Source organism: Tursiops truncatus, chromosome 21 (genome assembly GCF_011762595.2).
Source record: "Tursiops truncatus isolate mTurTru1 chromosome 21, mTurTru1.mat.Y, whole genome shotgun sequence".
NCBI lineage: Eukaryota > Metazoa > Chordata > Mammalia > Artiodactyla > Delphinidae > Tursiops > Tursiops truncatus.
Window position 1 is genome coordinate 14,639,673 of NC_047054.1, and position 124,698 is coordinate 14,764,370.

General features: G+C 37.9%; 1 long non-coding RNA gene, 1 other non-coding gene and 1 pseudogene across 2 annotated transcripts; 1 reads left to right on the forward strand and 2 right to left on the reverse strand.

The window, feature by feature from the left end:
- Positions 1-4,316: 4,316 nt before the first annotated feature.
- Positions 4,317-109,898, forward strand: LOC109547644 (uncharacterized). Its single transcript, XR_002173538.3, has 19 exons — positions 4,317-4,472; positions 4,725-4,802; positions 7,260-7,520; positions 7,841-7,958; positions 12,576-12,708; positions 35,182-35,265; positions 38,590-38,724; positions 40,387-45,198; positions 45,283-45,376; positions 45,572-51,857; positions 64,248-64,379; positions 72,012-72,080; positions 72,895-72,949; positions 88,005-88,068; positions 97,304-97,430; positions 98,124-98,293; positions 102,513-102,603; positions 106,317-106,464; positions 107,159-109,898. It is a non-coding gene; the product is annotated as an uncharacterized lncRNA (long non-coding RNA).
- On the reverse strand, positions 48,678-48,750 carry TRNAG-UCC (transfer RNA glycine (anticodon UCC)). The gene has a single exon. It is a non-coding gene; the product is annotated as a tRNA-Gly (tRNA).
- Positions 109,899-118,002: 8,104 nt separating the features above from the next.
- On the reverse strand, positions 118,003-118,335 carry LOC101332837 (large ribosomal subunit protein eL33 pseudogene; annotated as a pseudogene).
- Between the last annotated feature and the right edge of the window lie 6,363 nt (positions 118,336-124,698).

Sequence of the window (124,698 nt, forward strand, 5' to 3'; positions counted from 1 at the left end):
TATTTTTTGCAATGCTGCACTTTGCTGCTTAGGATTGTTTCTGCATGGTCTGGTGCGTAAAAATGAGCTCTTTTCCTACTCTTTAGTGCACAAGACCATTAAGAAGAAACTTGGACTCTGGTGACAATTTTTTAGAAGTTTCCCAGCAGGGGTGAATTAACAGGATTTGCATTCTATACAATATAGTCAGGTTCTGGGCTGATAATATACTGTGACCAGTTCTCTATCCTCAACTCCCATCCCCACGCATCCCATACACACTCATACTCACCCTGCCTTGTAGGTCCTATTAGTACAGGACTGGGAAAAAGATCACTTTGATTTATGATGGGAGGGGAAAATGTTCGCGTTGAATGCTCTGCTACTGTGTAAAATCTCTTTACTGTGCAGCTGTCTGTCTGAAAAATTTGCTATGTAGTTCTTTTGTGTTCATTTATGTGTGATGGAACAAATACAGACTAATGAACTCCTAGTTTTAAAGTTGAAACATTTTGATCATTTAGTGGAAGGAAAACGAAGGCGTGTTTTACGAAGGCATGTTTTATTAAAACATTAAAATAATTACTAATGGAAACAACCTAAATGTCCATCAACAGAGGAATGGATAAAGAAGATGTGGTACATGTATACAACGGAATATTAATCATCCATAAAAAGGAATGAAATTGAATCATTCCTAGAGACGTGGATGGACCTAGAGACTGTCATACAGAGTGAAGTAAGTCAGAAAGAGGAAAGCAAATGTTGTATATTAACGCATATATGTGGAACCTGGAAAAATGGTATAAATGATCTTATTTACAAAGCAGAAGTAGAGACACAGATGTAGAGAACAAACATATGGATACCAAGGGGGAATGGGGGGAGTGGGACGAATTGGGAGATTGGGATTGGCATATATACACTACTGATACTATGTATAAAATAGATAGCTCATGAGAACCTACTGTATAGCACAGGGAACTCTACTCAGTGCTCTGTGATGACCTAAATGGGAAGGAAATCAGGAAAAGAGGGGATACATGTATACGTGTAGCTGATTCACTTTGCTGTACAGTAGAAACTAACACAATATTGTAAAGCAACTATACTCCAATAAAAATTTAAAAATAAAATTATTAATTGCTATTTTTATAAAGCATATAAGCATATAAAACTTTAAATTCTACTGCCTGGTATTTACTTATTAAAATACCATTTAAAAAATATATCACACCTATTTCCTAATCATAAGATTGTGGCTGTTCCCTAGTTTCAGTTCCATAGGCTTCTTTAAATACCATATTGATGTTCATTATACTGTCATCTAACATTTTTTAAAGTTTTAGTTCTTATGTGTAAAGTAAGAGCCCTTCAGTGTTTTAGTTAATGTAATTTAACCATTATTAAAATTCAATTTGGTTGAGCAGTGTTTGTTATATATTGGACCTCTTCTACTTTTGAATATTGATAAATAACCTCTTACCATAGGTTTAAGTTAGTTTAGCAAAAACATTATTGCTTTCTTACTATGTGCCATACACAATCTTAGTTTCTGCATCAGCTAAAATACACTATCTGTCTTTGAGAAGCTTACCATATCATCTAAGCCCTGTGAGGAAAGAGATATGGAAATTCTTGATTTTATAATTCATAGGATATAAATTTACAATTTCAGTAAAATGTGTCAAGAGCTGTGGTAAAAATACACACAGATTATTACCTCTTTCTTTCTAATTTCTAATTCCTGCATAATTTCTATTAATAACAGAGTGAGCACTTTGACATGAGACAAGAGTTTTTAGGTAAAGTTTACACATAATATTAATAGTTGGGTATCAGAAAGATTGTAAATGCTGATGTCACATATGTGAATTGTGAAGTGTGGATGTTAATCCTGAAGAAATATGTGTTAATAAGCAACGTATATTGAATGTACTGATTAAAATTGTCTGATTAATCCAAAGTAAATGCTCTAGAGGCATTAAATTGAGCTTTTAAAGAATTATTATCCACCTGAATCTTTTTAATTTCTCAAATGCTCCTAATATATTATTTACCACTTGCTAGTTTTTAAAATAATGAGAGTAATGTCATTTGGATGCTTAAAAATATATAACTAGAGATAAAGTAATAAAATAATAAATCATTTTTCTTCCAGTAATCTGTCTTACCTTTCTAACCTTACTTCAGAGTTAACTGTTATGCACAAGTAAATCTCTGGAGACCTTGTAATAGTACAGTGCTTGGTTTCAAAGTGTGTATTAATTCAAAATTCCCTTTGCTTACCACTTAGAGCTGGAATTATGAACATAAAAAATATGTATTAAAACCTATTTAAGGAAAAGAGAGTATGCCAGCCTGCCACAATAGAAAATATATAGTGAAGAGAATCCATGAACTCAAAGCTAGAGCATTCAGAAAAATAGAAACTTATTTGTTACGGGACAAGGAGATTTAAAAACATAAAAAATCCACAGAATTTGGCTTCAATTAAATAATAGCATTTCATAAAATACTATAATACATGTTATCAATTTCATGAGTAAAATTAAGAGATTTTTAGATGGAATGTGTCCACAGCAGCTAAACGTCAAACACAGACTTTTTTTTTTTTTTTTTTTAAAGTCCCACTTTATTTATTTATTTATTTATTTTCGGTACGTGGGCCTCTCACTGTGGTGGCCTCTCCCGCTGCGGAACACAGGCTCCGGACGCGCAGGCTCAGCGTCCATGGCTCACGGGCCCAGCCGCTCCGCGGCATGTGGGATCCTCCCAGACCGGGGCACGAACCCATGTCCCCTGCATCGGCAGGCGGACTCTCAACCACTGCGCCACCAGGGAAGCCCAAACACAGACTTTTGAAGACCAAGATGATTCTCTACCCACAGGGCATAAGTGACATGGGAATTTGCAGTTGCTGTGTGTGAAATGCTGTGCAGCTGCATTTCAATGTCAATAATACTAGATGGACAATAATACTAGACATAGTAGAAAATATGTCTACTACATATTGAAGTATCTTTGTCCCACTCACCTTCCATTTTCCATTTCTTTTTTTTTACCCAGGGAAATAAGATAGAACCAGGGACTCTGAAAGAGAATTTTACATCTGTGCGTGGGGTGGAGAACACAGGCAGAGTAGGAAGTGAAGTGTAAGAGTGGGTATGGGGCCAAATAGGAGTCCAGTAGAAACTACAGGAAAGTGGAATCATACTCTTTTTAGACATATTTCAAGGTTGTTCTTGAGTTCTGTTTTTAGGAGCTTTTGTGGTATTTCTTAGATCTGACCGTACTTGGGTCCTCTGGACCGAGAGGGCAACTCTTTTGAGGGATGTTCTACATATAGCTTTTGTGTGTGGATGAACTTTCATTCTTATACAGATATTTCTAAAATCATTGGCTGGTTGAGAATCTGTGGATCTCTCAGTCATTGTTGTCATTTTCCCAATGATGGAGGAAAATACAAAGCTACTTGATACCCTGTCATCCAGACCTTTGTGCATCTTTTCTGCATGAGATATTTCCCAAGGTAGCCTATTAACTGAAAGCTGAATGAACATTATTAAGCAGCTCCTAAATAGTGTTTAGGTAAAGTGTATCATAATAGTTCAATACCTCTCTTCCACACCTGACCCTAAAACACTTCCTTTTAGTCTGTTGTTGTCAACAGTTCCTTATTCAATACAATATTTAAGCAAAAGACCATAAGAAGAAATGTGGAATTAGCTGTAGAGATAAAGGCCATTGCTGTAGATCTTAGTGGGTTGGGAATTTATGTGTTCATAGCTAATTCTATAGGTTGAATTTTGTTTGATGGTATCAAATATATCACAAATATGAACCTATCCCTAGAAATGTCAGTTTTATATAGAAAAGTAGCTCATTTTTGTTGAGATTCAGTTCTGTCTCTAATTTCAGTTCATTTTAACAGTGAATCCTTTGTATATATGCATAAATAAACTTGTCACCTGAACATTATTCTAATAGTAAGACTGTGGAAATATCTTTGGAACATAGAGTTTTTATTAGAGGAAGTGTTCATTTTCCATGTCAATTTAAATTATTCTTTTGAAAAGCACTTTGTAGGCTGAGTGTGCAAGATGTTAGCTAGAAGTTGAAATTGTATTCTAGCATCTGTAGAATGTACCTGCCTTTCACACACCACAATCACTGCAAAAGAGGTAATTCTTTTTGCCTCATTTGTAATTCTGTGATATAAATTCTGAAGTTTCACAAATTGGCTATGATGGTTATTACAGTATTAACATGGCTACACATCTCTTTGGTTAGTTTACAAGCTTAATTAATCATGTTTCATTTTCTTTCAGGCTTTCATAGCAGCTTCTTTTAATTTTAAATTGAGATTTATAAAAGAGAACATTTTCTGAGGACTCTTCAATTCTGCTGTCTTTAAAGAAATTCCTTCTCAAAAGAGTTAAATTAATCAACATTGAAGCCAAGACAAGGAAAAGTGGCACTGGATGTGGAAGGTGAATGTTGACAGGGACTCAAGATCAAAACTTTTGAAGTATGTTTCTGCCACTGACTGTGTGGCCTATGGGACGTACTTCATCTTTCTTGGCTTCATTTCACTTGTCAGTTAAAAAGGGCATAATATTTATATCCACAGTGTCTTGTAAGTCATTCATTTTTTGATTTTCATAATGAACACGTTGTTCATATTGAAGCGAGCCTGTTATTATGAACAAAGGGTCACAATGAAAAATTCCTTTCCTATGCAGAGAGCCTGAGGGGCAGCTCCATTTCCTATTCAGCTTTACACCTTTGCAGATGGATGAGACTTGAATTGCTGCCTAAAGGTCAGTACTCAAAGTATTTGCTGACTTGGCTGATAGGATAAAGCCTAGAGTTTCAATCTACCTATGTAAAACACCTACTCTCTAGTACTTAGTAGAAATAAAACCTGGCTGCACTTAGGGAAGAATAAAACCTTATTTTTACTGAGGGCCAAAATTCTTATGTTCTAGGACACTTATTATTCAATAGCCATACCAGAGAAGTAAGATATCAGGTGTAACTCACTTAGCTTTCAAGTGTCCTTAGAACCATAGTCTTCACCACTGTGAATAACACAAAGAATGTGTTTTTCTCCTGTAGCTGTTTGTTCATATCAAAAGAAGTGATGCACATAAATTCCTTATTAGTTAGACTTATGGTATCTAAATTTTGAAAATATCTGCCCGTTTTGTTTTTTTTCTTATCTCCCATCAAGTGTTGCCACTCTAATGAAGAATACTAAAAATGAAAATCTTAAAACTAAATCAGTCAATTCTAACTGTCATACGTAGAGCAAAAATTATATAAGGAGGCAAAACTATAACAAAGACTGAAATTAGATTTGGGTACTATCTTCCTTATAATTGTAAATTTTCTTCACATTATTACTAGCCTACTTCCTAGTTACAATGAGTATTACTGTGGCTATTTTGCTAATTCCATGACTTAAAATGTCCTTACTGTTTCCCATGCAATGCCAAGTACTGAACTAACAATTTCACTAGACAACCCTGTCAGTGGCCACTGTTATAACCCTCATTTTATCGATGAGGTGGAGAGGTTAAAACATATTTCCAAGGTTCCATCACTGGTAATTGGTAGAAACAGCATTCAAATCCAAGTGTGTCTAACTTTAATTACTAAGCAGCACCTTGTCTGCTAAATAGCATGTTGCAGTATTAGTTAAACACTTCTCATATACATGTTTGCAAATTTAGGTTTAAAATGATTCCCATAAAATGGATTTTTGAGGTAATAAAAATTACCAACGTATTCTGTAAATTTTATTGCCCCCAAAATAAAAGAAACCGCTCCTCTTGTATTTGAGCATGAATGAAAGTTACCCACTTTCCATGGTTCTCCTCTTGTGCCTAATTCCCCACATCTGCAACCTGTGTGTTTAAAATCTCCACAGAATAGTGCAATGGTTCTCTAAGTGTGGTCCTCTGGTCAGCAGCGCCAGCATCACATGGGAGGTTGTTAGGAATGCACGTTCTTGGGCCCTACCCCATATGTACTACCACGTCAGAAACTCTGGGAGTGGGTATCAGCAACGTGATGCACTTCGAAGTTCAAGAACCATTGACCTTGAGTGTTCACAGTGCAGATGGTGAAAAATACTATGAAAATTGGTATTTTCTATGTGTTTTATAAAGTACAGCACAGGGAAGGAAATTAGGAGCATGGAGGTCGTGACCAGATGTATGCATACTAGATACCAATCATTTATTCAGGTGCTTAAGGTTATACTAAAATAGATGACTGGAATCATTGTATATGTTTCCAAGTGGCTATGACAGACTTCAATCCTTGACTATCATTCCCAAAGACCAGAATGTTAGCTAATATTCAGAGATGACAGAACATGATGTTTGCTGTCTCCTGGAAAATTAGAAAGTGAATACTTTTCATTATAGTCCAGTGAACAATGATAAGTGCTGAATGGAGATCTCAGTTTAATCCTGGCCTTATTGTAGGTTGAAAGGAAGAGGAAATACTTAGACTCCTTCCTCCCTCCCACCTTCCTAAAAACTCCGGGAAGCAGCAGTAGCAGTAGCATCACAGTGATACACTTTCTCAGTGCTTACTGTGTGCTGGACAGAAGGGAACACGTTCCATCACAATCTCTTAACATTGATAAGATAAAATTACATTGCTGCTGTTTCTGTTCTGCTTATACATCAAAATTATATTTCCCTTACATATTGGTAAAAACCTCCAACTAAGAATTTTTTTTTTTTCCTTGCGGTACACGGGCCTCTCACTGTTGTGCCCTTTCCCGTTGTGGAGCACAGGCTCCGGACATGCAGGCCCAGTGGCCATGGCTCACGGGCCCAGCCGCTCTGCGGCATGTGGGATCCTCCCGGACCAGGGCACAAACCCGTGTCCCCTGCATCGGCAGGCGGACTCTCAACCACTGCGCCACCAGGGAAGCCCTCCAACTAAGAATTTTGAGAATCAGATGCTTGTAGAGACGGGGCTGCTGCTTATGAAGCTGTGCACCATTGGGAAATTACTGGAAGTTAATGCTCCCTGGTCTTTCATTTTCTCACCAGCAAAATAAAGGTTAGATTTTATGATCCTCTGCCATCTAAGATACTGAACATTCGTGATAAAATTCAGAAGGAATCTTAAAATAAGATCATGCTCCAGGAAATTGGCTACCTGCTCGAGTCAGAGGAACGCCAGAGCCTGCAACATCCCCTCACTTTGGAAGAGTTGGTGACTCATGACTTGTCCTGCCTTTTCTTCTTCTACAGCCTCGGGCCAGGTCACATCTCTTGGGCTGCACTCATCTGAACGGACCTTGCCAAGAGAACACATGCCAGAGCAGCAGTTGGCTGAGTGGTCCTCACCAGTGGAGGAGTGAGTGGATTACCAGAAGGGCTCTGCTGTGGCTCCCAGTTAGTGAGGAGTGATGTGGCTGGGACGCACTGGCCTGGCCAAAAGAGCATTCTTTCACCTCTAGCCAATTCTCATCATTCTCCACAGAATGTGCCATGTTGGCTAAAGCCATGAAGGTAGATAGCATAGCCTCAAGCATACACCTGTCTCCTAATTTGAAAATTCCAGGGTTTTAGAGGGAAACACAGTGCGGTGGTATTTCTCATTAGGCGACAGACAGCTTAACGCTTACAATTCGATTGATAAAATGGAATTTTTTTATAGTCCAGTGGGCTCCAAATTGTTATTGTTCTCAGATCTGTATTGCTTGGTCCTTGTTAATTCAATAAGCAATCTGTATCGCTAGTATAGAAGACAAATAGCTTTTATAAGTGAAGATCTAAAAACTGAAGTGATAATAATATAACTGAGAACGAGGTTTCATTTTTTTTTCCAGTGCAGATTGTATGTTTGGTAACTTCCATGCAAGCAAACCAATATGGTCGTCTTCTGAAGGCCATAATTGAGATGACGAATTGTGGAGTCTCCATTGACTGTCCTACCATGGAAACACGGTGAGGGCCGCAGTGATTTAATTATACCAAGAGTTACTATTGGAATAGGTAAGCGCAAACATGAGGAAACTTCTGCAATACTTCTCCCCACACACTCTGCCCCATAGCACTGCTTCTGCTTTGGAAAATCACTTTTCTAAAATAGCAGTTAATTACATCTGTCCCATTAAACAACTGTACACTGAATAATATCTACATTAATAGAATAAAGCCTCTGAGGAATAACTCTTTGGCATCCTTTTCTTTGCCAAGGTCTCTGGGAGCCGTGCCAGGAAAATACAGTAAAATCTCTTGGCCCAAAAGTTGTGTCCTTCCTTCCCCGCTCTGTGTCTCCATCGTCTATGCCATTTTTTAAAAATCTGTATTATCTTGCTAGAAATGTGAGAGGCTTGCTTTAGTTTATTTGAAACCTGCCTTCTATTTTCAGTGCTATGGTTCTGTTTCAGTGGAATGATATTCTAATCTCTTCAGAGAACCATCATCTTCTTTGAAGTTGATTCCCCATGTTTTTGATCTATATTTTCCAGATACTGATGCAAGTGCTCCATCACTACACTTCACAAGGCTCTCATCCCTGCCTTGCTACACTTTGCATGGTCTCTTCCTTTCTCTGAACCTTAAGCCACAAAGAGGCAGGGCCATTTCCAAAATCAATTCCTGGCAGGAGAGAAAGGGCCTCCATGCATCAGGAAACCGTTTCAAAGGTTAACAGTATATCCAAGGGCATTAATTAAACTTCCTTCATAAATAAAGGCTCAGTGCTGTCAAAAGGTGGAATGCATGAGGAGACAAGTCCAAGACTATAGCTTCCTTCACAAAAAAGAAATGAAGCTTTTCACAGACAAAGCCTATTAAACACATTCACCTCCAGATTGTTAGATGTGTCAAATAAGAGGGAGAGACAGCAGAAGAGCCCTTAATTCAAGGAATAAAGGGCGCCTTCTCTATTCTGTGTCATTGTGGTCTTGTCTCTAATTCAAAGAGCTCTGAAGTTAGTGATAATTAAGCAAATGATTGATACTGAACAAAGATGATTTTTTAGGTTCATTTGATATCAGTTTTCTTCAGGGAGAGAATCTGTTTATTCCTTTTAGCATTGATCCCCACATAGGAGATTAAAAAAGACACAGCCTTTGTTAAACAGCTTAAAAGAATTGGAGAATTTTCTTTCCGAGGCTTTGACTGATGAGATTCTTTGCCAATTTATGAAAGGAGAAAAATGGGAAAATTATAGAATAAGCTGTCATAGTCACTTTAGTTAGAGCATTTTCATATTTACGTCTGCTGTCAGCATTTAACAAAATAATGTCAAGGGCAAGGAAATAAACGGCCTGATTTTCGTTGTCACATGGGTACTAAGCCACATCAAGATGAAGTGCAGGCATTAGAAAACTGTAAGTGAATACTAGGCACACAGAGAGCTGGAGCAGCTTATCCAGTCACCAGGCTATAGCGTATCACATATTTCTTAGATGTGAGTGAGTGGCATGTCAGAGATTAGGCAGAAAGTACATGATGCAGAAAGAAAAATCTGCTTAAAATATATCTAATAAAAATTCAAAAGATCGTTTAATTGAAGAGGTCTATTTTTTGTATTAGAGTTATTCAGCCTACTTTTAAGTGGAGACATGATAGCTGCTAAATCTTCCAAAGGGTAATGGACATGAGGGATCAAGTGTAGTCAATCCCCCAAGCCTCAGCTTCAGGCTTTTATTTTCAGTCAGGAGAACTCTTTTCAGGCACCCATTTCCAGTGCTTATCCATTTCCCTCTTTCTCTCTGGACTTCTCCTCTCTCTGTCTCAGTGGCTCACACCCCCTTGAAGACACAAATAGTTGGGGGCAAAACACAAGAAGCAAATGGAGTAGACTATTTTCAAGGTGGAGAGTGTCAGGGATAGCCAAGGCTGGACACTGGCTAAGTGGATAAAGGCCAGGAAGAAGCATGGAAGGGTCCGAACGTTGGCCAGGTGCAAGTGATGGCATTATACATAATTCAAAGCTCCAGAGGCAGGGTTAGGGACCGAGGTGCAGAGGAGCCAGGAGCAGATGGGAAGTAGCTCCTGGGACTCAGAGACTTGCTTTGTTCCATCCTGAGTGTATATTTTTTTATTGAGACAGGATTGGCTTACAGGACCAGAACTAGGGTGGAGTAGAGAGTTGGTTACTTTTTATCACATGATATCCAAATCTCCTCAGTGTAAGGGGAAGAGGTGTTAAGATTATATGTAGAGCGTATTCCTACAATAGTGGGTAATATCTCATCCAAAACAAATCAGGGAAATCCAAACCCAGGGAGAAAGTGGGACTGAGGGCCATGCAGGATGCTAGCATTCGTAATCAAGAGGAGAGACTAGAATTGTGGAATATATTGTAGAAACGCAAAAGTCAGATGAGGGATCCAAGAATCCAGAATTGGAAAACATGAAAATAAAAATCCCACAAAGGAGATGAACCCCTGACAGTACTGATCAGGAGAAGGAAGACATAAATAAATAATATTATGAGTGAAAGGGGACTCTTCCTATAAATAGAAATTAAAAAGGTAATAACACTATCAACAACTATATTCCTACAATTTTGAAATGTGAGATGAAATGGAAAAATTCCTGAGAAAATATAGGTGTAGAAATGATCTAAAGAGGGTTAAAGTTTGAATAATTCTATAAGTATTAAAACAAACTAGTCTTCAAATCTTCAAATAAAACAGATAAAAATAAAATTTTTCAAATAAAACAGCAGAATCAGATGGTTTTACAGGCGAATTCTACCAAATGTTCAAAATGCAGAGTATCTTTAATTTATTTAACTTTGAATTTAACAAACTCTTTTTAATGGTAAGAAAAGAGGGAATATCCAACTCATTCTACAAAAGAAGCATAACCCTCCTATCAAAAGCCAAAAAAGACATGTAAAAGGAAAAATTACAGGTGAATTTTACTTTTCAATATAGGTGTAAAAAGTCCTAAAAATAGTTTATATTAGAAAACTAGAAAATCAAATCCAATGTGTATTAAAAAAGAAAATACACCAAGGCAAGATTGGGTTTATCCTCAATAGGCAAAAAAAATTTATATTAAAAAAATATAACTCACATTAATAAACATTTAGATGGTGAGCAAAATTAACACTGTTTTAATATATTAGAGGATCAGAGAAATCTTACTATAGAAAAATATATTTAAATTTGTTCAACTTGAAATTTTCCAAGATTTACTTGAATACTTAATTATTGTTAATCTTATCATGAAGAATTACTTATGTAAATATTTGCTATTGAATATTTAAACTATAAACAAACAAAATGTTTAAGAGTCTCTTAAGATAGATTCTATATATATAATTTCTTTTACAGAACAACGTGGTGTGATGTGGTCTTGGGGCAGGAGCCATGAGGTGGGAACTGTGGCCCTGTCGCTGCTGTGAATGAACTAAGTGGCCCTTAGACTTATTTGCATCACAGCTTTCTAAAATACAAAATTATAATCTTCAAAGTTTATTTCACCTCCCTAGAGTTTTGAATTCTCTATATTAGAAAAACATAATTTTTTTTACATTTATGATTTGTGCACGTTTTTGTATTTGTGGTACTTTAATACAACTCACCAAATAAAAGTTCTATCACTTTGATAAATTGTGTGATATCAGTTGTCTAACAAAAAAAATAGTTCAAACAATTTAAACCTATAACTGTTACGATTCAGAGCCCAAGAGGAACTGCATGGCACCCCTCCTGAGCACATGGCGTTTGGGCGTGGTCATTCAGTCGTGCCTGCCTTGACATGGGCAAGTTCACTCGAGGGTTATTTGGACACTGCATTTTTTGCAGAGTACATGATATTTATGCAGATGTCAGGACAAAAAATAGCAAATCGTTAAACTTTTCACCAAAAAATATTATAAATTTCTGTGTGAGATTTACACAGAAATATAGCCTCCTCCAATCTCTGATTCTCACCTAGAACCTAATCTCCAACTTCTTCCTGAGCCATACTCTGTCCTACAGAATCAAAACACCTTATGGCCAGAAGAGTGCCTGACAGATAGTAGGCACTGAATCAGTGATTTTTAAAGGACTGAATGGATGATGATTAGAATTTCACTTTCTGTGCTGACTCCCCACACCCACTATTGAAGGCATGACTTTTTTCTTCCTTTTTAAAAATCATGGCGTACCTAGTCCCCAAAACAGATCTGTGCTTAGTGGATGGATTAATGATTACTGCAGTTGTTGAAGGGAATGACCAAGGCTGTTCAGTCTAACACAATAGACATTTATTAAAGACACACCACATGTTATCATATGATATATGTATGCCTTGTAAGCAAGGTTATTGAAGTATGTATAGTACAAAGAATAAAAATAATGAAGAATAAGGCAAAGGGTAAGTTCATGTAAGAAAATAGAAATAATAGTCTCTAAGTTGGCCCCCAATGGCCTCACCTCTTTGTCTCCATGCTTTTGTGCAATTCCCTCCCTTTGAGTGTAGGCTGGACCTGGTGGCTTCCTTTTAATTGAATAGAATATACCAGAAGTGATGGGACATCACTTCTGAGATTAGGTTACAAAAAGACAGTGACTTGCATCTTCTTTATTGCTTTCTCTGTTGCTCACTTAGTCTGCCATGAATGTGAACAGAAATGTGGAAAAGGCCCCTTGACAAGGAACTGAGCAAGTCCTCTGACGAACAATCAGAAACTTAAGACTTCAGTCCAACAGCCTGTGAAGTGCTGGATCCTATCAACAACCACGTAAGTGATTCCAAGGAAGCAGATACTCCTTTCCTTAAGCCCTTAGTTGAAAAGAGAGCCCTGGCCAAAATTTGATCGCAAACTTGTCTGAGACCTTGGGGCAGAGTCACCCAGCTAAGCTGCACCCACAGAAACTATGAGGTAATAAATGTTTGTTGCTTTTAAGCCCTAATATTTTGGGTAATTTATTATGCAACAATAGGAAACTAATATATTCAGGAATAAAATTAACACATCAACATATATATTGTATTGTGTAGTTGACACACGATTGCTTGAAGCAAACCTAAGTCTAGTATCTAAGTTAATGGAGAGCCAAAGCAGAGAGAGACACCACCATTTACAAGAAATAGTAACCAGACAATAAATACGACTCAATTGTTTATGAGAATCATTGCTTTCCTTCATTTTGGAGTCAGAAGAAGTGTTTCCCATTAGTCCTCTTAAGGTGATCCCTGGTGACGTCTTTAATATCATCACTACAGTGAATAAATAGTGATCCGTAGGTTCACTCTCAATATACAACATCTCTCAACATATGTCAATGACAGAGTGCTGAAGCTTTGTGAGTATTTTTACAAGAGGCAACAAAAACAATGTAAAACAAACATTATTTTGATGGTCAGGATTGACCTTAGGAGAAAATTTAGAACGTGCAGATAAATGTATGAATTCTAGCTCTATTCTTAATAAGAATTGAAGAGTGTAAACTTCAAGGTTGTAATCAAAGGCAAGAACCAAAAGTAAAGATATTTTGTTTTGCAATTTTAGTGTTTTTAAAAAATTTATTTTATTGAAATATAGTTGATTTACAATGTTGTGTTAGTTTCTGGTGTACAGTAAAGTGATTCAGTTTTTTATATATATATTTTATATATATATTATATATTTTTTTATATATTATATATTCTTTTCCATTATGGTTTATTACGGGATATTGAATATAGTTCCCTGTGCTATACAGTAGGACCTTGTTGTTTATCCATTCCATATATAATAGTTTGCATCTGCTAATCCCAAACTCCCAATCCCTCCTTCCCCCACCTCCCCTCCCCCTTGGCAACCACAAGTCTGTTCTCTGTATCTGTGAGTCTGTTTCTGTTTTGTAGATAAGTTCATTTGTGTCATATTTTAGATTCCACATATAAGTGATATCATATGGTATTTGTCTGTCTCTTTCTGACTTACTTCACTTAGTATGATAATCTCTAGATCCATCCATGTCATGTTGCAATTTTAAAAGAGATCCATAAATTAAAAAAAAATCTATAAGGCAGAGGGTAGAATCAAGGTCCTTTTATTAAAACTAAGTACGATGGTCAGTGCTTTTGTAGTACCAATGTAAACAAGCTACATTAGAAAGTAGTTTTTGAAAGGGAGGGTAAAACAAGTAGTCTCATCCTCCAGCAGCTGTTCCAGCCAATGTCAACAACTAGTTGTGACATATAAGCCTGTAAGTGAAATAGCTCATAGATGGCTACCAAAGCTTTCTCTCCTCGTAGTCTCAGTTGTAGTAAGTTCCTCTCCTTGAAACTGCTCATTTTATCCTGAACTGGGAAATAACTGTATTAGGTATTCTGAAATGAACAGCATCTGTTTTCCTTTGCTCACTAGTAGCATATATATCCTCAGAGGACAATTTATACTTTCTTCAAACAAACAGGATCCCTTATTCCATGTGTTATTAACGACTAGGTAATAATTTTTGGATTAAGAAGTTTTATTAACTAGACTTTTTCATTTTAATCCCCTTTAATTTTCTGCAAATATTATTTCTGTCATAGCTATCTCCTTGATATAATTGATCTCCTGGAGTACTTTAAAAACAAACTTCCTATTTATTTATGCGGCCTTCTAACAGAGCAGAAACCTCATTTTCTGCTCTGCCTTTTCCCCAATTTGGCCAAAGGAACATGAAATCGTGGGGATTTATGGAGGGAGATTTGTCAGTCTTTTCTTATTTACTTCGACTGTGAGATGTAAATTGAATTTGGGGCCTTTTCTTCAAGAATGCGTTATTTACTATCAAATAAGTTTATGTTAGTGGATCAGACATAGGTAAGGTATTTCTATGATAACCTTGTAAGGTGGGTTAGAGTGCTCTGGGTTCTAGAATAATGGCTTGCTTTCTTGCATGTGCAAACGTGGCTTTTGTTTCTGACTATCTCATTTGAATACCCTTGGTCTGCTGGAGAGTCAGTGTATACTTATGTAAAACTGAATAGTCTGAGGACAGCTGAACTACTTATTGCTGCCATTTTAACAGGCACAGCAGATGATCACATGATTGCCTCAGCGATTGTGATCATTGTTGATTGCGAATAGAGTGTACGAGAACCAATTAATAGTGTTGTGCCTGCTTCCTTCCTTGCTGAACTCGTGACTTTACTCAGTGGTGATTGTGGCATGCCTGAGTTTGAGGAATGATCAAAACCTAAAAGAAAAATGAGAAGATAATGAAAACCATTTTAAAATATGAATGTGGCATATGTTAATATAAACCCATCATCCAGATTTCTTAATGGACTCGTTCAGTATTTAGATAATTCCAGGGAGACATGGAAATGGTGAGGCCGTCTGATATTACCTCAAATGCATTAAAGAGCATTCATATATGTGGAATAAAGGATTATCCAAAATGATTAAAATTCAGCTGCAGTTACAGAATGAACATACCACCTCCTCTATCTCATCACTGTTATGTTTCTTTTTTTTTTAATGGGACTTCTTTATTTAGTGATTAATCAGGGATATTCAGCGATTTGCAGTGGGGCTCCTTATTATTACTGTGAAATAACAGAATGGTTCTGTTGTCCTTAGTAATTCGTTTGAGTTGGAAATGAGGAAAAGACAACACATTCTAGGGGCTGCTCGGTACTGCCTTTATCTTTCTTTAATGTTTGTTAGCTAAATGTGGAATTTTAATTTCCTCCTTAATCATCAAGGAGTCTTTGGCTAAATGGGCATACCCCCCCCAGGCACCATTGTTTATTTTCACCTTACTTTTTTGAAACATGTTGTTTATAAACTTGCACAGTAGTCCACAAGCATTTCTATGGGAAAAAAGAAAAAAACGCACCAATATTAAATAGCATCTTCAATGATGTTGTCTCATTTGATCCTCCCAGTAGCACTTCAAAAAAAGCTTTGTGGGAATGTGCTTTGCAAGAAGGAAGCAGACTCATTGCTGAAGTTGTTGCTTCCTTAGCATCCCGTGTCTAGGTGGGTAAACTGAGATTCACAATTAGGTCTGAGTGTCAGGCCACGGTTGTGACAAAGCAGCGCATCCTTTCATTTATCCTGCATTGGCGTGGATTTAGCCATCTCATCCCCATTTCGTCTCCATTTTGCCACTCGGCAAGTGATACTTAGTAGTTTTCCTACCTTTACCTTGTCATGGAGGATCAGAGATATTCAAGCTCACGTGCAGATTTATTTTCCCTAGACTTTGCAGATTCTATGGAAGTTAATTCTGTAGTAACCAAAATTCTTCTTATGCTAATATCAACGGGCATTTTCAGCCCAAGTAGAAAATCTGAAATCTGAACTAAAACTGTCCCTGCAGTGTGTGTCTACAATCCAAAGGATTCTAACAAGCTAGGGTAAAGACTTGTCATTTTGGTCAAATTCTACATTTCCAATGTAATAATAATAATAACAGTAATAATGACAGCTATACTTCACTGATTGTGGAATATAGTCTAGGTTTTCATCCACACAGAAACGTTGCTGAGTAGGTTATGATTACCCAAGTTTTTCAAATAAGAAAAAATATGGTGTGTCATAGTTAAGAAATTCACCTGAAGTCTTACAGCTAGTAAGCGGCAGCGTTAAACTAATATTTGTCCATCATTGGTCAACATTTTATATTTTCCTGCTATTAGTTATATGTAGCCTTTTCTCCCCATATTGGCCCTTGCTATTGCATTTATTGTGTTAAGATTTTTTGTTTTACCAAGGGTTATCATGGTGACAGCTGAAATGATTTTGAAATCAGTAGTAATTATTTATACAAAGAGAATTTGGAAAATTCACAATCCCTCAGCAAACATCTTGCCAAGAAATTAAGATAAAGATCTTATTCCTGCTTTTCATATGAGGGAAAAGTAGAGCCTTACGCATTATAATCTACCTTTCCCCATGGGTTCTTGCAGCACACCTTGGGAGACTTACCTCTGGATGCCAAGACAAGTGTTGTTCAGAAAATGCTTTCCAGGTAGTGCTGTGTCTTCCACAAATCCCACAGACTAGCAGGTTGTGGTGCCACTCACGTGGATAACTGACCCTGAGGAGAATGATGAACTTAGATTAAAACAAATGAAAATGCCTTCTGCTGTGTGGTTAATTATTAACCTCACTATGATCAATCGTCAGAGATGGGGATCTATCTACAGCTTTAGAAAAGACCCTGATTAAGCCCAAGTGTTAATTATGACAAATCTGTAAATAGCCAAAGCTTATGCCAAATTGAAAATTACCTTTCAAGAATCTTGAAAAGAGAACGTTGTTAGAGGTCTTATTTGATATGGCTAAAAATAATATTTTAGGTACAGAAGATACTCTCATTCAGAGGTCTTCCAAAACTTCAATTGCCCATTGCCAATTTATACATATATTTACACATTTACACAACACATATTAAGTGCATTGTTACACACACACGAAAATAGAAAGCAAAAGTTGTGAAGTAAAACATATACCTTCTGCACTTGTAATGGATTGGAAATATTGTAAAAATCCCCTTGGAATTTTACATTACAACATGGAGTCCATTGCCTAATCCAAACTTCCGGCTCCGTAAAGCAGTTCATATAGCTTATACAGAGAACTTAGCTATAATTTGGTAATTTTTGCTCTAATCTTACGATGTTAGATAAACTGTGTGTTTTCCTAGTAAAGTTACAAACAGGAGATAAGTCTCTCATTTTATACATTCCCTAAATAGTGATATAAACATAATAGGAGAAAAACATTCCTATTAATACTACGTATCACCCATACAACTTCTGTTGAATGTGTATTTTGCCCTTCACAAAGAAGTTGGACAAAAGAAAGACATTTGAATAGTATTTCTTTGCCAATTCGTATTCACCACTTTTAAATCATATTCTCTTGTTTTCTGCTGCAAAAATGTAAGCGGAGAGAGACATGTAGGAAGCAAGGAAACTGCAAAAATCAGGAGGAAGGGAACAGAAAAAGAGGAGAGTGGAATGAAAACAGACAAGGCCATTTGTGAGGGATATTATCTACTGTGGGGTAGGGCAAAATGGAAGCCAGTTAGGTTACCAAAAGACGCAGAACGCCCCTTCCCTTCAGCAGCCCTCAGTGAGCTGAGGGCCTTTTCTCCGGCTGAGTGGGAAGCGGGTCGTGTAAACTGCCTAAAGTGCTATTGAAACCTATCTCCTGGAGGGTTCTGGAACATGTCTCTATTTGAAGAGTCTAATAATTGTGACAATGACAAATATCCCTTGCGGGACATTGAGAGGTGGTAGAAAACTGGAAATTCAGGGTTTTGTGATTCATGTGCTGCAGAATATATGCCTATTGATTTTTCTTTTCTTCTAAGAAAACATCCCTTTGATACATTCTGGCTGCAAAATTGGAAAGTGTGGCTTGTCTTGTTTTGTTTTGATTTGGTTTCCCTAAAGGGAAATGATCCATGGATTCTGTTGGGGATGGAATTTCATGTGAAATGTGATGTTCCTATAAATTATCTGGCCCTTAAGGTTATTGGCATCCCTGACACATGACTGATACGTAGATTCCAAGGAGGGTTTACTCTTTGCTTTCCCCCAAGTTTCAGAAGGGCAAGAATTACCAAGGGCCAGGAAGTGGTAATAATAAACTTCACTGTATTTTTAAGGTCAATATTATTCTCATTTTTATTAAAGGAGAATAAAGCTCATGAAAATGATCCACATATTGATGCTATTCACATCTTTATCATCATCACATTTCATGAGGGAGATATCTATCTATCTATCTCTATAACCATAGATATGTGTCTCTCTGTTATTCTTAGTACTTTTTTTTTTTTTTCTTATTTTTTGTGGTACGCGGGGCCCTCACTGTTGTGGCCTCTCCCGTTGCGGAGCACAGGCTCCAGACGTGTAGGCTCAGTGGCCATGGCTCACGGGCCCAGCCGCTCCGCGGCATGCGGGATCCTCCCGGACTGGGGCACGAACCTGTGTCCCCTGCATCGGCAGGCAGACTCTCAACCACTGCGCCACCAGGGAAGCCCCTTAGTCCTTTTGTTAATGGTTGAAAAGAGATCAACAAAAAGGGTTTTTTTTTTGTTTTTTAAATGCAATTTTTAATGCAGCATAAATATATTTGACAAATACTACTTTCATGTATGTGATTTCTAGCATATGAAAATCATCTTTTGTTAGCTGTTTTTAAATGTCTGTTGTCAATGTTAATTGAGATCTAAAGGAAAAAATAAACCAAAAAAAAATCTAGAAAAGTGATCTTAAAACAAGTATTCACAGCCACTTAAATCATTATCTACATGATGAATTGCACAGAAAGGAGCAGCAGCCACTAAATGTAAAGTAAGAGGTTTCTGTAATGGTTACATTTTTGTAATTCCCCTTTGACACCTATCTAATTCCTAGTGTGAAATAACTTTTGACTCTTTACTGGTTAATTTGAATATATTTTGTGGTCTATATGAAGTAAAGTCTCCTAGGAATTTATAATCCAGAAAGCATTCTTGGTACTTTGAAATCTCTTTGGAGTGATGTATGGTTATTTCATCCAAGATTACACTCTTAACAGGAGAATGTTATCAAGTTAGCTGTGCCAGAGAGAGAATGAAAGCTAATTCAGTCAAGTGACAAGAAACTCGGAATAATTTCATTTCAATCTCAGGTCTTCTAAAATAAGTTTTAGAAAGACCTTGGAAAAATCATTTAATATCCTTTAACCTATTCATGAAATAGACTACAATCGTACTTAATTTACAGCATAAGAATTTTGTGAGACCCAGAAATATTGTTCATATAAATCAGGATGAAAATGAAAACTGGCTCATGTCTTATACATTAAAAAGTTAGAATTTGTTGAAAACTGAGTAGGAAATTAATTTTTAAGTTTTTCTCCTCTGTATTACATGTGAATTTGTGGTTATAAGAGTCATAAACTTTTAGAACTGGAAAGATTTTAGAAATAATCTATTTTACAAATGAAAGAATTAAGATCAAAACAAGTAAAATGGCATGCCCAGGTCCCCACAGGGTTGAAATGTATTCTAGGTAAGGTTGTTATCTTTCTGCTAATTTGTTCTTTTTAGCATTCAAATAAGATTGAAAATCATAAATCATGCATCACCATGTCTTCTCTGAGCAACCCCCTCCCCAACCTTTATGATCCTTATGGAGTTTAACATGGCAGAAGCTTCTGTGTTCTTATGTGACAGTGCCTCCCTGGCAATAATTGGTTGGTCTAGGGATGATGATGATGATGGCGATGCTAAAAATAGCCATCACTTGTTCCTTGCTTACCACAAGACATACATCTGTGAGGCCCTTAAGATGCATAAATTTGTTTAATCCTCACAACGCTATGGGATAGCTACTATCTTATCCACATTTTCCAAATGGACAGACTGAAATAAGGGTTAAGTGCTTTATCAAAGGTCACACGTCTGGCAAGGAGCAGAGCTGTAATTCAGCGTGGCTCTAGAATCTGTGCACTGTAAAGAAGACACTAAGGGTAGTCACAGTACGAACTCCTTAGAGGATAGACCTCAGAGCGGTTATTGCGAAAAATATGTAACATTCTGAAGTGCTAGGCGTTTATTATTTTCCTTTCATTTATTTAACCAGTGTTCATGACCACCTCCTCTGTGCCAGGCTCTAGCCTCTGAGGCTTACAAGTAGGGAACAAAAAATAAACATGGGTCCCATCCCGAGAGGACTTACATTCTCATGGAGAGAAGCAGAAGGTAAAGAAACAAACAAGTCAGTACACAATAGTTGTAAGTGCTCTGAAGGAAAGTGTGGTGTGCAGTGCCACAGAGCTGATCTTTGGGACGAAACATGGAGGTTGAAGCTTGAATGGTGAGACAAACCAGCCACGTGAAGATTCAGGGCAGAGTGTTCTTAGCCTATGGCAAAGGCACACGGCAGAAAGGCACTTGTTGCATTGGAGGGACAGAAAGCAGGCCTCTGTAGCTGTGGATAAATGAGCTAGCTGGAAGGAGAGACAGGGGAGTGAGTATGGAGAGGTCAGCTGGACTAACAAATTTGGATTTTATTGAAAGTCACTGGAAGGTTTGAAGTAGGGAGCAATGTGATTTGATTTATGTTCTAAAACAGAGATGGGCAAACATTCTCCAAAGGGCCAGATAGGAGATAGTTCAGGCTTTGTGGATTCTGTTGTGTGTACTCTATCCTACTATACTCAGTTCTGCAGGTATAGGTGATATGTATACACATGGGTAAGTCTGGGTTCCAGCAACACTTTAGGTACAAAGTAGTTTGCTGACTTGTCTTCTAAAAGATCATCCTGGCTGCTCCATAGGTCTGATGAAGATCTGATAATTATAAAGAATCAGAATCCCCTATGTAGTTCAGGCAGGCATATTCTCAGTGCTGGGTCATGTTCAAAGAAATGCCAGTCCTTTTTCAAAACATCCTTGTAAAGCAATTGTAAATCTTTGCAGCAGTGCCTCAAAAAATGCCAACGAAGAGTTCCATTCATAATAATTAAGCCCTCCTAAAATCCTTGTGCATCATTGTTTTTCACAGAGCTGTCACCTAGATTTTTCTTCCTCTCGCCAAACTTCTCTAAACTCCCCAAATCCAGTCCACACTGACTCTGATATTTTCTCAAATGAATTCTTCAAAATCGATTACTTGCTTTTGTGCCAACAGTTTTCAGTGTTCACTGACTCCACCACTTTTTAAATTATCCATAATCCTCAACATTACTTTTCCCCTTCCATATTTTAATTTAGATTGACTATAAGTCTAATTATTCCCTTGCAAACAACCTTAACTTCCTTGCCTCTCTTTGCCAATATGATTTTTACTAGCAAAATCCCAAACTTGGTTAATCCCAACTATTTGTATACTAAAAGTTGCTAGAAATGACACACAAGCCAGCTCCCTGAGCTCAGCCTAAATCCATGACCACAAATACTATCTGACGATCTATGCACCCCTCATCCTATAGCACCTTTCTGTGTAGTTTGCTTGTTTACACTTTGAAACAGCAATTTTACGCCGTTTCCTCTCTCTGCTACCTCCAATATCCCCCCATAGTTTAAATTATCAGATAATGACATTGTCACATATTTTATTGAGAAAATAGAAGTTCTCAGAAGAAAATGTTCTCTGTTTTCCACCATCGAGTCCATCTAAATACTTCCATCTCCACACACACGCTCTACCTTCCTTCTCTCCTGTGATAGTGGCTGAGGGCTCCAGCCCCGTCAAAGGCAGCTCCTTTACTGGTGCTCTGGATATCATCCTTCTCTACTTCTTGGAATTTTACCCACATATAACTACCACCACACACCTTTTTTGGGCATTTCAGTTTCACATTCTTTTCTGGATTATTATCATCAACTTTCATGGCTTAAGAAAACCATCCTTTGAGCACACTGACCTGTAACTACTGTTCTATTTCTCCTGTTCTTCATTCCACATTTTCTTTACAATCCACTCCATCTGGGCTTCTATTACCATCAATCCACTGAAACTACACCTGTCCAGCTCACCAAGGACCTTCATGTTGTGTAATCCAATGGTCACTTCTCTTGACACTGTCAGATTTTCTCAGAAGAATTTGACATCATTCATCATTCCCTTCTTGAAAAGACTCTCCGCAACATCACAATTCCATGGTTTCCTTTTTCTTCACTGATACCTGTGTTCTTCAGCATCTAAACTGTCATCTTTTACTTCTGTGTTTGGCACCTTAATATGTGAGTCTCAGACTTTACTGCTAGGTCCCCTACATGTCTGTATCCAAAACCTCTCCCTAGGATATTTCATTCAACATTGAGGCTTTAGTATCATTTATATGCTCATGACTCACATCTATATCTTCAGCTTGACCACTCCAGACTCATGTGATCACCTGCCTATTTGACATTGCCACCTAGATGTCTAATAGAGAGCTCAAATTTATCATGGCCAAAAGGAAACTCTTACTGATTCTTTTTTTTTTTTCTTTTTCTTTTTTTTGTGGTATGCAGGCCTCTCACCGTCGTGGCCTCTCCCATTGCGGAGCACAGGCTCCGGATGTGCAGGCTCAGCGGCCATGGCTCACGGGCCCAGCCGCTACGCGGCATGTGGGATCTTCCCGGACCGGGGCATGAACCCGTGTCCCTGCATCGGCAGGCGGACTCTCAACCACTGCGCCACCAGGGAAGCCCCTTATTGATTCTTTTATCCCCAAATTTATTTCTCCTCCTATCTTTTCATCCATCCAGTTGCTCAAGGCTAAAACCTAGAAACTATCCTTGATACTTCTTTTACTCTCAGTTTCCATATCCAATACAATACTGAGTTTTGTCAATTTTATCTCCAAAATTATCTGGTATCGATCCACTTTTCTTTTCACCTTTATTGTGATCTTCATATTTCTCATCACCATAATCACAGCATTGAATGCAAAAACTTCCTAATTGGTGTTCCTGTTTCTATTTTTGCCCCAATTAATAATTAAAAAAAAAAAGATACCATGATTTTTCAGTAACCTAAAGCAGATCACATTTTATTCCTGATCAAAATCTTTCAATGCTTCTATTTAGATTCAAATAATCAAATTGAGATTCTTTATCATAAGAAGGTCCCTGTTTTCTCTCCATCTTCATCTCTGTTTTTCCCTTTCTCACCCACCACATTCTAGCCAACAGGTACTGACTGTCTTGTACCGTTGTCTTATTGCGTTCTTGCCAAGGCCTCTTCATGCTACCCAATCTAAAATAATTCATTCCTAGGCAATTTTTAGCATTATTACTTTGCATTACTTTTCTAGAAATCGTTGATCATACCTGAAATTATTTTGTTTGAACAAGTGCACAAGAGGAGGGGCTGCATCTGTTTAGTTTAACCACTTTATCCTAGCACCTAGAATTGTCTAGCACAAAGTACAGGCTCAGGAAATATTTGTTCAATATATGATCCCTTACTCTCTTCAATTCTTCAACACTGTGTTTCTTATCTTTATCTTTAACCTGAACAATAAAGGCCCAGGAATTGGTCAGGCAGAGACCAAATTCTCCTCTATAGGCAGAAGATAAGCATAGCCCATGATTACATTAATATTGCACATCAGTAATTAATAATAAATCCACTTTTATTGAGTTTTCTGATGTGCTTTTGTGTATCATCTAACTTAACCTTCCAACCACCTTGGAATATGTATTATTATAATGGAAAACAGTTTTTTGCCTCTCTGTTATCTCCTCCTTCAGGGAGCACCCTTTCCTTATTCTGCAGAAACCTTGTGGTTGGGTGGAATTGATCTTGCCCCGTGGACCAAATGCTGGCTGGACCCATGGCCTGGATGATCATAATTATTTTTCTTCCTGAAACTACAGTTGGTTCAGGGCTGGTCACAATGATCCAAGCATGACTAATTGTTCTGCCCTAGGAAAGTTGCTATTTATTTCTGTGTGAGTTCCAGAATTATATAAGTCCTCTCAGCTCATGGTACCAAAAAGAAGGAAAGAAAGAAAAAGAAAAAAATGAGCTAGCAACTTTTCTACCATGTGTATAGGCCCTGGCACCTGGCTGAGAATGAAGCCAACCTCAAGAAACAGTCACAAGTGATAGAGACGGTGAAAAAGAACCATTGTTTGAGCACATGGATACCACTTGAGTAAGTTAGCACTTAGGATTCTTAACACTTTTTGGTAAGCTGTGGTAATAATTCTTTTCTGCACTGAAACTAACTTGAATTGCATTTCTAAAACTTGCATCCTATAAAATCTGAATTAATTGAATTATTTTTCTCATTTTACAATGGGATGGAGCTCAGAGAGAAATTAAGAAATTTGCCAGAAAGAAAATCTTTGAGTAAAAGCCTCTGACTTCAGGTCCTGTGCTCTTATACTGTATGTCAGTACGTGAGTACAGGGGGCTGGAGTCAAGATGGCAGACTAGGAGGACGTGGAGTTCGTGTCTCTTCACAACTAGGGCACCTACCAGGCACCCGTGGGGGACACCACAGACACCTAAGGGGACGGGAGGAGCCCCCAGCAACCGGGTAGGATGTGGGGCGTGGGGGATGAAGGGGGAGGAGAAGGGGAGGCAGGACGGGACTGGCGCCCTTGAGGGGCAGCTGGGGGAGGGGGAGGGATCCCACGCCCGAAGTGGGGAAATTGGGGAACCACTGGGAGGGCAGAGGATCAAAAGGGAGTGTGGGGCTTCCCTGGTGGCACAGTGGTTGAGAGTCCGCCTGCCCATGCAGGGGACACGGGTTCGTGCCCCAGTCCAGGAGGATCCCACATGCTGCGGAGTGGCTGGGCCCGTGAGCCATGGCTGCTGAGCCTGCGCGTCTGGAGCCTGTGCTCCGCAATGGGAGAGGCCACAGCAGTGAGAGGCCCGCGTACCACCAAAAAAAAAAAAAAAAAGGGGGAGTGTGGCTAGGTTTCCCCTGCCCACTTGGGAAAACTCCTCCCCCCCCCCACCCCAGGGACCTGCTGAGATCTCAGTCCAGATTCTCTGCCCACCGAGGCCCCCTCCAGCCGCAGGGGTCCTGAGGGAGTAGCAGGGAGGGAAGGGGGAGCAAAAGTAAAGGCCGGACCTCGGACCGGCATCCCTGAGGGGTGGCTGGGGGAGGGGAGGAGTTCCTACACCCAGCGGGACCCACCCACGGTTAGGGGTCCAGCGGCGACGGGGAGACCCTGGGGGAGACAGTAGGAGAGGGGCGCAAAGGAATGGAAGGGGCTGGGGCCAGTGCTTTCCCTGTCTACTTAGGCACCGGGAAGCCTGCTGGGCTCATGGGCCTAATCCTCTGCCCTCGGAGCCTCCCTCCTGCCCTGCAGAGCCCAAGCCCCTCCCCTACACCCCCACGCAGGGCCCTAAGTCTACACTCGGAGACCGCCTCCAGCGCACTGGGCCTAAACCCCACCCACACACACTCACTCAGGGCCCTACCTTCAAACTAGGAGAACTCCACATTCCAGAGGCCCTCCTTTCCACGTGCTGCCTCTCCCCTTCCAAGCAGGTCCTAAGCAGAGGCCCTACCCCATCTTGAATGTTGCCCCGCCTATGCCCCTGCTCCATGCTCAAAGGTCACCCCCGACCTGCCTAGGTCCCACCCCACCCTAAACCCAGCCCCTGCCTAAACTCCACCCCCACCTAAACTCCACCCCCATAGCCAAGACTTTTCCCCCCCTCTTTTAGATTGGGGTTCTGTTTTACCTTGTTGATTCATTGTTGTTGATTCTTTTAGATTTTTCTTTTTCCTAATAAATCTTTTATTTTTCTAATTTTATTTTATTCTTTATACTTTGTTACTGTTCTCTCCTTTGAGCTTGTCCCCACCCCCTTTTATTCCTTTCTTTTTTCTGTTGTAGTTTTATTTTACCTTGTTGCAGTTGTTTCAATGATAGCTTTATTTTCCTAATATATTTTTGATCTTTCTAATTTTATTTTGATTTTTATTCTTTGATATTGCACTGCTCCTTTTTTTCTTTTTATTTAACCACACCCCGAGGCTTGCAGGATCTTGATTCCCAGGCCAGAGGTCGGGCCTGAGCTCCTGAGGTGAGAGCTCTGAGTCCCAACCACTGGACTAACAGAGAACCTCAGACCCCAGGGAATATCAGTTGGAGTGAGGCCTCCCGGAGGTCCTCATGTCAGCACCAAGACCTGGCTCTATCCAACTGCCTGCAAACTCCAGTGCTGGATGTCTCAGGCCAAACAACCAGTAAGACAGGAATACAGCACCACCCATCAAAAAACAAAAACAACAAAGAAATGACAAAAAAAAAATGTTACAGATGAAGGAGCAAGGTAAAAACCTACAAGACCAAATAAATGAAGACGAAATAGGGAACCTACCTGAAAAAAATTCAGAGTAATGATAGTAAAGATGATCCAAAACTGTGGAAATAAAATGGAGAAAATACAAGAAACGTTTAACAAGGACCTAGAAGAACTAAAGAGCAAACAAACAATGATGAGCAACACAATAAATGAAATTAAAAATTCTCTAGAAGGAATCAACAGCAGAATAACTGAGGCAGAAGAACGGATAAGTGACCTGGAAGATAAAAGAGTGGAAATAACTACCACAGAGCATAATAAAGAAAAAAGAATGAAAAGAATTGAGGACAGTCTCAGAGACCTCTGGGACAGCATTAAATGCACCAACATTCTAATTATATGGGTCCCAGAAGAAGAAGAGAAAAAGAAACTGTCTGAGAAAATATTTGAAGAGATTATAGTCGAAAACTTCCATAACATGGGAAAGGAAATAGTCAATCAAGTCCAGGAAGGACAGAGAGTACCATACAGGATAAACCCAAAGAGAAACACGCCAAGACACATATCAAACTATGAAAAATTAAATACAAAGAAAAAGTATTAAAAGCAGCAAGGGAAAAGCAATAACATACAAGGGAATCCCCATAAGCTTAACAGCTGATTTTTCAGCAGAAACTCTGCAAGCCAGAAGGGAGTGGCAGGAGATATTTAAAGCGGTGAAAGGGAAAAACCTACAACCAAGATTACTCTACTCAGCAAGTATCTCATTCAGATTTGACAGAGAAATTTAAATCTCTACAGACAAGGAAAAGCTAAGAGAATTCAGCACCACCAAACCAGCTTTACAACAAATGCTAAAGGAACTTCTCTAGGCAGGAAACACAAGAGAAGGAAAAGACCTACAATAACAAACCCAAAACAATTAAGAAAATGGTAATAGGAACATACGTATTGATAACTAAAAAATGTAAATGGATTAAAGACTCCAACCAAATGACATAAACTGGTTGAATGGAGACAGAAACAAGACCCATATATATGCTGTCTACAAGAGACCCACTTCAGACCTAGGGACACATACAGACTGAAAGTGAGGGGATGGAAAAAGATGTTCCATGCAAATGGAAATCAAAAGAAAGCGAGAGAAGCAATTCTCATATAAGGCAAAATAGACTTAAAAATAAAGACTATTACAATAGACAAAGAAGGCCACTACATAATGATCAAGGGATCAATCCAAGAAGAACATACAACAATGGTAAATATTTATGCACCCAACATATGGAGTACCTTAATACATAAGGTAACTGCTAACAGCCATAAAAGGGAAAATCAACAGTAACACAGTCATAGTGGGGGACTTTAACACCCCACTTTCACCAATGGACAGATCATCCAAAATGAAAATAAGGAAACACAAGTTTTAAATGACACATTAAACAAGATGGACTTAATTGATACTTACAGGACATTCCAAAAACAACAGAATACACTTTCTTCTCAAGTGCTCATGGAACGTTCTCCAGGATAGACCATATCTTGGGTCACAAATCAAGCCTTGGTAAATTTAAGAAAATTGAAATCGTATCAAGTATCTTTTCCAACCACAAGGCTATGAGACTAGATATCAATTACAGGAAAAAATCTGTAAAAAATACAAATACATGGAGGCTAAACAATACTCTACTTAATAACCAAGAGATCACTGAAGAAATCAAAGAGGAAATCAGAAAATACCTAGAAACACATGACAATGAAAACACAATGACCCAAAACCTATGGGATGCAGCAAAAGCAGTTCTAAGAGGGAAGTTTTTAGCAATACAATCCTACCTCAAGAAACAAGAAACATCTCAAATAAACAACCAGACCTTACACCTAAAGCAATTAGAGAAACAAGAACAAAAAAACCCCAGCGTTAGCAGAGGGAAAGAAATCATAAAGGGCTTCCCTGGTGGCGCAGTGGTTGAGAGTCCGCCTACCGGTGCAGGGGACACGGGTTCGTGCCTTGGTCCAGGAAGATCCCACGTGCCGTGGAGCAGCTGGGCCCATGAGCCATGGCCGCTGAGCCTGCATGTCCGAAGCCTGTGCTCCACAATGGGAGAGGCCACAACAGTGAGAGGCCCATGTACCGCAAAAAAAAAAAACAAAAAAAGAAATCATAAAGATCAGATCAGAAATAAATGAAAAAGAAATAAACAATAGCAAAGATCAATAAAACTAAAAGCTGGTTCTTTGAGAAGATAAGCAAAATTGATAAACCATTAGCCAGACTCATCACAAATAAAAGGGAGAAGACTCAAATCAATAGAATTAGAAATGAAAAAGGAAAAGTAACAACTGACACTGCATAAATACAAAGGATCATGAGAGATTACTACAAGCAACTATATGCCAATAAAATGGACAAGCTGGAAGAAATGGAAATACTTAGAAAAGCACAACCGTCTGAGACTGAACCAGGAAGAAATAGAAAATATAAACAGGCCAATCACAAGCACTGAAATTGAGACTGTGATTAAAAATCTTCCAAAAAACAAAAGCCCAGGACCAGATGGCTTCACAGGCAAATTCTATCAAACATTTAGAGAAGAGGTAACACCTATCCTTCTCAAACTCTTCCAAAATATAGCAGAGGGAGGAGCACTCCCAAATTAATTCTACGAGGCCACCATCACCCTGATACCAAAACCAGACGAAGCTGTCACAAAGAGAGAAAACTACAGGCCAATATCACTGATGAGCATAGATGCAAAAATCCTCAACAAAATACTAGCAAACAGAATCCAACAGCACATTAAAAAGATTATACACCATGATCAAGTGGGGTTTAATCCAGGAATGCAAGGATTCTTCAATATACACAAATCAATCCATGTGATACACCATATTAACAAACTGAAGGAGAAAAACCATATGATCATCTCAATAGATGCAGAAAAAGCTTTCGACAAAATTCAACACACATTTATGATAAAAACCCTCCAGAAAGTAGGCATAGAGGGAACTTACCTCAACATAATAAAGGCCATATATGACAAACCCACAGCCAACATCATTCTGAATGGTGAAAAACTGAAACCATTTCCACTAAGATCAGGAACAAGACAACGTTGTCCACTCTCACCACTGTTATTCAACATACTTCTGGAAGTTTTAGCCACAGCGATCAGAGAAGAAAAAGAAATAAAAGGAATCCAAAGCAGAAAAGAAGAAGTAAAGATGTCACTGTTTGCAGATGACGTGATACTATACATGGACAATCCAAAGATGCTACCAGAAAATTACTAGAGCTAATCAATGAATTTGGTAAAGTAGCAGGATACAAAATTAATGCACAGAAATCTCTTGCATTCCTATACACTAATGATGAAAGAGAAATTAAGGAAACACTCCCATTTACCATTGCAACAAAAAGAATAAAATACCTAGGAATAAACCTACCTAAGGAGACAAAAGATCTGTATACAGAAAACTATGACACTGCTGAAAGAAATTAAAGATGATACAAACAGATAGAGAGATATACCATGTCCTTGGATTGGAAGAATCAGCATTGTAAAAATGACTATAATACCCAAAGCAATCTACAGATTCAGTGCAATCCCTATCAAACTACCAATGGCAATTTTCACAGAACTAGAACAAAAAATTGCACAATTTGTATGGAAACACAAAAAACCCCGAATAGCCAAAGCAATCTTGAGAAAGAAAAATGGAGCTGGAGGAATCAGGCTCCCAGACTTCAGACTATACTACAGAGCTACAGTAATCAAGACAGTATGGTACTGACACGAAAACAGAAATATAGATCAATGGAACAGGATAGAAGGCCCAGAGATAAAGCCACGCACATATGTTCACCTTAGTTTTGATAAAGGAGGCAAGAATATACAATGGAGATAAGACAGCCTCTTCAATAAGTGGTGCTGGGAAGACTGGACAGCTACATGTAAAAGAATGAAATTAGAACACCATACACAAAAATAAACTCAAAATGGTTTAAAGGCCAAAATGTAAGCCAGACACTATAAAATTCTTAGAGGAAAACATAGGCAGAACACTCTATGACATAAATCACAGCAAGATCTTTTTTGACCCACCTCCTAGAAAATGGAAATAAAACCAAAAATAAACAAACTGGACCTAATGAAACTTAAAAGCTTTTGCACAACAAAGGAAACCATAAACAAGATGAAAAGACAGCCCTCAGAATGGGAGAATATATTTGCAAATGAAGCAACTGACAAAGGATTAATCTCCAAAATTTACAAGTAGCTCATGCAGCTCAATATCAATAAAACAAATAACCCAATCCAAATGAGCAGAAGACCTAAATAGACATTTCTCCAAAGAAGATATACAGATTGCCAACAAACACTTGAAAGGGTGCTCAATATCACTTATCATTAGAGAAATGCAAATCAAAACTACAATGAGGTATCACCTCACAACAGTCAGAATGGCCATCATCAAAAAATCTACAAACAAATGCTGGAGAGGGTGTAGAGAAAAGGGAACCCTCTTGCACTGTTGGTGGGAATGTAAATTGATACAGCCACTATGGAGAACAGCATGGAGGTTCCTTAAAAAACTAAAAACAGGACTACCATACGACCGAGCAATCCCACTACTGGGCATATACCCTGAGAAAACCATCATTCAAAAAGAGTCATGTACCACAATGTTCACTGAAGCTCTCTTTACAGTAGCCAGGACATGGAAGCAACCTAAGTGTCCATCAACAGATGAATGGTTAAAGAAGATGTGGCACATATATACAATGGAATATTACTCAGCCATAAAAAGAAATGAAATTGAGTTATTTGTAGTGAGGTGGATGGACCTGGAGTCTGTCATACAGAGTGAAGTAAGTCAGAAAGAGGAAAACAAATAGCATAAGCTAACACATATATATATATGGATTCTAAAAGAAAATGGCTCTGATGAACCTAGGGGCAGGACAGGAATAAAGACACAGATGTAGAGAATGGACTTGAGGACACGGGGAGGGGGAAGGGTAAGCTGGGACAAAGTGAGAGAGTAACATTGACATATATACACTACCAAATGTAAAATAGATATCTAGTGTGAAGCAACTGCATAGCACAGGGAGATCAGCTCGGTGCTTTGTGACCACCTAGAGGGGTGGGATAGGGAGGCTGGGAGGAAGATGCAAGAGGGAGGGGATATGGAGATATATGTATATGTATAGCTGATTCACTTTGTTATACAGCAGAAACTAACACAACATTGTGAAGCAGTTATACTCCGATAAAGATTTTAAATAAATCAGTACACTCAGGAAATCTTCATGGATTACACCCTGAAATTTTATCTTCATGAAATACTCCTTCAAAATTCTTTTCTAATCGTAGATAGAGTAGATCTGATATGGACTAGCATTACAATTGTTTTGGTGATTTTTGGAATTTTTTTCTCTACTTTAAGTCAAATTTTTGTATGTCTTTTTTTTTCCTTTTGTGTATATCCAAGTTTCCACACAGGAAAAAACATTACATTAGCATAATCCTTGGAATTTTACATTTGATTTTTATTCTGGTTTTCTCAAAACTCATTATTTAGTAACTGGAATGAAGCTCAACTAAGTGGTGGAATTGAAAGCAATTGAAAATTATGTAGAATTATATAAATGTCAAGAGAAAGGTTCATAACATTTAGAAATTGATATAATTGAAGTAAATGTGTAAAATTGATTACTTTACCAAGTGAGTGTACCATCTTTTAGGAAAATGTAAAAAATTATCCTCTCCTATATTGGTTGCATTTCGAATTACACAGAATTAACATGAAAGGCTAATGGACTAATAGGCAGAAAAAATGAAAGATACATTCTCATTTCACACTAATGGTAAGTATTTCAGAATGCACACATAAGCAAACTCCACATTAGCAAATGTAGGAATGAGAAAGAACAAACTAAATTATTCTTTGACTTATAGGAAAGGTTGATAGAATTCAAAGGTTATGAGAACTGAAGTTGCAGCGCATTAGCAGCCTCATCATATATCATTTTGTTTTTTATAGACGGTTATACCGTCCTTTCCATTAATGAAATCAGAAAATGTAATCATCTTAGATTCTTCCTTCTTTTCAGTTCACCTTCCCTGTCATTACCATTTCAGCTTAGCCCTTCTGTCTTACTGATTCCTTTTGTTCAGCTTTACTGAGATATAATTGACAAAATGTAAGATATTTGAAGTGTACTATGTGTTGGTTTGATACACATTGTGAAAGGATTTCCCCCATCGAGTTAATTAACACAAACATCACCTCGCTTATTTACCCTGTCCCTTCTTTTTTGGTGAGGACATTTAATTTCCACCCTCTTAGCAAATTTCAATTATTACAATAGAGTGTTATCAACAGTAGTTATCATATTTTATATATTAGATCCTCAGACCCGTTTCATCTTATAATTGAAAGTTTGCAGCCTTTTACCAATCCATCCCTATTTCCCTCACCCCCTATTGAGTCTTAACTCCCTTTTGTTCTGCATCTCCTGCTTGCTCCATCACTGTGTCTCATCTTCTTATTAGGCTTTAATAGGCTCTATTACAGTCCAGCCTCCATGTAGCTAAGTGATTATGTAAAAGCACGGAATTGACCATGTCTTGGTTTTGTTTAATACTCTTGAAATTCCTGTTACTTGAAACAAAGTTTAAAAATAGGGTCATCCAAAAGTATCTTTTTGTTAGCCACCTTATTTGTAGAAGGAATACAAAGTGGAATAAGATGTGAGCCTTCCCCTAAAGGAATATGAATACAGATATGTGATGGGGGAGGTGGGGAGTCAGCCCAAAACAGATCATTTCAATACAACGTGGAAAGTGTACCATAGAGGGAACCCAGAGTGTCATGGAGCTCAGTGGAGCCTGACTTAGCATAGCCTAGATTTTCAGGAAGGTTTCCTGGTGGGATGATGCCTGCGTTGAGGCTTAATAAGTCATCCAGGCTCAGAAGGAAGGGAAACATAGATGATTATCCAGACAAACATAGGAGCAGGAGAAAAGGTATCAAACCGTGTAACATGGCATTTCTCTATAACTGCAAACAGTTCAGAATTATGAAAACATAAACTATGAGGTAGGAAGTAGAGGTTCAGAAGGATAGAAAAGGAGGTAAAAATGAGCTATCATGAATATCACATGCAATTTACAGCCTCAATAACCGTTCATTGAGTGGTTATTCAATGTATGCCAGACACTCTGCTGTGGACACAGCTCTCTTGAAGCTCACACTCTACATGTTAAAGAGTCAAAAAAAAAAAAATGAGTGTAAGCTCTTAGGAGTGCTATGCAGGTAAACACAAACTGCTGATATAAAAAGTGAGAGGATGGACATACTTGAAATGTGATGGCCAGGAATGGCCTTTCTGATCAGGTCTCATTTAAATGTGAGAAGAAACTAACACACATAGTTGGGGAAGAGTCCCATTGCAAAGGACCTGAGGTAGGAAAGAAAGAGCTTGGCTTCTTTGAAGAACTGAAAAAATACGAACATGGCTATAGCAAGCAAAGGTGGCAGGGTGACTAAAAATGAGATTGATGACATAGGGAGGAACCTCTCTTGCAAGGTACTGTAGGTCTTGGTGACTTATATGAATTTCATAATTACAATGGGAAAACTTTGGATAGTCTTAAACAAGCAAGAGTATAGCATGAAGTGGAGTTTGGCTGTATCTCTGAGTAATGGGGAACCAGTAAAAGATTTTAACTAGGGAAACTTATAATCATGCTTAAGATGACTCATTGTAGTGGTTGGAAGAAGAGTTGAATAAATGAGAAATATGACTGGGGGAAAGATATTAATTGGAAGGGTATAGAAGTTGCACAAGCAACAGATGATGAGGCTGGCATTTGTATAGAGGAAAGAAAAAATTTAGGAAATATTTAGGAATAAAATCACCAGAATTTTGTGAGGGAGGGTGTCATAGTGGAGATGAAGTAGTCTAGCATAATGTAAGGTTTTCTCATGATGTGGTGAATATTAGTGACAGTTGATATTAGAGAATACAAGCAATAGGGAAGGTTTGGAGGAGATCTTTCCATTATTTCTTGGGCTTTCAAAGTTTGAGATATTTTGTGGGATAGCCAAGTGGATATGTACAGATGGAAGTTTGTGCAGAGAAATCTAAAATGCAGGAAGACCAAGCCAGAGAGACAGATTTCAGACTCATTATATATACATATAAAATAAACCACAAATGAATATGAAATTACTCATGAACAGTGTATCGAATGAGAAGAAAAGTGGAACAAGGGCTGAATCCTGAAGAACGTCAACATTAAATGGCGGACAGAGGAGTATCCTACTTTTGAGACTGGGAATGAATGGTTAAAAAAAAAAAGTAAGTGAACTCGAGTGATGACAAGACACTAGAAAGTACAGAGTACATGTGTGACGCTAACAAATGCAGCAGAAGACCCCACAGATAATTTTAAGACATCCCCTAGAGCTGGCAACAACAGGGTCAGTGATGATGTTTGTCTTAACACAGGAGGTATACCAGTGGAGCAGAATCTCAGTTGCGGTGGAATTAGGAGTAAAGCAACTATACTGATCAATCTTCATGAAGTGAAGGGTAAGAAAGAGAGAGCATGGTGGCTGGTGAGGATCACTCAAATGTTTCTTTTTTTAATTATGTAAGATATTTGAGGCTAATCAAACACTAAAGAGAAAACACAGGAAAAAAGGAGAGATTGATGATAAAGGAAATAATTCATTAAGCATGATCCCAGAGAAGAAGCAAAGGGTTGAGATCAAGGTTTCTAGGTAGGATGGCAAAGAACGTTGATCTGGAGGTAGAAGTTAACCATAGATTTGCATTGAAGGGCTAGCAGTCCAAACTCCTCAACATGGAAGCCAAGAATATTTACAAGCTGTCCCCCGTCTACCTTAAAGTATCACTTTCCACCACTTGTCTTCTGAAAATTTTCACCCCTTTCTTTATCGGCACAATCTGCTTTAACCACCAGAGAACTAAGTTTCCAGAAAATATCGTGCCCTTTTATACTTTCGTTATGCTGTGTTCTTTACCTTGTTTTCACCTAACTGCCCCCACCCCTATTTCTACACTTAGCCCAGCTCTGCCTAATGCCCATTTCCTTCCCACCCAAAGGTCACATGGAGAAATATCCTGATCATGCTTCAGATCTCATAAAAATTTCCCTTAAATTGCTCATCTAGATGCATATGGAAAACCAATACTTCCTTTCCTACATTCCCAAAGATCTGCAGACTGTTCTTTCTCATGTTGCGTACCTGGCTAAAATGGGATTTCCATGAGGCCAAGAATTATTCTTTCTTTACCTCTGAACTCTTGATGCTTAGTACAGTCCCTGGAACATAGTGCTCTTGACATTTTGTTGAATAACTGAATGAATATCTGCAGCACCCATGTTAAGGATGGAAGCCTCGACGTCTCCTCGTGAACTTATTCCTCTAATTATTTAGATGTATTCTACAGCTTGGAAACTTTAAAACAGTCTTAGTAATATTCAGGTCCCCCCTTAGAATCCTTCTTGATGGGTGCCCATCTTTTGCATCTTCTCATATTACTTCACGACTTTGAGTTGAATAACAGCCATGTATGTGTAGTTAATAAAATATGCAGATAGTTTGTGTCATTATCTTTCAGCCTACAAATCAGAATGAATAATTGTTATGTTTACTATGTTTGGTTGCATATCTTTTTTCAAATGACTCTTTCCTCAAAAATTAATTATATATCTCACTGCTCCATTCATTCAACAAACATTTATTGCCAGGCATACAGATACCAAAAAGAATAGAACTTCCTTGTTATACATTAAATGCTCAGACATTATTCATCTTATAGATGAAAGTTTCTACCCTTTTCCAACCTCCTCCTATTTTCCCCACCCCTGCTTCCATGGCAACCAGTTTTCTACCATCCGTTTTTATGTTTGACTTTTTTCTTAGATTCCATATATAAGGGATCCCATGCAGTATTTGTCTTTCTCTGTCTGGCTTATTTCACTTAGCATAATGCCCTCAAGGTCCATCCATGTTGTCACAAATGGCAGGATTTCCTTCTTTCTCATGGCTGAATAATATTCTGTTGTATGTATAGACCACATCTTCTTTGTCCATTCATCCTTTGATGGACACATGGTGACTATAGCTGATAACACTCTATTGTGTAATTAAAAGGAGCATGCAGTCCAGAAGACAGCGCTAGGAAAGAATGTTGAAGTTGTTCTATTTAGTAGAACTTTTGCCTTCAGAGCAAAGGATTCCAACTTTAGATCACTGGCCTGGAATTTCTTTGTTGGAGAGCTGCCCCAAATGGTTGGGAGTTCTTGTCTGGAGTTTCCTGATTTCCCCCTTTAGCTGTTGTAGAGAAAGCTTGTGAAACTTGTGCCGTGGCAGGATATCCCGGAGAGGAGCTGGTGCTCCTGTGTGGTTTTGCAGAGTACAGTCGGCCCTCTGTATCCAAGGGTTCTGCATTCAACCAACTGCAGATCAAAACTATTTGAAAAAAAAATCCAGAAAGTTCCCCAAATCAAAACTTGAATTTGCTATGTGCTAACAACTATTTATATAGTATTTACATTGTATTTACAACTATTTACCTAACATTTACATGTATTAGGTATTATAAGTAATCTAGAGATGATTTAAAGAATGTGCATAGGTTACATGCAAATATGTCATTTTTGAGCATCTGGGATTTTGGTATCCCCTGGGGTCCTGGAACCAATCCCCTGCAGATACCGAGGGAGAATTTTATCCTACATACTGGGTAAGAGAATAGGCCTGACTTCTTCAACGCTCTGTGTCTTGCAAGGGAGGAGTTAAGGTTCCTGCCCCTCTACCCATCACTTTTTTGTTTTCTGTAAAGTGGATGAAATACAAATCTGATTGGCCAAATTTGCTTATTATGTAAGTGTGTCTCATTGGTTTCCTACTCCTTAGAGCTGGCTGGACAAGAAAGCCAGCAGATATCTTTTTTCCCTTCTTTTCTTTCTATGTAAACACTGGTTGCTTTAGTTTCTTGTGGCCCATCTGGTGGTAAGATTCATTCTTGGGGGAAGCGACCATCTGCTCAGTTCACTTTACCAAATAACTGGGTTTTGTGATTTAGCCTAGTTAATAATTAAATGACATTTTGACTTCCCTTTTATTTGTACCATTAGGTATCCCACTGGAGAAGGGATGGCTGGGCCATGACGAGATTCAGGTGTCCTTTGGAACTCTGGACAAAATCATGTCTTATTGTCCTTAAAATAATCTCTATAGCTTCATGTGCTCCCCGGTCAATAGGGAGTAATAAAAAAGATACTTGGTTATAGATTTACACACATTGGTGTAATTACATAATCAGAACAACTAGACACATTTTATTTTTCATTTTTCAAATTGTTTCATGTTACTTGTGACTGGTTTGATCATAATTAGCAATTTATATGGGATTCTTCTCCCTTCTCCACTGTAATAGACTAACTGACATGACCCATGTGAACTGCATGGAGACCAGGCCATGGTCCCAGAGATCTCCTCACTTGTCATAAGACAGAAACATTCATCTGAAAGCCTTTTAAAGCTTTCAAAGAATCAATTATTTCTCTTCAGGGAGAAACTGGTAAAAATTGGAGCAACTATTTTACTACATATAACAAAAGCTTTTGAATAGAGCTATTGTTAGACTGTAGGAATAATTATCAAGGGAAGTGCTAAGCTTCCTTCATTAAAGATGTGTAGAAATTATCTTGGTTAGACAGAGTTCTTCCTGAAATAAACAGCATTACTTTTATGTAATGCTGCATTTCATTTCGATACCAAAATACTATGCCACGTTAATACTTCTATGATTACAGTTGATAACTACATTGACCATAAAAAGTTATAACTTAAAAAACCTGTTTTTCTCCAATATGTACAGTGATGGGAGCCTGTAATCTATGTACTCCTTCCCAGTACAGTTAATGACTCCATTACCCGAAGTGCTCAATACACCAACTGTTTCATTATGCTGATGACTTGATCAACGACACTGCTAACTTCACAAAATGTAAAGGTTTGTACATAAATGGAAAAAGACTGTGGGTTCTAGGTGTTTTAGACCCTTTACCTCAATTAAGAAAAATCCTCACAGCCCCATGCATTTCCTGAGAAAAAATTGTGTGTGTGTGTGTGTGTGTGTGTTTGGGGGGAGGGGGAGGGGCAAAAGGATGACAGTCATTAACTTCCACAAGTCATTTATACTGTTTTGAGGTCAGTTTGTTTTCTATAATACAAATATACAAAACACACACTTCAGTTTTACCTTTGTTTTCTTGGAAAAGAATATACCTGCCTTAATTTTTCTTTCATTTTTGAAGTCCCTTTGTTCACATTGTTGATCACACTTTATGATTGTGTGGTGGCTTTGCAAATTTGCAGGTGGTTATTACAAATTGTGTACTTCATTTCGGTTCCAAACCTCAGATGATACATAATTTCTTGGGTTATTATTATTCGGCAACTTGCCATTTTCTAAAGATTTGCCACTTTACAACTGTATTGGTACATAATATCATGGTAAGACATTTTCAGTAAGTTAGATAAGAATATGATTAGCATTAACACAACAGTTTGCTCTCTGAACCTCTGTTGATTTTACGAGGTCCTTTGGTGTTCATAATTAAAACACTATTGTGCCTATCAAAGATTCACTTGACTTTTTCCATAGTCTCTTTAGCAAAAATTGAAACACTATTCATTGAGGGTATATAACTTTTTCTTACTTAATGTAATATTGCCCAAATATAAAGTTTTTAAACTTCAAATGTATTACAACAATTGATATGACTTACAAATAAATATACATAATTCACGTGCATGCATATATATGTACACATGTGATAAACTTACAAAATGATATGAAAAACATGGAGATTCTTTGTGCCAATCTGATGATTAGGCACACAGACAGAGAAATGATTTAAGATAATGTTATCTTTCCTAACACAATGAAAATTCAAAAATGTACCTAACTCCAGATGAAGTATTTAGAATGTTGGAAGGAAAAATGGTCATTTGTTTTCTCACACTTGTACTCTCTCCAGTTTAAGATTGGAAGCAAAAATTATAAACTACTGAGAAATTGCGATGTTGGGCCATGGAGTCTGACCCTAAATTACAGACTGTCCTTAGCCTGATCGTCATCCCCTATTTTCTAACTAAATTACTTCCAGAAGCCAAATCATTCTTCAGTAGCAAATTAGGCACTTAGGAAGATACATACAGTGTTTAGAATCCCTGAAAGAATACCATGCCCTCTGTGGGGTGTTTTACTCTGCTTTGCTGTGTTCCGGGTCTTCACCAGACATCCTGGATGTAGCCACCCAACTGGAAGAGCTGTCATAGTCATGCTTCTGTGTATACTCAATAATGGGGTCTATCCAGTTTTTAGTCCTGCAATGCTGGGAGAATCTTATGAATCTTAGGGCATAGTCTTGACATTGTGCTCTGTGCCACACCTGGATATAGTAACAAGGCTGTCTCTTATGACCTTTTCCAAGTCACGATGATAAACCAGTTCTGCAGCCTGGGTCTCTAAAAATAAAGGACAAGAGAACACATTTTCCAAAGAGGAGATATGGTTTCTGTGCTGCAGAGTTTTTCTCAGTATACACTTTTATATAACTGCACAAATGCTGTGTATTTGGATTAAAATAAGAAATATTCATTTAATCAGCAGATTCCAGATGTTCACTTGCTGTCATGTAGACCTCTCCAAAGGTGAGGTTTTAATAAGAGAGACAGTTTTGAGGTATAGTATCATCTTCCTTTTTCTACCCTATTTTTCTCTGCATATTAAAGTTTCATGGGTTTTGAGATTGAAATATATGGAGAGTTCTACAAAGATTTTGACTGTAGTTTCATATGATAACAAATTTTTGCTTTCAAATATTATGTTTTACTTTGACTGAAAAATTACAGTCTAACATCCTTATGGTCTTTGCTTTTCCTCCCGTTCCTTTCTATCACCCATCTCCCATCAACTTGGAACATCCCCAAAGTAGAGGAAATTGACATTAAGCTTTTTATTTCATACCAAGAATGCCTTTCTTTTCTTCCTTCCTCTCTTTCTTCTTCCCTCCCTAACTGCTTTCTTCCTTTCCTCCCTCCCTTTCTCTTTTTCTCTATCTCTTCTCGTTTATTTATTTAAATATTCACAGGAGTAGAAAACAAGTTCTCATATCAGTATACTGTGAATTCACATTTTCAAACATTGTGCTTGGGAAATAAATCAAATGAACTTCTAAGGGTTAGACAAAGCTAAGTTTGAGTCTTTAAAATGTGTGAAAATGAAGAGGGCTAATTAATTCTATTCAGATGTGTATGTGTGGAAAATGGTTATAGAATTCAGCCTGTTTTCTTTTTTTTGTTTGTTTGTTTGTTTTCCTTGAACATCAGGGTGATAGTTCAAAAGCTCTTGTGCACCAATCAGTAACAGGCCACAACTGTAAAATGAACCTTTTGTTTGCTTCATCTGACTCTGCCCCATTTGCCCTCCCTCGGATCCCGTCAACACGAAGAATGAAACACAGCCAACGCTGGATCAAAACATAGAGAATAGTTCCTGTAACAGAGAGAACAATTCCGGTGCCCAGCTTGACCCCTCTAACTTCTGATTTCTCTGGATCCACTGTAGCATTTTCTAGTGATAAAAAGGCAGTTCTTGTTAGGTTCTTATCATTGCTGCCTGCAAAGTTAAGAGGAGAGAAAGAGGAATGCGTTTTATGTGCCTCTGAAGCAGTGCAGTCTTGGAGTGAGGTTGCAGGTTACCAAGAGCCTGAGTTCAACACCTTGCTTTACCCTTTTCAAAAAATGCTTTCTTTATGTAGCTTAACTGCTGAGCCCTCAGGGCAGCCAGCTGGTGCACCCTGTTTGAGCAAAGGTCATGAAGGGGTGAGTGGAGCATAGGGAAACCTTTTAATACATATTTTATATACTTCAGATCACTAATGGGAGCTACACAAACATATCAGTTTGAATATCTCCCCCTGGGGCTGTATTTCTGTTAGGAGCTTTCCGATAAGAGCAGGGATCAGAAACTAAAATTGTTTTAAATACACCTGACTGAGGGAAGAATGCATAAGTAAGTATTGCACACTGGTTTTGTATATTTTAAGCTAGACAAAGAAAAAAATAACCTTGGTTCCATGTATGTCATCAAGAGAGTAAACAAATTATCAAAAAAGTAAAACAGCAACAGAGAAAAATAATCTAAGAAGGAAAGTAATGCCATTTATATACAACCTGCCATTAACTTTATTTTTGTGGCACATGTGCCTTCTTATGACATTATTTTGAAACTGTTCAGATGATGTCAAAGCCACCATATAAAAATAAAAAATTCCTTAATGTGGCCACTTTTTAAAAAACCTAAGAATATTCTGATGCTTCAATAAAATCCCAACACTTTAGTATGTCCCCCAATTTTCACACATGTTATCTTATGTGATTATTATCAGATCTGGCTGGGGAATTCTTGTCAGTTTCCATTTAACATAAGAAAAAGCTATATCTCACAGAGGTTTTAGTATTTGGTCCTGGTCACAGTGTTAATAAAGAGTAGACCCAGGGATGAGGTAGTTCTTTTTATATCGCTGAAACTCTTTTGTATGTTTGGAATTTATTTTTTATTACGAACCCTTTTTTCCTTCCAGTTTTATTGAGATGTAATTGACATACAGTACTGTATACGTTTAAGGTGTACAGCATAATGACATGCCTTACCTACATTGTGAAATGGTGACCACAGTAAGTTTCATGAGCACCCATCGTCTCACATAGAAACAAAAGAAAAGAAAAAGAGAGCAAATTTTTCCCTTGTGGTGGGAACTCTTAGGATTTGCTCTTAACTTTCATACGTAACATACAGCAGTGTTGTTAAATAATACATTTAAAGATTTAGAATTATTTAAACTTGTCTTTCTTCAGGATAAATTATACTTATCATGTTGCACATTACATCCCTAGAGCTTATTTATCTTCCAACTGGAAGTCTGTGCCTTTTGACTGCCTTCCTCCGATTCCCCACCCCCACCTCCACCCACTTATTGCCCTCATCCCCGCCACCCTGCTCCCCTCTGGCAGCCACCTGTTTGTTCTCTGTATCTCTGACACTGTTTCTGTTTTGTTACGTTTGTCCATTTGTTTTGTTTAGATTTCCACATACAAGTGAAATCACATTATATTTGTCTTTGACATATTTTACTTAGTCTGTGTTTAGAATTCGTTGATGAATTAAATTGTCCTTTCTTCTTTTTGTTGTAACATTGCCACAGTGATCACAAAAGAAACAGATTGACTCAGAGCAGTTTCCTCGAGGACTTTCTTCTTGACCGTACCTATCTGCGTGTCTCTGAGCTATCTCCTATCTCCACAGGGAGCTCCAGCAGCTCAATGAAATTGAAAGGATTATAAAGTGCTGTATCAGAGAAGAAGCAAGGAATCCAAGGAGCATCGATTAGCACAATTAGCCCCAACATGCCAATAAAGAGGGATCAGGTGCTTTTCTGACTCTGCCAGCATCTGCAGCCTCTGGTTCCCATTAGAGGTTTGTTAGACACATTGAACTTGGCTCAGCCCTTCTGCTCAGTTGGAAGCAAATTGTAACAGAGGGATACACACTGTGAGACATATGACCTTCTACAGCAAGATGGTAAAAGGAGAGAAGTACTCTAGGCAGCCCATGCCTTTCAAATGAACGTAACCTTCCTTTCAAATGAGAAAGATGCCTATACGCTGTAGCTTCTTAAAAAAACAGGAGTGCACAGGTGTACAACAATACGAGATATAAACACAGGCAAAACAAAACTTAAGAAACTTTGATGTTTCTTTAATTCAGATTCACCCACTGACTCCAGTAAAAATATGATTGAATTGGTAATGGAGTAGAAATTAAAACTCATAACTAATGTTTTGTGCATTTTGCTAAGTTCACCAAGTATCAGTGTTTCTTTGGATTGAACAAACCATTTTGTCCCTTCTGCTGCAAATTTTTGAATTACAAAAATTCTTGCATTTTGGTTCTATGTAGCCATACTAGACATAGTAAGAGGCAAAAATGAAAGAAAACAAAAATAATCATAAATTCAAAGGTATTATTATCTTCTTCAGAAGAAATTCCAAGAAGTAGAAGCAAGAGAGAAATGTCTCCCCATTGTGTTCATGTCTGTGAATAATATTCTAATTAAAACATATTAAAACTGACATATACTATTTTTAAGAAGAATGAGACAAACGACAACATGAGTGATTTAAAGAAAATGAGAAGTCTTGGCCTCTAGTAAAACCACCCTTCCTTGAGAGGTAAAGTGTTATAATGCGAGCAGCAAAGCTACCCTCTAAGCCGTGGGATCTATAAGCTCTGCCTCTTTCTAAGTGACTTGGGGCAAATCACTAAACAACTTTGAACTTCGTTTGCAATATACATTAAAAAGGGAGGAATAATACATGTGAGAGTGCAGACTGTGAGGCAGGTAGCTGGCACGTGGTTCTATTATTATTGTTTATCAGTAGATATCTGCACTCCCGTATTCCAGTGACTAAAAAAATCTAAGGACATTGCATCACTGGCCTCATGGTTATTAGCATTTTTAAACAATTAGTTACAGTCTTCTTGCCCCTTAACAAAACAACTTCTTGCTCTGTTCCTGCAGCTCAACGACAGAAGTTTGGAGTTATTCTTGGTACCTACTTGGAGGTATTTTCTAAAAGTCTAAAAGTAAATTCTCCATTTACTGAGTGGAAAATGCTCTAAGGAAACTGCCCATCCTCACCCCATAGCCCTTCTCCAGGAAAGCAGTAAACGCCTATAGCTCTCTCATACTCACACTCTCACAACCCACGCCTCTTGCAGCTGTGGTCACTGGACAAAGGTTTGTTTCCTGGACCATCTGAGATTCCCCACCACATTACTCACCTCACTATCTGGCATAATATGGGATTTTGATGTAGCTCTTTCCCAACAATCCAGACTCCAGACAATAGAGATTTCCCAAGGGTCACTCCGCTTAGCTCCTACTGCTGTGCATGTTCCAAATAGCAAAATTACTTCAGCGCAACTATCAGACATTCTTTTAGTATGTGTGTGTGTATATACGTGTGTATATGTGTGTGTAGCACATTAGAGATGCAAAAAGTGAAGGGTCAGGGTTTTTAAAAAGCAACTAAAATGAAGAAACAGTATTCAAGTCTGGTTGGAATTATGAAATAGACCTACAGAGGAAATTCTAATTCAAAGGGCTGCTCAGCCCCATTCTTAGAGCCCTGGAAATGCATGCTTCTAATGATGTCTCTGAATATGCATTCCCCTCCCACTGCCCCCTTCCCCGCCCCCCAGTCTGATTGAGCTTGACCGGCAGCTGCTGACTCAATCCTAAACTGGCTGCACATGGCTAGAAGAATGTTAATTATTGCCTGTAATCTGCACATTATCCCGGAGAAAATAACAAGGGTAACTACCCTTGTTTAAGAAATATAGACATTTAGAGAGGTAAGTGCTGCACTCAAGGGTATGGGCATTTTGTGGGCACATATTTGGGCAGGAATGTGACCCCTTCCCTCTTACCCGCTACAGAGGCATCCGAGACGGAGATTCACTGAGCCAGAGAATGTCAAGGCTTATGTTCGAATGCTGAAGAGACCTTAGCAAGTACCTATTCCTTTCACAGGTAAGGAATCTGAGGCTTGGAGAGACTTAGGTCATTTGCCCAGTTTAACAGAGATAATAAAAGTTAATGGAGGAGCAAAAGAAAAAAACAATTTCTGAATTTTTACCTTAGAGAGAGTTCTTCCTTAAAATTTGTAATTAGTTTTAATAATTTCCATTGACATTAATGGATATTCACCCTTTTCTCCCGTTTCAGTGGAATCTGCAATGTGGATAAGATTGTATTCCCTGTGTTTTGTAGATACTGAACTACAGCCCCCCACGTGCCTTCACCACTCTGAGGATGGCTGATCCTGTCCTTGTCGTCCTGAACTTTTTAGCTTTCCTTAAGACGTGATAAATTAAGGAACTCCTTCTATATGACAGCAGCACTTTGGGGAGGCTGAACATGTACCTCTGACTTGAGGCTGAGTTATTACAAAAAAAAACAGAAAAGGAAGGAAAAAGATTTTAATTCCCACTGTTGAAGACAGTCAGCATGAGAGGCAGACACGCAAACGTGCACAGACTCGCACTTCTATTCAGCAACGGATAGGGCAAGGATTTACCCGTGTTGTCTTAAAAGCACTGCCTGGAATACAAAATGACATGGTGTTTCTGGAATACAGTTCTGTTTGAAAGGCCAAGAAAAGGTGATAGGTTTTCAATGCACATTGCGGTGTTTTCAAGCTCTCCTTCTATAACCAGAATGGAGATGTTCCTGAAAACCTGTCTACAGAGAAAAAGCAATCTGGTTAAAATTCCATTATGTTTTTCTTTGGCCTGCACTGTATAATTGAAGATGTCCTCAACACAGAAACAGATCGTTGCTTCGTGTGGGAGAAGAAAAAAGCATACATCAGACTGCAGAAAAACAGAAAGAAACGGAAGAACTGTTGCCACTTCCCCGTTAAGGAATTTGTCACTTTCACCTGCAAAGTTCCTACTGCCTATACTTCCTTCATAAAATCAATTCTTCTGTTTTTCTGCCACCAGAGACATATTCCTAAATTGATCTGCTCTTGTATCTATTCTCAAAATCCTTTGGATTACTTTATTCTTAGCAGAAAATTCAAACTTAGTTCTACTATCTCCCCGTCTCCCTTCCTTTCCTATTGACAAATCACTTTTCCTTTTCCCCAATAAGTCTCATTTTCTTAAAAAAAAAAAAAAAAAAAACTAACTATTTTTAATTCCATGGGGGCTTGACACAAATTTTCTCTTTTGCCCAGACTCTTCTACCCATTCTTCAAAGTTCTTTCCATTCTTCAAGGTCTAGTTGAGCTGCTAGATCTTTCAACAAATAGATCTCTAATTTTCTTGCTTGAAATGAATATGCCCATCCAGTCAGGACCAGATGCATAGGTGTGGGACAAACACAGTCACACAGGGCCCCAAGCTCAGAAGTGGTCAGTGCTTGGCTTAATGCTCTGCTCTTGCTGTTTGAAATTTGAACAAGGGCCTCTGCATTCTCATTTTGCACTGGACTCGAAAATTATACAGCCGGGTCTTCTTCCTGTACTCCTAAAGTTAACAATCTTATATTTCTGCTCTAACGGTTATCATCTACACTGTTGTTTTGAAGCTATTTTTGTGCATATTTACCCCCACTAGAGAGGGAGCTCTGGAAAGTCACAGATCTCTTTTGTTGTGTACCTGGAAGAGTGGTTTTCACAGAGTAAGACTGATGAGGCAAGAAAGCTGCTCAGAGCTCTTCAGGAAGGAACTGAGCGAAACCGACATCTACAGAGAATAAACGCAGAAAAAGCTAAAAAGTTCTGCAAACTTAATATGCAGTAATCACATGTGCTTTGTACTGCATAAGGAAACCCAATCTAATCCTCAAAACATGAGGAATAGATACTATTATGATGTCATTTTCCAGATGAGGAAACTAGGGCTTAAAGAGGGAAGGTGGCAGAGGTCACATAAGCAGTGCCGGAATCAGGAGTCAGAGTCAGGTCTGGCTCATGTAAAATCAGAGTCCATGTACTTAACTCCTAGAGGATTGTGAAATTTTCAGGCAATACTAATAAAAAAAAAATCTAAATAATCCTTTCCAGAACTAAGGCCAAAGCAATAAAATTGGCCTCTCTAGCAGTCCCAACCCTGAGTTTATAAAATCTGCCTACAACACAGCCAGACTTAAGTTGTCAAACCAGTTTCTGGTAAGAAAACAAAATGTTTACACAAACATTTTCCTAACTGCCTGTAGCCCCCCAAACCATTCCTTCAAGAAACGTACTATCAAGTTACCTTTTAGTAATGAAATTCTATAGGTAGAGAGAAAAAGTGTCTTAGAACATGAAAGACAGAAAATCGAAGGAGAAAGGAATATTACAAAATGAGCTGATCAGGAAGTCAAACCCCTGTCAGCTCTCCATGCCGAGGAAGGCCATGGTTTTCCATCCCCTTCCAGGCATTCATAGGCACAGCAAACTCAGGGAGACTGACTAAGGGTTAGTGTAAAACGACATTTTACCGAGTTGAGTCCATTAGCAGTTTTTACTCATTGACTGTTAAATTATATGTTTCATGTCATGAACAAAGCAGGCCCTCTGTTTTGTTGCTTAATCCAGATTTACACCATGGGTGAGATGCATGCAATGCCTTGAATGTATTACTTTAAGAATTTGCATTAAACACAACAGGATACTTCCAAATACAATATACATATGCCATAGCCTTGGATGTGTATTAATTTCTTTAGCACAAGAGAGATTTTTCAGGAAAAACCTAATTGGGTTTGTCTTTCCCATGTTTAAGGTAGTAAAATGTTCAAACACTTGAGTCTTTTTACAACTGTTATCCAACTCAGTCATTTTCAGTAAAACATACAGCTCTTGCTACCTCATTCTGAAGGCACAATTATTACCATGTCCTTTAGCTTCCTGGGGCTTCGAGTTGTTTTCAATGTTGTTTTTTTAATTTCTTAAATAAATTGCTTTTCCTCCTCCTACCCCCCAAAAGGTGTGATATAAACAATAAGAGGTTTGGTTTTCTACGTGGACAAAAGAGTAAGTATACTGATACAGCATGGGTCCACTTTTGTAATGTTGCTTTAAGCTATCAAGATGCATACTTATTCTCAACCCATGAAATCAAAGTTCCCTTTACACAGTAATTCCTAAGTAGCTCTAAGGTCAGGCTACCCTCGTGTGTCATGTTCTCATTTGGTCCTTGTTGGATATCTTTATAATCCTAACTTTAGAAATTTAAAGCCATGTATGTAATGATCGATAATTGGTCAAGACGTGATTCTTTTTTTTAATCTTTTTTTCTTCCTTTTTTTAGGCCGCGCTGCCTGGCGAGCAGGATCTTAGTTCCCTGACCAGGAATCGAACCTGTGCCCCCTGCAGTGGAAGTGCAGAGTCTTAACCATTGGACCACCAGGGAAGTCCCAAGATGTGATTCTTATATCACACAAATGTTGATTTTGTTTGCAGTGGAGAATTTACAAGGAGCATCAAATCTCTTTCTTACCCAAGTCTTGAGTTAGGAGGTTTATAGTTTTTCTAGCTGGCTAATCATTTGGAAATGAAGACTTTTTTTATTACAAAAATGAAATTTATTGGACTTCAACCTGAAATAGTAAACAGGTCACAAGGCACCAGTAAAAGCTCCCATGTAGAGCAACTATAATTGTCATATATATTTTTATTAATGCCAAACCAGTTGTAATCCAATCTACACCCACATTTTAAGATGACAGTAAGAAGTTCAGAGATGTGTTTCCCAATCAAACACTGGGTAACTCATCTGTCACCTTGCCAGTGCATTATCTGAAGGAAATCTGTTGTAGCAAATGAGGATAAAACCTGAGATTCTTTAGACTCAGAAATGGAAAACGAATTGAAAATCTGTACATATGTTGTAAAAACCATTCTGAGAAAGAGAGAAGAGAACTCACGTTTTATTCAACAACCACCTAGTATTCTTCTAGGTGCTGCAGATGATAAATAATTTGACCTTCACAGAACTAATATGCAGGAATTCTTTGTTCTCTTAGCAGATAGAGAAACTGAGGCTCAAATTAAGTTACCTCCCCAAGACAGCACAGTAAGTCTGGTTTATCTAATTACAAAACTTCTTTTTGCCACACAATGGCAAGAATCATTTTGATCTTAAAATTGCTTAAAGTTTTTTAGTATGTTGATCTTTACCTTCATAAGTAAATGAGAAATGTGATGTTCTATACATGGCAGATAATAAAGGGTTTTAATTTGCCTATGAATTCCTTAGTGGCAAAATTTATAATAGTCTGGACACAATGAGGGGTAACTCTTTTTTAGCTCTCCCTGCAAAAATTCAGACAACTATTTCTCTTCCATTTCTAATTCTTCATCTATAGGTGATATTTAAATTGAAGACATCAGCAGATCATACTGGGAATCTGTTGGTGCCACAAGGCAAAATCGATCGACTGTATTAGAAGAAAGGTTAATAGTCACCTTCACTAACCCCAGCTTTTGTACCAGGTTTATTATCACCCTCGAAATAGAACCTGCACGATCAATTTCAAATATCAGAGCATAACACACACTCTACAGGGAACCCATAAAAGAAAGCAGAAGAGGCAATAGTTCTACAGTTAGAAAAAACCCGCAATTTTCATCGTGCATGGAAAACATCAAATTAAACCTGGTACTTGGTATTGACTCAGCATACCAGCTTCTCCCAACATTCCGGCTGAAGTTTAATCTGCTGCTAACTCCCTGGAGTGAGGCCTCTACTCCTGTGACACCCTTGCTGGCAATATAGAATTGAGCAGGTGCTGGCTTCAGGGGAAACTTATGATTAGTTTCTTCAAATGTGCAAAATAATGCTTATGGGAGAGCACTCATAAACAGCTTATAATTTGAAAAAAATCAAGAGGAATGAGGTTTACAAAATTTCTTCTTCACCCACTAATTGTTCTCAGGTTTGATGAAAAGTTCATTTTAGAAGGATTTTTTTTCTCTCTTCTCAGCTTGGTCTTCAGTCATCTGTCAAAGACTTGTTCTCATCTGCTTGTTTATCCCTTTTATTTCTGCACAGCTCTGTATTACTCAGACCACAGCAGTCTGCTTTCATGACACCCAAGCTGAGGCCGTGATAGATTTTTCTCTGTGTGTAGAAAGGTTGGAAGCATAGAAGGTAATGTTGAAAGGGTCAAAGTTATCAGAGCGGGTTAGAGAAGATGACCAACTTACTTACCACTGACAGACACCAGGTGTAACCTGGAAATCCGGGAGATAATATCATTGCACAGGTGCCAGGAAATAGCACATTCTAATACCACAGTGGCAGACCAGCCATTTTGGGTCATATTTCACCAAGTGGTTAGTGCCAAAAATGTATAATTCAGGTGGTTAAGCTTGTCACGGGTCTATAGTATTTGAGGACAGCAGACTTGTTGAATGAATGAATAGATGAGAAAGAGATACGAATTCCATAGACAAAGGCAGACGTCTACAGAAAGCACTGAGCGATAATCTACCACGATTAAAAAAAAAAAAAAAAAGCTCAGTGAAGCCTGAGCAACCAAGTAGAACCGACATTTCCTAGTTATTGTGCGCTTGGCACCATGCCAGGTGCTTTACGTGTGCGACTTATTTAAATGCTACCGCCATCTTGTCAGGTATCTTCTGGTGGCCAGACTTGAAGATGATGATCCCCCATGATCCTCGCCCCCTGGTATTTGTGCCTTTGTGTACTCCCCTCTTAGAGTGAACAGGGCTGACCCATGTAACTAAGTAGAATATTGTAGAAAGGATGGTGTGTGATTTCCGAGGCTGGATCACACAAGCCATGTGGATTCTGCCTTGCTTACTCTTGGGTCACTCTCGGAGGGAAGCCATCTCCATGTCATTAGGCCCCTTAGGTAGTGCTAAGAAAAGGACCACAAATTGAGGAACTGAGACTTCTATCAACAACCTGCATTAACTTGCCAGTGAGCCACCCAAGAAATAACCCTTCAGCCCCAGGTAAGCCTCTGATGACTACAGTGCTGGCCAATTTCCTGACTGCAACTTCATGAGAGACCTTGACTAGTAGATCCTGGTTCTAGGAACCCACCTAAGCCACTCCCAGATTCCTGGCCCATAAAAATTATGTGAAATAATACACTTTTGTTGTTATTGTTTTAAGCCACTAAATTTGGGGTTCATTTATTACACAGCAGTAGATAAGTAATAAAACCTTTATCACCCTCATTGTACAGGTGAAGAAACAAAGGCTATGAGAGCTAAAGGTAAAAAATACTAGTACTCCCTTTCCTTTGTTCAGCATCTGCCAATGAAGACTTAGACCACAGAAACTGGATAAAGTGTGACACAGGAGCCAAGGAGGAGAGCAGCCAGGAGTGGACCAAAAGGCAAAGTTCGCCTATTTATTCACTCATTCCACAAATAAATTCTTGAGAACCTACTGTGTGCCAGGCACTGTTCTGAGCCATGAAGATGCAGCTGTGACCAGCATGGATAAAATTTCCTGCCTTCTTGGAGCTTACATTCTAGTGATGGGTAAGTTATAATGAAAGAACACAGAAAAAGGTAAATTATAAAATACAAGTTGAAAGAGAAGCAAGCCTAGGGAAGAGCCAGACCATGAGAAAGGCAGCCTGCCTTTGCTTCCTTCCTGCACTATGGATTATGATGACAAAGCCCTTTATGTGAGGTTTCCTGAATGCACTGCTCTGCTCTGCAACATGACACATGTTAGCCAGGGGTCGTTTTTTCTTTTGTACACTCATGTATCCCATGTGCCTAGAGCTAAGCCTGGTATACAATATGTGTTTAGTAAATATTTATTGCAATGATTTAATGTCTCAAAGAATAAAATTTTTAGGGAATTTAGCTGCCTAAGAAGCTCAACATTCTTCAGCTGTTTTAGGTTGAGCATGTTACTTATTTAAGACACAGTGAATTCTGCCAGTGTAACTCCTCTTCCATTCCCAATAGAACAAAACTCATTGTGTAATAAATACGATTTTCTGCTCAATAGCCATGCCACAAATTAATTTGAGTGTGCAAGATCTTACATTCTGAAACCAATGTAGTCCACGTGCAGTCAGGATTTTAGGATCCTCCTAGAATCAAAATATGAGGTAGGCTGTACGATTCCTCAGAGTGTGAACCTATACTGAAAGGTGAACCCGGATGCGCGGTGTGTGCCTATACTGAAGGGACATAGGGACTCAGACTTTGATGTGCAGGTATAACCATAACCTTCTTACCGGAATTAGGCATCACTGGGATTAGAATGGCTTCAGTCCAGGAAGCAACATGGGAGTGGATTTAATAGCAGCAACTAAAAGGTGAACCCCTGGAAATCAGAGTGAAAAAACATTCCCTCCCTCAGATGGGATTGATTCAGAAACCTGATGAGGTGTGTGGGTGTGTGCTTGTAAGTGGGTTTGTATGTGTACAAATGTGATTATATGCCTTTGTTTTTTGAAAGAGAGGTTGATGGTCAACCCCTTGTTAGAACAAGTAGGTTGATAAAGTATGATCCAGGAGCCAAGGCAAAAACCAGGGAAGTGAAGCAAAGAGCTTAGATTTACTATTGTACATATAACACGTGACTTGTTTTATTTAGGGATATTTATCAATATGCCAGTATATTTATTATAAAAAGTGATATTTATTTCTATACATAGGTTATATACGTGTTCAAATATGCATCATTTATAATCTTTAAATATGTCTAATCTATGAGTGAAAATGTTGGAGTACTGAACATTTATACCTCTAATTTATTAGAGTGGGGTATATCTGTTTATATTTGCGGTGGGCAGAAAAACGGTCTCTAAAAAATATCCCTGTTCTAATCCTTGCAACCTTTGACTATGTTAAATTACATAGCCAATGGGAATTAAGGTAGCAGATGAAATTATATTTGCTAATCTGCTGATTTTAAGATAGAAAGATGATCCTGGATTGCTCAGATGGGCTCCATGTAATCACCAAGGTCCTTAAATGCAGAAGAGGAAAGCAGAAGAGTCAGTGTCAGAGGAATCGGATGTGACTTGCCTGGCTGCCACTTGCTTTGAGGATGGAAGGGAGTTAGTTCTGAACCAAGGTGTAAGGGCCGCTTCTAGAAGCTGGAAAAGCAAGGAAACAGATGGTCCTCCAGAGCTTCCAGAAAGGAATGAAATCCTTCCACTGCCTTATCTTTAGCCCAGAGGGACCATTTCAGACTTCTGACCTCTAGAACTCTAACATGATACATTTGTATTATTTAAACCACTAAATTTGCAGTAACTTTCTACAGCAGCAATAGAAAAGTAACAAGTTATACTCATTTGTAAATTTTATGAAAACACAAATGATTTCAAAAAGTGAAAGATTCAGGAGATGCTATAGCTCACATGTTGAAAAGTTCCATCTGGAAGTCAGATCCCAGGACGAGTCCTTTTCACTCCATCCAACATCATAATCAGTAATATTTATGTTATCTTGTGTGTACTCGATGAAGCTGCACACCATGCCGTATATTGCCTGAACAGCAGTATTTAGAGAAATCGTTCCCATTCAAATGCTACTTTCTACAACCATTTGTTTCTTTTTTCTTTCTTTAATGCATTTTAATTAAAGGTAAGAAGAGAGTGAAATAGAGATGAGAGAACTAAGGCAGCTGTAATGTGTAGGTGTAAGATGTTGCAGCCTGAAGCGGTATGTTCAGTTTGAAGTTAGAAACACAGTGATTATAGATATATTTCTAAATGAAATTCTACATAAATCCTAGCTTTGAACATGAGACTTTATGGAAGTGAAAAACAACACTGATTCTTTGTGAATGCACACTGATTTTTCTTGATGTTTAATTAATTCTAATGATGGAAGTCTACGTCACAAGTGCTCCTTCAACAGAAAGATATTTTATTTTAAAAAATACAAATAATTGCACAAATAATTGCTGGGTAAATCCTCACAGTAACTAAGAGCGGTGCCAATTTCAAACATAGTATTTTAATGTACAAAATTACTTGCCCTTACCAGGCAGTGAGAAAAATTGCAAAATCAGTTAATGTGAGAATTTAAAACTATACCGAGGAGAGTTAATTTAAATATGGCTTCCTTCAGGGACTCTTCTGTATTTAGACCAGCTGAAATGTGCTTAAAAATAGCAAACTCATTTTAACACTAGTATAAGCAAAACAAATCTGCCTCAAAAACATTATATTGTAAAATGTCTCTGGGTCACCCACTATCTTAGGTAAATGTTGATGTCTCTTACTGCCATTTAGATTATCACGAGTGATCCTAAAGTTTGTTAAGACAATTTACTAGTAAAATGGAGAAGCCAATAGCAAAACTAGAATAAATAATATCTTGTTTCCTACATCATTAAGCTAACAGAAAAGACTATTTGTAGGATCTCTAACTGCTGGTGTATTACTGTCATTCGTTATTAGTAGCAATAATTTTCTTGCCATATAACTAGTAGCTGGCTTTGTATTTTAAAATACAGTAAGTCCCATGGCTCCCTACCTACTCCATATTCAACTTTACTAGTTCTTGATGTTCCATTCTCTTTCTATTGTAAATTCTGCTTAAGTCTTTCAATATCTTTATGGAAATTAATATCTTACCGAATAGAGTTGAGGGAGTTATTTTTTATTTATACAATAAATTTGTACACATACAAAGCTGAAACAAACATACTCCAGTTAAATTATTTAACAGTCAAAAGGGGAAGTAATAGGGCTTCCCTGGTGGCGCAGCAGTTGAGAGTCCGCCTGCTGATGCAGGAGACACGGGTTCGTGCCCCGGTCCGGCAAGATCCCACATGCCGCGGAGCGGCTGGGCCCGTGAGCCATGGCCACTGAGCCTGTGTGTCTGGAGCCTGTGCTCCGCAACGGGAGAGGCCACAACAGTGAGAGGCCTGCGTACCGCAAAAAAAAAAAAAAAAAAAAGGGGAAGTAATAGATGAACTTAAGAATGAAACTAATATTTAGAGCGAGTGAAACTTGAATTTCAGTCCTGTTTCACTCCTGTCTAGTCGTATGGTCTAGGACAAGTTACTTACTGTATTTGAACCTCAGGGATTTTTGCTGTTGCTGCTGTTAAAAAAATCAAAATCTTCCCTTATCTTATAGGTTTGTTGTATGACATATGTTGATCTAAATTAGGTACAGTATATTGCCTATCCAAAAGTACCCTACCTTTGACCTTCTTTCTCACCAGAACCCTGATTTGGTTCAAGTACTTTGATCTTAAGGTACAGAGGTATGTTCCAGAAGTAGGCATGACCTCCACTGGGCAATGAGATAAAAGAGGAAGACTTCTAGGGCCTCCCTACAAAGATACAAAGGGGCAAGGAGACTCTCTCTTCCATGCTGTCCCCTGCTGAGTGCCTTTGCACACTATTGCATGAAAACACGGTGCTTAGGGTTGCTCCCCTATCCAGTCACTGAGAAGGCAATGTCAGGCAAGATCCCAGCAGCTGTCCACTTCTGGAATTGCTGTTTGGTGGAGGGAAGCTCCTCTTGTTTCAGGACTGTTGGTAGGGCATTCTGGTATTTTCAGATGAACGCTGTACCTAGTAGGGATTTAGGGATTGTAAATGCACATGCCTTGTTAATATTGTTTTAATAAAGATTGTCACAAGAAGTCTTGATAATATGTTTTAATAAGTTCCCAGATGGGAGAGAGAATTGCAGTTGAGAACATTATACAAGATTTCATGGTGGAGAGGTCAATCCCATCAGACTTTGATGAGTTTTCAGTCTTTGAACGTGGAGAGCTCGGAAGGGGTGCATGACAGAATTCCATTTGGAGGCAGCTGGGTTACTGAGGGACTTCTACTTAATAAAGCATGGGTTTAGTCTGGCTTCATTTTGAACAGTATTTTGATAACTGACTAATAGTTTTAGAACACATATAGTTTTGCTTCTGCTTGCATTATTTTCTGGTTTTATTATTTTTTTAAGGAAAAAAATCATCAATTTAGTTTGTAAGTTGGTAAAACGTATATATTGGCCAGGGTTTTTTTTTGTTGTTGCCCAGCAAAGTATTCTGATTCATGTCAATGTGCACAGCCAGTTTTAAAAAAATCAGTGAGTCTTAGGGCTTATACAACTTGGTTTCAACACCAACACTAAGCAACACTCTGTGTAGATGTGACAGAAGGCCAACCATCAGAGAAGGAATGGAGTCTGTGATTATCCACAGCATAGGCTGGGCATAGCTGCTCTGAGGCACCATGGTCCAGGCTTCGGCACAGAATGTCCTCCATGGCTGCTGGGCTGACGAGACAATCCAAAGCATCCCGATGCCAGGATGAGCCCCTCCCCACACCATGTTACAGCCTAGCCTAACACTGACTAGAGCGCACCCAGTTTCTCTAAGTAACGAGAGACGTATCAAAGGACCTTCTGTCCCAGCGACAGAGGTAGGCAGTGTAAGATCACGTGAGCTGTTGATTCCCTCGTGTTCCCTGGCTGGCCCTGAACAAAACCAGAAATAGAAAAGATGGGACTTACTCACTGTCACCTAATATCTCATCATCATGTCATCTATTTGGAACATTTCAACTCTTTGTGAACTTTTCCAAAATGTTTATAGGTTTTTCCCATCCACATTTTTAGAATTTTTCTTTTTTTGGTGGAAGTTTATTTTCAAAAAAAGCACATCTTTGATTACCTTGAATAATTAGAAATAAAAATAACATTGAAAAGAAATTACACAATCCCTAAAAATAGACAAGGACTGTGGCAGCTATTAAATATTATGACGATACATAGTATCATGATTTTGTTAGGTGGTGTTATGAGGAAATAATATTAGATCCTATTATTTTGCAAATGGGAAATTTGCTCAGAGTTACATGTTAGTAAGAGGTAAAGTTAGGATATACCTTAGTTCTGTCCTTTTTTCTGTATCATGCAACTCTATTATAGCTCAGTACTTAACCACATTGGGCGGAAGATAGAGAAAATAAAAACAGAGAAAGGAAAAAACCCTACAGTTTAAGTCCAATCAAATATCTGATTTTTAATCAAAGAGAGTCAAAAGAGGTCAAGTACAGAGGAGTCATTTGATTGCTACCAAAATAGTTGATCATATTTTTTGTCTTTCTTAAGGCTGTGCATTTTGAACACCTAGTGAAAGAGAAGTTTAGTGATATACTGATATGAAACAGAAAATATTCCAGATATAATATAGTTACCTTTAAATAGAAAACATAGCAACAATTATAGGTTGCATGTCTGCTATGAACCAGGTGTATTGTTACACAAGAGGATAAAGATATGGTGCTTGCCTTGAATAGATTATGTCCCTACATTGTGAAGTGTAATTTTTCACAGTATTTTGAAACAGGTGAAATAGCTGCTAATTTAGGACCAGAAAATATATATTTGGGATCAATTCCCACTTTGTAACACTGACAATTAAGGCATGAGATAATTAATGATTTTAGAAGAATAATCAATGTTTAGTTTAAAAGGGTTTTCGAGTAAAGACTATTTTAGACTTTAAAAATTATTGTTTAAATTTTAAAAATTAAATAAATGTGAACAGTGTGCTTATCCTTTTAGTTTTTGGATTGTATGATTTTTGAATAGTCCCATTAACCAGAAATCAATCTTAATTGATTTTAAATATTTGTCATAATTTTTAGAGCATTCAGTAAAGTGGAAGTCATCAGTTTTTAATAGCATTGCTTCAGGGATCAGTGTACACCTAAATTGTATTCACCCATGATTTACTATGTAAGTTTGATTAACTTAAATGTGTGGTAAGTTCTTTCTTGTAAATGGAAAAATTAGTGTTCTAAATAGAAGGGGAAATAGGATTACAGGAAGCAACACAAATATCCTAGATTATCTGGGCTGTTTTTAAATGCTTTGTTTCATCTCTTGAATTAAGTGAAATCTCCTTTCTATAATTGAATTTAAGATGGTTGTACCTAAATAATTAAATTTCCCCCAATATATATGTTTCTTTGGTAACATCTAAATGTTACAGTGTAATATATATAGTCAAAGGATGGTGTGAAAATCTTTTACAGCAAGTAGGATTTTATGCTTTTAAACCCCATCAGATTTTGTTGCAACAATATGAAAATAGAATTTCAAATTACTCTCATTTTTTTACACAGTACTTTTTCTGCTTCTGGAGGATGAACTTATATAATTTTTCTTTTTGCACTCCCTGAACACTTTAAACATCAAAATATACACATCGTTTATAATCAGAAAGAAATAAAGCTCTTCAATTTTTTTTAACATCTTTATTGGAATATAATTGCTTTACAATGGTGTGTTAGTTTCTGCTTTATAACAAAGTGAATCAGCTATACGTATACATATATCCCCATATCCCCTCCCTCTTGAGCCTCCCTCCCACCCTCCCTTTCCCACCCCTCTAAGTGGTCACAAAGCACCAAGCTGATCTCCCTGTGCTATGCGGCTGCTTCCCACTAACTGTTTTACATTTGGTAGTGTATATATGTCCATGCCACCCTCTCTCTTCGTCCCAGCTTACCCTTCCCCTTCCCATGTCCTCAAGTCCGTTCTCTACGTCTGCGTCTTTATTCCTTTCCTGCCCCTAGGTTCTTCAGAACCATTTTTTTTTTAGATTCCATATATATATGTTAGCATACGGTATCTGTTTTTCTCTTTCTGACTTACTTCACTCTGTATGACAGACTCTAGGTCCATCCACCTCACTACAGTTAACTCAATTTCGTTTCTTTTTATGGCTGAGTAATATTCCATTGTATATATGTGCCACAGCTTCTTTATCCATTCATCTGTCGATGGACACTTAGGTTGCTTCCATGTCCTGGCTATTGTAAATAGAAGCTCTTCAATTTTGAAAACAATCACTTTATTATTAAAACCTTATCAGAGTGAGGTAGAATCCTTATCATTTTAATGTGCAAACACTTTATTTATTGAGGATGACTTGTTAGGAAAAATTGAGTCCACTATCCTGTAGGGTTAACCAAGGTGTTGTACTGGGTGGATTAGTGGATAAGCTCATGAACCCTGGCATGGAAGCTCTTGAGTTTAGATTCCAGCTCTGCCACCTGTTATCTGTTTTACCTGGGGCAAAACAGATACTCAGTACTTTTTCTCCTTAGCTTCCTCTCAGCTACAAAGACCCAATGCAGCCAAAAATAAACAAATAAATAAATAAATTTGTTTATTAAAAAAAATAGTAGCTACTTCATAGGGTCAGTGTGAGGATTCAGTGCATTAATCTATACAAAGCCCTTGGAACAAAACCTGATATGTATCATGCTACATTCAGTGTTATTATGAGCCATAATAGAGTATGAAACACTCTAGAAAAATTGTTTAAAAAAAGGGAATTATAGAAATGTTAAGAATAATCCAAAACATTCAGTGCATTTTCCCAGGCCCTTTTCTCTGTGGGGTCACACTGCTCCAGAAGAGAGGCAATTGAGTGTCTGCCCTAAGGACAGAGGTAGATGACGCCAGCAGATCCACGAGCACCAGACACACAGATAATTTAGAGGAAAGGAAATACAAATGGCCTATTAACAGTGAAAAGTCTTCAACCTTACTAATAATCAAGGAATTGTAAATTCAAGTAAGGACAAGATATGATTCACTTATAAATTAGCACAGATTATTAAATAAAGTCTAAAATGCAAGGCTTCAAGTGTCAGCACATTTTTATACTCTGCTGAAGGGAGTGGAAATTAATCAGACCTTTGAGGCCAATTTAACAATATACATGTAAACGCTCATAAACTTTGAGTTAGCAACTGTCTTTTTGGGGAGTTATGCTGAAGAAATAAGGAGAAAGACATTCACATCAGCAATACTTATAACACTAAAAACTAGAAATAATCTAAATTTCTAACAAGTTGTGATTAGTTTAATAAATTGGAATATAACCACATGATGAATATGATACAACTATGATGAATATGATACAACTATTGGAATATAACCACATGATGAATATGATACAACATGATGAATATGATACAACTATTACTTATTCATAAGTAGTTTGTAAAGGTTAAAATTAGGGAGTACTACTTAACCAATACTGATTAAGTTCCCTCTAGGTGCAGGGAACTCCATGATAGTCGCCTCCTGGGTTTACTCTGTGCCATTACTCATGCTGCCCCTGGAATAACTGGTAAATTTCGGATGCAAAGCTGGACATGATCTGCTCTACCCTTTTTTCCTTTGGGTATCTGGCTGCTGGAAGAAGACTTCTTTCTGTTTCTCCCCAGTAACAGACTCTTTCTCTAGATTCTGTTCTTTCCAGACACATGGGAAAGGCTCTTTCCCCCGGTGCTGTCCAAGACAGGGTTCCAAGTCTGCCTACCGCTGAGATCCAGTTAGAAAGATGATTTGGCTATCACACTAAGCCACATACCGAAGCTTAACTTTTACTAATAAAAAGAAAGGTATATTCATTTCCCATTGCCCAGTCCTGTTTCATATCTCTTTTTCAAAAACTTGCTGGGAAAGAAAAGTATTACATTCCAGAGAACTCTCCACACTCTGCAATATCTGAAATTGCCCATTCATAAAAGCTACATAACACCTTACTCCAAAATGCAGAAATTATTTTAAATCAACAGACATTTTTAAAATTTCTTAGTTTATGTGGATCAGGAATCCAGGCAAGGTTTAATCTGAATGCCACTGCTTCGAGGTCTCTGACAATGTTGTAAACCATTTGGACTGTGACTGTGGTCTCACGTGATGGTTCAACAGGGGAAGAATTCATTTCCAAGCTCATTCCTGCTGTGGTCAGAATTCAGTTTCTTGCTGGCTGTTGGCAGCTCCTTGCCACAAAGAACCTCTTCCTAGGACAGCTCACCTGTGACAGCAGGCTTCCCTTGGAGTTTAAGGAGAGAGCCAGAGAGGGTGTACGAGACAGAAGCCACAGTCTCTTTGTAACCAGTTCTCAGAAGTGACATCCCTATTACTTTTGCCATATTCTGTTCTCTGGCTGTGCCTCACTTGTCATTTCTCCAGCACTGAGTCACAGTCCAAACTCAGAGGCAGGAGATTACACAAGGATGCAAATGCCCAGAGGCTAGGATCACTGCCGACCATTCTAGAGGCTGCACATCCCCAAACTAACATTCACTTACCACAAACCAGGCACATAGATGACCTCACTTAATCTTTGTAACAACCCAAAGAGGCAGTTATGTGATTAGCCTATTTTTAAAATCAGGAAGCTGAGGCTCAAAGATGTTAAGTATGTGACTTAAGAGCTCACAGGACTGTAAGTGTCTGATTAGGGATTGGAACTGTGGCTGTTTGCTTTCAGATTGTGTTCACTTAACTACTTGAAAATTATTAAGGAAAAAAAATTAAATTGCAGGTATGTGAGTACATTTCATGCTCTTATGTTAAAAAATACATAGAAAAAGTGGAAGAAAACATGTTAAAGTGTTTAAAAAACCCATTTAAACCTTTCAATGAAGGGATTATGAGTGGCTATTTTTGTCTATTTTTTAATGTTAATATTTATTTTCCAAAATGCTTATACTGACCTTTCATTTATCTAACATGGGAAAGATCCATGAAAAAAACCAAAAGCTATCTCTGTTCTAGTGTGGTTTACGTTGGTGCACTAAGGGTGTAACAGAGGGAGCAGTCCATCATGAATGCAGGTAATAAAGGGTGCACTGTCTGTAGAGAACTAAAAAAAAATAACCCACCAAAAGTCAGTCATTTTTTAATATCACTCAATTCTAAACCATGTCAGTGATAAAATACTCTTTCTTCCTAGGGCATACCGCTGCCATCATCCCCTTCCCCTTCACCACTTGATTAGTCTGGGGATACAGAAAATAAATACTTACACACACACACACACACACACACACACACACACAATTATGTCAGATAGTGTTAAGTTCCACAAAAAATAAAGCAGGGTCTAAGGAGAGAGCAGATGATGAAAAAGGGAAATTTTTAGCTAGGGCAATCAATGAAGACCTCTCCCAAAGGTGACATATAAATAGAGACCTGAATACGTTGAGGGAACATGCATTGTTTTTATAATCAGAGAAATAGAGAAAACATTGGGTGTCCCACTGTAGCCTACAATCCATAATAATTTTACCATTCCTTCATTTCTACATTCAGTCCCTTAATCACTCAGTTAATGCATTTTTATTAAGTGCCCATTATGTGGCAAGAACTCTGCTAGGCGTTGGGAATTTAAAAGTGAGTAAAACAGATATGGTTTCTTCTCCCATTAGTTTTGGACTAGAATGGGGAGCACAGTTGTTCATCAGCGGGGGACTGAGAGATATAATTGCAAACTGAGGCTAGTGTTACAAGGGAATTCTCTCTCCTAGGCTGCTGTGGGAGAGAAGAAAGCATCTACGGGGGTCACTGAGCTCTGCCACAATGCTTGTTGCAACTGTAGCCACAAATGATACCTATTTGGGAAAAATTATATGATAAAAATAGAATCAGGTTAAGGAAAGACTCTTGACGAATTCCAAACATTAGTGATCCAGTATAGAGGAGGAGCTGCAAGACTCAGCGAGGGGAGCAGAACGTGCAGAGAGGTGGAGAGAGGGGAGGAAAGCCTAATGGACCACAGGGAAGAGAGCTTTTCCGGAACAGGAGGGGTGGCAGTGTTGAATGAGTGGCAGGTGCGGTGAGCTGAGGAGTGAAAACGCCCTCAGTAGTTAGTGACATGAATGCTAGGAAACCTAGGGACAGACTGCAGATCGGAGTGGATTGACACACTAATGGAAGAAGAGGAAAGAGTGTATAAGTAACTTTTAAAAGATATTTAGCTGTGAAGGAGAAAAAATAGGTGGTAGCTGAAGAGGAAAGTGAAGTCAAAGAAGGGTTTGGGATGCATTTTATTTTTTTTAAATACGGAAGAAACTGTATCTATTGACATTATAATGATAGCGATCTTGTAGAGAGAAAGGAGGATGGCTGGGGATGGGGCATTAGGGAAAAAATGGTGCCGGTGCCTGAGAAGGAGGTTGATGAAGGAATCCACGGAAATCTAGCAGAGACTGGGTTTGTTCTAAGGTCATCAAAAGTCCTATTCCTGTGGTTCTTCTCTCTCTTTCGTGGAGGCAAAGGGAAGCTTTCAAACATTTAAAAATGTAGTCGCTTAGAATTTGGGAGCCATAAAATGCACACATCACACCCCAAAATATTTTCATTACTCATCTCACTTTTTAAAGCACTTGCATAGGATTTCATTATTTTTATCCCCACGACAACCTGGTGAAGTTGTCAGGACGTACGTCGATCCATTCATGTGACTTATCTGTGGTAACACAGTGTCAATCATGCTATTTATAAAATATCGAGAGACCCAGATCTCTTGACTGTGGTGCCAGTGCTTTTTTTAAGCCACACTACACCTTAGTCTCCTAAATCCAGTAGGTGTAACGATGAAGTTCATAGCTTAAAAATAGAAGTTGAAGACAGTGAAAAAACACCAAAGAGAAGGTTTGGCTCTCTTACATCTTGAGACCCAGTTAAATGTTTTCTTTACATTCATTGGGAGGAAATTAATTTAAATATAATATATAAATATGCTCATGAAGCACACGTACAATGTCTTGAAGTGAATTGAAGCACACTGTAAATAACTGTCTACTCTTGGACTTGTTTCACACGTCTGCTTTCTCAGTACAGTTCCCCTAAACTAGCTCTGGGTGACAGAAGCTTCTGGAAATCCGATTCCCTTCGGCTCTGAGTAGACCTCTGAGGTGCCTCTTGCTCAATACTATGAGCAGCACAGTTTAGACAGCCTCTGAAGTTTGATGAAATCATATATATTTTTACTAGATGTGTGTGTGAGAATATTCTGGAAAAAAAAAGTTCCAAGCTATATGGAGATAAGTAATAACACGAATAAAATTAAATAAATAACATTAATGCCTACTGAGTTTCTACTATTTTCTATTTTCAACAGGTTGAGATGATCCCATTCTAGTGTTTTTATTTCGTTTTTAATGCTTAGTCAAGAACACAGCACTAATTCTATTATCAAACCAACACCATGGCTGATCCATATGTGTAGACCAGGATTTCCTTGGAAGCACAGGTAAGCTTTTTCCAACATGTGATAAGGATCGTAGAAAATAACTGACCTTATTTCCGGCTCATCATTTGGCTCTAAGACCCTTGGAGGAGTACTGTCATTTCTTCCCCATCCCCTTCTTCAGCCATGCTGAACCGTGCCACGTTCTCTTTTTACTCCTGGCATTTGTAAATCCTGTTTGCACTCCTTGGAATGCTTTTCTCTGCTTTGGCCTCCAAAGCCCATCTTGACCTTCCTTAATCTGGCTAATCCCATTTCACCCCTCAGGTCTTTCTCCAGAAAGTTTCCTCTGACCACTTCTCCTCCCAGTTCCAAGGCTGCGTGAAGAGTCTCAGATGGCTTCCCATAGCACTGTCTCCATTCCACCCGTCAGCCAGGAGCCAAAGCATTAGAAGCTTCTTGAGGACAAAAATTATGTCTTGGTCACTGTTCAATGTCCAGGGCCTAGAACAGTACCAGACACATTCAGCATTTGAATCCAGGACCGTTGTTGGGCCTTGGGTCATTGTTTGCTCCATCTCACACTAATTCCATTTCCATTTAAGATGAACTAATAGTATCTGCTTTTCAAGGCCCTGTAAAAATTAGATAATGCTCATGAAGCACCAGCTTACCATCATTTCATTTGAAAATGATTTTACTTAAACCAGTGGTTCTCAACCAGGAGAGGGGCCTTTTGGCTATGCCTGGAGATGTTTTCGATTGTCACAACTGGGGGCTACTGGCATCTAAATAGTGAAGGCCAGAGATGCTGTTAAATAACCCATAATGCACAGGGCAATCGCCCACAACAAAAAATGTTAATAGTGACCCAAAGTGTTAATAGTTCAGAGATTGAGGAACCCTGCTTTAAGACTATTCTCTGTCTTCTTTTATGTGAACCCATCATTTTTTCTTTGCCATAACTTACGAGCTCTTTATGGCATTCACTGGCCTTATTTCACATTGTACCTACGCGGCTTGCTAGGGTAACAGACCAAGTGTGGATGACAGTGGGATTTAGTGCATAAGAATAATCCTTTCAACACTTTGAACGGAGGCTGTAAAATCAGGCATTTTTTATGGAAAGAGAAATTGTCAGACAGGAATGTTCTAAAATGATCACGTACAAAATATTCTGGAAATTTCTTGAAATAAACTGATGATCTGTAAGAGTTAAATATTCTTTTCAGTTACCTTGGATTGTGTAGGAAACAGAGAAGCAGCGGAAATAATAAGATTCAGTTTATACCTTCTTTCTATGCAGGTTGTAGGGCTGGGATTTACTTCTGAATGCTGTTGCTGTGCTCAGTTTTCCAAACAAGCATAAAGATGACTTCTCAAAGCACTTGAAAAATACATTTTATTTGACCTCCAGTCGTTTAAGGAATTCAGCTAAACCTCATGCACTGGAGGATAGGTCACTCTGTAGTAGATATGTTTGAATCCTGCCTTAAAAAAATTTTGCTCCTAATCATCTTGCAGTGATTTTATAGTTATTCTTGAATTTTTTTCTGTTCCATTCTATGAATTGTACAGAACTTCTTTCTTACAGAAGGCAGCATTCTGCCTTTGAAGGTTGGTTATTCCATTTCAGTCTCCTCCTTAAGATTCATGTGCTATCATCTTTCTCTCCCCCCAATTCTTTTTCTTCTACAACTAAATATCTAATAAGCAAATACCTGGTAGTTCAAACCAGGCTGAGTGTTCACCTGATGCCAAAACTACAGGTGGTTTGATTAATTCCACCAGACCTCTAGTATCTGAGTGTATTTATTTTAATTAGTCTAATTTAAGTGACTAGCCATACTGTTTAGCCATACAAAACGGCAGCTTTATTAGCCAGTGCATACTGAGGAGTAAATTAAATACAAATCTTGGAATCTGGATTCTGTGTCCTGTTTTCACACTTAGAATTAATGGTTTTCAAATATAAATAATAGAAAGTAGGGAGAAAACTGAGATAAGGGAAAATTCAGTTATAATGGAAAGCCTATATGAGACACAGCTTCAGGGCTGGTTTGATTCAGCAGCACATCATTGTGTACAAAGGAACTGGTTCTTTCTGTCTCTCCCCTTTGCCTTTTATTGTGTTAGATTTTTGTAAGACTCACTGCCTCCTTAGCAGCAAAATGCTGCAGTTCCAGGCTTTTATGGGTACATCACACATACTGGAAGAGGAAATGTTTCTCTTGAAAGCTCTGAAAGAGTAAGATTTCTTTCTCAGAAATCCCAGGCAAACTCCCCTTGTGTCTCACTGGGCCTAAAATGTGTCATGTGCCCTTTTCTAAAGCAAGGTCTGATCAGGGTAATGTCAAAACTTACTGACTTAGGCCTAGATAAGGGAATCAATTTTAAGAACAAGAGGATGGTACTACCCTGATTGACTTGACAGTCAGTTTTTGCCCCTGAAAGTGGGGATATACATCTTTATCCATGTTCTATTACCATTGCCTATTTTGTGTATCTATCTAACTAACTAGAATGTGAATTCAGAAGATTGGGGCTCCTGACTTATATCTCTTCATATTGCCAGATCATCGTACATGTCGTTTTGCATCATAGGCATTCAAAATGTTTGATAATTGTGAATAAAATAGCAGTTTCCAATATAAGCTATTAGGCTTGTTCCCTTTCATCGATTCTAAGATCACTCACTTAGCACCTACATGGCACCCGGCGTGTGGCGGTCCCCTGGGAATAAACAGAAAATCAGTGACCCAGTCTCTGCTTTTAAGGAATGTAGAGGGTTTTTTTTTTTTCACCCTAAATATATACACTTTTTACTCATCAATTATACCTCAATAAAACTGGAAAAATAAGGATGTGGACAATAATAATAGGATTTACATTATAATACAATTTTAAGAAGTAAGTAAATTAACGCATGTAAATGAATGAACACAGTGCTGGACACACAGGGCTCAATAAATGCTAGCTATTAGGAATGTAGAGTTTTAAAGAGAAAAAAAGATAAGTATATAAACAATTTCAATAAAATGCAACAACGCCACAGCAGAGTGGAGCAGAGCTCACAGTTGAGGCACTTACCACTTGGAGATGGGGAGGCATCCCAGAGGAAGTCACGTTAAATAGCGATCTGGGATACTTACGGAATTTCTCCAGGAGAAGAGGGGCTGAGGGAGGTGCAGGAAGAAGAATGGTTCGCTTTGGGAAAGGGTATGACGAGACCCGTTATGATGCTTATGATTTACTTTACAAAACCTCCCTGGAGCTGGTGAGATATTCTCCATGTTAGATGGGACAGCCAGTTGCTCTAATCAGGAACAAACACCTCCGGGGGTGTTCAGCTGATGAGGAAGGTCATTCTTCACAAGCAGCTCCTACAAGTGTTTCAGCTTGGTTATCTCCCATCAACAACTGAGGGGCTTGTTACTTTGCATAATTAACCTTAGAAATGAGTTTTCATTGGTGAAATCAGAGGTGTGCAGGATAACATAGTGGGTGTTAGAAAGAAGCTTGCCTGGGTGAAATTAGTGGTGTTCAGGAAGTATGGATGGGCAAAAGTATGTTGGAGACATTTCCATCCTTGTAAGAACATGGGTGTAGGTATGATGCAATCCACATTACCTGATCCCTTAGGGATGAGGCCTGAGGCCTGACTCATGAATGATTCTGTGTCTGACTATTATTTAAGAGGATACAAACTATAATATGAACTGGATGTTACCTGTAACATGTCACTTTCCTGCCAGTGAACCTTTTACGAATAGTATAGTGACACCAAGCAGGACAGGAAACTGGGATTTAGCTTACACAACCCATAGTAAGGATTGGTTCAAACCTGTTCTCTGTCACTCACCTATCTCTATCTATTGACAGTAATTGCTATTCATAGTAATAATGATAAAATTCTCAAAAATATTTTTTGTGAGCCAGTTGACTTAGGACATTTTCAAGGAGCACAGGGTCAAGGAAAAACATGGCATAATCAGATACACTAGCCTTTTAGAATGGGGAGAACATAGTACGTGTGGTTAGAAGATAATGAAGATGGTGTGGCAGGGAACCGAAGGGAAGGGGGAATTACCCAAGGATTCAAGGTCAAATGCTGCCGAAAAGTTTGAAAACATAAAGACTGAAATATGTGCATTAGACTTAGCAACGTGAGGATCGCTGATGACCTGGGGGTGGAGGGCAGTGAGGTGAGTAGAAACAATGGTTCTTAGTGCCTAACTGACAGTTTCTATTTGCTGTGTGTCTGGAACTTACCTAAGTGCTTTAGCTATATCAACCCCTTTATTAAGATAAGTATGACGGTGTTCCCTAGTTGCCAGATGAGGAAGCTGAGGCACAGAGAGCTGGAGTCACTTGTCTAAGGCAGCAGAAATAGTAAGAGATAGACACTGAATCTCACCTGCAGCTGTCTGGCTCCAGAGCTACCGTAGCAGACACAGCGGATGGAGAGGTGCCCTTCAGAAAGCCTGGTTTGGTCCTAAGATCAAGAAGGAGAGTATAATAGTTGGAGATGGATGCAGGGGGGGCTAAGGGATATTGTTTTTCTAATTAGAGAAATTTGAGAATGTTGACAATCTAATGAGAAGAAACTAATATATACACAGGAAAAAAAAGAGATAGTTGGACAAAAGTTTCTCAAGAGGCAAAAGGGGATGAGATCCAGGTGAAAGGGGAAAACTTTGTAACAAGAAGGAAGAAGGAAAAGGTTAGAATGGAAGAATGTGGGGAAACTGTGGGGTAGGAGTGTCAGGACACTGAGAGAATCGGGGACTGGTGTAATTATTTTCATTAGGAAATGTGACCAGAGTGAAAGAGGTTTAGAGTGAGACGTTTGAGGAGAATGGAGTTTTAGAAAATAATTCATGGAGAATTGAGTGGAAAGTTGATGATGAAACTGAAAAGGATTATCTGGAGAGATGAGGGCCCAGGTGGGTTTGGAGAGCAGAAACGTGGCAGTGGTGGGCTGTAAATTGGCTCCTTGGAAAAAAATGAAATGCCCTGATTTGTGGCATTTGCCAGTTTTGTTGGTATAAACATTCCCGACGTGGGTGATGTCAATGGTTTAGCAACTGACTTGCAAGATTTCTGAATATTTAATCATTAGCTCTCAGGAAAAGAATGATCTGCTCTGGTGTACTACTACACTGCATCTATTTGATTGCGTGGTTTCCTCCCCAGCGTGGCGTAGGAACAGAAGGAAATTTCTTGGGTTGGTCCAAGGTCGTGATTTGGTCCCAGTGAATGGTACAAAAGGAAAAAGAGACATGAAAGGTCCCTTGCTAAGTGAATGCTTGATGTGATGTGATCACAGGGAATCTAGACTGGATAAGACAGCAGAGGTGTTAAGACACTAAATTTTTGCTGAAATTGAAAAACAAATGTACTGGCAATAATGGGTCTTAATGATGGGGTAAGGAGATTACTTGTTTAAGGAATGAAAATAACCTTTAGGTGATCAAGATCAAGTGTAAAAAAAACCCCACCAAAACCCTCAAAATCTCCTAGAGCATTTGTTTAGATTTTGGACTTTTCTCTTTTATCATTTCTTTGATAATTTCTTTTAAATTTTTTTCTGTTTTCTTTTGTATCTTTGAATCTTGCCGTCTTTAAGCTTTTTAGTTTAGATTTCTTCACATTTGTTTTATAAATCTTTCTGTTGAGTCATTTACTTCAGCTATTATATTTAAATATCTTTTATTCTCCATTTATTTTTTGTAATATCTTGTTTTGTTTCAAGGATGTATTTTATTGTAAAAATTGTCTAAGAAGAGGAATCCAATTTTTTTAGTTATTTTTTCCCGGTATCTTCTTCTCTTCTCTAAATTAGCTCTCTTAACTCTAGTGCCAGCTATTCTTTCATGTTGATTTTTTTAATTTATTTTACTTTTATGTATAAAAGTAAAAGTAGTACATGAGTCTCTTCATATATATCTCTGAATAGGACAAATTTCATTCAGAAAAAGAGAAACAAGAAGTAACTGAACACAGGAAATTAGAGGTTTACAAAACCATAGGAAGCACTGGTGGTGTTTTAGGTCCAGAAAGTTGTTCCTGGTCTTCAGAAAATGAGCAAGTACGGGGATCAGAGCAGTGAGTGACTCACAAGAGGACCTGTGAGTGGTGTTGGCAAACACTCACCTCCGCTGTCTGCGGAAGCCATGACTTGTTCTCTTGTGCCTTCCAGATCTTGTGCAGGTGCCTCCCACTGAGTCAGTCTAGGAAATGTACTTTTCCAGGCTTCCCGCCTGTGCATAAAGAGAAGCAGTGATGTTGCTGAGATGCTCACAAGCAGCTCCACATAACTGCTGTGGAACTCACACTCAAATGCGCGGGTGGGAATCTGGTGGGAATTTCACTTGTGGCTCTTTTCTAGCCAGGTCTCCTGCCTGACTCAAAAATATGACGGGATATATGAACAGAGCTGATGTCATGCTGATTAGTAAAGCTTCTTTCCAGTAAGTGGACAAGGAGCTAGCTGTCAGACTCCAAATCCCCCAATAGCAGAACAAAGAGAGATTTACTCTGGAATGTCAGCATCCGTGTTGGGAGCTGCAGCCTTCCGGAAACATTTTCTGTTTCTCTAGAGAAGAACTTCTAGGCTTTGACACTGGGGTGATGTCAGCTTTTATTTGCTTTCCATTTTGGATAAGGATGGAGTGATGTTAAGTGCTGATTCAGTTCATCTCACTCTCTTCAGCTGCACAACGACAACCTCAGCTCTCAGCAGTCCCTGCAGACTGGAGCCTGGCACCCCATCAGAGCCTCATGGGGGGACTGACTCCTCCCCTGCTCTCCAGCCTCTCAGCGGCACAGCAGTAGAGTAGGCTGTGTACACCCTGCCCCTCAACAACTTCCAAAATCCGTTGAGGTCACTCATTATGGTTGACCCTCAATTGCATCTTTGTTTATCATAGTTTAAGTTTATTCCTTATTGTACTTCTGAACTTTTATATCATTGAGGCCCTAGTGCAACAGAGGGCGCCTGCAAATGCCTAATCGGCCATGTAACTTAGAAAGTCTTGCCTGCTTTGGAAGGCATATTTGGGTCCTTGATATGGACCTCTGACTGATCCTCGTGACCTGATTTTCCATAACTATACAATGCATGTGCAAAATCCTGTTTCTCCAGTAGAAACTGAATTGTCTTCTCAGCTGAGATGCTCATTTTTGACTCCATTTCTTTGTAGACCTCAAAGACCCTCCTCCCCACTTTCTTTCTCTATGTATGTAAACAGTCTATCAGGGCCAAATGAATTCTTATTTCCTTCATCAAGGTGAATCCAGCTAATTGTGGCTTTCTCCCTTTTTTGAATTATAATTGAACTATTATTACATGATAAGACGTGTCTATACAAGATGATGTGGCACTAAATATACTTTTTATTATATAATTATTCATAGGTTCTGATTAATTAACTAATGCCCTAGTTGATTCCAGAAGTTATTTAGGGCAAACCGTATATATCCTCACTACAAAATAGATTTAATCTGCTGAAATCAGTGCCGTTTTTAGGGCATAGCATGGTGCTGGAGATAGGGTAAAATATCAATACACATATGGTCAATTTATTAATTATGTGAAATTTACCCTGTAACCAACTCCTATCTCTACTACACACACTTTCTTTTTAATTATCTTGCTCATCCTTTTGTTTTTTCTCTTTCTGAATCTTCCAGGGAATATAGCTGAAGATGACAAAGAAATCAGAAAAGATTGAAAAGAAAGTGGAAACAGAATTTTAAAAGGTATTAATAATTGATACCCAGCTAGTCCCTCTCCTCTTCCTTAGTACTTTCATAAATTACATTTATCTTTGCTTGTGTAACAACAAGCATTAGTCTTCTCCTAGGGTAGGTTGGTGCACAGTAGTTGAATGAGCATTCTTGTAACACTTAGGCAATTTCATAATCTGTCCTGTTAAATTAATGTAACTTTAGTGAGCTTTACAATTTGAACGTGTTCTGTGTCCTGTTTTTAATTTTTATAACAAAGAACTGTCCACTGGGAAGTAGTGAAGTGAAACTCTTTTTGTTTTGATGACTGGGGAAAGAAATAGGGGTAGTATTTCAACTGTTAGACACAGTACATCTTTCTGGCCAGACACCAAAGGACATTACTGTGAGGTTTTGACAGACTTGTTACATTATTAAAGTTCATCTCTTTCCCAGGAGCACACACCATTACAACAATAATCTCTGTGGGAGAGCCCTTTTTCCTGTTTTTGGCTGGAGGCACCCTTGCATCTTTGAAACTATTATTTTATTTGTTAGTCAGAAGCTCCCTAAAGAGCTAGCAGCTTTCCCTATGGTGTTTGAGAGTTGACCTTGAGCAATTTTTATGACATATTATTTAATAATCTTTAAGGGCGTGCTTTGTTCATTTTTCTTATCTAATATTCACATTGAAACTAAAACCTAGAAATGAATGACAGGAAGGGGAAATTTAAATTTAAATGAGGGCCCATATTTAGCTCTTTTCACTCAGTTTAAATAATTTATTTTTCGTAGCAGAAGTGTTATTTTGTATGAATTTTCTTAAGTTTTCCCTTCCTCTTTCCAGGTGTGGATTAAAACTTTATATAAAAATTAAAGTTCAACTTGAATTAACAATAATGGTAAGTCATTAATTAAAAAATTATAAATATAATTTTAAGACATATAAATTAAGTGTATTTTATCCTTATATCCACCTAACATTTGTCTATAACATGAATAAAAGGAGACTGTATATAATGTTCACATGTTACTATATTTTATGTACTAGGGAATTTAGAATCTGATCTGGATGTTTTCAGAAAACTAGCTAAATCCCTAATTGAAATGAGCACTCTAAGCAACGTAGCTAAGGATTATCACTCCATGTTACACAGGCTGGTTATATGATAGAAAGCATGCAAATTATTGAAATAGGTGGAAAAGGCAATGGAAAATATAGCTGCTAGGTATACATCAACTTGATTCAGCACTCAGAGAACCAAAACCGAAGAAACAGAAGAACTGGATGTAGGAGGGCATCTGGATATTTGCATCTAAATGCAAAAACAGTTAGATCCTTTATTTTCCCTTTTCTTTTGGTCTTTGTTTTAGAGAGTCCTAAAATCAATTCTCCGGAATACATAAGTGGTCCACATTCATATTCTTTTCAAATAATCTCTTTTTTAACTTTAAATTTTAACTTTTAATGCTATAGACCAGCACTGTCCAATAGAACTTTCTGCAATAATAGAAATTTTCTATATCCACACCGCCTAATAAGGTAACCACTAGCCACACGTGGTTATTGAACAGCAGAAATGTGACTAGTGTGACTGAGGAGCTGAATTTTCATTTCTATCTACTTTTAATTCATTTAAATTGAATACACATGTGGCTAACAGCCTCCATATTAGCATAGCTGTAGACTATTCAAAGTATCAATTTGCCAGTGTTTAAGAGTAGCTGAAGTGTAAGATGTTTCTTGATTACACAAGGATAATTTTTTGAAAAAAAAAATTAAGAACTTTTTGTCGTACATGCGTTGAACTAATTTTAAAGTATTTTTGGAGTAGCATATATAAATATATATTGAATATACATATTCATACATACATATATATGTTTATATACATATAAACAAGAAAGAGTTTGTAAGACTTGGTTATATAGTAATATTATACAAAAACTAAAGAAGTTGCTATAAAGTTGCATGGCTAAAAAATACATGCTGTTGTCAGTGAGTACTGGTACATATCTAGCAATGAAACACAACAAATTTAATTTAAAAATAAGTCCCACCATACTTGCAATACCAAAAAGCACAGGTGGTACTGAATTTTAATGAATCTTGGTAACTAAAACATAAGGCACGATAAAAGAAATTCAATTGAATTTCTCTGAAGGTAACCATAATTCTTGAAGACAGCTTACCAAGAAGCAGCAGTAACTATACAGAAAATACTTATTTTGAAGAAAAGTCAATGTCATGCTCTGGCATTCAGAAAGGTAAATATATCATTGATTACTCTTGATATTACATACCTACTAACAGGTGAACAAGAGGAATAACTAGATGATCTAAAGTGTTAATAAAGGGGCTTCCCTGGTGGTGCAGTGGTTGGGAGTCCACCTGCCGATGCAGGGGACGCGGGTTCATGCTCTGGTCCAGGAGGACCCCACATGCCACGGAGCGGCTGGGCCCATGAGCCGTGGCCGCTGAGCCTGCGCGTCCGGAGCCTGTGCTCCGCAACGAGAGAGGCCACAACAGTGAGAGGCCCACGCAAAATAAAATATAATAAAATAACTCAAATTTTATCTCTTAAAATAAAGTGTTAATAAAATAACTCAAATTTTATCTCTAATCAGCCTTGTGAAATAAGATTTACTGTTCAGTTTTAAGAAAATGAAATGACCAATAAGCTCTGAAATTCCTGTTTTTGACGTGATGGTACGTGGTGCTTCTTGCCACCACTACAGATAGTGTATCCTCCCACCTTTTATCTTTTTTTTTTTTTTTTTTTTGGCGGGGGTACGTGGGCCTCTCACTGTTGTGGCCTCTCCCGTTGCGGAGCACAGGCTGCGGACGCGCAGGCTCAGCGGCCATGGCTCACGGGCCCAGCCGCTCCGCGGCATGTGGAATCCTCCCAGACCGGGGCACGAACCCGCGTCCCCTGCATCGGCAGGCGGACTCTCAACCACTGCCCCACCTTTTATCTTTGATGCTGAGCCTTCCCTTGTTAATATTTGCTCTTCAGACACATGATAATTTGGGGAGAAATAGATCTTATTCACTGGGAAATATATAAATGTATAGATTTTCACATATACCTAATATGCGTCAATCAAGGTCTAAACATTACTGTAGGTTTGCATGTGTATGTGTGTGAAGGGTACATTTGGGAAAAGGAAGGTAAAAAGTGTTTAATCTGCTAGAATCATGAGTTAAATGATGCAGGTCTGAATCCAGTTACAAATGCTATTATAATGAGGAGCAAAATCCAAGACAACGTGATAAGTTGTATTTAACAATTATTAATTGAACCAAGCAGAATCTTAAGCTACATTTGGAACAGTGAGATGCTAGTTCCTGTAGCTCTGAGTATATTTCTTGATTGCTGCTAAATCTATAACCGTAGTTTAAAAGGATGATAAAGAATTATGTGTTCGTTCTTTCAACCATTAGTTTAAAATTTCTTTGCAAGTGTGTGCATTGAAAAGAAATACAAATCAAGTAGTCAGGAGATTGTGTTATTTTTTTTTTGACTCTTCCCCTTTATATCTCTGTGATCTACAACAAATAATGTTATCAGATCTCAGTTTCCATATCCATAAAATGAGAAAATGATATAGATGTTCTCTATGACACATTTAATTACAAAGTAATTCTCAGGGATGAAAGGGACAAAGCATTATACAAGCAGTACTATTTCCAGAAAAGGCATTTGTATTAGTTTGCTACGGCTGATCTAACAAATTACCACAAATTGGGTAGTTTAAAATCACAGAAACGTATTGTCTCATATAGTTCTAAGGCTGGGAATTGGAAATAGAGATGTAGGCAGGGCCACGCTCTCTCTGAAGGTTCTAGGGGAAGATCCTTCCTTGCCTCTCCCCAACCTCTGATGATTGGTGGCAATTCTTGGTGTCCTGTGGCTTGTAAATGCATCATTCTAATCTCTGTCTCTGTCTTCTTCTCCCCTGGGTGTCAGTGTCTCTGTGTCCAAATTTCTCTCTTCTTATGAGAATATCATTCCAATCCAGTATGACCTTATCTTAACTTGATCACATCTGCAAAGACCCTGTTTGTAAATAAGGTTGCCTTCACAGGTATTGGGGTCTAAGAATTGAACATATCTTTTGGGGGACACAGTTGAACCCACAGGAACACCAGAAGGTACAGTCTTTTTCTGTTGAAGGAGGCCCGAGTCTCAAACAAAGTAGTGATAAAATCCTGAGATCTAGACACATGGAGGGAAGAAAAATGGACACACAATACGAATATATTTTATATCTTTCAATGCACACATACATAGACATACACGGGCATTCATTGTGAATGCTAGGAATATGAAGTAAAAACAGAAAACCCCATTTTAGTTTTTTAAAAAATCAACTCATTTCCTTGGAAAGGCATGAAGGAGGTCTCAACAGGAGAAGGCGGCTTGAAGAGCCCCAGAGCCTCCACAAGGTTATCTTTAATTTGGATTCACCACAGGCCCATGTGTGCCCTCAGCCTTGAATTCTCAGAGATTGGGATCTTATTAGTATTTCAGAATTGTTGGGACTCACGTGTGCAACCTCAGGTTAGTGCAGTTTAAGAGAAGTGACCATAGTAATACCGTATCCCTGTTCATTTCCAGTAACATCCCTCACAGCCAAGCTGCCCAGAACTCACAGTCGTTGCTTAGATAGTCTCATCCTATAGGAAGCTACATGGCAGCCAGGCAATGTCCCTGAGTCACCTGTTCGAATGTTTAATTAAGGACATTGGGTTTTGCTAGTCAGGTGCCTTTATCTCCACAACAGGTAGGTGTTTGTTTAAGTGGTCTAGATACTCGAGTCAACCTGAGCTATCTTTAGAAAATTTAATGATTTGGACCAAATAACCACATAGAGTATAATTTCAGGATTAGAATAAACATCTTTTTCTCAGTGCTTTCTGAAATTATGCCTGTGGGTGAGAGAGGGTAAGTTAGTTTGCTGGGGGAGGGGAGGGAAGGCCCAATAAATTATATCAAAATCCCTGATGAGGGACCAAGACTAAGCACATACATGTTTTCCTCCCGGCTTCTGTACATCCAGTTCTTTCTCTCAGTGGATGTCAGAGAGATAAGGATTCCTGAAGCAAAGCAGAAATACATATTTGCACAATCCTCATGATTCAGAGATTCGCTTTTTCGAATTCGCCTACTCGCTAAAATGTATTTGTAATCCCCACATCAATACGTGTGGTGCTCTCATAGGCATCTGCAGACACATCATTTGCAGAGCAGCAAAACATCTGAGTCCATCTGCGCATATGTTCCCAACTGCAGTGAAACAAGGCGACGCACTGCCTTCATGTTTCTCCTCTCATACTGAACACAAGTGTCGTTTTCATGGTCTGTTTAGTGCCACATTTTCCTCATTTTTAATTTTCTTTTTTTGTTTGGTGATCTTTCTGTTTAAAATGGCCCCCAAACATTGGGCTGAAGTGCATTCTAGCATTCCTAAGAGCAGAGTTGTTGTATCTTAAAGAGAAAACCCATGTGTTAAGCTTCATGTGGGCATGAGTCATAGTGCTGTTGGCTCTGAGCTCAACATTAATAAATCAACAGTGTACATTGAATAGGGTGTCTTTAAACAGAAACACACATAATACAAGGCTATGTATTGATTAGGTGACAAAAACGTGACCACAGGCTCTCAGGAGACTAACCTTGTATTTCTCTTAGAGCAACGGTTCAGATTCCCTAATTCAGTGTTTAAAATGACTGTATAGGACAAAACTTCCATGAGTAATGAGAATTGGTGGCATATATGTGTGTGTGTGTGTGTGTGTGTGTGTGTGTGTGTATATATATATATATATATATATATATATATATATACAAAAAAAGAAGTTGAGCTCCTACCTTACACCATATACAAAAATTAAGTCAAAATGGATCAAAAACCTAAGTGGAAGAGCTATAACTATAAAACTCCTGGAATAAAACTTAAGGGAAAATCTTCATGACATTGGATTTGGCAATGATTTCTGGATATGACACCAAAAGCACAGGCAACACAATGAAAAATAGATAATTGGGCTGCATCAAACTTTTAAAACTCTGCATCAAAATACACAGTCAATAGAGTGAAAAGACAACACATGGAATGGAAAAAATATTTGCAAGTCATATATTTGATAGGGGTCAATATCCAGAATACATGAAAACTCCTACACTCAGCAACAAGAAATAAACAACCAAGATTTAAAAATGGGCAAAGAACTTGAATAGACATTTCTCCAAAGAAGATATACATATGGCCAAAAAGCACACGAGAAGATGCTCAACATCATTAAGGGAAAGATCATATAAGGGAAAATGCAAATCAGATCACAGTGAGACACCCCCTCATGCCCACTCGGATGGTTATAATTTTTTTAAAGAGCAGAAACTAGGTGGTGAGAATACAGAAAATTTGAACACTTGTGCATTGTTGGTGAGAATGTAAAATGGTGCAGTCACTGTGGAAGACAATATAACAGTTCCTGAAAAAATTAAGAATTATCATATGATCCAGCAATTCTACTTCTTGGCATATACCTAAAGAAGTGAAAGCAGAATCTTGAAGAGATGTCTGTACACCCATGATTATATCAGCATTATATACAGTAGCCGAAGGAAGCAACCCAAGTGTCCCTCAACAAATGAATGGTTAAAATGTGGCATATACATACAATGGACTATTATTCAGCCTTAAAAAGAAAGTTTGACACATGCTGTAACATGGATGAAGCCTGAGGACATTAGGCTAAGTGAAATATTCCATCACAAAAAGATAAATATTGCATAATTCCACTTATATAAGGCACTTAGAGTATTCAAATTCATAGAGACAAAAAGTAGATTGGTGGTTTCTAGGGACTGAGGGGAGGGGAAAACGGGGTGTTATTGTTTAATAGGGTCAGTTTCAGTTTTGAAAGATAGAAAGAGTTCTAGAAATGGATAACGGTGATTAAGTACAATGTGAAAGTGCTTAATACTACTTAACTGTACACTCGAAAATGGTTAACATGGCAAATTTTATGTTAGGGGTATTTAGCCACAATTAAAAAAAACATGGCTTACTATAGTGGAATTTAACACTATAATACATTCTTTTTAAAAAATTTTTATTGGAGTGTAGTTGATTTACAATGTTGTCTTACTTTTTGCTGTACAGCAAAGTGAGTCAGTTACACATATTCATATATCCACTCTTTTTTAGATTCTTTTCCCATATAGGTCGTTACATAGTATTGATACATTCTTATTCTGTTATTTTAACCAATAAAACTGCCCAGTTTCAATGGCATGTAACTGGTAAGAGCATGGAGTGGAAAATTTTAAAAATCTATAAAATCTAATGTTTTATATAAATGTTTTCCAGAGGAAAATAAAATTAAAGGAAAAAACTCTTAAGAAGTTTGAAAGAAATGACACATTTCCTTTTAAGAATAAATGACATTGGCTTACTTTATTCCTAACACACTGGGTTCTGAGAATAAGATCCAGTGTTTTAGGAAAGGTTAGGTGTTGGAAAAAAAACCTTTCTGCCGTAATCTGCCATTCATAGAGGATTTTAAGAAAGGTAGTACACTACTTCTTTCAAAACACACACATAACATATTCAGGCACACATTAAGAGCAGCTGTGAAGTTCTTGGAGCTGAAAAGATAAAACAAGAATGTCCTAACGCTTTTTTTTCAGTTCACGCCTTTATGGCCTCAATTTGCATTTGCAGCTGCAAATGGCTTGTTTTGGGAAAAAAGTTTGTATGCTCAACTGTTTGTTTTGCATATTTCGATTCATATTGGGCATACACAGCAGCCAGTGCATGGTACGTGACTGTTACTCAGGAGCTGATACTTGCAAGTTTTATATGTTAAATGAATGTCCCTTTGGTCCACTGGTTACCTTTCTGCTCAGTCATGAAACTCTGGTAACAGTGAAGGGGTGACCTCTGTGGATTGCGTTAAGAGTGGCGTGGGTATGGAATGCTTTCTTATCTTCAGTGATTGCAGGTGAAGGGCCTCTGGGAAGACTTTTTCTCAGGTTACAGACTATGCTTTAGTAGTTCGCAGAAAGATCTGAGGTGTGGGAGAAGAAAGCCAGCCAGAGCCTCTATAACTGTACTTGTGCCAATGTATTACTTCACAGCTTCAAGATGAGGCCCTGAAGGCACTTTTTTAGGAAAGCACAGTATAGTGGAAAGAACAGGGTCTTTGATGACAGACAGCTCAGCATTTGAATTTGGCTCCTTTAAAGACTTTGTGACCTTAGCTCAGTTAATTAACCTCACTGATCTTCAGGCTCTTTAAGTTGGAAATGACAAGACCTATACTTGGAAGATTATGGTGTAAATTAAGAGAAATGATATATGAAAGTCAGGTGAAGTGCTTGGCATGTAGGATGTGCTCAGTAAATGATAGTTGATCTTGGCATTTTAATTCGATTCCTATTGAGCTTGACAAGGATCTCTAGGGAAGGTAAGATGTTCTTTGGGAGTTCAAAAAAGACCCCTCACACATGAGGGATGAGCGAATCACAAAGGAGACTTCAGCTCTTTACTCCCTATAGCAGTGAGCCACCAAACAGAGATTCGATTGATTTCAAGCTTCTAATTACAATCTGAGAGCTTTGGAAGCATGCCGAAACAAGATGGAAAAATTCAGAGACTACACTCTGTGACACTAGGTTCATCTCAAAGATGAAATACAAATTCCTGGAGGGCAGACTGAAGGCTGTCGGTATCAACATTTTTATTCACAGCTTTCCTGTGTTGAGTGAAATACACCCTGTTAATTGAACAGGCTTGAGTTCCTGGGGAAACCTCAGAATGAATTACTCATGTTTTTGCTACTACAGCTGCATGGAGATATAAACTTACAGCTTTACACGAAATCTGCTAGAGACACTTAAAATTTATCAGTCCTCTTAGCTTTGATGCTTTTAAGACCACAAAAAAAATGGCCCGTCTCGGAGAAACTTGCATATTACAATTCAGTATTTAGACATGGCAGGAGCTCATTCACGTGGAATTTATTTCACATTACATTTGGGGCATGCATGAGATTTAAAAGCAGTGTTTTTTCTCTGAAGTACCCACTACAAAAGATATATCACACATACTCAGGTTATTTAAAACTCAGCAAGGGGAATATCAACAGATTTTTCTCCAAGAATACTCTCTGATCAGCTGGGGAAATAAAATCTTTCTTATGAAAAGCAACGAATTGAAACAGTTTTGGTGCATTAAAGCCTAGGGGTACCTGTCCTATTTGGTTGGAATTCTTGGCAGCTTCAAATATAGAGGTAGTGTTTATATAGGTGTATATGTAATGAATGTTATTTTTGCCTTTATGAATGGTTTTCTGACTTAGACACCTTCAGTGCTTTTAGGAATATTTATGAAAGAAGAAAATAACTTTTGTGATTTTTTTTTTGGCTTGGGTTATTTATGTATCTATCAATAATCCCTCAATTGTAAGTAAATGAAATCAAACTAATGCTATTTTTCTTAAAAAAGAAATTTATAGGCTCTTCAACTGGGACATTCCAGGGATGACTAGCTTCAGATATGGTATGATCTGATTCAAAATTATCATCAAGAATGCCTTTTCTCCAGGGAATCCTTGTGCACTGTTGGTGGGAATGTAATTTGGTACAGCCATTATGGAACACAGTATGGAGGTTCCTCAAAATATGAAAAATAGAACTACCTTATGATCCAGCAAGTCATTCCTGGGTATATATCCAACGAAAATGAAAACAGGATACAAAAAGATATCTGCACTCCCAGGTTCATTATTCACAACAGCTAAGGCAAGGAAACAACCTAAGTGTCCATCAATGGATGAGTAGATAAAGAAGATGTGGGATATATATATATCTATATATATATATATATCACACAATGGAATATTATTCAGCCATGAGAAAGGAGGAAACCCTGCTATTTGTGTCAACATAGATGTACCCTTAAGACATTATGCTAAGTGAAATAAGCCAGATAAAGAAAGACAAATACTGCATGGTATCACTTATATGTGGAATCTAAAAAAGAAAAAAAAAAGTCAAATTCATAGAAACAGAGAGCAGAAAAGTTGTTGCCAAGGGCTGGGGTGGGCGTGGAATGGAGAAACGTTGGTAAAAGGAGGGAGCAAACTTTCAGCTATAAGACAAGATTTTTTTTTTAAAGGTAAATATGTAAATATGTGTGGTGATAAATGTGTTAATTAACTAGATGGGAGGAATCCTTTCACCATGTACACTTGAAGTATCTTACAATTTTATGTGGTAATTAAACCTCAAAAAAGTTGAACAAATGCTTTTCCCCCCTCCACTCTTAATACATATCAATACATATATGTGTATGTATCTTACTGGTTTTGTTTCTCAGAACAGAGTCAAGAGTAGAGGGGCAAAACACTCTTTTTTTTTTTTTTTTTTTTTTTTTTTTGTGTTCTTATGTATACTGAAAGAGAGAGAGAGTGGAAGGAGTTGAGACATTTGTCCTATTCCCCAGGGAACATTGGCAGTATTTCCTGTTTTCCAAATGCCACATTGTTTCACTCTTCCTTTCTTTGCCTATGTTCTACCTTCTCTTTGCCTTCCCTTTTGTCTTGGTAGTTCCTATACAACCCTCAAAACTTATCTCCTCTCAGAATCCTTTGCTGATTTGCAGGTCTTAGTTTTTTCAGGTTTCATGTTTCCACCGTACTCTGTGCGTGCCCCTATTACACCTCTCTGCAAACATGAACTCTCTGATTGCCCAGCGGGTAGGGACATGCTATCTCCAATGCCCAGCAAAGGCCTAACCTTTAGTTATCATTAGTTTTTTGGATGAAGGAGTGAATGGAGGTAATGTACAATAGGTCATTTACTTATTTCCACATTCTTTGAAGGAACCGAGTTACATAAAATTTATCTGAATTGATTAATACAATTAATTGATACAGATCTAGTTGGATTGTGGCTGAGAAAGTCATCACACGGGAAAATCTTCAATACTCTCTGAGTTCTAGACAGAATGACTGGACCAACAGGTTTCTGAATCCAGTTCTCTGTCGTGATTTTTCTCCTGAGAGGCTCAGTCACAGAAAACTGTCTTGTTATAACCAATCTTGTCTTAACTTGCTCTTTGGCATGATTTTTCCTTTTGGGAGAAATAAAATGGTAATAAATAAATAAAAAATATTATCTGAAGACTGTCAATAATAAGACCTGAAAAAGTAGACTAATTGGTTCCCTTAATTCAGTTTCTGAGCTGTGAAATAGGCCTAAACTAACCATCAAATTGGCTACCAAGATAATACTTCTACCTCTAGATCTATGACGCTCTAGCTCTGTAGCACTAATTCAGTGTCCTGTATTATTACTCTAACATCTTTTGATCTCTGTCTCCAGATCTGTGTCCCTAACTCAGCATCCTGTGTTATTACAAAACCGCCCAATAGTCTGCCTCCCTCTAACCTAAATGTCCTCAAGTGTACACTCCACATTGCTTCCACGTTTGGCTTTCCATTACCTTCACTGGAGAGATGAGAATGATTCTCAAAACATCTGAAGGGCCTTCACTTAGTCTCAGATCAAGTTAGCTGGGATTCAAACTCAGGTCTTTCCAGATAAAAAGCACCTGTTATTTTAAGAAGAACAGTCCTATGTTCTAACATCATAAATAGAAAAGACTCTTAATTTGCCTTCAAAATTAACACTTCTGAAACTTCATATTAAAAATTCTGATGTGATGAAGTACAAAGACATGTTGAGTGTTTAGAACATGGAGTTACTAAGCTCTGGGCAAGTCATTTAACCCCTCTGAATTTCAGTCTATTATAAAAAGTAGAAAAAATAAAGCCTGCCTTGCTAATTTGTGAAGATTAATGAGATAAAGTTAACTTCTTTGTTTCATTCCTTCTGGGAGTTTGGATGAACGGCACTCTGGTGCCATAAAACCCGCTGCTCAGAAGTACCGTCCTCCATGTATTACAAGTGAGAATGCCTCTTGAGTAGAACGCCAGAAGTGCTTTAGGGTATAAACAGCCACCAACCGGAGGGTTAAAGATGACTTTTCATATTCTCATGGGCAAATTATTGTAATCACATGAATATCTCTGAATGGAATGTTTTATAATGAACAAGAAGAGGATAATTGGGAGACTGGGTTCCTGGTGGAGGGGAAACTGATTTCTTTGGGACTAACATCTGGGTGTTTTGTGTTGGTCGTGAAGGAGAGAAGAGAGAGTGAAAGAGAGGATTTCATGGAGAAATCTGACAGGACCAGGACAGGGCTCTGCCTACATTGTATTTGTCCAGGGCTTGGGGGGTGACCAGCACCATCAGAGCTGTGCACGCTGCCCTTAGCCCCCTCTCTGCACAGCAGCCACCCCCTGGTTGTAATGGCAGTGGAAGGGGGACAGGGACTGCTTTCTCTCAATGATGTTCTCTGTACAAACTGGTTCAGGGACCTGCTGTCCACACTCTCGACTTCAAGTCAGTGTTCGCCTCTCTCCTCTCCTTTCCCCTTGCAGGATATTTGGTCCTGCCCCAAACATCTATAAGACACTTGGTTCATGCCAGTAGGCCCTTGATATTTATTTGGTCCTATCCAAAATGTCCATAAGACATTTGATCCATTTGCTTGATAAATAGTGGTACCCAAAACACTAATTTCTCACATGCTATTTTAATTGTGATTGTTTGGGCTGAAGTGTTCTCATGAAGGAAGCCAGACTCAATGTGATTTTTTTTGTCCTGTTCCTAGGACATTTATTTTGTCCTGTTCCTAGGACCATAGTGGTTACACCTGGAGGAGCTCTCTAGTTCAACTTCCCATTTTACAGGCAGCAAGGAAACTCTTGACCATGGAATGAAGTGAATGGTTCTGGACAGATCACGTCCATAGTCCAGATCTGCTGGCCTTTCCCATATGCCAGTGACCTTCCCTATATGATGCTGCTATGTTGATGGGGCTTCAAGACCAATAACTTGTCTGTCATGAAAATAGCCAGGTTGGATATGCTAAAACTTTATTTCAGTTTCCATTTGGCAAGAGTTGTGAAAATCTTAACTGAAACGGTACTATTAAACAAGGCTCCAACTCTCTCCATCCAACAAATTTGAAGCTATTTCATTAGGGCTACTACTGAACTTATTCAGGAAACCTAATCAGCAATAAAGAACCTGAGTGATCAGTGGAATATGAGTTTTACTGCTGTGTGGAGACATGGTTTTATGGTGCTGTCAGGGAAAATCAGATCTAATTGGGAAATCCTCCCTGCATCATTTCTGCCATCCATAAGGCGCCAAGCCAGAGACTGCTTCCTCTCAGACTCAATCTGATTTTTAAACCTTTCCTGGATTTCTTGTTTCCCTTAGATCCTACATCTGACATAAACCTAATGCATCTAGCATATTTTTTGGCTCCCTAACAGTTCCTGAGAAATTCCGTTCTTTATTTTATTTTATTTTTTTGGCTGAAGGTTGTGAAAAGATAAAAAATGGGGTGGGGAGAGACATTTATACCATGTATTTTAGATTGCTGATTCACATTGCTAGGCTGGGTCCATACATGTAGAAGGAAGGGAGACATCAGTCAATAATTCAACACTAAAAATGTAATCCTATCTCAGTTACATGATGCTTTAGCCAGAGTAGATCTGACTCGTAGATGAGGACTCCCACTGTTCCTCGTCCTGAGAGCCTGCAAGTTGTTGATGAAGCTTCCACTGTGGACATGGGGCATTACTGCTGCAGCCATGAAATGAGTGGGAGGAAACATAGGAAAACAGGTCCATTTCCCACACTCTGTCCTCTGTGTGTTCACATTAAAGTGGGTCTCATATCAAAGTGTATGTGCTCCTGAGAAGGGCAGGATTATCAAAATGTCCCTTTCCTCTGGCATGCTACATCCTCAGATGGCTTCTTTTGTGCCTCCTCCAAGTCCAGTCACTCTCACACCAGTGGATCAGAAAATTAGGCTCATTTCTTTTGGAACCCGTTGTTTCCCGCTGTGTCGACATATGCTACGCTATGCTGCATTTTACGGTCTATTTTACATCAAGATATTTCTAAACATTTATGCCCTGATTCATATGTTTTGTGTTGGAAAAGTATGATGGCTGCATCGTGTTGATGGAAATCATTGCTAAGAGGCACAAAACCTGATTTCAAATTTTGGACGATAAATCTGACCATCTAATCAGCCTTGGACAATGCAAAAATCTTTGGGTAGGAAAGTAATGTTTTATTCTGATGTGGAGCAGCTGAACATGTTTTATAATCAAGTGGGAACAAAAGAGAGACTTCCAAGTGCGTCCGGAAAAGAAGCAGATTTTTTTTACACAATCAGACTCCAAGGAGAACCTCCCAGAACAGACATGGTCATCCCCAGAGATTTTGAAGTTACTCGCAGCAGCCAGGTGGAAAACAGGGCTTCTTATTTGGGAAATGCACTTAAACACCTTCTGATGTAAGAAACAGGCAAGGACATTTCTCCCAATCTGACACATACGCTTGGAAGCGGCAAAGGGACCTCTGCAAAATGCAGGTGATGGGAGTCAAATCCGAATGAAATACCAGGTCTGGGAAAACAAAGCCAAGAACTGAAACATTCGGGAAATGGAAAGTGCCCATGCAGATCCTTCATGAAGTTAGAACTGACTATTAAAATTAGAGCTGAATGGAGATAAACCAAATGCTTTGTAAGAATTTTGATATGTGATTTAAAAATTAAAAATTTTTTTATATTACAGTATAAAAGGGACAATAAAAGAACATTTTCCTCCTCAGGAGAATCACACCAGACTTTTTTTAAAAAAATAAAAACCACTATCAAATTAAACAGCAAAACAAAGCAAGTAGGATTGAGAACTATCATCTTAGGAGGTAGAATTTTTAAGCTAGACATTAGTAGTATGAAAATAAATTGGAAAATAAAGGAAGTGGTTCTGAAAAGCCCTTTCTGGGGTTGCAAGAACTTAACTCCAGTTTCAGCTCTACTAAAGAAGTTATTTTGTGATCTTTGTCATATCACTTAATTTTTTTAAGTCCAAGTTTCCTTATCTACAAAATGAGGATATTAGACCCAGTGCCTTCCAGCTCTAGTATTTCTCTGATTTTTGAGATGTTAAATCAAACAAATATTGGCTCAAATTTAAGGAATCTGATATAAAAATATTTTAGGAGAATGGGGTAGGAAGGTTGGCCTAAACTATTCAGAAATCTGCCTTCATATTTACACATCATTTTTAAAGTGTAAATTAAAAACTCATGAAGAGTAAGAAGTTGTTAGAAATTATTTAACTCATTAAATTCACACTAATTATGAATTAATGTGTGCTGGTGTAAATGAACTACCAGCTGAACAAATACCCCACATGTTTACAAATATTAAATGGTGGAAATATTTCTTCAAAGAGACTAAAGAAGAATCAAAAGAATATCTAAAACTAAGTGGATAACGCTATAGTTTCTGCAGTCTCTCAGTCTTAGTACAGAACAAAGGACTTATGGTGAGGAATGTGTCCTCAAAGATAACCTAAATTTAAGGCAAAGTTTACCAAAGAGATGGAGGAACTACAAAGCAAGATTTTTTTAAAGTTCAGTAGAACCGCATTATTCAGTCCGCATTATTAACTTCTCTGACACTGATAGTATTCACGTCACCTCAAACCCTTGACTTGAATATGTGCTTGATTAGTACATACTAGAAACATTGATACTAAATGACTTTCCACCTGAGGCTTTTTATTTTCCCTCTTCAGTGAACCGGTCTGTAAATATGTGGATGTGGGAGCTGTTTTGCTAGGTTTTTGCTTCTTCCTCTGACTCAGCAAATGAAGTTTAACTTTAAATGTGTCCTTACACATTTTTATTAAGCATATGAAAATCTTCCTGGCACAGTTTTCTGACCAGGAGAAGCACTTTTTCTTTAATTCTGATTTTTTTTTTCTCCCATTTGAAGGGAGATTCATAGGTGTAGCAGCGCTGGACTTTCTTTGCCCACGGTGGAGCAGCTTATCTGACTGGTGAGTTTGGAGAGATCTAGAATTTTCTCTTGAAAAGAAGCTTGGCTACAGAAGGCATACCTTTAACTCTGTTCCTTCAAGCTTCCAGTGTTCTGGCGGTTGCCTGTGCCGGATGGATAAGTCTGTTTAAAACTGTAATTCAGTTTTAGGAGCCCCACTTTCCTCCTGAGTTAAGCCATATCCTTCAGCCTAAACTGTCCACAATAAAGGCAAAAATTTGGTCCCCACCTACTTACTCTTTTGTATTATTTCTTAGTTGGTTAAGAAGACAGTAGATTTTTTTTTAATTGGATCCCCTTAATTATTCCTTAAAGTATCTATATACTCCTTTGTGAAAAATTGGAAAATAAGAAAGATGACAAAGTCTTAGTAGATATCCAGTTGTCTAATCTTTATGGCCATGCTGTGAATACAGACTAACACTCCAGATGAATTTTGAAGGATTAAGAAAGGACACCTACTTCTCTATTGACTGTCCTCGTATAATGCAATTTGGTAAATAGGAACTATGGAATCAGCCAGACTTGAGTTTAAATACTGACACTATAACTTAACAACTGTACAGTGTTGGAGATTCCTCTTAATCTGAACTTCAATTTTTTTCAACAGTAAAATGAGAAGAATAATAACCACTCCATAATTAAATAAATGTATATGAGGAGATCAATAAATATTAGTCCAAATTTCTCCTCCTACAGATACTCCTTTTCATCAAATAAATTGTATAAAATTTATTTATGAACTGTATGATCATATTTTGGAAAATATTTTCTAATGAAAGCATTCTTGGGAATGATATATAATATGACAAATATAAAAACAGGAAAATATTTACATGAAGCATGTATTACAGAAAATATAAGTTTGTCTAATTGAAGGAGTTATCATGCTTTTTTGTAAAATTTGCAAGGCAAAAATAAAAATCATCTCCAAACTTAATTCTTGTGGAAAAAAGTTGATTGGAATAATGCTTTCAAGTGCACAGCTCTTTGATGTTCAAAGGCTCCTTACAATTAAAGAGTGTCCTTTCTCCTTTCTGTAACCAATCTTGTTCATTAGAATATCTTGAATGATTTGAGTTCCCCTGAAAGGACTGCCGAGATGATCTGGAACAATCCTAAAAAATCTCTAGTCCCAAAAAAAAAAAAAAAAAAAAAACTCTAGTCCCTCAGAAGAGCTAGTTTCCCGTGGGAAACTTGATCCCTTCTATTCACCTAAATTCAGACATGCTCAACTTTGCTGTGCATCAAAAACACCTATGAATATTTCTTCAAAATACATACCACCAGAGATTCTGATTCAGACATTCTGAGATAGGCTATGAGTATGGATAATTTTTTTAAAATTCTCTACAGAGAATTATGAGAAATAAAATTTGAGAACCACTGCTGGAAGTTTTTCAGGTCCTATTGGGTAAACTCAAGTCCAGGAGAATCCCACAGTGATCATCAAATAGCATCCTGAGTTCTTGGAGGAACCCAGAACTAATCTTATTTGACTAATTTCTATAGGATATATGCCAAGGCTCACTGCCATCTCTGCAAATTATGGGGTACACCAGGCTAGATTTTCCCTATCTAGTATCCAAGAGACTAATCCAGAACTAACTTTTTTTTCCCTGGTATGTAAAGAGTAACACAACTGCAGTTTGACTTGATTCACTTATTTGATTCCATCAGTCACCATTGCTATTAAATTTTTTCCTGAAACTTCTCAGCAAAATGTTAAATGGAACTCAAGAATGCCATAAATGTTCCTTGATCACTTGCCAATAATACTCTGTTCTTTCAGTTATAGGCAGGATTTAGGTTCTCTTATTCTCACGTGGTCTACTTTGCACCTGGATAAAATTTGGTTGGAGGTGGTGGAGGCTTATTCAGAGTCTTTCTCCAGATTCGATTTATATCCTGTAGGATTTAGACCTACAAAGAATTCACCAGAGCGGTAAAACAAGTAAGGAAACAGCACATTTGGTGAGCTCGTGAGAGGGACCTGATACTGCCTGGCAGTTTGGATTGAGGGAAAATGATAAGGGTTCCCTTTCCAGGGTAGGATGTGGTTGTCCCATCTCGCTGCTGAATGCAGATGCCACTCTAGGTGGTGGCCCTTCAGGGAAGTATGACTAACTGAGCAAGGTTGTTCTCTGTTGTGCTTTTGGAAGAACTGGGTATGGTCACCATGTTGAAAGAGCACATCTGTTTGGTCCAAGTGCCAGTGTCTGTCCATAACTACACCCACCCGTAATCCATTTAATTTCTGATTTAAATGCATTCTCTGACTCTTAGAGAAAGACTGTGCCCGGGGAGAAGAAAATTACCAGAGCGTCCACCCTCCGCCAAAACCTTTGGGCAACAGAGGACTTCTGCTTGTTTAGCGCATGACTTTAGAAAAACCCCCAAAGCTTGAAAATACTAATTTTTTCATTAAAGTGGCAGGAAATTCAAACCCAGAGTTTTAAACAGTGGTTTTCACATACTATTAAAAGCTCTGTAAGAAGCAACTTTTGGAATCAGGATGAAACCTAATTATAGAAGTTCTTTGCCATAGCTGTTTCTATTTACATCTTCAAAACCACAGAAGCAAATATTGTAGACTTTCCTAACACATCAGCATCTTCTCGTCCTTAGGTTTCTGACTTCTTTGAAGCTGCTCTTAAATCTTTCCACTGAAATCACATTGTGGTTGAATATTCCCAGTTCAAGGACAATTTCAGTTTATAGTTTGTAGTCCAAGTGAAGTATTCTTTCCTTAAAATACTGAACTTCAAGACACTTAACACTCAAAGCAGACAAAAGAGCAAAGCCATTGTACCCAGGGTGCATGTTATCCAGGCTGTTTCGTGTGCAATTAATCTTTTTGTGATTGCTTGCTTCATCAGTAGCAACAAAACACAGAAGAAACATAGTCAAGAACATGAAATATCTGTTATGTTGTGATCTTTCCCACCACAAAATGCAGGGCTAACATTTGGGATGATTTTTAAGAAAAAGAAAATTTTGAAAGTGAAAGTAACTGTCCAGAGCAAAAAATTTCAAGATATTGCAATGTCCAGCTGAATTGGATGTTTTTGTTCCAGTTTAAGAAGGCTCTGTAGCCAGCTTACCTGGTGGCAAGTGACTCAGTTGGCCTGGAGAGTCGACTGATTATGAAAGTCATTCTCTCCAGCGCCAGCCCCACAGACACACCTAAATAATCCTGAATTAATTGGTGCCCACCTACGCCATGATTTCCAGTCCTGGCTGCACATTAGGATCACCTGGGGAGCTTGGAACACTCCCTATGCCAGGTAATTAAATCAGGCCGATTAAATTACAATCTCTGGGGGTGTGGTCCAGTCACGAGTGCCTTTTAAAATGTCCCAGGTGATTACAGTGGGCAGCCAAGATTGTAAAACTCTCTGTCTAGAGAGCATCCGGCTGTGAGGCTCTGATTGCTTTGGCATTTCTATTTTTCATTTTACCCAGAATGGGGTAATAGGTGCCTAGGGCTCCCAGAAAGTTTTCCATGTTTAAAAAATCCCTGAATTGGCCAAACAAACTTATAGAAAGTGAGCAAAACACAAAACATATGTCTACCAAAGATTTGTCATCTCATAAATCTCAATTTTGTAATTTTGCATTTTTCTAAAAGCAAATTATATTGATATTATAGAAATAATTATAAAGAATTTAATTCACAGTTCCTTTGGGATTGTGGGAGAAAAGATATTCTTTAAAAAATATTTTTAATTGAAGTATAGTTGATTTAGAATGTTGTAAAGTTTCTGGTATACAGCAAAGTGATTCAGTTTCTGGTGTACAGCAAAGTGATTTAGTTACATATATATATTCTTTCTCGTATTCTTTTTCATTATGGTTTACTACAAGATATTGAATGTAGTGCCCTGTGCTATAAAGTAGGACCTTGTTTTTTATCTATTTTGTATATAGTAGTTTGTATCTGCTAATCCCAAATTCCTAATTTATCCCCCCACCCTCTTTCCTGCTTGGTTTGTTTTCTATGTTTGTTTTCTATGTCTGAGTCTATTTCTAGTTTGTAAATAAGTTCATTTGTATGGTATTTTATATTGCACATATAAGTGATAACATATGGTATCTGTCTTTTTCTTACTTCACTTAGTATGGTAATCTCTAGGTCCATCCCTGTTGCTGCAAATGGCATTATTTCATTCTTTTTTATGGCTGAGTACTGTTCCATTGTAGATATATATATATATATATATATGTATGTATATTACATCTCCTTTATCCATTCATCTGTCGATGGACATTTAGGTTGCTTCCATGTCTTGGCTATTGTAAATAGTGCTGCTGTGAACATAGGGGTGCATGTATCTTTTCGAATTAGAGTTCTCTATGAAAATATGCCCAGGAGTGGGATTGCTGGATCACATGGCAACTTTTGGTTTTTTGAGGAACCTCCATATTGTTTTCCATAGTGGCCACACCAAATTACATTCCCACCAACAGTGTAGGAGGGTTCCCAAGGAAACATACTCTTATATATTTCTAAGGTGAGTGAAAACTGTAAAACTTTAAAATTAACAGAAACTACTACTGCTAAAGAAAATCGCTAATATTTAATGAATAACAATGAGCCAGGGATTGTTCTAAGTGCCCCATATATATTAACTCATTGGTCCTCACAACAATCAAGTGAGGAAAATATTGTGATTAACTCCATTTTCATCAAGGAGACTAAAGCACAGAGTCACCGAGTCATACATCTAATAAAGTGATGAAACAGGGATGCACACGCTGACAATCTAGATCTAGAACCTGTATTCTTAGGAACTCATAGAAAGGCAGGGAAATTTTATACTCTGTGTCCAAGTCTTAAATAGGACCCAATATATCAAAATTCTTCTTTCTGGAACTTGTCTTAAAAAATAACCATATAGGGAATTCCCTGGCGGTCCAGTGGTTAGGACTTCGCACTCTCACTGCCAAGGGCCTGGGTTCGATCCCTGGTCGGGGAACTAAGATCCTACATGCTGCGCAGCGCGGCCAAAATAAATAAATAAATAGATACATACATACATAAATACATGAATAAAATATTTAAAAATAACCAGACATACGTATAACCATGTCCTCTAGGAATAAAATAAAATATTGGGAAAAAAAGAGAAACAAGATGAAAATCCACTAATAGCAGGTTGGTTAAGTTAACCATATTATAGCCATATAATGGGATGATATGTTCCTGTGAAAAGCCATGTTGTAGAACAGTTCTTCCCAACCCTTTCACATCATGACACATGGAGAAAATGACAGTATTTTTATAACATACTGGGGTAAACAGTAGACTTGGCTTGAGGTGACTGGTTCTGGAAGCTGGTGGTACATGCCCACGTAGCCACTGCAAAAGACTAAGGGATCATTATCTTGGCGTGTTTACAGCTCATCACCAAAGATGAGTTAGAAAGTTCTCACGTATAGGAATATATTTCGCCATAGGAAAATGTTCACTAGATTTTGCTAAGTGAAGAAAACACAAACTGTAAGGAATTATGACATGTCCCAGGCTAATAACTCCATCAGTATGTACTGGTACAGATGGCCATACAGCCATACCAGTTGTTAAACTGTCGAAGGACCTCTATATCTGCTGGTAAATAGCCACTGCACCAAGACCTCTGCCATCACCACCACCACCATACACAGGGCTTCTCCCAAATATGGCAACCCTGGACCTCCTCAAGATAAAGTAACTATGAGCTGAAGCCTTGGATAGGGATTTGGAAGGAGGGTTCAAGATCCTTATTCATTATCACCCAGCATTTGTTCTGACTGGTTGGTGAGCTATGCAGCTGTGCTGGTGATTCAGTGTTTTGAATATCACCTCTGTACATAAAAGCAATCTAGGTAGAGGAAAATCTTTCAAAGAATACATATTACAAGTGTTAATGTTTATTTTCTCCACAGTCTTCTGGATTTTCCACTCATTTCCTTGACCAGATACAAGTTTATAAATAGGAAAAGAAGATCAATATGTAAATAATGCTTTTAGAAGTAATCTTGTGATTATGGTTGAATCTGAGTCCTTCAATCCTGTTATTTATTTACAGAAGTGTCTTTGGCCTTCAAAGCAATGGAAAGTTCCTAAGTTGGCTACATGAAAGGTCCCACTGGTTGGGACTAACAGGATACTGGGTGTCACATCACCATGCTGACCTAAAGATAAGAGAGTCGTTTCCCCAATTTCTAGATACCTCAAGACATGCTCATATTCTTGTGGAACCTGCAGAAGGACAGAGGCCTCCAGGAATAACTGAGATGGAGTTTCAAAGGCAAATTTATTTTGAATTAAAAACAATAAAGAACTATGGTCTAACTTCTGTTGCTGGGTTTGTGGACAAAAGTTTCACACAAGTACGTCCCAAAGGGAATTCTCTCCACACATTCAAATCACAGGGCTCTTCCAGCCTCTCCTGGGGCTGGGGCTGCGGTGAACTGGGCCACCATTATTTACGCCAAGAAGGCCACTGCTGCCTGAGCGACGCAGTTCAGTGTGAGTGTTCCCCAGTCTGCAGTCATCTCCTCTGCCTGGCATGACGAAACACCACCTTCTCTTCTGTGTCTTCCATCTGCCCTGTTACAACTTCAGTGTGACTGTAAAGGGAACCCTTTAGTATCGTTATCAGCCCTTAACTTTAAATTGACACACAAAATATTTTCTGGCTTTTCCTGATCCTTTTAATAACATGTGCAAAATCTGTTCTAGTGTCTGGCTCACTAGACACCCCAAAATATTACCATAGAGATAGTTATGCTCTTATCTTCTAGGAACGCTTATTTTCCTAGAAAATACTTCTGTGTGCTAAACTGGGAGAGTCTATGTTCTTACAAGATCCACCATGATCCAAACTGGCCAGTTATCATTCTTTTTCCTCTGGTCACAGTTAATTGGTATATGAATGGATATGTGACCCAAACCAAGCCAATTAGAAACCCTTTCTGAGTTTTTTATTTGTTTGGGTGTGTGTGTGTGTGTGTGTGTGTGTGTGTGTGTGTGTGTCTGTGTACTTTACTGAAACTAAAAGATCCACTCCCCTTTTAGTTTGGGAAGTTATAACACATACAATTCAGGAGCTGTTAGTGGTCATAAGGCCAAGTCTCTGTCATAAGAAAAAGCTACTTTCATGTAAAAGAGACTGAAGCAAAGGCAAGAGGTGGTGGATGTCCTATAGCCTAATTTTATCCCTTCCCTTCTTCGCATTTTTAATAAACATATTCTTTGGAGTCCATGAACCAATGAAGTATTTTTCAATTTGCGTTTTTGGCATTTGGAACCTTAGGATTCTTGTTTCCTCCCTTTTTTACTCCTCAGTTTTCTTCCTGTCCTAGGATAAAGTCCTAAAGAAATTAGACTCAGCAAAGAAAGTTGTTCTGAGAAGTGAGTTGCAGAAAATTCAGGGGTGGGGAGCTGCTGGGAAAGGTAGCCCAGGGCAGCTGAGGGATGAGACCCTGGGAAGAAGAGGAGCCCTGAAAGATGTATCACGGACAGAGAAAAGTCAGCCGCTCACAGAATCCTGCCTGAGGCACTGCTGCTCTGCTGTGGGGAAAGTGAGTCCTGGTTTGTTTGTTTGTTTGTTTTTTTGCGGTAGGCGGGCCTCTCACTGTTGCGGCCTCTCCCGCAGCGGAGCACAGGCTCTGGACGCGCAGGCTCAGCGGCCATGGCTCATGGGCCTAGCCGCTCTGTGGCATGTGGGATCCTCCCGGACTGGGGCACGAACCCATGTCCCCTGCATCGGCAGGCGGACTTTCAACCACTCTGCCACCAGGGAAGCCCGAGTCCTGGTTTTTGTTTGCGGTGTTACTTAAAAGACCAGGAAAAGCTAGAAAAGTTTTTTGTGTACTTAGAGTTAAGGGCTGATAACGATACTAAAGGGTCCCCTTTGCCATCACACTGAAGTTGTAACAGGGGAGATGAAAGACACAGAAGAGAAGGTGGTGTTTCGTCATGCCAGGCAGAGGAGATCACTGCAGACCGGGGACCACTCACACTGAACTGCGTCGCTCAGGCAGCAGTGGCCTTCTTGGCATAAATAATGGTGGCCCAGTTCACCGCAGCCCCAGCCCCAGGAGAGGCTGGAAAAGCCCTGTGATTTGAATGTGTGGAGAGAATTCCCTTTGGGACGTACTTGTGTGAAACTTTTGTCCACAAACCCAGCAACAGAAGTTAGACCACAGTTCTTTATTGTTTTTAATTCAAAATAAATTTGCCTTTGAAACTCCATCTCAGTTATTCCTGGAGGCCTCTGTCCTTCTGCAGGTTCCACAAGAATATGAGCATGTCTTGAGGTATCTAGAAATTGGGGAAACGACTCTCTTATCTTTAGGCCAGCATGGTGATGTGACACCCAGTATCCTGTTAGTCCCAACCAGTGGGACTTTTCATGTAGCCAACTTAGGAATTTTCTTGATGCTCCAAGACACAGTCCGTAGAGTTCATCCTCCTCTGGAGGACATGCAGCCATTCTTCTGTGAAGGCTTTCCACCTCTCTGCAGGTACTCTTGGGGTGAGGCAGAGGTCACTCTTGTTTGGGGAATCCAGCGATTTTTATGCCTGTCTATAAGGGAATCTTCTGTCCTTCCTCTTAGCTGTTCAGACTACCTCCCATCCTACTTGCTCCCCTTAGCAAAGCACTCTAAAAGAGCTTGGGCTTTTAGAACCCAAATTCCAGGAAAGGAGTGATTTTAACCACCTTCTGTTTTCCATCTGGAGTTCAAGCCTTCCTTGTGACAGGAGAGAACAGTGAGACCCACCTGCTTGTCACAGGGAAAGAAATATGCAAAGAGAACTAAAGTAAATTTCCATCTCAATAAATATCTCATACTTTCCATTGTGAGCTGCTTTTCAAAAACTTTGGGAAGAAAAACCGAGTGTGCCATTACAGTTGCCTTATATCTCTAATCCCTTAAAGCCCAGAATTTCTTCCCTGCTCTGGTGAGACTGTCAGACTCTGCCTGAAGCTAAACCTCATGGTTAACTTGATATGGTACTGACGTTGCTCTTTCTCTTTTTATTCAAGTATTTGTTATTGTGCAAAGACAATCATATATAGCATTTATGTAATAATGATATAGAAATTAAAATATTTTAGAGTCTGGTATTAGGTAATTAAAAAGATCTCCAAAACAATTTGTTTATTAAATCCTATACTTTGGGTTTCTGCTTTCTCAGTGAACATGTATCTTCATAATGATTCAGTTTCTCCTGTTTGTTTCAGGCAGGCAGAGTTATGTACAAGGACCTACGTTGTATAGGAGGCTTGGAGGAAGAGTGGACGTCAGATGCATCCCAGGAGTTTAACTTAAAACCTGCCTTGGGGGAAAGGCTGGAAGAGTAAAACAGAAGTGAGCAGAAATGTTCTAGTTGGGTCTCCAAGGTGCATGCCTGAATAAGTGTGTGTGTCTGTGTGTGTGTTCGCATACATTCATACCTATAAAGAGAGAGTTATGTGCATAACACTATAAATGAGCCATAATTCCATAACCATACTCATTTTTGGACGTTCTCTAGGGTTATAAGTACACACACTTTCTCAATATTTACCTTTGAATGAGTGTATTGAATTAATGGTCTCAAAGGATATATTTGAACAAGGGAAGTGTCATCACAACACCTCACTAATTTGGAAGTTGTTTGTCAGACAACTGAATTATCTGTAACACAGCTAAGAGCGAAGAGCAAAACAAAACAGAAGTCTCAGGACACTTCAGCACTGGGCACTTTATTTATGAAAGCATCATTTTAGTCTGTTTGCCCTTATGTTACTTACAATTCAAGTCAGCCAGGTTTTTTGGTTTCTTTGATGAAAGGACTTAAATTTTGGAGCCAGAAGGACTGGGCTTGAATTCAAGAAAATTAACCCTTCTGAAGCTGACTGAGGCTCATTTTCTTCATCTGTAAAGCAGAAATAATGGCATCTAACCATAAAGTTATGTTATGAGAATTAAAGAACCTAACATATGAAAAGAATCTAATGAAACCTGATAGATACAAAGTATTCTTCAATCATGATTTCTTTTTTCTCCTTCTTTTCCCAGCCCACAGCAGATGGAAAGCAGGAGATTTTAAAGAGGCACAGAACAACAACAGCAAGAAATGAGAGATCCTTCCTGACCGTAAGAGGTATCAAATAGAAAAAGCAGCTCAAAAACGCCATGATCCTTACTCACGTCTGAGGCCATCAGCGGGTCCCAGGAACCAGGAAAAGGTGAAACTATACTTAGCACATTTCTCAGAAGTTTGTGAGACAGGCCAGAGACTGTAGAACTACTTCTCCCCAAAATAAAGAAGATAAAGAGAAAATGTTGGGGGTAACTAGTAAAACCTTGCTCAGGATAGAGAAAAGCCGAGGTGAAGCCGAGGCGTTTGCATGATGAGAAATGGTTGTATTTGAAGAGCTCAAATTCAACTCCTTCCATGTAGCAGAGGCAGTGATCCCTTTCAGTAGAGGGCCAGATAGTAAATATTTTCAACTTCGTGAACCCCGTGAAGTGTCAGTCACATAGTCTTCTTGTGTATGTGTGTGTGTGTGTTTTGCCACACTTTAAAAATGTAAAAAACATCCTTAGCTCACATGATGTATAAAAAAAGCAAGCCACAGACCTAGCGCTGGCCCACAGACTATAGTCTGCTGACATTGGGCAATGACGTACTGTACAAGATTACAGTCAAGTGCCTTTTACAAAATTACATAAATTAATGAGTAAGGTGTATATGTCTGCATTCAGATCATCCCACTAGAAACAAAACTACACTGTCATTTTAAATAAATGCATTCATTGGGGATTACTTATGTAAATTTCCCTCTACTTATAAACTGGATTTTTTAACCAGCCAAAGTGATGAATGTTGAAAGTAGGAGTCATATACACATCTGAGAAAAGAGTAAAAGCATATCACATAATAAGAGCCGGCATTTATTGTGAAGTTACTATGTGTCAGGCACTGAATTTGTAGTTGCTCTGGACTGAATTGTGTCCTCCCAAAGTTCATGTGTCGAAGCCCTAAACCCCTACTGTGACTGTATTTGGAGCAGGGCCACTAAGGAAGTAATTAAGGTTAAATGAGCTCATAAGAATGGAGCCCTAGTTCAGTAAGACTGGTGTACTTCTAAGAAGAGGAAGTCACCCCAGGAGCGCCTGTACACAGAGAAGAGGTCGCAGCAAGAAGGCTGCTGTCTGCAAGCCAGGAAGAAAGTCCTCCCCGGAAACCAGCTGTGCCAGCATGTTGATCTGGGGCTTCCAGCCTCCAGAACTTTGAGAAAATAAGCGTCTGTTGTTTAAGCTACTGGGCTGCAGTATTTTGTTGGGGCAGCCTAAGCAGACTACTACAGCACTATTTGAGTTAAATCCTAAGATATCCTTTAAGGAAGGCGTTATGATTATCCTTACAGAGAAAATCTAGAGGCAGAGAAAGGTTAAGTAACATGCCCAAACTTGTCTAGTTAGTCAGTGGCAGAGATGGGATTTGAACCCAAGCAACATAATCCAGGGCTTGTATTCTTTCAACCAAGGTGAGCAGGTGACATTGATGCTTTTCTCTGCTTTTTATTAAGGATGGCTTCCCACTTAATGAGACAAAACCCATAGGAATTACTAACTAATGTAGAACAGTGGTGCTTACTTTAGCACATGACCACCTGATATAGAGGGCTTCTCTATATCTTAATCATACAAATTTCACTGCTTCCAAAAGGAGCAAAACAAAGCAGAGCTCAAATAGCCTATTGCTCGGCTGGGTGGTTGTTGGAATCTGCCCAAGCGAAGAAGTGTGAAGCAGATTTTATTTCTCTCCTTATGCCTTACATAATATATACGCACTTACAATGTACACCATGGCCACTTTAGTATAGACATTTTTATATAAACCATTGTTTTTGCAAAATGTGATGTATACTAAAGATTAATTTTCCAAAATAAACTGGTCTTCCAGAATTTTATAAACGTGAAGGGGATAAAGCAGACATACCCATGCGAGCCAGCCTTTATCTTGGCAGTCCTTTTTCATCCTCCCTCTCTCTCCTCTGTTGCTCCTGGTCTCTGAACTTAGAATCCAGCTTTGGCTAATCCTCAGCAGTGTTGCACTAGAGAAATGCTCAGACTTCGATATTAACCCTGAACTGAATTAAATTATAACTGATTACACAGTTGAACATTGTTGCAGTGATGGGAAAACCATGGCTAACATGGGCAGGAATTATCATTAAAGGGTCCCCATGCTGTCAACTCTTCTGCTTACTTGCTCTGCAGTTTCATAATCAAAAATGTAACCTACATGGTCTCGAATGGACTCATCTGAATATTCTGAATGAAAAATGCCAAACCAGAATGCCTCAGGAGAGTGAGCAAAAACTCCACGTAACAAACTGGCCCTCTTTGGACTAGTAATAGATAAAATCACATTCATTTCATTGAGTCCCCAAGAGCTTGTAATTTTCGTCATATAGAAATGGCTTTCTGAAATGTCTAAGCAGGCATCTTTTTATTACTTTTCTATAAAACATTCACTGAATACTGATGATAAATATTCAGTTGGATTATTGTGGAAACAAAGCTTGAAATGTAAGTATTAGACTTCATCATTTATTAGAAAAGGAGAACATTTTTGAGAAACCTTAATTACATAAGCCTGACTGACTAACCCAGTACAAAAGTAATTAACTTTATCATTTTTTTCTTCCATTCTTACCTTACAAGATTGATATTCAAAGATGTTAAATCTGTGATGGTTGTCCTTTGTTTGATGCTGAAAAGCAATGGAGCTGTGTGACTGTTGTGTATGTGTGTAGAGTTAAGCGTAGCTTGTGTTATTGATAGTATCAACAATAAGAACCAATATTTTTTCATTCAACTACCAACCCTTAAGAAGCACCAAAAATGTGTTGAGCTACTTAGCTAGCTACTTACGATATACCGGTAAATAAAGCAAGGAACTCTGCCCTTGGGGAGCTTACTTTCTACAGGTGGGAAATAAAAAATGAGCAATGAGCATGACAAATAAGTAAATCCTATTGTATAAGTAGTTTTGGAGGAAGGTTCTAGATAATTGAAAATGGCCCATGGCAGGGCTTGGTGTTTTGAGGAAAAATAAAGTGGCTGGTCTGATGCTGGAGTGCTATGAGCAGGGGGAAATGGCAGGAAATGAAGTAGAAGATGAGACTGAAAAGGTGGCAGGACAGATCAGGTAGCACATCGTAGGATGAGTTACGGCATGGGATTTGATTGGATTGGATTTGATTTATAGTGTGATGGGAGGGAGCTATTAAAGGGTGCTCAGTGACAGGTGATGTAATATAACTCACATTTTAACTGGATCACTCTGACTCCTTTGTGAGGAAGACCTTAAAGGGTCAGTGGAGTGAAAAGGGGCTCATTTAGGCAGCTGTGCTGGGGTCCAGGGGACTAGAGGGGCAGTGGTGGAGATGTGGTCAATTTTGAATATAGTTTGGAGAGAAGCCAACAGGCTTTTCTAATATGTGAGGAGTAAAATGAAGAAATATTACTCAGCCATTAAATAAAAAAGAATCTTGCCATTTGCAGCAATAGGATGGACCTAGGGGTTGTGGTGATCATTTTGTAATGCACAAAAATATTGAATCACTATGTAGTAACCTGAACCTAACATAATATTGTAGGCCAATTTAATAAATAAAATTAAAATGAAAGGAAAAAATATGAATTTATCTGTAATAAAAATCACCTTCCCTTTGGCGTAGGGAAGGGGCATGGAGAAGAGAAATGTAGTAATCCTTCTCATCCACGTTAATTATGACCACAAGCCCAGGGAACTATACATCCACAGAAAAATGTGGGCAGCACTTTAGTATCATGCAATTTTCAGGGACAGCCTTGTCTTTTTAAATTCATAAAGAAATAGACCAAAAAGGCAGGGTGAGTGGTAGTGTTCAGTTTTGCCTTTTTCAAGGATAATAAAGTTTTAGATGCTTGACCAAAACAATGTGTTTGGTGGATGTGGCCCTGGAGCCTATATTCAGGCTACAAGCCCATCTTCTTTTAACACTGACACTATTCTAAAAGTATATTAACTTGAACACATGACACCTTTGGAGAATGGAAAATAGATTTTTGTGTTTGGCCTAGTAGGAGAGTGGCACAAATGAAACTAGAAAGACCAGTTGGAAATTTTGCAGCTATAAGACATGCAGTTTTAATGCCATGAATGCTAGGTCACCAGAGGGTTTTAAACAGGAGAACAGCATAGAGAGATCTGTTCTAGAACAATCCCTCTACTGAACTAACAGATTACATATTTATACCCATGCTTTTCTTTCTAAATTTTCTTGTAAGTGACCTCCTGTCTACTAGATGATGAGCAATAGCCAACTGCCTGCCAGAGGAGAGTTTGGGTTGGTATACCAGAAATGCAAAGAGGCAAAAAAGTAAAATTTCGTGTTTCTTTTTCTCCAGAATAGTTCTTTGAAGTTCACCAACCCTCCCATCAATACTTTTGAAAGACAAAACAAGTTCCTTTGCAAAGGTTGTATTTTATGGAAAGAAGGTAAGAATCTTGAGACTCAACAGCAGGACCTTATTAAGGCAAGGACTAAAGTTTATTTAAAAACTTTAAACTGGAATAAGGGCAGGAGTACACAGTAAGAGTCACTTCCACTGAGATGAGGTGTCCTAGGAGAGGAGACTTGGATGGATTGGTATTTTGGAGGAGGGCAGGGCCAGAGAGGGTGCCTGACTGTGGGAATGCAGTGGTTGTAGAGGTGATTGTTTGGGTGCCTGATCACCAAACAGGGGTGATTGTTGGGGTGGGGAAGCTGGGTGGGTGGTTGGCCACATGCAGACGAATGGAGTTGGAGCAGAGTCAAGCACAGCTGTCTCCAGTTCCACTGAGCGAAGACAAAGCCCAAGAACATCCACCCCAGGTACTGAGCAGCACAGCTCACCCGTGCTGAGAAGCCACGCTGCCTATTCTCATTGCTCTTAGAAAGGCCATCCATTGACATGGCGTTACCTGGATCTACCTGTCTGTGCATCACTGGAGCCAAAATTTGCCATTTGCACTGCACTATCTGGACTTTTTCTTTCAGTAGGTTAAAGTACTCATAGGCCCTTGGGTACAGAGTATGGAATCCTTGAGGAATTAGTGCTGATGAGCAAGGGAACATTCCCCTCCAACCCCAGCACCTAAACTCCGGGTCAGTCAGGACAGTGGAGTTAACTCAGCACCACTCCCTTCCACGGCCACTGTGCTCCCTTTGGACTGCAGTAATGGGGAGTCCGGTTAAGAGGCAATGAAGGCTTGAACTGAGGCACGGGAACACCGGAGAGGCCACATTTTCAGAAAAACATGTTTCAGGTTTGCAGTTTACCAATTTCAGGAATTTTCCCTTGAAGATTTTAAAACCTAGGCTGCTTTCCCCTACTATCCATGTAATATGAAATAGCTTTTACATTGGCATGGGAATTAAAAAAAGAAAATTAGTCTAAGCAAAACATAATTAGAAAGATAAACATACTTCCTTCTTAAGCACATGATATATGCAAAAGCCTAATGGAAAATATTTTGCAGTCTTTGCTCTTCAGTATTATCTGTGTCACAGCTACCCATTCCCATCCCTCCCTCTGAGACCCATTAGAGCAGATAATTATGAGTTGACTAGATACAGGGAAGAGTCAAATTAAGCAGTGATATAACCAGCAAGAGCTATGCGAATTCTTTCCCTCCCACTCAGCAGATGGTTCTCTGATAGGCTCTTTTGCAAGCTCGTGGTTGGACACCATTTGGAAATGCAGTCAATTAATTTCTGTGAACCTAGGCAACTGCGCAGCCTAAGAAGAGATCACCAATAGCGTCCTTCTCTCTTCCTTTCTTCTTTCCCTCCAACCTTCTGTCCTGGGAGTCTGGCACTGCATTAAGATGCTTGGCATTCTGGTTCAAGGTTTAATTTCTGAAATCTTCCAAATCGCTCACTGCTGGCACTAATGGAAAATCTCATATTGTATGGAGGATCTGTAAGGCTTCACTACAGAACATCAGCATTCTATATCTGATCACCTGACAGCATTCTGGTTGCATTCACAATAACTGCCGTATGTAAAACATCGTTCTCTCTCCACCTGTGTAAGTACACAAAAACTTCTCTAAGACATTTTCTTTTCTAGTGTAAAAGTTGGAGAAAGCACGAGTAAAATTCCCAGGTATATATCTAAACTTTCCATAATGAGTTAGTTCTTTATAAAAAAAAAATTTAAGCATATTTAAGCCAATTTAAATTATATTTCCCCCCAAGCACATTTGTATACAAAGCTATTCTGTAGTCCATCAAGAAAAATAATGTAGCCTACATTTAAAATTATTTTCTAGGGTTGGGAATGAATACATGTCAGTCCCACCCTTATTCTCTGCCAGATCCTGCTTGTTGCAAAGCTCCCATTTGTAAGTCTGTTGGTTGAGAAAAGGGGGCTATTGCTGAAGACTTGAGAATATAGAATTTCACTTATGTTAGCATAATATTTTGTCACAATTTTTTGTCCAGTTAAACCTAGTAACTTCATCAGCAGTGCAACATATATGGTTTTTATCCACTTAATAAAAAATATAGTGAAGCAGTTGAAACAACCTGAATGCTTAATAGACAACCTGTTAAAATAAATTATGACACTTCAGCTTAGCAGCATATTATGCAATTATTACGTGAAAATTATAATTATTATAAAGTTCTGCAGAGACATAAAAATGCTATAATGTTGGAAAAGGAAGCAGAATAAAAAATTATATCATTCTGTAATTACAAATATGAAAAAATTATGGAAACATTCATAGAAAAAGAGGAACTTGCTTATTCATTAAGATGGCAGAATGGTTGTTAAACTTCTTCTTTAAAACGTGTCCATTTATGGGTCTCCTGATATGATGCACTGTGGACGGTATGACATCACTTATGTCCGTACACCTGCTAGCAATGCATAAACTGACTGTAATCATGAGAAAACATCAGACACACCCAAAATGAGGGACAGCATACAAAATAACTGACTTATACTCTTCAAAAATATCAAAGCCATGAAAGACAAAGAAAGAATGAAGCCCCATTCTAGATTACAGAGACTAAAGGGACATTAAAAACTAAAAGCAATGTGTGATCCTAGACCAGAAAAATGAATTGTGACAGGCTCTACTAGGACTGGTATGCATTTGCTAACTTGAAACAAAACTCATTTCTTAACAGAAATGATTGAAATTTTAGCCCACACCCACTTATAACAAAACATTTATGTAGAAAATAATTCAATTACTTATCAGATATTTTATTGTAAAAATTCAGTGTTTAAATATAATATGTAAATGTTGGTGATGTAACAGTAAAGCTTTAAATTTCAATAAGTACTCTTTAAACTACTTTATTATAAACATTTAAATTTTATTCTAACATTTAATTATATTTTTTCTTTTGCCTTTCTGATTTTTTATAATCAAAATTTCTTGAAATGAACTAAGTTGCTCTATGTTGCTGTATATTTGTCACAAAGTTTAATAATCTTTGTTGTCCCTGTCGATATTCCAGGAAAAGATAGAATAGTAGTAGTCTCACAACGGCAAATATTTGGTCAGATTATTGCCTTTTCTTGGCTCAGTGATACTAAATTTGTAACATATTGAACTTCCAATGGCAACAAGTGATGTTATTCCTTCTGAACAAAATAACCAGAATAAACTTTTTCATATTACCTGATGAGAACAATCCAGTTGCAGTTTGGCTAAAAAAAGAACAACAGCAACAAGAAAAAAAAACAAAGGAAACCTACTCATGTCCTTATTATTACGTTACATGAAGGCTAAAGAGAAGAAGACTCATTGTACTGTAACTCTTTTCCTGGATTGAAATTTTCTGTATAAATTGGGCTTGGGATCCAATTTATTCATATAAATTATTCTTTATTTTGCCTTATAGTCAATAATGTAGCTGCCATTTCCATTTTGTATGTGACAACTGAGTCTGTTTTAATTACCCTAAAAGCAAATCTAATGGGTTATAATAAGATTTTAACAAAGATGTCACTTTGCTCTGGTGGATGTATTTTCAGTTCAATGGTAACAAAAATCCTACCCTAGTACCTTACTTAAAAAATTATTTAAATGTTTTGTTTTGTTCTTTTGGATTAGCTGTAATTGCAGAAAAGTCTTCATAGCCCAGAATGGCAATTGTTACAGCTGTGATTGATTTGACAGGTTTAAAACTGCACCCTCTTCTCATTCAGATCATCTTGAGACCAACAACTCAGATTTACTGTTGGGAGTTAAGAGTTTGCCATGGTATAGAGTGAAGATGATTTGATTGCCACAGGAATTCAGCTTCTGATTGGGGCCTTGCTGTGTTCTAATCAACGAAACTAATGAACTATATATGTAAGTTTATCTACTAGGAAGCCTTGGATTTTTCCCTGAGCCAGTGGTAATCAAGTTTGCCTTGCCATTGCTCATACTTGATCACTAAAAAATCATGTCTATTCGTGCCCGTATTTAAAAAAAAAAAAATCATTGATTCCACGTATATGCCTGTCACTTGCTTACCAAATACAAACGAACCCCACAGAGTTATATCACATCAACCTCCTTTAACACATAGTGTAAAGTACAAAACTTTCCCTGGAATCCTTCCTCTTTTCGGTGACATTGTTTTACACCTAAATTTGCATTTGTTCAGGGTGGCATGAAGAAATTTATTATAACTAATATTTATGCATAATTCCGTATTTTAAAACATAAAAATTATTATTAGTTTTCTTGCTTGAGAGTATTTGACTATTTTACTTAACAACTCTTTATTAAGAAGCTGTTTTGTGCCAGGCACCATGTCAAATACTAGAAGATAGCAAATGTGGAAATGGACAAAGGGGAAGATTGCAGAGGAAAGGTGAATAACTTTATACTCAACGTATACATTATATTGATTTATCTTGTTGATAGAGTTATAGATGTGGTAAACCTGACCTATAACCATAAGAAGACAACAAATAAACATATACATACACTTCTTGGTTTTATTAGTTAGCACTTAAAAATAAAGTATTGAAGCTTTTCCTTCTCTCTTGGTTCATAGAGCTCACTGTATGAGATGGATTGAAACTCTAAGAAGATACCAAGTAAGTACCAACTGTACCAAGTACCAAGTGCCAACTGTACCAAGGTACCAACTGTAAGTACTATAAGAAAGTCTAGATCATGGACTTACTTATGTATATTTTTCCAGAGGACTAGAGTTAGAAAGGATAGGACATTGTGGGCTGAATGAGGCTAGAAATAGAAGGTGGAGTAGATTTCAAAGTAGAAATTAAGGTTTTTGCATTAAGATCTTGAAAGAGATTGTTATAGAAAAAGCAGACAAAATCCTTGCTCTTGTAGATTTCACATTTGAGGTTTAATATTACAATCTGTCTTTGCCATGAGACAGGGAGTGGTTTTTCAAATTGTTAGATATTCAGTAATACAATGGAAAATAATATAAAGCTTTTGCAAAACAAAAGGGTGACTATTGTAAAAGATGCAATATTTCATGTAGTCAATAAAAGTGATATGAAAGAACTGCTCAGATCACAACAAACCCAATGACAAATGAAAGTCTATCCATCTAGACCAGCTAATAACTGAAGAAAAGGAAAGGAAACAAAGTTGATGAATAATAGGTAAGTAAAATAGAATGACTTAACCATCAAAGAATTTTAAAAGATCACGGGAAAAATTGATGAAAACTAAGAATTCTTTTACAGAATAATAAATGAAGTAGGAAATCCTATACCTCTATAATATAATATTATGAGAAAAAATAAAAGCCCAATCCATCTACTAACATTTGATTAATTTTATTTAGAACTAACATGTTATAATCTTATTTTTATTAAAAGTAAAATTAACTTATTTTATAATTTACAACTTTCTGACTTTTACTGAGAAAGTCTTGGTAAAGCCTTTCCCCAGCCCACTCCCCAATATTTACTGTTACATCAGTCTCTGATATATGAATTGATTTTAAGTGGCTTTTGCCAAATACCAATGATCAAGAGCCTTCTTTATCTATGTGTGAACAGCCTTCTCTGCCTTCCAATTTTGAAGTCCACCTGAGACAAAGTTAATTTCACTTTCATTTTGGATAAGCAATTTGCAGAGTTGCCTACATTTTCTATTATCGTATTCATTTCACTGGATCATAACAATATCTTTTGTGTTTAGCATTCTCTAGGCTAAAAAAAGTAAACAATTAAAATTCCTCAAACTTTAGTCTCCTCCATTTATCACATCTATGTATTATCATATGTGTATTTTCTATCATTGCCTAAGAAATTAACACAAACTTAGCAACTTAAGACAACATACATTTATTATCTCACAGTTTCTGTGGGTCAGAGTTTGGGCACAGCTTATCTGAATCCTTTGTTCAGACTTTCAAGGTCTTGACTGGGCACATCTGGAGGCTTAATTAAGGAAGAATCTGTTTCCAAGCTCATTCAGGTTGCCGGCAGAATTGTCTTCTTGAGGGTGAATGACCAACTCACATTCCCTGGCTTTTCACTGGCTGTCAGTTGGAGGCTGCCCTCAGGTCCTAGATGCTGCCTACAATTCCTTGTATGTGGGCTTCTCCAACATAGCCACTTACTTCATCAGGCCCACAATCTACAATGACAGAGTCTTACATAATACAATATAATCATGAAAGTGACATCCATCACCTTTGTCATATTTTATTGGTTAGAAGTCACAGGTCCTACCCACAATCAATGAGAGGCATTCCATGAAGGTATAAATACCAGTAGGTGAAAATCTTTGGGGTCATGTTTGTAGCTGACTGGTACCATCTCCCACTATGATAAACAAAAATATGTGACTCTGGAAATTAAAGTCCAATGTTTCATTAAATGAATTAGTCCTTATTTATATCATTTTTGGATAATCAAAACAATTATATAAATTTACTAAAAACAAAAAAGTATCTTATTTAGAATTTTAACATTTTTAGTATTGTACTTAACTTTTAAACTTGTCTGATTTAAATTTCTTGAAGACTTTGGATGTATTTAGAGATGATCTAAAACTGCAGAATATCACTTTTTCCTTCAAATAAACCTAAACCGAAGGGAATACAGGTAAACATTTTATAGAAATCATTGAAATGAACTATTTCAATTTCTTAGCTGCTGATAATATCTTTCAAAAATAAAACTTAAGTTTGTGGACTTGATTAAATTTATTTTAAAGTAGCAAGTAAATAGTGTATGCAGCCACAAGGATGAAGAAATGGTTAGTTAATAAATTAGCCTGGAATTAAAACTTGATGAAGAGTATTCTGATTTATATATTTATTAATTTTCTTAGATCAAAGCAAGAACACTAATTAATAGGGAATATTGAAAGAGTTTGCTTTATTTTCTTTATTAATAGTATATATAAAATTTTACACATGTTATTATGACTTACATATAAATTCTCTATAGATATTAGGAATAGGAATCTGAAGAACAGAGATGCAGATTCCCTGTTTTCAAGGGCAAAACATTTCAGGCAGTAGTTGAACAATTTATTGCAAAGAATTCTCTCTTTCGGATTGTGGGAATATAGTTCTGTCCTCTGAACATAGTTCCTATTTTATCTTATCTATACATTCTCGATACTATGTTGGATTGTTCCAATTATGAACAATATTAGATAAAAGATGGCAATGGAATAATACTATCAAGATGTTGAAGGAAAGCAACTTTCAATCTAAAATTTTATATGCAGCTCACATTGTCATTTGAATGTGAGATGAAATAAAGATAATTATGTAAATAATATAAAGTTTGACGAAAGTTTAGGAAACAGATCCCCATTTGAAAAAAGTCTTGTAGGAATATTCTGTAGCTAAAGATAAAAGAAGTTCCTGAAAAAGAAATGAAATAAGTTCAAGAAAGAATTTATCAAATCTTATTTAGTAAATCTAAATAAGTAATTACAGTTGACCCGTGAACACCACCAGTTTGAACGTCCAGGTCCACTATTACGAGGACTTTTTAATAGTAAGCACTACAGTACTACACAGTCCACAGTTGGTTGAATCCATGGATTCAGAACAAAGGATAAGGAGGAACCACGTATACAGCGGGCCAACTGTAAGTTATATGTGGATCTTCAATTGCACAGAGGGTTGACTCCATTGACCCCCATGTTGTTCAAGGGTCAATTTAACTTAAATAAAGGCTTTGGGACTAAAACTCCAAAGGATATTGGAAGAGGAAGAGTAATAAGGAAGATCAGGAATGATAAGGTTGTTATCAGTGGGAATATACAATATTGAGAAGCTTTAGGAATTTATTGGGTAAATGTAGGCCTAAATTCAAATAATCACCAGAATAGTAAAAATAGAAAATAAACTTTTAAATCAGTAGAAGAAATTTCAATATATCAGATAGACACTAGGACAGAAGAAAAAGTAAAAATAAAGCAAAACTCTGTGTGTGTTTGTGCATATACATTTTTGTGTGTGTTGAAAAAATTGTCTTAATAGAATGGTGCCTAGAATAAATATAAATGAGTTTAACATCAAATAATAGTGCTTTCACGTTAGATTTTAAAATCACTAGCATAAGATCCCACTAGGTATTTTAAAAATTTCTCTCGAAAAAACATGAGATTAAAAACAAGGTATTTAGGGCTTCCCTGGTGGCACAGTGGTTGAGAGTCCACCTGCCGATGCAGGGGACGCGGGTTCGTGCCCCGGTCCGGGAAGATCCCACATGCCGTGGAGCGGCTGGGCCCGTGAGCCATGGCTGCTGAGCCTGCGCGTCCGGAGCCTGTGCTCCGCAACGGGAGAGGCCACAACAGTGAGAGGCCCGCGTACCGCAAAAAAACAAAAACTAAAAAACAAAACAAAACAAGGTATTTAAAAAATTTCTCTCAGAAAAATATGAGATTAAAAACGAGGTTATAGTATTTTAAAATACAGTTTAAATTATTTCTACATACGTATGTACATACATACATAATATACATACAGAGGGATATGGAGAGAGAATTTATTGTGAACAAACACAAACACACATAGAATAAAAGAGCACAGGTGAATATTCCTAAAACTGAGTATGTACTAGGCCAAAATAGAGCCTCCATAAAAGAAACAACTTTATGCACATTATATTTTCTCACTATAGTGAATTAAAATTAGATATAATTTACACAATAATAGATTTTAGCAAAATAGTAGGATATATATGCGTTAAAGTTCTTGAAACCTTCATTTTCAAGCACTTTCTCACTAATTCTCCTCCCACAAGTAAAACTAGGCCCAGAATGTTCTATAAGTAAGCTTTACCAAAAATTCAAGAAATAGATGATCTGTATCTTACATGAGTTGTTTCAGAAAATATAGAAGGACAGAAAACTACCCAATTCATTTCATGAGACCAGTACCATATTTTTAAAAATTCAGCTCTGCAGAAAAAAAAGTTATGTTAATTTCATTTCTAAAAAAGTTGCAAATATCCTAAATACAACTGTGTGTAATTAAATCCAATAGAATAGTAAAAAATGAATTCAACGAGATCAAGCCTGATTTTTTTTTTAAGTGTAAAGATTTTCATAATAAAAAACCCTATAAAGTAAAATGCCATAAAATGAATTCAGGAGAAAAAATCCATGATTATTATAATATTTATTTAACAACATTTATTAAAGCATTCATACTGCACCAGACACTGTTCTAGGGCTTTACACATATTAACTAATGTAATTTTCATAATAATATTATGAAGTAGGTAGTATTATCATCCACATTTTAAAGATGAAACTGAAGGAGATTATTTAGGCCAGTTAAGTTCATCGCACTAGTTAGAGGCAAAGCTGAGATTCAAATACAGGCAATCTGAATCCAGCGTCCAGGTCTAGGTTTTTAATCACTCTTTATGCTGCCTCTTTTGTGATAGATGCTGAAAAATCATTTGATAAAGTTAAACTTTTAGTATAAACACACTAGAACCCTAGGACTAGAAGAAAACATTTTTTACATAAAAAAGCTATGTTTATAGAAATTTTCATATGTTAGATACATTTTTTTTTAATTTAAGGAATAAGAAAGAATACCCCCTACCACTCCTCCCGTCCAACATTTATTCACTCAACAGGTACTTGTTTGTCACCCACTATACTCCAAGCACTCTCCTAGGCACCGGGAGAAAAATAACACAGGAATGGGGAAAGAGAGTACTGGGTGGGAGTTATGAGTTTAAATAAATGGATCAAAAGGAAACATTTGAATTAAGGGTTAAAATAGGTAAGGTGGTGCTGGAGGTTCTGGCCAGTGCAAAAAATAAAAATACCTTTTAAAAAAAGGGACCAAAAGGTAAGAATAGAAGTGAAGAGATAAAAACTATTATTAGAAGGTGCTCCAGTCACTTACATAGAAAAGCTTCACAGAAAATAATTTATGTTAATAAGAATTCAGCAGATTTCCAAGAATTAAATCAACCTAAAAATCCATAGCACCTCTTTACATCAACAATAACAAATTAACACATAATACAAAATTAAACACCATTTATGTGAATATCTTGAGTTTAACTTATCAGAGAACGCATAAGACCTTCATACTCATGCATGCACACACACGCTTTAAAAACTCTATGAACTTTAAAGAAGATCAAAATAAGTGGAAAGAAACACCACTTTGTTGTCAGTTCTCTCCGAATTAATGTAGACATTGATTATTCAATATTCCTAATTAAAATTCTAGCAAGATTTTACCAGGGAATTTGAAAAGCTGATTCTAAAAAATATATTGAAAATCAAAGGCTCACAATTAGGTAAGGCAATTCTGAAAAAAGAAACCCAAACTATTGTATTAAGATGTCACAAAGCTATATTAATTAAAAGAATATGGCATTAGCATGAAAAAGATAAATAGAGCAATTGAATTGAGAATAGATTGTTCAGCAAATCCTTTTAAATATGAGAATGTAGTATATGTTGAGCTGGCATGAAAAATCAGTGGTAAAGGATAGAGTATTTGTTAAATCACATTAGAAAAATTGACTATGTAGAGAAAAATGACTTTGAGCCTACCTCACAGCATATTACAAAATAAACTCCAAATGAGAAAAATTTGAAGAGCAAATCTATAATTTTAATGAGAGACATGCCTTCTTCTTTATCAGTTTTTGTAAAAAGAGTTCTAAAAATGTCATCAGCCAACTAGTTTCCAAAGCATCCAAGCTCTGAATTGCAGCCCTGTGTTTTTCTAGCTCTTCTTGATATGTTTACATCTATGAGGAGGATAGAATTTCAAAGAGAGGTTGTATAACTCTATAAAAATAGAGAGAATTGGTTTAGAAGAGGCCATTAGATTTGGTATCCAGGAACTCCTCTGAAACTTTAGAGAAAGGAATTTCACTAGCCAGCTGGGGACACAGTCTTAAAAGCACCCAAAGCATCTTGGACTTTCTATAGGAAGACTCAGCTTGACTAAATATCTGGCAACAGACAAGCATTACTCACCAAGACATTGAGAAATACAGAACTGTTACGTTTATTTTTGTTTTATTTAGAGATGCAGACAAGCTCCTGCAGCCAAAGCAAAACTTGGAACCATTCTGGATTTTGGTCTCCGAGCTTAGGTTTTATAAAAGATTCAACAGTACTTTTGACAATCAGTGGTTTTCCCCAATGTCCTAACTAATATTATCTCCCTTCACAAAATAGGCTCTCACAGCCAGGCTATGGTAAATAATTCCTGAAAACACTGCCACTCCTGCCTCCTGAATTACTGTATTGCCATTTTTTAAACATTCTGGAACAAAGGCTCTACAAACCCAAGCTATTTGGTTCCATAAGAGAATGGGCCATAAAGAAAAGAGGTTGGGCTTCCCTGGTGGTGCAGTGGTTGAGAATCCACCTGCCAATGCGGGGGACACGGGTTCGAGCCCTGGTCCAGGAAGATCCCACATGCCAAGGAGCAACATAGCCCATGTGCCACAACTACTGAGCTTGAGCTCTAGAGCCCATGAACCCTAACTACTGAAGCCTGCACGCCTACAGCCCGTGCTCAGCAACAAGAGAAGCCACCGTGATGAGAAGCCCACTCACTGCAACTAGAGAAAGCCCACGCGCAGCAACGAAGACCCAACACAGCCAAAAATAAAATAAAAATAAATAAATTTATTTTAAAAAAGAGGTTTATAAAGCCATTATTATTATCATCATCATTTTCGTTATCATTATTATTATTTTGCCAAGGGCGTGGATTGTATTCTTTTCTCTCCACATGATTCATTCTTAATGGTAAGAGCTTTATTTTAGCAAGTGTTTTTGAGGTCTTTGGAATTTAGGAGTAAATACACAAAATAATCCATCCAACGTTCCAAATCATGGGTTGGAGAGTAGGAATTATTGTGGATGTGTGTCACCCTATAGAGAAACCTGTAGGTAATTTACATAAGGAAAATAGAGTTCATCTCTAGCAGAAGAGGATTTTCTCACAGCCTGGCTGCTTCGGGGAGCAGTCCTCCTGGAGAAAAGAACTGGAGGGCAGAAGTTCAGGTTTCCACTTAACATGTGAAAAATAAATTTGTAGTAGAGTTTTCAGAAGGAAAAATGGACTCTCTTTAGAGTATTGAGTCCCATGCAACTAGAGGTATTTAAGCAGGGGATGGGTAGTAGTAAGAGAGAAAAAAAAAACCCATAAAAGCTTTCAGCGGGTCCAACTGCCTTTCCATTGCTGAGAGTCTCTACTTCTGAAAATTCATTTGGGGGCTACATTCATTTGTATACTTCCTCATCACATATGTGTAATTCTCAGACCTTGAGGGCTGGTGGATTGGGCATAAACTTCAGTTTAAGTAGACAGCTTTGTGGGGGGACACATGGAAGCGTTCACATTTCCATGGAGCCCTGTTGAGGCATAAAACTAGGAGGAACACATGAGAAATGAAAGGCAGTACCGGTGTGGGGAACTTTCGTTGTCTTCCCTACATGAGAAACATGTGACACAAACAAACAAGTATATTGGTCAGTTCCTTGTCAGCGATTTTGTTTATACCATTCTTCCTTGTTTGAATCCCTCCCACCCCATCTCCACCCATGGAAATTCAACCAGTGTTCCTGTCCCAAATCAAATGGAACTTTCCCCATAAAATAACTCCCTGATTCATAAAATAAAATTAATAACTCCCTGATTCATGCTTCCCATATGTCTTTTCAGTTTTAGCACTTAATGGGTACTTCTCTTGCAGCCTTTAGGTTATTCTAAAAATATCTTTTCTTACCTACTGGAATCTAAATGTCTGAGGACAGAGAATGTGTCTAAGAGATCCTTACACCTAAAATGTGTAATGACACCTGAAAAGTGTAATTATCTACCTTATAGCTAGTACATTTCACTAGATAGATATTAAATGAATGGAAGAATGAATCAAACATTCTGAATAGAAGGAAAATGTCAAAGTTGCTTTGCTACAGCAGGATGCCTCTCTCCTTTTCCTTTGATCGAAACTATATGTTCTTTTTTTCAGACTTTGGGCTGGAAAATTATCCTATCAAGAAAACTATGAGGGGTACAAAGTAGGGAAGTTTGTTGAGGGCATATGCAACTCCATGAAATAGTTTCAAAGATCAAGGTACAATTTTTTCCCCTTTCAGGTAAGGAAAACTGTCTGTGAGTGGAATTAGAAAGAGGAAAAAGACCAAGTGAAGTTTAATCACTCATCATGAGTGGTATTAGAACCACTGAGAAAATTATCGAGAAAATGACTTTCCTTCAAAAAGGTAAACCCTGTCAACAGCAGGAGGTAAAAACCCCAGTCAACAGCACTGAGCGAAAGGTAAGAAGATTTCAAGCAACTTAAATACAAAGAAACTTTTTAAGACATTAGTGACTCTTTTCCACATTTCCATTAAGGTTCTATCCATAAAGAAAATATTCCCCTGTATTCCACAGCAATATATCTTATTTTTTTAAATATGCAGCAATGCCAGCCAACTAGAAGCTGAGGTGGAGACACTGAACAGCTACCTTGGCACTCGGTTCTTAACATATGTTCAAAGGGTTAAATTTTTCAGCAAAGCCAATAGGATGACAGCCAGATAAAACATTCACAGTCCTCAGCGTGGAAAATAATGTTGCCAGGCCAGGCGAAATATAATTTCTCCTATGTCTTTTCTCTCCAGGAAGTACTTCTGAAAAACACCTTTCCAGCACAATAGTCATTGAATCCAATTACATATTTTTAGACACCACTAACCATTCTTTTTTTATTTCTTCCATTTCACGAAAATTCTCCACATCTGGAAAGAACAGCAATGAAGAACAAGAACTGGTGCATTCATGCTCGGCTCCTACCGGGCATGTTTCGTTTAATTTCCTCCATTTTTATGACACTTTCCTATGCTGCTACTCCAGACGTTCAGTGAAACACCTCACTGCCGAGAAACTGTAGGGGAAGGAAAATCTAAAGAAAGTCTGACTGAAGGTCTGAGTGTGAGATCACCACACCATCAGCAGAGGCAACAGGAGCATATGTTTAAGCTTCTCAGAACCACTTCTCGGGGGTCTCATCGTGGTCTCTGTGTATAAACTCTGCTGCCTTTTGCACCGCTGATCCATTGCCAGACAAACTGGTGCGTTGTCCTACCTGTGCTTGTCTTCTGTAGCCTGTCTTCCTCCGTAATGTCAGAAAGGACACAAAGGGCCCTATCATTGATTCATTTTTCCATACTTCACCCATAGTGTCTGCAATCAGTTTTTCCCCTGGGCAGGTGAGAAGTCATTTCCTTCTATCTTTTCGTTTATTAAGAAGCAAGAACTAGCTATGAATACTATCTAGAGCATGGTCTGGTGGAGATAGGGAGGAATGAGATATGAGATACAGGTCAAAAATGGAGCTAGGGAGGAATGAGTTATGAGATACAGGTCAAAAACCGAGCCATGACCTCAGATTTAAGCATGATGGAGAAGAAAGGCAAGATTGGTGCCTAGAGAAGCCATCTGTTTAGAAAAAGATGTGAGGTAGATAAAGAATACTTAGCACCTCGTCTCTGCATATTCATTATCTAAGGAAAAAAAATTGGCTTTTGCTTATTTACAATATGAGAATGAGTTTCAAATCCTTGGCTAATAGGTGGAGGCAAGGTGGGGAGAGTCCATGAGGGTGCTAGGTGTCCACAATATGTGAGACAGAAAAGCACAAAATGGGGAGTGTTGACCTTAAACAAACAGACTGCCAGTTATTTCTCCAGCAAAAAATGGGTTTATTCAGGATCAGCAAAGAATTGCAACGGTGAGCCACTCACAAGTCTCCCTGCAGCAAGGAGAGGAGAACTCTTTTAAAGAGGAGAAGAGGAAGTTGGGAGGGCTGTACTAAACAAAGAGTCCATTGGAGGAATTGAGAGTGCCAAGTATAGTGGCTTTTCGTTGGCTGAGTTGTGACAGTCTCTCATTGGCTGAGCTCTTGCCAGACGGAAGAGGACGTCTTTCTTCTTCCTGTCGGGATCTGCAATCCTTGTAGGGTGGAGAGCTCCCCTTCTGGCTTCCTGACAATGTTTTAATCAAGATGTCTTTTTATTAATTTTTATAGGTGGTTGTGGACTCTAATGCCAAATTGTGACAATTCTGTAAACTTTTCAGGGAGCAACTCTTGGCCTATTTTAAATATCCTAAATTAACTTTTTCCTTCACTACTCGTTCTCCCTTACACAACCACACTGCCAGTTAAAAAGAGAACAATTTTCCTCTCATATCTCTATTGGTATAGGTGATAAATAAATCTCTTGATTGGTTTTTAAAATTTTTTTCTTATTCATCAAATATTTATTACCCTGTATTCAATCAGTACAGTCCTATGCTAGACACTGAGATCAGAATGGTTCTATTTTTTTATTTTATTTTTTACAAGGGAACAAATCCACACTTTTATTTATTTTTCAGTAAGTTTAAATCTTTGACGGGTACAGCAACACACGAATTCTGTGTCCAATGGCCTTAGTAGGAAGGTTGCTTCAGAATTTGGCATGAACCATGCCACTGTTTCCATGAGCACAAGTTATCTTTCCCCAGATTACTCTGTTTTTTTTAGGTTTTCCACCAGGAATTACTGTGTTGTCCTTTGCTTTGTATACATAAGCACATCTCTTGCCTAGATAGAATTCAGTTTCATCTCAAGCATATATACCTTCAATTTTCAGGAGACCTGTGTGCTCCCTCTGGTTCCACAGACACTGCTTATAGCCAGCAAGAATGACCTTGGACCACAGCCTTCCAGACATATTTGTTGTTTTAGAAGTCCTGCTCCCAGCAGGCCTCCACAGGGTCCAAGATGGTTGAAAAATGAAAGTATTTTTTTAATTTAAATTTAAATTTTTATTACGGAAATAACATTTAACATGAGACCTACCTCTTAAAAATTTTTTAAATGTACAATATGTTATTGTTGACTCTAGGTACAATATTGTACAGCAGCTATTTAGAGATTATTCATAGATACCTCATACAAATGGAATCAAGCCATACCTGTCTTCTGTAACTGGCTTATTTCACTTAGTTTGTCCTTAAGCTTCATTCATATGGTCATGCATTGCAGAATTCCTGTCTTTTTTAAGGCTAAATAATATTCCATTAGATGTATATTCCATAGTTTCTTTACACAGTCATCTGTTAATGGACTTTTAATTGTTTCCACAACTTGGAAATATTGTGAATAATGCTGCAATGAACATAGGGGTACTAAAACTTTTTGGATACTGATTTCAATTCTTTTGGATAAATTCTAGAAGTGGAATTGCTGGATCTCAAGGTAATTCTACTTTTATTTTTATTTGTTTCTTTTTAAATAAAAATTGTATGTATTTAAGGTGCACAGCATGGTGTTTTGAGATATAGACATATATATAGTGAAATGATTACTACATTCAAGTTAATTAACATATCCACCTCCTCACACAGTTAACATGTTGTTGTTGTAAGAGCACCTGAAATCCACTCTCTGAGAAAATTTCCAGTACACAATCCAGTACCATTCACTATAGTTACAATGCTGTAATTAGATCTCCAGATCTTATCCATTCTACATAACGGAAACATCATACCGTTTGACCAACAGCTCCCCATTTCCTCCACTTCCCAGCTCTTGGTGAACACTGTTCTACTCTGTTTCTATGTATTCAACTTTTTTAAGATTCACATATAAATGAGATCAGGCAGTATTTTTCTTTCTGATTCTGGCTTATTTCACTTAGCATAATGTCTTCCATTTTCATGCATGTTGTCGCAAATGGCAGAATCTCCTTTTTTTAAAGCTGAGTATTTCATTGTATGTACATACAAACACTTCTTTACTCAATCATTCATCAATGGACACTTAGGTTGTTTTTGTATTTCAGCTATTGTGAATAATGCTGCAATGGATATGGGAGCATAAAATTAAGGTACTGCTTTAATTTTCATTGGGTATATACCCAGAACAGGGATTTCTGGATCATAAGGTAGTTCTATTTTTAATTTTTTGAGGAACCTCCATACTGTTTTCCATAATTGGTATACCAGTTTACAATCCCATCAAAAGTATATAAGGGTCCCCCTTTCTCCACATCCTCCCTAACACTTGTTACCTTTTTTGTCTTTTTTTTTTTTTTTTTTTGCCATACGCGGGCCTCTCCCCGTTGTGGCCTCTCCCGTTGCAGAGCACAGGCTCCGGACGCGCAGGCTCAGCGGCCATGGCTCACGGGCCCAGCCGCTCCATGGCATGTGGGATCTTCCCGGACCGGGGCACGAACCCGTGTCCCCTGCATCGGCAGGCGGACTCTCAACCACTACACCACCAGGGAAGCCCCTTTTCTGTCTTTTTGATAATGGTTATTTAACTGATGTGAGGTGAGATCTCATTATGATCTTGATTTCCATTTCTCTGATGATTAGTGATGTTGAGCACCTTTTCATATATCTAATGGTAATTTGTATATCTTCTCTGGAAAAATGTCTATTCAGCTCTTTTGCCCATTTTTTATTTGAGTTTGTTTTGCTACTGAGTTGTATGAGTTTCTTACATATTTTGGGTATCAGATATATGGTTTTCAGTTATATGGTTTATCAGATTTATGGTTTTCAAATATTTTCTCCCATTCCATGGGTTGCCTTTTCATTTTGTTGATGGTTTCCTTTCCTATGTAGAAATTTTTAGTTTGTTTATTTATGCTTTCGTTGCCTAAGCTTTTGGTGTCGTATTCAAAAAATCATTGCCAAGGTCAATGTCAGGGAGGTTTTTCCCCTGTGTTTTCTCTTAGGAGTTTTATGGTTTCAGGTCTTATGTTTAAGTTTTTAATCCATTTTAGTTGATTTTTATGTATAGTGTAAGATAGGGGTCTATAGATCCCTGATTTAAAACAAAATCCTTCCTTTCCTTTTTTCTGTGCACCTTTTTTTCCTTTACTTCCTCATTTCCTCCATTCCTTTCTTCCTAATTTGGTCAACAAACTACTAGGTGAAGATGTGAAAAAACTGTCATCCATACAGTGTTATGGGCAGTGCCTAAGGGAGGCTTTGAGAATCTGAGTGAGGTACCAGAGTGTCTGGAGGCTTGGGTGCACTGGTGGCAGCCTGGCCTGGTTATTCGAGGATGAGAGAGTTGAGGAAGATGTCTGAAGGCGGAGGTGCGTAGTGGCATCTTATGTGAAAGACTGAAGATTGAGTGGGGTGAGAATGGCATGCATGAGGAGGAGTGAAGTGGTAGTTGCTAGTGTAGGGTATTCAGAAAGTAAGCAGCTTGAGAAGTTTGTCACACCGGTGGTGGAGAGATGGGGAGGGTAGAGAGGAGGGTGATGGTAGCTTTGATATGAGTTGAGTACCTATGAAGGTAAATAATCAAATAGTTATTTATGTTGAGAAAAATTGAGTCCGATTTATTGCTGATAGAAAAGGGAGTCACAAATATGGAAAAAAAGAAAACTAGAATGAGCCCTGTAATGTTAGATTAGATATGGAAATATTAATGTGAATTTATAGTTTTCAATAGATGACAAATAGAAAAAAGCAAGGAAGATAGGAAGGAAGGGAGGGAAGGAGGGAGGAAGGAAGGAAGATCTGGGGATAGATAATATAATTGTATATAACATAGTTCATATATATCCTAGCTCTGTCCTGAGAGAGCCTGGGAGCAGAGATACTCGAGTAGCAATGAGCATATCTTTCACTCAGATCTTGCTTTATAAATGCCATTCTCCACTAAAAGGAACCAGAGCTCCTTGGAGAAACTTCCGATTCCTGGACTGGGGAAGGGAAGAAACGGATGAGCCAAGAACATTTTGATGTACCAGAAAATAAAGAAGTGTTCCCCATATGAGAGAACCATGTCCAAAGATACACAAACCAGCCTGATATCCGCACTGGTCAAATCTGGGACAGTTTGAGCATTAAAATAAGTAGTAATAGCAACATATTATAATCAATTGAATAAAACAGAAATCCACCAGTACATACAGATATGAATGCATGAATAAGTGAATGAATGACTAAATAAGCAGAGGTGAAAGATTTTCATAACAGTGGAATGCCAACTAATAAATTGAGGAGAAAACTACAGAATAAGAAAATCATCTGGCAGTTATCACAGTAATAAGTAACTCAGCCAAAAACATCAATGCATGTAAAACATTTTGGTGAGAGTTAAATGATGCACAAGATATTTCTATAAATTCAAAGAACTTCTGCGCAAAATGCTTATCAATTATAAAGGTAAAAGAGAGGATCTTTACAACTGGGGAAACCTGGAAGAAACTATTTGATCACGTGCTAATGTTTAATATCCCCAGCAATGGCACACAGTGAATTTGCTTATCAGTTGATAGAATGCAGTGAGAATAATTTGGTATTACTTTTCTGATACTCCTGCCAAAAATACTTAACTTGAATCTAGTCATGAAGAAAAATCAGACAAACCCAAATTGAGGGGACATACTATAAAATAACTGACCTACAATTTTTGAAAGTGTCAAATCATGTAAGTCAAGTAAAGATGGAAGAATAGATCCAATGTGAACAGGACTTAACAGATGTGCCAACTGAATAGAATTGGATTCTTTTCTAGAAAGGATATTGTTGGAAAATGGTGAAACTTGAATAAACTTTGTAGATTAGATGGTAATAATGTACCCATGTTAAATTCATGATTTTGATGGTAATAGCGCAGTTATGTGGAACAATGGCCTTGTTTGTTGGATATTCATACTTATATATTTGGTAGGCGATGGGGCATCAGGTTGGCAACTTAAAATGATTTAGGAAAAATAAAAAATGCTCCTAGTATTATTCTTTTAGCTTTTCATAAGTTTAAAATTACTTTAAAATAAAATTTTAAACACACACACGCTACCCACACACAGTAGCACAGATAAAACTGGGGAAATGTGCACAAGAGCTGTGGCTTCTATCAATGTTATATCCTGGCTGTGAGATTGTACTACAATTTTGAAAAATGTTTCCATTGAGGAAAATTGGTTAAAAGGTAAGAAGAAATTTCTGTATCGTTTTTTACAACTCCATGTGAATCTACTATTACCTCTAAAAAATATAATTATAAAAAAAGTTTTAAAATGTTAGATTAAGGGAAGTAATGTTTACTGAGCATAACCTCTCACTGAATCTTTTTTTTACATTACTGTATTTTTTACTGAAGTGTAGTTATTTACAATATTATGTTAGTTTCAGGTGTACAACATAATGATTCAATATTTTTATAGATTATACTCCATTTAAAGGTATTATAAAATATTGACTATAGTCCCTATGCTATACATTGCATCCTTGTATCTTATTTATTTTAAGACTTTTTTAATTATTATTTTTTTTTAATTTTTATTGGAGTGTAGTTGATTTACAATGTTGTGTTAGTTTCTTCTGTACAGCAAAGCGAATCAGTTTACATATACGAGTATCTACTCTTTTTTAGATTCTTTTCCCATATAGGTCATTACAGAGTATTGAGTAGGTCCTTATTCGTTATCTACTTTATATATAGTCATTGAATCTTTATAATGGCCTATGACAGTGGTATTACGCTTATTACACAGATTAAGGAAACAAAGTGAGAGAGTTTAAGTAATGTTCAAATTTTGACTGTTTGTAAATAAAAGAAATGGGATTGGATTAGAATTTTGTCTGGTTTTACAGCTAGAAGAAAATATGACTAGAAAAAAATCCAGAAGAAAGATTCTAAATATACCATATCACTGTTACTGATGGAAACTTATTAATAAATGCATGCTTTTGTCAAATATAGGGCTAAAATTGAAAAATTAAATGATACCCACTAAATTCTATGGTCAGGCCATGGGGTAAATAGTTTTGATTTATATGATTCCACAAAACTCAAAGTTCAATATAAATCTACAAATAATATTTTCACAATTCAACTACAAAGAGAATCCTAACATCCTAAATGGAACCCAAAGTGCATGAGAAATGTCTGGTATTTTCGTGGCAGACGTTACAATTTATAAACCAAATAGGTAACAGTTAGTATGAAAGCACTTAAGAGGAGTATCTGAGTATAGGAATTAAAATGAGAAATAGGAGTAAAAGTACTGATTATCTAAGTAGGAGATTCTGTTCTTTAATATTAGCACGTGTTTAGTGCTGGATCTTATCGAATATGCTTTGTGAGGGAAGATAGATTCTTCTGTAGAAGATGGAGCATCACAAGGCAAGTGAAGTTATTGCTGGTTATCTGTTCTCTGATGAAAACACTTTCAACACTGGAACTCCAGATGCAGCCCTTAGAAACATGACTCTTTGATAGAAACATTGTAGAAGAGGAATGGCTGTAAAAGGGGGAAATACTCCATGTCCATATGTGGAAGCAAATTGGGAGAAGAATTACTGCTAAGCAGTAATAAATACTATTAAAAATATTAATTTGAGAGATTAGATCTTTTTCCTGGTCACAGTGAACATATTTCTGACTCTATCTCTGGCCCAAACCATGAAAAAAAATAGATTGTGACATCTGAATCCATCCAGGGAAGTTCAAGAATGTAATTAACTTCCTCATCAAACCTAACATAGAGCTTAGAATACTATTCACTGAAAGTATGCTTCAAAGATGAGGAATCATAATCATAACAGCAGCTGTTAGGTGGGCTTTCCTACATTTTCTAAAGTTACCAGCTAGCAAAACTTATCTAGCTGAAAACCTAAAGACAGTTTGGATATATATATACACTAATATTTTTTAAAGTTTTTATGTATTTTGTAGGCTACAACTGAAGGATTTTTAAAAATTTTATCTTCTGGGCATTATATTTCAAATGTCCATATTTATCCACCTGGTGTGTGGAGATAGCCGAGCTAACCTCTTCCTTCCTTATGAGCATGATTAACTGGGAGATTTAAACCAAAGCCCCTTTCCTACTCTTTTAAAACACAAAGAGTGCTTAACAAAGCTATACTGAGTGTCTATGAGAATTACTATCTAGTGCATTTAAATACTGTGCATTTAAATGAATAATATATAATTTAGGTCAGAATTTTTTTTTACAGAGGTAAGTGTATTAAATACATTTTCCTCTAATCTTCAGTTATTATTCATGCTGATTTTTTCCTCATTCTTGAGTAAAATTAGCTCATCACAAGTCTTTATT